This window comes from Ictalurus furcatus, chromosome 1 (assembly GCF_023375685.1).
Source record: "Ictalurus furcatus strain D&B chromosome 1, Billie_1.0, whole genome shotgun sequence".
Lineage (NCBI taxonomy): Eukaryota > Metazoa > Chordata > Actinopteri > Siluriformes > Ictaluridae > Ictalurus > Ictalurus furcatus.
The window spans coordinates 7,440,996-7,563,904 of record NC_071255.1 but is presented as its reverse complement, the minus strand read 5'-3'; the positions used below and the strand labels follow the sequence as shown (position 1 = coordinate 7,563,904).

Here is a 122,909-nt window from a genome sequence, read left to right as displayed (position 1 = left end):
TACAGTCTCATTTATGTCATCTTAAGCTGGTTTTAATACAGACAACTAAATTAATGTTATTTTCAAACTCCAAAGCTCTATCTATGAATGTTCCTGATATTACATCCTTCCAGGGAACAACATCGAATGTGTTGCTAGTTATAAGTATTTGGGTATTTTATTTGATAGTCAGTTATCTTTTAAGTAAGCTTCATATTGATAAATTAATTTCTAAATTGAAGCTTAAATTGGGGTTTTATTTCAGAAAAATAACTTTCTTTTCTTTCAGTGCAAGGAAATATTTGGTGTCTGCAACCTTTTTACCACTGTTGGATTAAGAAGATCTGCTTTATATGAATGCTCCGGTACACTATCTAAAAAAACCTTGACATTGTTTTTCACAGTGCTTTACGTTTTATTACTGGTTGTAGCTATCAAACACTTCATTGCATGTTATATGATAAGGCTGAGTTACCCTTTCTGTATACATGGAGAGGTTTTAACTGGTACTGTTTTATCTATAAGTCTATTTGGGGTTTAACCCTCCTATAATGTTATGGGTCAATTTGACCAATTTCCACATTTGAGATGTCTGAAATACTGGTTAATATCTTTTTTCTCTTTGAAATTCTTTGACTTTTCCCCATTTAGGGTCATGAACTTATATGCAAATATTTATTCTTTTTGTGGTCTTGGATAAGCCATAATAAAGGTTTACTGTACTGTTTTCAGCTGTTTTTGCTGTTTTTTTGTGTGTGTATTTAAACTGTGGAAGTCATTTTGACCCATAACATAACGGATGTAACTTTTTTTCAACATATTAGGAGGGTTAACTCCATCTTATTTGTCTCTAAGCCTATCTAATACAAACGTATGCTATAATCTTCTTTCAGATGACCTGTTATATCTTAAAGTTCCTTGGGTCTGAACAGAGCTGGGGAAAAAAAGACTTTAATTATAATGCTTCTGTTACTTGGAATAATCTACAACATAATTTAAAGCTGACCATGCTTCCATCACTGAATGAGTTTAAAGTACTTCTAACAGATTCTGTGTTTTATCCCCTGGTAAATTGTTGTTGTGATCCTTGATTGTGTTGTTTTATGTTTTGATATTGTAAATTTGTATATATTTGTTGCTGCCCTCTTGGTTAGGTCACTCTTGTTAAAGAGATTTTTAACCTGCTTAAATAAAGAAAATGAATTATCCTAATAGGTGCATTTATTGAAATATTGATTAATACACCTTGTCCCATGTTAAAGTCTGTGAGCTTCTCACTGTCTCTGTTTTGTGTGTGTCTCCTGTGGGAAATATTGGGGCAGTTAATTTTACAGTTGCGTCCATGAGAGAACACCACTAATGAAAATGTAGAAAATAATTGGTGAATTAAAATGAAATAGAATTTATAATATAGTTGCATGCTAGTGTGCGATTAACATCACTGCTACAAAAGAGTGGAAATTTGGGGCAGAAAAAAATGAAGGGAAAAAAAGGGAGGGTGAGTCCCCCTCTCTGATACACTCCTCCTCTTTTCCTACCACTTAGATATTTCTTCCTAAGCCACCCCCTTTTCCCGGTCCCTTCCTGCTTTCACATTAACACCCCTCTCAGCTCTATCACTCATTGGGCAAGCATGCTTCTCATTCAGAGATTTGATATCCACTTGAATCCTGGCTTGACCATTATTTTACAGTATAAATTTCCTCTCTCTCCTCCCCTTTTATCCATAAAGGAAAGGAAGGAAGAACGAGAGACAGAGGTGTCTGTAAAGAAAGTGATGAAGAACGAGAGACAGAAAGAAAAAGAACACGCAGAGAAGGAGCACAAGAAGGGAGCAGGATCCATCGAAGAGGACTGTGATTAATGGGAGAGAGCAGAAAAATAAAGTGAGGGAGGAACAAGGGATGATGGACAGCCATGCTGGAATGAAACCACAGCTTCTCTCCTCCACTTCACGGTATTTAGTGCCTATATTTCGATATTTTCTCATTTATTAGCCATTTCATGTAATCCCCCATTATTCTTCTGTAAATATTCTCCCATCTATTTCTTCAGGTATTCCATTACAGCATATCAGTGCATATTTTCCTTGTAGTGGTAGGAAAAGAGATCATCCATGTGGGCACTAGGAGTAATTTCTCTTCTTTCTCCTGCCATCACTTCATCTGTACTCAAATATTTTTAAGAGTAAACAGTAAACCTTATGCTTTCTAGTTATAGCACAGCATTGCTTTTCTTGTGCTCAGGTCCAGATATAAAGACACTTATTTACTGTAACTTCAGCAATACACAAATCTAAGATGACATGATAAAGAGGATGTAACCTATATCTCTAGAGCTTACTTGCAGACCCACATGTCAGCTTAGTTTTTCACACTGTGCCATTATGTGCAAAGATTTTAGAATCTTTTTTTTAAGTGCAATCCGTTCATTGTATTCCTCCTCCTCCCCCACTCAGCACACTCCTCTCATAATCCTCCAGTTCCCATGTTTCTGTGCCTTCAAAAGGTTAGGTCTAACCACACTGCCTGTTTGTAGTTAGGAACTCAAATAAACAGTGTCTAATCATAATGATTTTCTAGTGTTTGTGAAGAGGAGTTTTCCATATGAATCTGTGGTGCCATCTTCCAGTTCTTTCCATCCCTTTCTCCATCTTTATGTCTTCTATTTCCCCATGCCACAGGAGTGCCCCTGTTGAGCAAACACTGATATTGTATTTAATTCTTCTTCTATATTTCTATACAGTACCATCTACTATACTTCTATATACTACTTTATTGAAGTTCTTGTGCTATGCTGTGTTATGCTATGCATAAAACCATTCTAGCCTAAACACAGTGGCACTGTATCTACATGAAATGGTTTAAACCTTACTATGTGTATGAAAAAGTCTCTCACTCATGGCACATTATTATGTTTTTTAATTTATTTGCATGTTTGGTTTACTGTGCTCACATGAAGCTTCTGCATTTGCCCTAAACATGCAAGTGTTGGTTCTGTTGAACTGAACACATAATCATTGGGGAAATCTATTTACTAAGTTGTCTTCTTCTCTATTTGACAACATACTCTTGGAATACAATATAATTTGCCAGTTAGCTTCCCTGCTGCAAACTAGCATGCTAATTCTATTTATTCTGGACAAAGCAAATGAGTCAAATGTATTAACAATTCAAAAAAGAAATACTTCATTCTGTCTAAGCAGTACTAGACTCAGCATAGAGAGTTTTCTGAACATGACATTATCAATTATCTGAGGTGGCAATGGAGCAAGGGATGCTTATAAAGCCTATGGCATTATAAAACTTACTCAGCAATGGCTATGATTATATATAGAACATATGGTATACAGGGAATGGAAGAATGTTCAAAGCTGTGGCATTCTTCATGGAAAACTGACATTAAATGACATGCATGATGCACTTATACTGTCATTGTCCAAGTTATGCAAATCCCACAGGAATAGATGTTCCAATTGTGTTCCAATTGTACCTTCAGATGAGCTGCTTAAGATTAAGGTGCTTAATATTAAGCGTATAGCTCCTGATTTGAACCAGCACCACACTGTAATAAATTACCATGTGACATTTCAGAATGGCATGTTGTCACTGGTTAAGACATGAATATTTCAGTTGTGTACATTGTAATGCCAAACAACACACAAAGGAAAATGTATAATTCTGTAACCCAGGTATAATAGGATCCAAAGTCCACTACCAAGAACTATTTACATCACATCAGTTATGACAACATAACGACTTTTTTCATTAATATTAATTAAAAAGATAATTACTGAAAGCAATAGCTGTGGTTGAGATTATAATAATAAGAAAACTGTTAAGACAGTGTCTTAATCACACACTGAATTTTTAATCATACACTGAAACTAAAACATCACAATTACATTAGGTCCTGGTCTGTGAGTTATAGGTTTTTGGTGAAAGGGATTTATTTTGAAACTCAAAACAAAATGGGCAAATCCAAAAATCCAACTTGCATTCAATAAACTTGCAAGAGATCAGGCAAACAGCAAACAGGAATAAAAGACAGCAAATCTAAATTGAAGTCAAGGAACAGACCACAGAAAATTAAACAGGAATATCATGCACAATGAACAGAAGGCTTGGATTCAATCCTAAACAAGCTAGGAGCGAAACCTCGCACAGAATATTGAGAGTTGAGTCTGTTTAAAGCCTGTTTTGAAGACAAGTGAGTCAATTAGAACTTTGGTGATTGTGATCTGATGAATGGATGACATGTTAGAAAATGTGATGTGGTTTGTAATTCTGTAAGCTGCTTGGAATTGTGTCCAATGTGTAAATGTTAATTTGATGGGCAGAATTCTGGGAGTTTGAGTTTCCATTGGATAATGATGTGATGTCATTCTTTGTGATCTGCAAACCATTTTGTTTGTAGTGAGAATCTTCGTATGCATTGATGGTACTCTCCCAAAATTGTTTGCTTCTACAGAACCAGTTATCTATGGCTGGAGTCTCAAAAGGAATGGCACTCCTTGGAGTTAGGAGAGGTTGATATCCAAGCAGACACTCAAGGACCTGAATAACATAGGGAGTTTTGGGCATATTCGGCCCAGGAAGGTTGTCGAGGTTACTAGCACAAAAAAACGTTCTTAGGAATTTTCCAGTCTCTTGATTTGCTCTTTTCACTTGACTGTTAGTTTGGTGGGGTGGCACCCTGAGGTTAAGCTCACTGTGATTCCCAACTTTTCCATAAAGGCCCTCCACATTTGTGACGTGAATTGAGTGCCATGGTCTGACACAATGTCCTCTGGTAATATGAAGTATCAAAACATTGAGTTGAAAAGGAACCTTGCCATTTCGAAGGCTGGGGGTAACAGTGGCAAGGGTATGAGGCACAGGGATATGGAAAAATAGTCTATGACAACTAGAATGACTGTGTGCTGTTGGGAGGGTGGAAGGTCTGTGATAAAGTCCACTGTAATGTGCAATGCAGGAGTAGATTCCCAGCAGGAAGGTGCCTAGGGACTTTGGCTTTAGCACAGTCTGAGCAAGAATAAATGAATTTCTGAATATCTGTGATCATAGAAGCCCACCAGTATCTCATTTGGAGTAAATGGATGGTTTCCTCAAACCTGGGTGTGGTCTGTGACTATCGATATGTGCGCCCACATTGTCTCGACACTGAGATCTTGGAAGCTGGGCAGAAGGGCTATGGAGGGCACGTTCCTGTTAGCTTGTGTAATTTCCTGGTTGATGTCCCATGTAATAGCCTCAATGAAGCATGATTCATGAAGGATTGATTCTACATGATCTGTAGTGGGGAGTGAGGGATAAACTCAAGAGAGGGTATCTGCTTTGGTATTTTTGGAGCCTGGAAGGTAATTGATGGTGAAGTGGAATTGGGAGAAGAACAGTGCCCACTTGGTTTGTCTAGGGGTTAGCCTCTTGGCTGTTTTCAAGTATTCAAGTTTCTGTGCTCTGTGAAGATAACAAGTTGGTGTTCTCCTCCCTCCAGCCAGTGCTATCATTCTTCCAAATCCAGTTTCACTGTCAATAGTTCTCTGTTACCTATATCATAGTTATGTTCAGTGAGAGAGAGAGCTTTCATGAAAAGAAGGCCATTGAGTGAAACTGAGGTCTTTTACCATGTTTTTGTGACAACACAGTTCCCACTTCTGTTTCTGATCTATCTACCTCCACTATGAATGGTGTAGAAGAATCTTGGTTTGGTCCATAAACACTGATGACATATCCTAAAAATTCTGTTCACATGAAATTCACATTTCTCTCCCTTTACATACAGATGATTCTCCTGTAGTTTGTCATACACTTGTTTGACATGGGTTATGTGTTGTTCCAGGTAAAGGGAGTGAATCAAAAGGTCAGCTATGTGAGCTATGACACATTTCCCCAACATGTCTTGTAAAACATAATTTATTAGTGACTGAAAAACTTCTGGCGCATTAGAGAGCCCATGAAGTTGTCAGTGGTCCCTGTGTCGAGTTGCACTGGAATGACAGAGCAGGTGTCTGAATAACAGATTACCGTAGGCATGACAAAAGGTTTCAAAATAATTGGTCATTTAATGAGCAATGACATGGGCTGTCAGCTTGTGTAGCAGAAGGAAGCTGGTGCATCTGGGAGAACAGCTGATTTAAGGTAGCAGAAGTGTTTGTTGTTGCTCTTTTAAACTAACTAAAATTTTTTCTGCAACAACAGTGAGATTTGGATTCACTTGTAGGATTTATTTAAAAAATGGCAGACAAAGCAAAAGGGCACATCCAACTCATATTCAACAAATGTGCAAGAGGTCAGGTGAAAAGCAGGAAGAAATTAGGGTAAAACCTAAATTGAAGTTAAGGAACAAACCAGAGTTAAAAAAAAAAAAAAAAGGTATATCATGCACAGGTGGTAGAGCGGGTTGTCCACTAATCGTAGGGTTGGCGGTTCGATTCCCGGCCACATGACTCCTCATGCCGAAGTGTCCTTGGGTAAGATACTAAACCCCAAGTTGCTCCCAATGGCAAGTTAGCGCCTTACATGGCAGCTCTGCTACCATTGGTGTGTGAGTATGTGCGTGAATGGGTGAATGACACACAGTGTAAAGCGCTTTGGAACCACTAAGTTAAAAAAGCGCTATTTAAGTGCAGACCATTTACCATTTACCACAATGTATTAAACGCTAGACAATTTAAGAGTGAAACTTTGTCCAGAATGTTGCGAGTTCAGTCTATTTAAGGCATGTGTGTGCGTGATTGAAGACAGGTGAGTCAGTTACAAGTCTGGTGATTATGATGAATAAATAATGCATAATTATGGAATAATGAATGGATGACGTGTTAGAACATGTGATGTGGTTTGTAGTTCTGTAAGCTGCTTGGAATTTATGTCCAATGTGTAAATGTTAATTTGATGGGCAGAATTCTGGGATTTTGAGTTTCCATTGGATAATGATGTGACATCATTCTTTGTGATCTGCAAACCTTTTTTTTTTGGTGATAACCTTCGTATGCATTGATGGGTACTCTCCCAAAATTGTTTGCTTCTACAGAACCAGCTATCTTATGACTGGAGTCTCAAAAGGGGTGGCGCTCCTTGGAATTAGAGGAGGTTGATATTCAAGCAGACACTGAAAGGACCTGAATGACACAGGGAGTTTTGGGCATATTTGGCCCAGGAAGGTTGTCGAGGTTTCTTGCACAAAAGCATTCTCAGGAATTTTCCAATCTCTTGATTAGCTCTTTTCACTTGACTGTTAGTTTGGTGGGGTGGCACCCTGAGGTTAAGCTCAGGGTTATGTTGAAGGGCAGACTTCTTGGAGTTTGAGTTTCCCTTGGATGATAATATGAGATTTTAAATTCCACTGGGTGTAAATAATACTGTAAGATAAGATATTAATTCTGCTCATTTGCTCCCCTCACATGGAAATGCTTATAATGTATTTGCTTGATTACTATGCAGCCCCTCATATGAAAGAGGACCTGTGATGATTCATGTAAAATAGTGGAGATGTGATATAGGTATAGACAAAGTAGTTCCAGCCTGCTGTGTCTGAAGTCTAATTATTTTTCAGGTTAGGGTGTACATCGTAAAGGTTCCTTCATTTACAGTGGGGGAAATAAGTATTGAATGTCAACATTTTTTTCAGTACATATATTTCCAATGAAGTTATTCACATTAAATTTTCACCAGACATCAGTATTAACTCAAGAAATATGGAAATATAAAGAATTCACAACATTAAAGTCCATAAATAAAGTTATATGTAATAAAGTGGAATGACACAGGAAAAAAGTACTGAACATGCTAACTGAAATTAATTTTATACTTACCTTTGTTTGTAATGACAGCTTCAAGACGCTTCCTGTACGAAGAAATTAATCGGCCGCAGTATTCAGGTGTGATTTCGGCCCATTCTTCTAAACATATTGTCTTTAAATCTTGTTCAGCTAGATTCAAGTCAGGTGATTGACTGGGCCATTCTAACGCCTTGATTTGTTTTCTCTGAAACCAACTGAGAGTTTCCTTTGCTTTGGATCGTTGTCCTGCTGGAAGGTACACCCACTTCTCATCTTCATCATCCTGTTGGATGGCAGCAGATTCTTATCAAGAATCTTCCGGTAAAGGGCTCCATTCATCATTCCTTCAATTATATGAAGTCTGACAGTACCATGCAATGCAAAACAGCCCCACACCATGATGCTTCCACCTCCAAGTAGTGTTTTAAGGGTGATGTGCAGTGCCATTTTTTCTCCAAACATGTTGTGTAGTACGACAGCCAAAAAGTTCAATTTTGTTCTCGTCTGACTAGACTACACTCTCCCAGTATTTTACAGGCTTGTCCAAATGAGTTGTAGCAAACTTTAAACGAGCTTTGACATGCCTTTTCATTAGTAATGGAGTCTTGTGGGGTGAGCGTGAGCAGTGGAGTGCATTGCCTATTGTTTTCTCTGTGACGATGGCACCTGCTGCCTCCAAGTGTTTCTGGAGCTCTTTCTGAGTGGTCTTTGGCTCTTGAGCTACTCTTCTGACTATTCTTCTGAATCCCTGGTCAGAAATCTTGCAAGGAGCTCCTGTGTGTGGCCGGTTGATGACGGAGTGATGTTGCTTCCACTTGTGGATAATAGCCGCAATGGTGCTTACTGGTGGATTCAGAAGTTTTGAAATACGTCTGTATCCGATTCCACCAATATGTTTTCCAATATTAAGGTTGTGAAGGTCTTGGGAGAGCTCTTTGCTTTTACCCATCATGAGATGTTTCTTGTGTGACACCTTGCTAATGAAAAGCCTTTTTATAGACCATCAATTTTCTAAACCAGCTGATATTAATTTGCACAGAGGTATAATTACTTACGGATTTCAGCTGGTTCCTTGCCTTATCTTGCCTTGGCGAACTTCTTTTTCTTAGCGTGTTTAATACTTTTTTCTGTGTCATTCCACTTTATTACACATAAGTTTATTTATGGACTTTAATGTTGTGAATTCTTTATATTTGCAGATTTCTTGAAGTAATACTGATCTGTTGAAAATTTCTGGCGGAAATAGTAGTAGTGTTTCCAAAGTCTAAACGCCACAACATATCCAAATTGTATTATTTTCCTCTTTTCTTAGGTCTAAAAGCTTGAATTGTTGGGGGTAGACCATGAAAGGGAAGAGAGAGAGTGTGTCTATTATATAAATGCAGCAATGTGCATCGCTCATTTTGTCACATAGCTGGTATTAATGTATGATTCATGCTTCTGTGTAACTTTAAATTTAGGGTTGATGAACATATTTTTGTTGTTTTGATAAACTCATCCAGTTCAAAGGACTTCACTTGTGTTGAAACAAAATGAAACAAAACAAAATAAAACACCTACCGTGACTGAAACGGTTCTGACATCACAGATATTAAATATGACTTTTCTGCAATATACACGCAAGATGATATTTGTGCATGATGCTATACAGTGATAAGGAAACCTGAAATTGTTATTTCATAAATGTTACTCTGTGAATCTAGTATATCACAATGAATATTGTTTCTTGGTGCAGCACATGCCTAAATATGCTTATGAATTATGTTTGTTTATGAGTTATTTTTCAAGAAAGCAGAGCTATAATTTATATACAGTAGTATGTTTTATTAGTGTATTTTATAACACAGCAATGATTAAATTACACAAAGGTATGAGCTATCATTGAGCAATCCTCTTAATAAATTTACCAGAGACGATATCCAAATAATACATAGAAGTCGCAGTGTTATGTCTCTTTTTTGGAAATGCGCTTTATAGCAGATATTGTTATATACAGTCTGTCATACTCGACCAGGAGAGACAGGAAGAAGATGGTAAAGATGATATACAGTGTGTTATTCGATACAGGTTCAAAAAAGTACCATGTGCGCACTCTGGAAACTGGAGAGCAGATGTTTATATCTCAGGTTATGTACCTGGGGATCGATGACCAGTCTGGTATGTCTGTGCCTGAGGGTATGTCTGGCACTGACAAATTGTTACTACGTGACTTAGACCTTCAGAGGTTTGAACTCCATATAAATTTTGGAATGTGTTCTGAAAAAACAAACAAATGCATGTTCAAGAGTGTGTTGAAGCTGAGATATGACAGAAACCCTAGGTTTGAAATCATTGCCTCCAGTAGAGACACCAGACACTTACTTAGTAGTACAGGCTAATGAAGCTTTGTGCATAAGACTGTGATGCATCCAGCTCAAATATAGAATAGCTAATATGCTGGTTTGTAAATCATCAGACATACTGACAATGGTTATATAGTGCACACTTGCTATTGGCCCTTAAGGAAATTATGCTTGCAGCAAGAGATGCAGTGGTCACAGAAATCTTACAGACAGCACTTCAAGCAAATTACTGGGGCTGTTAATGCGAATGAGGTGTTTGGTTGGTTGTAGTTGTTGGGTAAATGTTTGTAAAAAAAAATTTTCCACTGACAAGTTTTTAGCACTGACAGGTTTTTAAGTAAAAACACATTGCACCAGCTGCTGTTGACAAATTGACAAGTCTTTGATGCACAGGCCCAGGAAGCATTAAAAGATTGCATCCTTCTCTCTGAGACAAAAACAAATGCCATGATGCAACAGATTGCCATTAGGCACTCATATGTGCTGGCACAACATTCCTGCAGAGCTTGGTTTCAAACACGGGATACGGCGGGGACCACATAGGTGGCACTACAGAAGCACAAAACACAGAGGCTTTTTCGTGTCAAAAAGGGCATGATCGAAAGCATAGTTTTCTGAAACTGCCAGCGTATCCCAATGTCGTTCCTGAATCTGAATGGCTAACCATGGGGTGGTTCATCCCTCTGCAATTCTTTTGGGACTTGTTAACAGAAAGATCAGTGATTACTGAGCACACTGAAGATTTAATGTTCACCACTGGCCACTTCCAAACACAGGGGTCCATTCCACAGAGGTGCAGGGCCTAAGCAAACTGGCTATACGGATTGCAGAAGTGAAAAACATATAATAAAAAACATGCAATAGAAATAATAAAGGAAAGTCTGACTGCTTTTTTTTTTAAAACCAATATTCTAATATGAGAGACTTAAATGACTTCTTAAAATGACTGCTTTTCTGTGTGCTACACAAACCAGATTGATGTGATTGGTGAATTGACTCTGAAAAACTCCAGAAGAAAGATGTCTAGGGTTCCTGCTCACCTGCGTGAAAATGCCATAGGCCTGCTGCAGGGAGGCATGAGGACTGCAGATGTGGCCAGAGCAATAAACTGCAATGTCTGTAATTTAAGACACCTAAGACAGTGCTACAGGGAGACAGGAAGGACAGCTGATCATCTTTGCAGTGTAAAATTACATGTAAACGTGTGTGTCCCCAGACATGATCAAGAACTTGCAAAAGCCTTGGTGGAAGAGTGGGGGAACATCTCACAGCAAGAACTAACACATATGGTGCAGTCCAGTGGGATGAGATGCACTGTAGTACTTAAAGTACTTTTAATATTGACACCCCCCCAATTCCATTTCTGTTCATCAAATGTCTGTGAAACTTGTTCATTTTATGTCTCATTTGTTGAATCTTTTTATGTTAATACAAATATTTACACATGTTCAGAAATTTGCTTTAAATAAAAGCAGTTGAATGTTAGAGGACATTTCTTTTTTTTTGCTGAATATATATATAGCTATGCAGAGATCAAAAGATATTAAAGCAAAAACTTGCAAAAGGTCAATGATTAATATAGACAGAATGACACACCAGCCTTGTGCATTGAGCGGTCACAAACGAAGAACCATATAAAGTACAAGATTCATGTGATATTCTGTTACCTTGGTTTGAAATTAAAACAGTATATGGCCTAGAGCTTATATATCATCTGCATTAATCATTAATATCTAGAGTTATTGTACTGTTCAATAATTTTGAGCTCATCTTTTAAAAGCATTACTAAATGTAATGCATCAAACCAAGATTAGGCACAAAAAAAAAAGTGAAAGTGTAGCATAATAATCTATAAATTACTCATTCCACTGAGAATGACTTTGATTTGATATGCTAACACCAATGATACTCCTGACTATTATGCTTGAATAAATTGGTTCTTTTAAAAGAACAATGTTATGTTTATTGGATTTCTGTGGAGTTTATGCTTTACTTACACATATATAAAACTGCAGAGGGATGGATAGGTGAACGTTTTTAGGGTGCATCTCATCTCACAGCTGGTCTAGATTTAACTGCTGGTTAAAATACAGGGTAGCTTCAGTGCAAAAGGGATCAATATAAATTTAGATTTTATATCTAGACTTTCTGCAAAGCTGCTTTGTCACAATTGTTCATTGTTAAAAGTGCTACATAAATAAAATTGAATTGAATTTAATTTAACTTGTCTTTAGTAGCCACGATTGGGTTGTTCCTATTTGTTACTGAAAAAAAACCCAGTGAATTCTGTTGTATTTAGTTTATTTAGTTTATGTAGACCAGGCCGATAGTAGTATTTTAAAACCTTTTTAATGAACACTATGTGCAAGCATATCACATGTTGCATTCCCTATCCTAGCCTCTATTTCTACAATATTATTGCAGTTACTTTAATATTGCATTCAATCTCCTTAGAGTGCCCTCTATTAAGACAGGAAACAACAAGTTTGGCATGAAAATTTAGCCAAGAGGGTTACATCATTCTTTAATATTACTTAAACATTAGTGACAGTTACATATAATGCAAAGAGAATCTATATATGCATAAAGAATTAGTACTGATGGTGGCATTCTTGTTCCTTTTTTAAATGAATGTATGGTGGTGGAAAAGTTGATGGTCTTTTGTTCCAGCAACTAGTCTACATTTTACCTAGTTTGCCTGTATAACAAAAGCCATAGTGTTTGCTGATACTGGTTGCAGGCAATTTTGAGGATATTAGTGTTTGATTTGTCTGATGTTTCAATGGCTTGTCATTAAAGCTTCCATGGACAATATTATCTAAAGCCTCGGAAGAAAGAAATGAGCTACATCACTAAGTCTGCTGTTCAGCGTACAACAGTACTTGTTATCAAGCAACTATCTTTAAAACTAATTAGTCATCAAACGGTTCTAAGAGAAGTCTAGAAGAAGTCAAGATCAACAAGAATCTGGCAAAAGCAGAAAATATGGTAGGTGGTGCAGTGATAAATTCTCATCACAAGGTCAGAAATCACTTCAAAGTGGCTACTTTTTTATTTCTGATTTAAATAATTATTTACTGCTGAATCTTCCCTAAATAGTTACATAAACCTCTTCAAAAGGATTCTACTTAAGGATTAAGAGTGTATTTAATGCACCTTGCAGCACAAGAATCCTCTTGAATCACAGGAAATATCACACACACAAGCATATATAAAAGATAATGTTGTTTCCAAGCAACCAGTCTGTATTTCATGACAAACTATGTATAATAGTAAAATGATCAATAATAATTGCTAATGATGAACAAAATATCCTGTGAATTTCTCAAAACTCAAAATTTCACAACCACAAACAAAATTAATACATTCACATATTCACTGGTTAGGACACACTTTAAACATTGTACACATTAAAGAAGCAGAATAGCAAATGTGTGTGTACTTTTTAACAGTATGCTTGAAATTGAGACTTGTTGAGGGCATAGATAGTGAGCAAGAGAGAAGGTGATATGGTCATTTTCATTCAGCAAAGTTTGAGATGATGTTCTAAATTGAAACCTGTCTGCTCTCTCAGATAGTGTAAAAAGTCAAAACCAGGAGGTCAAATGTTAAAGGTCAAATTCTAGAGAGTGTGGTTTTTCCACCCCCTCTCTCCTCGAACAGATTTCTGGTTTCTGGTTCATCCTCCCTCACCTGCTGCCCCTTCAATTAATCTAAGTTTAGTTCAAGATATCTATAGACTGTATGACAGTAAAAACGTATGCTTTTAAGGTTAAAATGTCTCACTCTCTCTCACACATCTCTTGAGTATGTTATTGATCTAAATGTATTTATCTTCCATTTATCCACTAAACCACCCTTCCCACACTGACTGTACACAAAAAGAACAGTCTCTCTCTCTTTCACACACACACACACACACACACACACGTTTTTTCTTTTCTTTTAATTTGTTTTCTTATGATGAAATGCTTTTACTAATGTGTTTTTATATTGTTAAAGTTTTATTTAAAAGTCAGTCTTTCTCTCTGTCTCTCTCACACACACACACACTGTATAACGCTACACAAAGTATCACTTGCACAATATTACATTAACTAATAACTCAGCTATTCAATCAAATAAGACCTCTTGTATCTTATAGAATTTCTGGAGTCGTGTAATTTTCTGAAAGGTTTTGTATATTTCATTCTGATTCTGTTACACATTTATATATATATTCTTTCAACATGGAATACAAAATGTGAAAATAACTTCGTGGCCAAAGTGACTATCTGAGTTGTAGCTAAAAGTATCATGAATAAATAAAATATAATATAAAATAACTATAATATTTAAAGAACGTGTGCTACAAATAAAGATACACAAACCCAGACAAATTACAGTATAGCCATAATTATTTTTATGGTTTGCTGTTCACTGAGTTTATTTGAACAGGACCTATATGCATTGTTTTCTTGTCCCATTTGAAAGCCTGCAAGTGGTTTTGAACCTTGTTCGACTGACCTATCCTGAGAACCCCCTTTCAGTTATTCTGGTTGGTGGCAGGCAGGTTGCCATGGCACCAGACTGTTTTGCCTGACCTCTGGCCCCTTTAAGGGGTGCTGTGGTCAGCCAGGCATTACCAAATGTGGGGCCAGTCGAAAGGGGGTAGTAGGGCAGGTGGGGGAAGGGGCTGAATATTTCTCAATAAAGGCTGCTCCTCTAAGGACTCCTCTATGCATCCACCTTGCATGCAGTGGCTGGTGTAACAGCCACACACGCACAAGCACACATACACACTCATACCAAAAGTTATTTATTTATTTCTGATGCATTAGAAAAGTATTAGAAAATTTCAATAGGTCAAACAAAACCCCATCTTCATATTATATTATCATTTATCAAAACCCTATATGCTGGAAACATGATGCTTATTTGCTAGAATATATTTATTAATATAAATTGAAAAATCCTTGTTGAAAATTATAATATATCTATATATCCTGTTCATGCATCATTTGCTCTTAAAAATAAGGTACTTATCACTGGTAACATGATAAGTAGTATGATCCTAACTTAATTGTGGTTGTATCTTTAGTAATCATGGACTTCTTGTCCATGGTCATTTCACAAACACTACAAATGCAGTAGCTAGAGACTGGCTTGAAAGAATGCTAGAACTTTCCTTTAAGGAAGAATTAAACCACATCTTACTTGCCCTCTTAGTGTGTGTTTATTTTTATTTGATGTCTGTCAGTTAGTTATACAACAAGATATCAAAGTTTCTCTGAGTCAGGTCAGGTTTCACTCAATTAATATGGACGTGCGTCATCACTGCTAATGCTTTTAGTACATTATATTATTATAACCTGTATCACAACATTGTATTAGAAGCAGTTCTTGGTTCACTCTAACTGCATAGTATACAATTGTGGCATTCTCAGATGGAAGGAAATGTTAATCAAAGTTTAGTAAATCTGCCTATGGCACCCTGGGGGAGAACCAGGGAAATGCTCCCAAATAAAGTCACCCACAAGTTTTACCAATTGAAGGCAAAGCGCATGAGAGTGAGAAATGAGTATCATGAATATCAAGTTACATTTTATTATAACACTTAAGCATCATTAAAACTCATCATATAAATATAAATTCACTCTCTCATGAAGCACAATGAGAATTCTAAAACTAGCATTTATCCAGGCCCAGGCTTGGTGGGAAAAAGGCAGGCCAGTTGCAGCTCAGGAGGTCATCCAAACCCATCTTAAGTCACACCAAATTATCAAACATGACTTACATCATAATGAAAGTTGTTGTGTTGGCACACTGAGCATGTTGTGAAGCACACACCACCGAATGAAGGCAGCTAGCCTCCTCTGTCCCACACCAAGACTCACTGACGCCTGGAGAGAAAGAAAACACTGGTTAACCCAAAATTACACAAAAACACTAAACAATAAATAAATAAAGAAAAACAAAAATATTATAGACACCGTAGTGTGGTGGCTATAGCACTCAGGCCCACTGACACCACCACATGCAATAGAGGCAGTTAAACAGCACCTAAGCAGAACCAGAATGATTGTTAACAATAAATAAAAAGAAAACTAACCACTATAGTATGGAGACAATAGGACATAGCAACAATATACACCCCATCAATAGTAAGGTGATAGTGTGGGAAAAAGAAAGAACAGGTTCGAGGCTGGCTCAATATACCAGCCATCATTCAGCCACAGGCTAATGTTGCCATCACTGAAAGCGACCTCCGCCGCCAACTCACCACAATGCACGTGCCACCAATTCTGCCCTAACACTATATATAAGGATATTAACCTTGAGATGTTCACCTCATTACACCATGAGCAAACCCTCAATGTACCTGAACGGAAACATAAACGCCAGGGAGCGAGGAACCCAGAATCACCAAGACACATATATGCCTTCCAGAGTAAGGGTCCTTAAATAATATGGTAGCTCCCACCTCATTGGTCTGCCGAAACCATACCCCAAACAGAGACAATAGGATACTTAAATCACTTGTCCTACCACACAATGTTTTACCAACAGATCAACTATACTCTTGAATGTATGTGCTTTTAATACATGCTCATTCAAAGGCCTAAATTAGGTCAAGTAGCTGTAATTATCAAAACAAAGGAGAGTTAATCTACAGGAAGGACTTATAGAGATGTGGTAAGCAGCCTTTGAAGCAGCCTTTGAAATGAGTCTTATTTGTAGCAAAGAGCAGAACTCATCCTCCTGTCCTCTGAGGGCTGTGTGTGATATGCAGTGAGAGCTCAGATCAGATTAGTGCTAGCTATATTCTCACATAGACTGTGACTGACACAAAACAGCTAATGGGAATTTATGATACATTGTGATTGCTTATACTTTAGTGTGTTAGCTTAAAGCTAATAGGAATTGATGATACTTTATGATATGATATTTAATTTTACGATAGTATAAAGGCAAAGCCATTTCATTGTTGCATTACTTGAAAACATGAACTCCATTTCCCAAGATTGTCTCCTTTTCCATTCTGAATTTGTTTCACTCTCTGAATTATCTGGTTTATGCTTTAATAAACCTGCATTTACACTCATCTCTGTGTGATCTCCTGACTAAAACCCCTGGCAAAAATGATGGAATCACCATACTTATAGGATGTTCACCCAGGTTTTTAAACTTCATAGCAAATAAACAAATCACAGATATGACACACAACAATTTTTGTTTAATAGCTGAACATTCAGGCTATGTCAAACATACTTCAGACAAGTTAAATGAAATTGTTTTAATTAATGGCATTTTTTCCAGATCAAATAAAGGAAAAAATTATGGAATTTTTTCTCAATGTTGAGAAAAAATTCCAAAAAAAAACACTCAATGTTGAGGAAAAAATTATGAAATCACCTTGTAATTTGCATTTCTAAAACAAATACTAGCACAAGTCTAAAAATTCAAATTAGTCTGCAGCTAAAAGAGAGTGCTTACAGACCTTAACCTTGGACTTTTGTAAAAGACACATGGCCCCAACAAGAGAGTTGTCAATTGAAACAATGGAAAGGATTATACAACTCCTTTAAGAAGGAAATCCAACACGGAGTGTGGCAAAAGATGTTGGTTGTTCAGTCAGCTGTGTCTAAATTTTGGTGCAAGGATAAACAAAATGAGAAGGTTATAAAAGGAAAACATATGGGTATACCAAGGAAGTTGGCAAACATCAGGAAAGAAAAATGCCTTGAAAATATAAAATGCATGACAAAACAAATGAAAAACAAATGGGCGGAAACAGGCGCATGGTGGCTTAGTGGTTAGCACGTTCGCCTCACACCGCCAGGGTCGGGGTTCAATTCCCGCGGATCTGTGTGTGCGGAGTTTGCATGTTCTCCTTGTACTGCGGGGGTTTCCTCCCCCAGTCCAAAGACATGCATGGTCGGCTGATTGGCGTGTCTAAAGTGTCCGTAGTGTGTGAATGTGTGTTTGATTGTGTGCCCTGCGATGTACTGGCACCCTGTCCAGGGTGTACCTTGTGCCCGATGCTCCCTGGGATAGGCTCCAGGTTCCCCGTGACCCTGAAAAGGAGTAAGCGGTTGAAGATGGATGGGTGGAAACAGGAGTCAATGTCTATGACAGAACTGTAAGAAATCAGCTGAATGAAATGAGATTTACATATAGAAAAACATAAAAAAAACAAAACAACCCAGCACTAACACCTAAACAGAAAAAGCAAGCTTTCAGTGGGCTAAAGAGAAACAATCATGGATTGTGGATGAGTGGATGAAAGTGATATTCAGTGAATAATCACAAATCCACTTTAGCTGAGGAGATGATGCTGGAAGTTTTGTTTGGTGCTGGTCTAATCCAACATATAATGATGACTGCCTAAAGAAAACAAATCAAATTTCCCCACCCATTTATGATATGGGGTTACATGTCAGGTAAAGGACCAGGGGAGACCTCAACAGTCAATGTACAGATGTACACTGATTTTTTGGACACTTTTCTCATTCCATCAATAGAAAATAAGTTTAATGATGATGAAGTCATTTTTCAGGATGATAATGCAACTTACCACAGAGCAAAGAGTGTTAAAGTGTGATTTTCTTCAAGAGTGTTTTCTTCAGGAAAGCCATATCAACTCAATGACATGTCTAGCAATCCGACTGAAAATTGTAAAACATTGGTCCATGACAAAGCTTCATCCTGCAACGCTGATCTGTCAAGTGCTATTCGAGTAAGTTGGAACCAGCTTGATGGAGAATATTGTTTTTCTTTAGTGAAGTCCATGCCTCAAAGTTCAGGCTGTCATAAGAACCCGAGGAATAGCAATAAAGTTCAAATTTATTTTGTTGATGATTCCATAATTTTTTCCTATACTTCATCTAGAAAAAATATATGCCATTAATTAAAAAATGTAAGTTAATTTGTTTGAGGTACATTTCATAAATCCAGAATGTTCAGCTATTAAACAAAAATTGTTTTGTGTCATATATTTGATTTGTTTATTTGCTACAAAGTAAAAAAGTTGGGTGAGCATCCTCTAAGTGTGGTGATTCAATAATTTTTGCCAGGGGTTGTAGATTTTACCATTTCATGGATGCAGTGGGTTTTTTGGTGAGCTATGTCATGTTTTGTGTGCCAAAGGGAGAACTTTCAGAGAACAAAAACAGCTGGCTGTTTTTCTACTATGGAGAGGACACTTATGACATAGCATAGAGCCCTACACATTCTCGGGATTGTGAGCAGCATCATCCAGTAAAGTACATGGAAGACCAACCACAGTTTCCTTCCATTAATCCAAAGGTCTTCAATTATATCCACAAAGGGCCAGTGTGGCTGCAGGCTTTCAATATAGCCAAATTGGAGGCACACTTGATAGTTGATTGGAGACTAAGATGAACTGATTAAACAAGTGAAACCAGTCCTTTCTGGATAAGAGTGAAAACCCCTGTATTAAAACTTTTGTCATAATAGTAATCCAACACCAGAAACCCAGTCTGTCTTTCCAGCCATCATTGACACTGGAGCTTCAAAAGAAGAGCTTCATTGACCAGAACGTGACCCAGACCTGTTCATGCCCTGGATGGCCAACCCATTAGTATGGTCATCATCATGTATTGTACCCTCTACTGCACCTTATAACAAGAGCTCTATATCTAATTTCTGTTTACACTCTTACCCATATTCCCCATAATTCTGGGACTAGAGCAACATAACTACCACATCTTCTTATCTACAGACATTCAGAGATTTCTGGGCTTTGCAATTTTTATAGGAAGTTTATTCATGGGCTCAGCTCCATTGTGCTATGTGCCAACACATGTCTGAGTCCAGCTCATAACTTGGGCAGATTCCTCCCAACCTACCAGTTGCTCAGTGCTAAATATTAATGGAAAACCATAATTACTTTTATGCTAGCACTTGTTAACTTCTGCTCCATCTATGCCAAAGCCAAAGTCCCTAGAACCCTACCAGTCAATAGCTCCTTTCTTTACACATTCTGTAACATTCATGGTCACACCTGACAGTGATTCTCTCACCAATCTGGCACCTCCTAACATTAAGGGTCAGGTGCATAGGGTAAAATGGAATTTAAAATCTGTTTAAAGAAACCAAATATTTCAAGCTTCTATATATTCTGGAAGACTCCAAGATGGCAAAGCGGTAGCACACAGTGGCCACTTCGGGTCCACTTATATGGTGCATGTTACGTGTAGCTTACACCAATTGGGAAACTTTTTAAACAGATGTACATCGGAAGCACTGGTATACATGTGTATCATCACCGAATTCTGTTGAATGTTGGAGATCAAAGTTCAGGAGGAATAAATGATGGACTGCGGGATGAGCTACGTAACCTCAGGCTGCTACGCAAACCAGGCCCTGGAACCGCAATATTGCCTGATGCTGCTGGCCAGAAGAGAGGGTGCTGGAAATGGTGTACGAGGCAGTGGAAGCGCAAAAAGTGAGCCGTCATCAGTGCTAGGCTAAAGGCTAACCCTAGCCATCCAGCTCTACCGTCCATTCTCCCCTCCAATGTTCTCTCACTCGACAAAAAATGGACTTACTCAGTCTACAGCTGACTACCCAGCATGAAATCAGGGACTGCTGTGTTTTCATTTTTACAGAAACATGGCTCAATGACAGCATTCCGGAAACAGCCATTCAGCTAGCCAGGCTAACCACACATCATGCTGACAAGATAGCAGCACTGTCTGGTAAGACTCGTGGCAGTAGTCCGTGTGTTTACATAAACAAAAAATTGTGCAGGAATGCCATTGTGGTTTCAAGCTACTGTTCGTCACTGGTGGAGTTTATGACTGTGAAATGCTGACCATATTAACTGCTCAGAGAGTTTACCACTATGCTCATTGTTGTGGTGTACATTCAATAAATCACTGCTGCAAAAATTCCACCAGCATGTTGATCTTGCAACTCATGGTACATACACTGTAGACCTTGCTTACACCAAAATTCATGGTGCTTACAAGGCTGCACCCTGCCCCCTCCTTGGCAGCTTGGACCACATCTCTATATGTTATGCTAATTCCAGCATACAGACTACTTCTGAAAAGTGCCAAACAGGTGAGAACCTGGTCTGAGGGAGCCAGCTCAGCACTTCAGGACTGTTTTGAGCACACAGACTGGAATATGTTCAGAGAGGTTGCTACATACCACAACAGTATAGACTTGGAAGAATACACAGCTATCAGTGATTGGTTACATCAGCAAGTGCATAGATGATGCATAGATGGTCCATCAAGACCATCACCACACGTGCAAACCAGAAACTGTGGATGACTGCTAAAGTGTGCTTGCTGTTGAAAACTTGAGACCCTGCCTTCAGGGCTGATGACAAGGCAGCCTTCTGCACAGCAATTGCCAATCTGTCCTGGACTATCAGTGAGGCAAAGTGCAACTACGCAGAAAGAATCCACAGTCACTTCATAAACACCAAGGACACAAGGCATATGTGGCAAGGCATTCAGATCATCACAGACTATAAAGCAACACCACCTGTCTGTGATGATGATGCCTCACTCCCAGATGCACTGAACATTTTCTATGCACAGTTTGAAGCACAGAACAACATGCCAGTGAGGAAGACCACTCCAACTTCCACCAACCAAGTACTTTGTCTGTCTGCAGTAGATGTCAGGAAAACTCTGTCTAGAGTTAACCCACTCTTTTGGCAAACTCCCTGTTATTCTGTGTAACTTGCTCTAGACATTGATAGGTAGTCTCCCACACTTCTTTACCCTGCCTGAACCACAGTCCATGTTCTGTCTAGAGAAAGAAATGAGACCAGTCCTCTTAACTGTCAGCACAAAATGACCACAAGAGTGCCAACTTCCTGATTAGCCCATTCAACTTCAAGATTCAAGATTGTTATTTGTTACATACACAATTATATACAGTAACTAACTTGCAGGGAAATTACAACTTGACCATTGGTTTGGGGTGGTATCCAGATTTGAGACTGTTGACCATTCCCAGCTTTTCCATAAATCCTTTCCAGACCCAGGATGTGATTTTTGCTCCTTGGTCATGTCCTCTGGTTTGCCAAAGTATCTGAATGTGTGGTTGAACAGTAGCTCTGTGGTTACATTGAACCTTGAGTACATGGAACCTTGGCTTGGGTACAAGTGGTGCCAGAGGAGGTGATTTTGTATATGTCAGCTAGCATGTTCGGCCACCAGTATTTACTCTTTAGCAGTTGGTAGGGTTTACGAATGCCTGGGAGAGCAGTGGCTGGGGCTGTGTCAGCCCAAGTTACAAGTATTTCCCTTAGCCCTGGGAGTACACTGGTTTTCCAATTGGGGCAGGCCCTGGGGTTTTGAAGCCGATTAGCACATGCTATTTCTTGATCCAGGTACCAGGGGAGAGCACCCACAATACATGACTCATGGGAGGATATTTTCTTCACATTGTTCTCTGGGAGGAGCAGGGTACATATGGGAGAATAAGTTCACCTTGACATTCTTGTAGCCAGGCCAGTACAAAATGCTAAAATTAATCCTGGTGAAGCAGACCCATCTCGCTTGGCAGGAGTTGAGTCTTGTTGTGGTCAGTGAGTCTTCTTGTGGTCAGTGAAAATAAGGAATGGGTTGTGGGCACCTTCCAGCCAGTGTCTCCATTCCTTCAGAGCTAGCTTCATAGTTAGCAGTTCTCACTTGCCGATTTCATTCAGTGGGAGTGAGTTTTCTGGGAAATAGACCACTGGTTGCAGTTTGGGTTTCTCTCCGAACCTCTGTGACAGGATTGCACCCACTCTTCTTTCAGATGCATCTTGCTCCACAATGAAGGGCTTAGATGGGTCAGGATGTTTAAGAATGGGTAACATTGTGAATGCCTACTTGAGGCATTGCAAGGCTTGGTCATCTGCTGAGTTCAATTTTAGTCTCTGTGGACCTTTTTTCAAAAAGGCTATTAGGGGACTGGCAATGGAGCTGAACCCTCTGATAAACATTTGATAGAAATTGGCAAAGCAGAGGAATCTTTGGAGTTCTTTGACAATAGTCGGAACAGGTCCCTCTATAACAGTGGAGGCTTTGTCTTGGTCCATGGAGGCCTCCTTGGAGCTAATGTTGTAGCCAAGTAATTACATTTTTGAGATGTGGAATTCACACTTTTCACCTTTCGTGTACAAAAAAGTTTTTTGAAGTTGAGATAGTACTTGTTTTATGTGGTTTACATGGGTTTCCTGGGATGGTGAGTAAATCAAGATGTGATAAATTTTCCCAGCATGTCTCTGAGTAAATAATTTATCAGTCACTGAAAAACAGAGGATGTGCAAGAGAGCACACATGGCAAGAAGAATTCAGCTGATTCAGATAAGGTGAAGAGTCAAATGTAACACTGTGTGAGGGCTTTGTTGATATGCTCCTGCATTGCTTGGCTCTCTGTGCATGCAGTTTCAAGGGGTTGCAGGCATGAGGTCAATGGCACAATCATAGGGACACAGGGGAGGCAGGCCATTGGCTTTGGCTTTTGATGGTTGTTGAGGCAGTCATAACTACGGGAACACAGAGACAGGTGTCTAGGCATTGTGGAGATCAGCTGATTGTTTCTCTCTTGGACCAGGGGATATGGGGATTATCTGCATTCAAGAGAAGCCGACAACTATGGGATAGTTGTCTGTTACAAGAAAGGACATGATATCTTGATGTAAGTTGCTGACTTGAATTTGAACAGGAATGGAAAATGCTTGAGGAATGCTTTTGTGGTTGTGATGAATGTGGCTGGGGACATAATGGGCATTGTGAAATTGGGTGCTGAGTGTCACCAGAATAGAGACCAGACCTTTTGCGCCATTTGTATGCCATAGCTGTGAGCTTGGCTTGGCCAGTCTGCATGCTTTCAGTGGGACTGATGTCAGAGAAAACCCTTGCTGCTAGCTTGGGAACCTGACAGTTATGAAGTAGCTGGTCCAGGCAGATGGAGAGGTCGTTGAGTGAATCCAGGGATTTCTGTTTGTCATTACATGCAAGTATAGTGAGTATCACAGGATCTAGGCCTTGGTGATATGCTACCTTGAGTGCAGGTTCATTTCACCCACTGCAAGTGTTTTGAATTCCAGAACACTGTGTACTTAGCTGCACTGCTTTTATTCTGGACCATGGAAAGGAGCTGCTCTCCACAAGTAGGTTAATGTTTGAGCCATCTTGCATTTTTTAAAACACTCCTTCCTGCTTGGAGAAGTACAGGGAGCACTGAAGCAAAAACCCCAGGATTAACGGAATACTTGTTAGACCGTGCGATGAGAGGGGGAACTAAGGGTGATGGTGCCGCAGTTGTAGCTTGTGGTGGTGTCTGTGTGTTGGATTGCTGTGTGAACATCTTGGTGCTTAGCATCTCTCTCTACTTTTGTTGTCCATTGACTATGCGGCCATACACCACTAGTGCTTGTTGCCAATCTAGCATTCCTACTTCCTCCATGCTGCTGTCAAGCAGCAAAGACGGCTGCAGTTGTTGGTAATGCTTTAACTGAAGTTGGCAGACAACAAACAAATCCAAAAAACACTTGGCTTAAACTTGGTCAAGGACAGGCAGTAGGTCAGGTGATTCACAAACAGGATATCAGAGGCAAAGAAAAAATCACAAAACCAGGAAAACAGACCAGATGAAAAACCATGAAAGAGAAGACTGAAATATTAGCTTGGTATGTCAGATGGAAAATCACTGAGCTGAGTGAATACTTCACAAAGAGTGAGTGTACAGAGTATGCTTAATTATGTCAGTAGCAATTGAGGTGTGTGCAATCAGTAATCTGGTGACTGTGGACATGACACTATATGAGACGGTTGGATGTTGCAGTCCTTGGCAGCCATGTTTGTAGGCTGCAGTGTGTTCTGGGAGAGGGAGTTTGGTGCTGATCCTGGTGTGACATAACGGAAACAATAAAATTCCTACAGTCTGCCTCTGGTTATTCTAAAAATCAGTAGATAGTAGCCTAAACATAAATCAAGTGTGATAGCCTCTCAACTTAATCTTCTTGGAGACTATGCTGTTACAAGCCACTTGTGGCAGCTGTGACTCGGGTGGTGGAGTGGGCCCCTAATCGTAGGGTTGGCGGTTCGATTCCAAGCCCACATGACTCCACATGCCGAAGTATCCTTGGGCAAGACACTGGACCCCAAGTTGCTCCCAATGGCATGTTAGCACCTTGCATGGCAGCTCTGCTACCATTGGTGTGTGAATGGGTGAATGAGACACAGTGTAAAGCGCTTTGGAAAAAAGCACTATATAAGTGCAGACCATTTAGTACAAGTAATTTTTGCTAGTTTTAAATAATATTTATCTACCCCAAACAAGTAGTCTTCATTTAGAAATTGGGATAAGCAGCCAACTAGTATGTAGGCCATTTAGGGACTTTAAGAAAAGCCTCCTAAATAGTGACCTCGGAAGCTTGATTAAGTGTGCAAAGCTTCATTACTAATATTGTTTAAAATGTGTTTAGCACCTGGTTATTGCTTAATTCCATATGTTATATTACTGTGTTATTGCTTTCCTTATTATGATAAAATATTAGAATATTTTAAGTATTGTATGTTGGGGAAACAAAAACAGTATGAAGATTTTTATTTGAGGGAAGGTAAGTAGTTTCTCAAAAAGTGAAAAATGTGTATAATGTATAATGTTTATATAAAGTTAATACAGTATATTATATACAGTGATGCCCTCAAAAAAAAGTATAGCTATTTCCCCCACACAGATTAATATTTGGCATGCAATTACATACAATGCATGTAATTTTATTAACTTGTAAATGATTTACTGAAAACCAATATTTTTTATTCTAAGATTAATGTACCAGGCTTTTCCTTAATGTTCTTCTAGACATACCTGCACTCTTGGCGAATAAAGGAGCTGGTCTTCAGTTTCAGGAGCTGGTCTTCAGTTTCAGGAGCTGGTCTTCATGTTTCATCTGTTCATCTGTCTCTCCTGCCTCTAAGGTTCCTGGTGTGCTTTGTCTCTGTAGTGGTCAGGTAACTCAGCTTCCCTCACCCTCTTTAATTTAATCGTAATATGCCCCATACATTAACCTCAGCTCAAACTGTAAACTCCAAATCAAACTGCTTTAATGTGTTCCCCCTTTTGGCCATATGAAACACATTTCTTCATCTGAAGCCACTTTTTCATTAATTAATGGATTGCCAATTGATCCAGGTAATGTTTTCATGTGATTGCAATAGAGTTAGTTGTATGTATTTTAAAATCCTGAATATATCTTGGCTTCATCTCAGATATGAGTATATGAATAACATTTATGGAAATAGACCTAGGCATGGTGATGCTTGTGATGGGTGCCTTTCCATAACTTCTGGTGTTGGCAAATAAGTGAAGTAATTTGGAAGAAATGTGCCATTTACTTATACGCTTATTCTTTCTGTCAACATTTTTGAAAGTTCTCACTTAATATACATGGACAATTTAAATGGGTTAAAATGTTTTCACTGCAAATTACCCACTGACATTCATTACATCAAAGCCATGTAAATGAAAATGTAAATCCCCAGCTTCCCCATTACACCCATCTAGTCTCTGTACCACCTACATGTTTTGCACCCAAACATGACTGACAGCACTGCCATGGTGACTGCTTGGCACCTTGCCAAACTGCCAGTGGTTACCACAGCACCTGTTCCTATAGCAACCCTTTTTAACAACTTATTTTTTCCCCAACACATCGTCGTATATAGATAGGGCTGTTCAAAGAGGAGAAGACTCTATGGATTTATGCTAAATGAAGATTAAAAAAAATTGGTATGATTTCAGCCTTTACACTGTAACTACTGCTTACAACATCCAACATAATTGCACAAGCAATTCAAAGTGCTTGAGTTTCAAATACCAGATTTTATGGCATCCCTCATGAATTCTGTTTATCGGCAGAGACAAAAAAAATCACTACCAAGAATAAGAAACTAATAAATGTTATCATATTTTTTGAACCCAATTATACAATTTCTCATGAATATAAGTTGTTAGCTATTATTTACTGCTGCAATGATGACAATTAAGCATAAGGCATAAAGGAGCCCAATAAATTATGTGAAATGCGGTGTTCCTTAACTCTCTGTTTGGGACATACGTGTGTTACACTTAAAACAATAATGTGAAAATGAAAATACTATAATTTTTTAATGTATTTCATTTTCACACTTCAGCTTTGATTTGGTGCCAGTACTATAATGTATTCATTCGTGAAAACATATATTTGAATAAATATGTTAATGATTATTTTTAAAAGTAAAAACTAGGTTAAGTTATTAGTTGTATTATTTTATTAATGATAAAACTTGGGAGTGACCTTGTTCCAAAATCAATCCCTCACTATTATATACATTACAGCTCATAAAACAAAGGTAGATGATCTGAATTAATTAATTTTCTCAAATTATTTCTATGGCAAAGGGTCAACAGAATAATTTGGTCAATCATACATGCAGATGAGCAAAGCACACATTCAGTGAGATCAATACACACAGAATTCTCACACTCCCACCCTTAACGTGTTTCAGCACACCCTCAGATCACAGTTCTGTGTACAAGATGGCTCAGGTGTACCATCAATACAAAGCACAAAGACAGCTCACACATACAAGTGAAATTTAAGGCATTCATAAATCTAGTAACTGATGGAGGAATTATCGCAGACTGACTGTCATAGCTGGAAAGAGATGAGCTGAATTCAAGAGACTAAGACCCTCAGACAAAATGGAATCAACTTGCAAAACCAAGGCTGCGTCTGTATAGCAGTACTACACAGTAGGCAAAAAGCATTATGCCAAAGGAGTAGTATGTCCGAATTCACAGAATTCATAAAACAGAGAAATACCCGCCTCATTTCTGCAGTATGGAACCACTGGACACTGTGGATACAGTGCTATCCCATAAGGCGAGTGTGTGAGGGGCACTTTAGGGCAGCGGAAAAAGAAGAATTAGGGAAGACAAAGGGAGAGGGAGAGGATCCGGCAATAGTCAAGGGGCCTCACAAGGGGATTAGCAACTTCAGCCACATCCAGGAAAAGGGGGTGGGGGAAAAGGGAAGAGGGTTAAGAAATCCACCTGGTTGTGCATTAATGGAGGCTTTGGCATCACTGTGGCAGTGTGCCACTAGACCAAGGCTGCGTCGAAATCTTGCACTAACCTACTACAACAGTAGGCGAAAAGCAGTATGCAGGAGGGGTAGTATGTCCAAATTCTCAGTAGGCCGAGAAATACCCAGATAGCGTACTACATCCGGTGAGATTTTGCAGTGTGCAGCCGATGGACACTATGCGAGTCAAAATCCCATAATGCAACGGGACTGGTGCAGGCGATCTCAGAAAAAAAATTGCGGAAGACAGCTCGTCGGCTCTTTTTAGGTATTAAACCTTGGTTAAACAGGATTTGTTTAACAACACATGAATAAATTGTTAACTTGTTGAAGGTTTAAACAAGAAAACAGTTGTCACAGCATTTGAAACCTTTTTTGAGATCTTCATCATGCCTTAGTCAGACAAGCTAACAGTAACAAATTTACCTCAGCCTGTTAACACTTCCCACATTAAATTACTAATTCGGTTAACTTTCCTGATGTGCATTTTGCCATTAGTGCAGTTGCTTTAATCTGGTGCTCCCTTTAAGATTTTAGTTCTTATGACGACGTCGAAGGTGACATGACAGTGCCAACATGGTGGATGTAGTATGTCCGGGATTGTGTTCATACTACACAACACGTACTGATTAGTACAAACTTTTTCGACGGCCGTGCAGTAGGGACTGCATCGAATGCAGTACATACTGTCACAGTATGTGATTTCGGACGCAGCCCAACTTGAAATATTCATGTGCCCTTTTTTCCCCTCCCAGTGCTTGGGTGCTAGTTGGGTGGGCAGAGGGAGGCTGCGTGGAACACTGAAGCAGTTGAAGCAAATGTGCCATATTGTGTGGAGGCTTCGAAACAATCCGACACTCGTCTCCATGGTGACACCTAGTGGTCACTTGCAGGTGTTGATCTTAAACAACCTTGACAACGATCAGACAAGCTTTGACGAATTATAACCTACATGATGTTTGGGTCAAACAAAGAAGCGTGTGGGGGAGCTGATAGTGTTCTCGACTGGTATGTTGCTGCCTTGGATTTGAATCCTGGATGACGTGTGCTTGTCCACACTGTTGTAAGAGCCATTTAAAAATGTGTGGTTTTTTAATGTGTTGAGTTTTTAACATCTGTCTGACAACTACCTGAGCTTGGTTTTGTAACTTGTAGGCTCCTCATTGTGAATCACTATAGGTTTTTTTGGTCATGAAAAATGAAGATTAAGAAATGCAAAACTGTCGAAATTCTCTCTCGCCTATGTAATAACCCATAACATCTTTATTTCTCTCAGGAAATTTGGTTGGATTTCACGTCAGATGATTAACAAGGCATCATGAATCATTTCAGTTTTACAAACTTACATAATAAAACTGACCGGAGAACAGTTCAAATTATATATTAAACACTGGTTCACCTGGAGATCAACACTCCCTAATGGGTAACCATGGAAATTTCGAAACAGTAATGACATGACGAAGTCTTGTTTGCTGAAATCACGTGACTGGCCCAATTTCATACATGCGCCGAACCACTGACTCGAAACAAAAGATTCGCAAAGGTTTCGAAGCTTCCTGAAGCAATGTTTTGAAAACGCCCATCATAGCTTCAACAGTGGGGTATGGTGGCAGGGCAATATATGGCCACTGGGCTTTGTGTTTGGGTTGAGGCCTGACCCAGTTGGACATGCAACGTCTCATGAACTCCTGAAGCATGCACACATATGTAATCAAAAAATAAATAAAATAATACTTATACATACATACTGTACTATTGTACTGATGTGTCATGTGACACAGTCAGTGACTGATGCAAATGCAGTTTTGAGTTTTATTTTTTTTTAAAAAACAACAAAACTGGTGAACAGATTCAAAACAAAGCAAAGAGATGTGAACAGGAACAGGCAAAAATTCAGGCGATCAGCAAATAACAACACAAGAGCAAGTCCAAAAATCCAAAACCATGTAGCAATGCAAGCTCACAAAAACAGAATATCAAGACACGCAGAAGTTAGGCTTGGCGAGTTCAGGTAAAAGCACACTGAGTGTGTGATTGAAAACAGGTGTGCATGATCAGAACTCTGTTGAGTGTGAAAGTGCTGGTGGAGTGTGGTGCTGGGGATTGTAGTCTGTGGTGGCCATGTTTGTAGGCCATGATGTGTTTATTGAAGTGGAGTTTCTTGTGGATTCCTGGACTGTCATGACACATACATACATGCATAATTTTTTTTTTTTTTGATAATACATTAAAATACGAGATTTAAAAAAAAAAGAAACAAGATTATCTACTTTTTAACGAGTACCACAGGACAATGAGAGAAAGATACAGTAGGTTTTTAGTATTATCTTAATAATTTGCTACATACATTATACAGCCTTGGCAGTGTAATATAATGTCATAATATTATCCTATTTGTAAGTAAATATATAAAAAGAAACTAAATTATAAATATTTTATTTTATTTTATTTATAATAAATTATAAATAGAGAATCAGATACAGTGTATAATATAATAATTAGCATAATACTGGGTTGGATAATTAGCACACCATACAGTTTAAATACACTCAGAAGTATGTGGGGAAAAGTTGAAAGATTTAGTATAGTATTCAATGGTGGAAAAATTAAGAATAATTTTTGAATAATTGAGGTAAGAATTTCAATAGTTTTAGGTACACTGAATGACTTCTGTCCATGATGTAAAATCTGAGTTTGAGAGTTGTAAGAGCCATGCGAGATTTTAAAAGTAAGCTTTTGTAATTATTTCAACAAGACCTAGGTAATGAGAGATAAACAGTGACTACATTTACATGGACAACAGTAATCTAATTATTGACCTTAATCTGAGTAAGATAATAATGTGATTAAGGTGTTTACATGAGTGGCTTTTAGAATACTCCTGTCATGTTCCTGTTTTACATGTTATAGAACATAATTAAATTAACAGCCCGCGTCATTACATCACTGCGCCACACCGTCCGACGTCCCTCCAGAATTTCACGTATCAACATACAGTTTGTCTTCCTTATGGCACCGTATACGGTTTTGGGTGTTTTTATTTATTTTTTTTTTTACGAACGCTTTAAGTGCAGTTAATTATTTGTCATGCTATACGTGCTAATAGACAACTGCTTGAAGCGGTGGGTGTGTCCCAAATCGCGTAGTTACCGTCTATATAGTAGCTGAGATACATGTATTTTTCTCCACTACAGGCCTATAGTAGGAAAGTATGCGATTTGGGATACAGCCGAATTCTCTAGTTCGCCTTAAAACATAAAACTGCCGTGTGTGATCGTGTCCTGTCGCAAAATGCGGTGAAAACTCCCACACGACGTTCATAATGTGATTAAGGTGTTTACATGTCACTACTACCCGTCCATAATGCGACTAAAACAGGAGTACTCCACCTGTCTTAATTAGATTATTGCTTACTTCGATTATGACCTTAATTAGATTAAGGTCAGTAAAAATTGCTGTTTACATGGTAGTTTCTTAATTAGAGTATGGTCTTAATCGGATTAAGAGTGGATTATTGTTGTCCATGTAAACGCAGCTAGTGATAGACTGGAGTTAAATAGAGAATCAGAGTACCACAATTAGATCAGTTTGTATGGCTGATTTACTGAGTTTTGAAGAGACGGAAGACTGAAAAACAACTTAGCAGAAATGTTGAACATACCCATGAAGAGACAGATGATTACATAAAGGACTTGAGGGCCTGAGGGAACTCAACAGAGGTCTCTTATCTGTAACCCACTAAACCTGATTGCAATAACAGTGCACAGGGTCCACACCTAATTGAAACCTTGATGACTAGTAAAAACTACAAAGTGCAAATAATGGTGATCAGAGAGTGTGTATTTAATATTAATTTAATTCTGTAGAAGTATGTTTCGATGACATAAAGGTATAAAGGAGGCATAAAGGAAATGTAAAATCATCTGTTGTACTGTGTGCGCTTGCTGGGGTGTGTGTGTGTGTGCGCACGCGCCACATGAAAAGGAAGAAGACTTGCTGCATTTTCTTGTTGGGCCACAGGAGGGCAATACCATAAAAAATGTTCGCCATTTTTATGTTGTTCTTGATGTTTGTGATATTGGTTTCAGACACACTAGATTCTCTAGACAGACTATGTAAATGAAATTTTAATGAAAATTAAAATCAGGGTGATTTTTGTATGAACAACAATGAAACAGATGGACAAACAGGCCATCATGCCATCTCCTTGGACAGACATTATGAGGAACTAATGATGAGCTGCTTGGAAGCGTCCGCATGGAGAAGAGCTTTGTGTGCCGCAGATTGAGGTAGTTGGTTGTATGGTTTCACATCGTAAATGGCCTGGAGATAACTGTACAGCCTTCTAGCTTTCCCTGCGGCAGCACTTGAACACCTATTACAATCCCATAATGCCACTGCAGCTAGGAATAAATAAGACCGGAGATGGAATTAAGATGATGATCGTAATAATAATAATAATAATAAGAAGAAGAAGAAGAAGAAGAAGAGGAAGAAGAAGAAGAAACATTTTACAAACTGTGCATGATTGCTGAGGCACTTCTTTAAAGCTGTGTGTTCAATTTTGATACGTGTTATGCCCTGTTCAACATCCCAGAAAAACTCAGACAATGATCAGATGTGAAAACATTGAAAAACTATTTATGTACATAGGAAACATGAAAAAAGAGAGAAAAATCACAGTTGAAACATGCTGTGAGCTTTATATACTGTACACTGGCCAATGTGTACTAACTAGGAAAATAACTTAAGACAGATGCATACAGAAATCATTGGGGGGTGGGGGTTCAGGGTGAAACTTGGGCTTCTATGGTAAATACATTCATTCAAGCCAAACAGATGATAAATGGAAGAAATTATGCACAGCACACACACAAGATAAGGGCTTGAGAGAGTTAGGTGGTGTTGCAGGATTGTGTGAAGGGGTGTGTTTTGACCTGAGTATTGAAAGATGCAATTTGTTTTGCAGGTACTGGGGCCTAATTCCATGTTATTCAAACTAATATTTGGAGCTATGAAAATGGTTATATCACAGCACATTATCCTTCCCTTTATTTAAAAACAGCTGCAAAGGGCACTGAGAGTCTACACCACACAATAGTTCAAAGAGATGAGGTTTGTTCACTCAGACTGAACCAAAATATGCAGCCATTTATATGGATGTTTGTTGTTGTTGTTCCTTGATTTACAAATTGAAAAAAATACCACACAGGGTTAAATATGTATGCAAAGTTTAACTGTATTTTGTGTGTGTGTGTGTGTGTGTGTGTGTGTGTCTGTGTGTGTGTGCATGTGCGTGTGTATATATGTATATGTATGAACAAAGAAGGCTGTGAAAAATTGTCTTTATTGTTTACCCTTTTGATATTTTGTTAAAAACAATCACAAAAATACTCTGCTGTCAAGGATATCAAACAATGCTATAGGTTTATAAAAAAAATGTTTTGTTAAATGTAGGTGCAACAATTATTGGCACCCCGATGAATTCATGTGAGAAAAATATATTTGAAGTATTTAAATTTTTTTAGTACAACTGGGTGACTAGGAACTTTTAGCAAATTGTTCAACCATGACTTCTTGTTTGACAGGGGTATAAATATAATGTAATACATCATTTTCCCTTAGTCATTCATAACAATGGGTAAGATCATGGAATATAGCTGTGATGTGCGACAAAAGGTTGTTGAGCTTCACGAAATGGGAAGTGGCTATAAGAAAATAGCACAAGCATTGAAAATGAATGCCCATTTCCACCATAAGGGCAATAATTAAGAATTTCCAGCCAACTGGAAATATTATAAATCAACCTGGAAGAGGACGTGTGTCTATATCGTCTCAATGCACTGTGAAGAGGATGGTTCGAGTGGCCAAAAAATCTCCAAAGATCACAGCTGGAGAATTGCAGAAATTAGTTGCGTCTTGGGGTCAGAAAGTCTCCAAAACTACAATCTGAATTCAACTACATAATCATAAGTTGTTTCGAAGGGATTCAAGAAAAAAGCCTCTGTTCTCATCCAAAAACAATCCCAAGCGTCTTCAGTTTGCCATGAGCCCATGGCATCATGGACTCTATCAAATATCAACAGATATTGACTACCTTTGCCAGAAAGCTTAAAATGGGCCATGGTTGGATCTTCCAGGAGGACAATGATCCAAAACATACATCAAAACCAACACAAAAAGGGTTTACTGACCCCAAAATCAAGGTCTTGCCATGGCCATCCCTGTCCCTTGACCTGAAGAGGAGAGCATGGACCAGCATGGACCTTGAAATTTGAAGGATCTGGAGAGATTCTGTATGGAGGAATGGTCTCAGATCCCTTTCCATGTATTCTCCAACCTCATCAGGCATTATAGGAGAAGACTCAGAGCTAAACAAAAGATCAAATAGTTAAACAATAAAGACAATTTTTCACAGCCTTCTTTGCTCATATATACACAGTTGGGGAAATAAGAATTGAACGCATCAACATTTATTTCAGTAAATATATTTCCAATGAGGTTATTCACATGACATTTTCACCAGACATCAGTATTAACTCAAGAAATCCGCACATATAAAGAATTCACAACATTGAAGTCCATAAATAAAGTTATGTGTAATAAAGTGGAATGGCACAGGAAAAAAGTATTGAACACACTAAGAAAAAGCAGTTCTCCAAGACAAGATAAGGCAAGGAACGAGCTGAAATCTGTAAGTAGTTAGAAATGTATCATACCTCCTATCTGTGCAAATTAATATCAACTGGGTTAGTAAATTGATAGTCTATAAAATGGCTTTTCTTTACCAAGGTGTCACACAAGAAACATCTCATGATGAGAGCGCTCTTTTCTTTTATCCAAGACCTTTGCAACCTAATTGTTGCGAAACATATTGATGGAATCGGATACAGATGTATTTCAAAACTTCTGAATCCTTCAGTAAGCACCATTGGGGCCATTATCCGCAAGTGGAAGCAACATCACTCCATCATCAACCGGCCACGCACAGGAGCTCCTCGCAAGATTTCTGGCCAGGGAGTCAGCAGAATAGTCAGAAGAGTAGCCCAACAGCCAAGGACCACTCAGAAAGAGCTCCAGAAACACTTGGAGCAGGTGCCATCGTCACAGAGAAAACAATGGGCAATGCACTCCACTGCTCAAATCAGGGTGTTAGAATGGCCCAGACAATCACCTGACTTGAATCCAATTGATCAAGATTTAAAGACAATATGTTTAGAAGAATGGGCCGAAATCACACCTGAATACTGCGGCCCATTAATATCTTCATAGAGGAAGCATCTTGAAGCTGTCATTACAAACAAAGTCTTCTCCAATAAATATTTTAAAAAAAATTCAGTTAGCACGTTCAATAAATTCAATAAATTTTCCTGTGTCATTCCACTTTATTACACATCACTTCATTTATGGACTTTAATGTGTGGATTTCTTGAGTTAATACCAAAGTCTGGTGAAAATTTCATGTGAATAGCCTCATTGGAAATACATTTACTGAAAAAATGTAAAATTATTTCCCTCACTACATACATACATACATACATGAATACATACACACATAACCCCCCCCCCCCCCCCACATACACACACACATAGCATATATATATATGGAATGGCAGTTGTGATAATTCTCTACTGTTTGAGTCTTTGTGCTGATCTTTATTCTTCATTTTGCAAGCATCATGAGGAATAACCTCCTCATGTACTAATGCATTAATGTCATAAATCACATTTAAATGAGTACAAATCCACTAAGACTGGCTTACTGCTTAACACAATGTACCATGTACCACAGTGTACCATGTAATGGTAAAGTTTTAGTGAAATAGCTATATAAGCATGCCATGTTCATATTTGCAATCTGCAGCCTCCTTTTTAATAATAGAAGCACATCGCTTTTATTTATTTTACCTTCACTTGCACAGCTCTGTCCTATGAATGAGTTGCATGGAATGTTAATCTAGCTGTAGGCCTTTACTTAATCAGAATTACTGTACCTAATGCAGTATCTCAGACAGTACCACCTCCCGCAGAGTATGTGTTTTATTTTGCATTTACAAAAATGTATGAGTGTTTTGCTCATTTTGTTTTACAGGGGCAGAACTCAAAATGAGAAGCATGTCTATATTGATTAAGAGATGCAAATATGTGGGATTATATTTTCCCCTGCTTCATCTCTCGTCAGGGCGATGCTTCGTTGTGATCCTGACCCTCCCCCTACATCCCCTCTCCTCCCTGCTGTCTCTTCTCTTCTCCTCTCTCCTCATCTGCCCCCTCCCTGCTCCCTCTGTCTCGCACACATTTCCTCTCCTCAGCAGACACACACACACACACACACACACACACATGTCTCTGGGGGGTAACAGAGACATGGTGCCTGAAAAAATTTGAGCAAGGGGAAAAACATGAAGAGAGGAAAGACTGTGAGAATGGTGAGATGAGGGAAGACACAGAGTCAGGAAATTAGAGTAATTAGCAGGATGGAAAAGCACAAACCCGTGTGCACTCACAGGTATGTTCGTAGCATGTGTTTTAACAGGCTGCAGTATTATTGGCACTGTATACTGGGGGGTGGCGGGGGGGGGGGGGGTAGTATGAACTTCTATTTGCTATTATGTTCTTGATGTTTTTTTATTTTTTATTTTAACTGTCTTTGTTTCTGGTGACTCTTGGTCATCATGGATAGAGAGACAGAGAGAAAGAGACACTAACAGGATGCTCTTGTGAGAATACATTGTTCCTCTGAAACAATGTTACTGTCCAACTCTGCAGATGTGAGATGCCACCACTATGGTAATATTCCTTCTATAACTGTTTACCTCTCAGCAATGCTTTGTTGCTATTCTTGTATATGATTCAGAATGTACAATAAGCTATTCAATAGTCAATGTTTTTGTATAATGGAACCGAGCATGTGCATGTGACTGCAGCAAAGTGTTTATTGTGGTCACACCATTTACATGCATTCTCACCTGTGCATATATGAATATGCTGGATGTGAGTCTGGCTCAAGTACTGTACATGGAGAGGACTGAACAAAGCGTGCAATGGTAAGATAAACTGTTCTGTGCATTGCCTACAGTACTTTCTACATCTCTCAAATATTGGATTTGTTGTTGCAGCTAATAATTGCTACTGAACAATATGTAATTCAGCATTTTATGATGGTTTGGTATCTTTTTGCCATTTAACGTGCTGTGACTATTCCACAGTATTTCATTACCATGTCCAAAAAAATGTGACTTGATGTCTATGTACAAAGTCTCCATTGGTTCACAGAAGCAGGCATATTGTCACTGGGATTATGTCTTAAAATGGTTTCCAGCAGACTTGGTGAGTAACAGAATACATGTAACAGCATTACATAATCAAGATATAAAAGTCTGTTACAGTTACGTCAAAAAACAAAAAGTAATCAGATTACAGGTACATTTTGTAAAAAATGGGACTACTATCAGGATTACATTTTTTTCCCCATTTAAATCCAAAGAAATTAATCTTTTGACATAACACAATATTGACAGCTGCTTGATTATTTTTCTTGTTCTCTCTTGCTAGTCGTGACTCACATGAGCAACCTCCTGGTGCATGGGCAAATAAATTTTGTGCAAAGTTAATTTGGTAGAAATGAACACAAATTGTTCTCTGAAATGCTTTTGTGATGAAATGTTACCCACATCAGTGACAGTGATCTTTATTTATTTATTCATTAATCCAAATATTGAACATGTTTTTAAGCTCTAAAATAAACTCTACATAATCCAAAAATAATCAGATTACATTACATTACTTTCATATTGTGACATTTTTATGAAGTAATTTATAACTGTAACGGAATACATTTTTAAAGTAATCCACCCAACCCTGATTTCCAGTGAAAAGATTATGAGAAGACAAAGATAGACAGATCCCTTTCACTAAGTCCTGTGTCAGTGATAGCTGTCTACCCACAGGGGGTGCCATTTTGAAAATATTATATCCCATTTGGACTTTGCTGGTGTAGGTGCATCATTCCTGTTCCTTTGCATTGCTTTTATTTCAATTTTATAACATAGCTGTTAAGACTAAATTTAACATATAATTGATTTTCTCTATGTATATGTATGTATGTATGTATCTATTTATCTATGTATCTAACATGTTTAATAGGGGTTGTTGCTAAATGTTTAGAGAAATGTGCAACCTTTTAGTCTCAGAAGTCAGTAAATGTAGTCCAGCTGAAAGAGCTTAGAAAGATTCGGGTTTACATCCTCTGTGACGACACAACCTCACTGCAGCAAAAATATCCATTGACATCCCACGTTTTTATTATAACTGACAACAATGTTTGGTGCAACCATAATCCAAAGCCACATTTTCCTATTGTGTGTGGAGTTCTGGATTAGCAGCAGCTTGCATATAGATTTTCAGGGAAAAGCTTGCAGTACGTATTGAGCAGTGGAGAAGCGTAACTCACAAACAGTGCCTTTTTAAAATACACAGCCATTTCTCAGCATGCATCTCCATCCCTGAGACCCTTAACCTGTGATGTAAATGCAGGTCACAGGTGAGGTGGTCAGGAACAGGGCAGCATGCAATGTCATCAATTATGCAAAACCAAGAACCATTCATGAACTCCTGTTTATTCATATTTGACTTTTATGATTCATCCAAATTTAGATAAGCCCAAAATATTGTTAAACCTATGCATTATCTTCATTATATTTACTCTCATATTTAATAATAGACTGAAACAATTGTCTGCAAACTTTTAGTTTTGGTTCTTGAAAGAGAGAAACTTGTAGAGCATTTAATTCGGGCTCAATTGCCATGGTGGCTTAAGGGGGCACACTCTTTAGGCTGGCTTTGTGTTGTGACCTCTGAAATGGTCCAGTCAGAAGAGAGCTAAGGGTCGTGACCCCATGGTATGATCATCTTCGACATTGTCTTCATGTTCAAGAATTATTAGAACAAATGTAATTAAAATGTTGAACTATTCTAGAGTATACAGGGTGTCTGAAATGTCAGGAACCAATTGGAGTTAAACTACATACATATATGTATTGTATTTATAATTTGTTTATTTATTTTTTCACATTTATATTTATTAGCTTCACTTAGCTTAATTCATACATGAATCAATTTGGCAGTATTCTCTGTCTCAACATTAGTTAACCTCTTCCTTTTATCTTCTAGGATTAAAGATGTTTTACGTTTGAGATCCTACAAGGCATTTTTTAAATTGATGCTATCATATTTAAACCCAGATTATAATAATATAAATGTTCAGCCTGTGTCATTGTTAGAAAATGAGGAAAAAAGGAACACCAAAAACAAATTTTGCTGAATGAACAGTTCCAATCAGAATGGCTCCAACTAACTTACAGACAGAGATACGATGGACTGATGAACCACTTGTCATCCACCATGGGCTCCTGCACACTATTGATTGTCTTGTCTCAGAGGAGACAGATGAATGCATTAGCACCCAAGTTGTTCACTGCCACTGGAAACATATTAGCTTCGTATATTAGCCACCGTCTGGTTTCTATGGCAACGGATGGAGGATGAAGGAAGTAGAGAGTGAAGAATTGGGGGGTGTATGGTATGAGAAGGAAGAAGAGGAGTAGGGGGGTTGGGGGATACGGGATGTGATGGAACTGCCTTGGGGCCTATCAGTAGTCTTTCTTGCTCACCATCTCTCTTACACACACACGCACGCACACACAGAGACTGGCTGGGTTTTCAGCATCTCTTAATCTTCATCTTTTTCGCAGTGTTTCTAATCTATACATCATACCTATTTCATAAAGACAAAATTTATGCTTTACCCTTTTGTGTACAGTCATGTTGTAATTTGCAATGGTCATGAGATTCTTGTTTCATTTGATTATCTGCTAAAGACTTCCTTTTAGTGTTTGGCTAATATGTTATCAAATTCTAGTTTCCCAAAAAATGCATACACAGCTGCCACTAGAAGCACAAACCCTGACACATCTTTGTATGCCTCACTAGTACTCCCTGTGTCTCCTCTCCCCATCTTGGTTTGCAGAATAACAGGAAAAAAAAAAAACGAAAAAAAAAACGGTGCATTGTGAGAGGGTTCTGAGACAAAAGACACGGCTAGCTGAGAAAAGTAGATCAATGGATGTGTTCACCTTTCCTCTTCTAGCTGCTCTGTGTTAGTAAAGAAGCTGCATTGTACGATTTACACATCCAAAGCACTGAACAAATTTAACTTTGTTCTTCTGAACATTGTTCATTTTCCTTGTGGTTTTGTTCAAGTATATCAAACAATTTCCATGGGGTGTACTTATTTTTTCACATGACTGTATATGTGACTTAAGAGATTTTGAAGAAACGTTTTCCTTGAGCATAATATCATTATTCTGCTGAATTCTCTCATCTGTAGTTTTTTTTTTTGTTTGTTTGCATTATGATTCAAAAAAAGGATTCTAAGAATTTCAAATCTAAACACACTACAAATAAGCATGATGTTTGGATTTGCAGTCAGGTTACTATTTTTAATGTCATTTGTTTGTATGGGACTAAGTTGTTACCAGTGCTTTATAGATCCAGATGACAGTGTCCGTCTGTGCTGGGGTCACATTCTCAGTGAATATAACATTCGTAATATAGATGCCTGTTTCAAAACTCTGGATAGAATATTCAACAACAATCCAAGCGTAATCAACGCAGCTAAAGTAGGTAAGACATTCAACCGACCTAAGAAGAACTGTGTTGAGGTAATACCAAAAACTGCACAAATAAGTGTTCAGACCTCAGACTTAACTATGGACTGAACTTGTGATTTGTGTGTGCCGGCTGGAGTTTGCCAAAACAGAGGTGTGTCTTAATTATATACAAATTCATTGGCTCGAGCAAGGTTATAATCGTAAACGAAAACGAACGAACTAACGAAAACTAGGTGTGAAAAAACATGGTCGTTAACTGAAATCGAAATAAAAACGATAACTAACTAAAACTAAATTGTCTGTTTTCAAAACTAACTAAAATAAAATACAATTATAGAGTAAATGTCCTTAGTTTTCGTCTTTGTCAATGTCTTCCGCAGAGCAAATATCTTTCAGAGTTGACATTTCCGACTGGGAACCCGGAAATTACGAAATTCCATATCAAATTGAACGCTGCATAGTCCATGCTCCTTGCCTGGCATCATGGCGGTACCGGAAGTCGGAAGAAAGCGACTATTTGGGATTACTTTGAATATGACTGTGTGTCAGATAAAAGCAAGTGCCTTGCAGTGGAAGGTGGTGAAATATGTGGACAATTTATTAAAGGGAAAAACCCCACGAATTTGAAAGTACATTTGAGAAGCGCGCACAAGGAGGCTAGCCTAGCTTAGCTTAATAAGATAAAGGAGAACGCCACGCCCCCCTCCCCCGAAACAGAAGCTAACCACGGTACAGGGCTAGGCATCGTGATGGAGACAACCGGTTAGTAAATACACAGAAACATCACAAGCGGGAGGAAGCGCTGGTAAATATGTTTATTGATACTGGGATGTCTACACAACTGTGTGAGTCGATTGCCTTCAAAAAGTTCACCACTTTACTCGAACCAAAGTTCAAAACACCTGGAGCTGCAAGAGTCAACAACCTTATTGGGGCTAAGATGGATACAGCAAAGCAGGAATTAAAAGAGATCATTAAGGATGCGAGGAAGCTGACAATATGTGTAGATGATTGGAGCAAGAGAGGATTAACAGCATCTTTCATGGTTGTGTCAGCTTATTTGTGCCCATATGTACATTTTATGTACTGGGGTTATTGTTGAATACATATTTCTAAAACTTTATGATGTTTTTGTTGAGTTTTTATTACACAATACTATTTTCTGGCCTTGACAAATAACCCATATTACAAAAGACTAAAACTAATAAAAACTAAACTAAAACTAAGCATTTTCAAAAAAAATTTAAACTAAACTAGCAAACCCGCTTCAAAAACTAATTAAAACTAAACTGAATTTGAAAACATATAAAGTCAAAACAAAATAAAAATAAAAACTAATGAAAAATGCAAAACTGTAATAACCTTGGCAAGGAGGAGTATTAAGTCCAGTGCTACTGTCTGATTTATCAGTTTTTGAAATTCATGTTTTGTGCAAAGAAATACATTAAAAAATATTGAATGCCATTTAGGGAAATACATAAGTATGGCAGTAATAATTCGAATTAATCATATCATCCCAGAAAGTCCACAGAATTTTGTTTGTTTGCCTGATTGTTCAGGGTTTGTTTGTTTGTTTGTTTGTTTGTTTATTTATTTATTTATTTGCTCTGCCTAGAGTATGTACTATATGTAATGTTCATGTCTACAGTATGTGTGTCTTGATACTGCAGAAAATCACTGTTGAAGAAAGCATCAGAACTCAGAAGGATGTTTGTTTGTTCAGGATTTTAATTTTAATTTTAATTTTTTTGCACAGAGGGGATTGGAAGAGACACCATCTAAATCGAAGACATATCTTGAGCACTAACAGTTTACACTTTCTGCCTCTTCACTTTCTCATTGTGCAAAAAAATACGCCAAGGAATATTTTTTAAACAAAGACAAATGTACATTGATTAATAATATAACGACTAGGAGTAATCATACAGCAATATGCTGATAATATACTAGACTTTTGTCATGCTTAAAGACAAGTGCTTGTGTTTTAACGCATTGATCTAGACACTACTGAAAAAGATACCTCAGTAGTCTCGGGCATCTCTACTCAGTAAAATCTGGCAACCTTGTAGTCATGAACAATGCACAGTTGATTTTATTAAGTTCAATGAGCCGCACAGGAAATCAACTTAATACGTGCATAATCCCTCTCTAAATATATAGAACTAAGAACTGTTTGCAATCTGTTTACTTCAAATCACCAACTCTGACGATGACCCTTGGTGTTTACTTGCTTCACTGTCTCTTTGTGTGTTGGTTTGTTCTTTTCTCAGGGAGAGGCTATGACATGGTACTAAAGGAGATTTTGAGGGCTGAAATCATGCCTATTGTGGAAGAATTTGACCAGAATATGAATGATGGTATCAGCTATTACCAACTCTTGTTACCAACTCTTGTTACCAACTCTTTTAAACTGTTGCACACAATCTAATTTGAGCCAGACTTAACCACTGATGAAAGTCTACCCTCATCATTCAGTTTCATGTCCTCCATCAAATGAATAAATAAGTACATACATACTTTATCTCACAAAAGTGAGTACACCCCTCACATTTTTTCAAATATTTGATTATATCTTTTCATGTGACAACACTGAAGAAATGACACTTTGCTACAATGTAAAGTAGTGAGTGTACAGCTTGTATAACAGTGTAAATTTGCTGTCCCCTCAAAATAACTCAACACACAGCCATTAATGTCTAAACCGCTGACAACAAAAGTGAGTACACCCCTAAGTGAAAATGTCCAAATTGGGCCCAAAGTGTCAATATTTTGTGTGGCCACCATTATTTTCCAGCACTGCCTTAACCCTCTTGGGCATGGAGTTCACCAGAGCTTCACAGGTTGCCACTGGAGTCCTCTTCCACTCCTCCATGATGACATCACGGAGCTGGTGGATGTTAGAGACCTTGTGCTTCTCCACCTTCTGTTTGAGGATGCCCCACAGATGCTCAATAGGGTTTAGATCTGGAGACATGCTTGGCCAGTCCATCACCTTCATCCTCAGCTTCTTTAGCAAGGCAGTGGTCATCTTGGAGGTGTGTTTGGGGTCATTATCATGCTGGAATACTGCATACTGCTCATGCTCTGCTTCAGTATGTCACAGTACATGTTGGCATTCATGGTTCCCTCAATGAACTGTAGCTCCCCAGTGCCGGCAGCACTCATGCAGCCCCAGACAATGACACTCCCACCACCATGCTTGACTGTAGGCAAGACACACTTGTCTTTGTACTCCTCACCTGGTTGCCGCCACACACGCTTGACACCATCTGAAGCAAATAAATTTATCTTGGTCTCATCAGACCACAGGACATGGTTCCAGTAATCCATGTCCTTAGTCTGCTTGTCTTCAGCAAACTGTTTGCAGGCTTTCTTGTGCATCATCTTTAGAAGAGGCTTCCTTCTGGGACGACAGCCATGCAGACCAGTTTGATACAGTGTGCGGCGTATGGTCTGAGCACTGACAGGCTGACCCCCCACCCTTTCAACCTCTGCAGCAATGCTTGCAGCACTCATACGTCTATTTCCCAAAGACAACCTCTGGATATGACTCTGAGCACGTGCACTCAACTTCTTTGGCTGACCATGGCGAGGCCTGTTCTGAGTCGAACCTGTCCTGCTTTCTGGTCTTGGCCACCGTGCCGCACCTCAGTGTCAGGGTCTTGGCAATCTTCTTATAGCCTAGGCCATCTTTATGTAGAGCAACAATTCTTTTTTTCAGATCCTCAGAGAGTTCTTTGCCATGAGGTGCCATGTTGAACTTCCAGTGACCAGTATGAGGGAGTGTGAGAGCGATCACACCAAATTTAACACACCTGCTCCCCATTCACACCTGAGACCTTGTAACACTAACAAGTCACATGACACCGGGGAGGGAAAATGGCTAATTGGGCCCAGTTTGGACATTTTCATTTAGGGGTGTACTCACTTTTGTTGCCAGCGGTTTAGACATTAATGGCTGTATGTTGAGTTTTTTTCAGTGGACAGCAAATTTACACTGTTATGCAAGCTGTACACTCACTACTTTACATTGTAGCAAAGTGTCATTTCTTCAGTGTTGTCACATGAAAAGATATAATCAAATATTTACAAAAATGTGAGGGGTGTACTCACTTTTGTGAGATACTGTACATACATACATACATACATAAATGTTCATTCACCACACACATACAAATACATTCTATGTCTTCCTGTCAAAAATGTTACATAGCCCTATGTTTCTTTTTCCTCATATTTCTCAGACACAGTGTATGAGGATAGGTTACAAGCTGCTGCAGACACTTTCATCATAATGGCCTCTGGTCTGCCTAGAGGTAAGACCAATTCCCTTTTCCGCTTTGTGTATATAATAATATAGGTCTAACGTGGTCATATTTATTAGTACTTCTTTTTGATTATTGCCTATGAGCAGTTCCATATAGTATAAACATACTGTATATATACTGTATATTTACCATATATGAATAACCTGATTGACCTAAGCTTAATAATTCTAAAAATTCAGATTTACTTATGGAACACCACCTGCTGGTTACCCGCTCCTTTTTTCATACCTTCAGCTCTTTTCAAATGAGTGGGGCTCTTTTTAGACTTGTTTAAAGGTGTTGCATGTCTGTCTTTACCTGCGTACCTTTTTCTCATGCTTTTCACAGCTTCCGGATGTTTCCCCCCTTGTGGTAGGTGACAGTTCATCCAAACTCTCATTCTTTATGAAATATAATGTTAATATTAGCACTTGTGTTAACACTCATGTTCATGTTAACAAATGTTTTATATTCCTGCAATTTTGTCAGGTTTTCAGGCTCAGGGCACTGTTTATAACTGCATGACTTGTCAGTATGACTCCTGTGAATTTCCCCTGGATTGCCCATGTGAGTCTCTTTTGCCTAGTATATCTTTTACATCCAGTGTGTGCATGCAGTTCAAAAGGATATAAAAGCTTAGGTCACTGTCATCAAACAGTAGTATTATGAATGCTTTTATGTATATGGTAATAAATGATATGAGGGCATAGGACAAAGAGGATATTACTTTATAATGCAATTTTAACACTGAAGTATATTCACATTTTAAGAGGCCAGCCATAAGGCATAACACTGTCGGGTGGTTAATTACTGTTGTGATGTTACACATACTGGGAAAATACTCGTGTCATTCACCCTTAACTTACCCGTATCACAAAATGTGTATGGATTTCTCTGATAATTCTTTCTGGATTAAGCAAGGTCTCATCTTTTGATAGTTGAAAGAACATGGGATGGCCATGGCAGGATCTTGATTTTGTGGTCAGTAAACCATTTTGTGTTGATTTTGATGTATGTTTTGGATCATTGTCCTGTTGGAAGATCCAACCATGGCCCATTTTAAGCTTTCTGGCAGAGGCAGTCAGGTTTTCATTTAATATCTGTTGATATTTGACAGAGTCCATGATGCCATGTTTCCTAACAAAATGTCCAGGTCGTCTGGCAGAAAAACAGCCCCAAAACATTAAAGAGCCACCACCATATTTAACCGTGGGCATGAGGTACTTTTCCATATGGCTCCCTCTCTGTGTGCGCCAAAACCACCTCTGGTGTTTATTGCCAAAAAGCACTATTTTGGTTTCATCTGACCATAGAACCCGATCCCATTTGAAGTTCCAGTAGTGTCTGGCAAACTAAAGACACTTGAGTTTGTTTTTGGATGAGAGTAGAGGCTTTTTTCTTGAAACCCTTCCAAACAACTTGTGATGATGTAGGTGACTTCGGATTGTAGTTTTGGAGACTTTCTGGCCCCAAGACGCACCTAACTTCTGCAATTCTCCAGCTGTGGTCCTTGGAGATTTTTTGGCCACACGAACCATCCTCTTCACAGTGCGTTGAGACGATATAGACACACGTTAATTCCAGGTTGATTCATAACATTTCCAGTTGAAAAATGTAAAATGTCAATGGGAATATACTTCAAATATATTTTTCACGTGCCAATAATTGTTGCACACCTATATTTAACAAAGATTAATTTTTTTGATAAATCTGTGTTGTGTCTGCAATTGTTTGATATCCTGGAAATGTTTGAACAAAAGATCACTAGGTTAAACAATAAAGACACAGCATTTCACAATTTTTCACATATTTACCAAGGGTGACAATATTAGTGGAGGGCACTGTATATGCACAATATTCCTTCATGTTTTGTGCATATACCATGCTACCTTTCTTGAAAACTGCAATTATATAACCATGCAATCATCCATTTGTAGCTTTTAAATCCCTACAATATACCTAAGAGTTATTCCTTGGCCTTGGCACATTTTCATAAATAAAATTTGCATGCAGCCTTTAAGCCCTTGACTCCATGATGTGAGATGACAGGCCTCCTCCTTTGCACTGTGGTTTTCATTTCCAGCCAGCACAGTTACAATTATTGCGAGGTGAATCATCCTCTTTACCACTCTCCCTAGAGGCTCTGCTTAAATATTATAATTACAGGAATGATATGCAGACAGAGTTGGTCCTTTTAATTCCTTCTTGGGAAGCTTTGTTGCAATGTGACAAGTTAAAAGCCCTGCCTAGAGTATGTACTATATGTGTAATATTTATGTCTGTGTGTGTCTTGGTAGTGCAAGAAATCACTGTGGAGGAAAACAACAGAACTCAGATTTGGTGTCATGTGCCATTTGTTTTGCCAAGTGACATACAGATAGTTTGGAGGTATGCAGAGGTAAGGAAAGTTATATTATTATGAAATATACTATTTATAAACCTCATCAATCCATGTATCAAGACTAACCAAGTCAAATAAGAGGGGTAGAAAATTTTAAATGTCTCCATAAAAACCTTCCTCATTTGACTACCAACTTGTCCTTTAAGATCAAGACACTGTTGATGGATCAATTTGAGGAGGTGACCGTTGGCATGGATAAGCTCTTCTCCATACCCTCGGCCCGACTGGAGCACTCGGGCACATATCAGTGTGAGATCTTTTCTCAGGAGCGTTCACTGGTCCGCATCTACTATCATCTTACAGGTTTGAATATTTGAACATTCCCAGTGTCTGTTTCACTTGCTTCCATTGTGGGTTGAAGCAAACTTAATCTGATCTTGATGTGCAATTTGTAAACGATTTGTTATTTTTAAACAACAATCATGAATATATATAATTTTAATCGACACCCTAATGGATTTTGGATATCTAAATAGGAGTTTCTGAGAAAGTTTGGGTTGTTTTCATACTATTCATGATTCTTATTCACTTACAGTTCTCTCATTCATTGCTCAGCAGCACTAATTTGAACATACAGTAATTAAGTTTGGACACATGAGTACCAAACTAAGGACTTAAGATATTTATGATATTTACTATGTCATATAGGAAAAGTAATACTACTAAACTCATGGTTAACAAGTTTTTGCAAGTTTTGAAGTTATGTCCAACATAGTTCAGTTGTTTCTGTGGATTGCTATTTGAATGAGTGACCACATAAACTTTTACTCCAAATTAAAATTTACTCCAGCTCATATCTATCTCTTGTGTTCTCTTTCTCTCCCAGTTGTTCCTAATGAGGTAGTTGGTCATGCAGAACTGCAGGATGTGTTTGATAAGGCTCTCCTACCTGCTGGAAAGTTTCAAATATTGCCCTCTATACCTCCATTTTCACTGCTGAGGCTGCCTAGTCCAGAACTTCTCACCGTCTGTCTGACATCACTGCTTTTGCTGCTCTTCCTCACTCTAGGGTAATGCTAAGTCTAGCTATATCAGTGTGTTTGCCAGATTTGAACAGTGTGTACAGTAGTGTGACAGTGTGCTAAGAAAAGGAATTCTGAATAGTTATACCAAAGTGCAGCACAAGTCCTTATAGACAATAATCACCTCCCTTTTCAACTCTTGCTATGTTCTAAGTTATAATTAGTTGCATATTAGCTTAGCTGCATCAATTTCAAACCTTTTCTGGATCATTCATTTGACATTTAGTACCTTTCATGTTCTTGAATTTATTTATCATTGTGTATTAGGGATGTCACGAGAACCGATACTTCGGTACCAAGTCGGTACCAACATTCTTAAAACGTGGCAGTACTTGTTTTTCTGCATTTCCGTTGGTACCGATTGTACCGAAAATACAGAAAGTACAGAGGTTGCGATTCTTCCGGACCTGATGGGGGCAGCAAATACGTGCAAGTGTTTTAGTCGGTCCACAAGTGGTGAAGAAGAAGAAGAGGAATGCCTACAAGCACACGGGAAAAACTACAAAAGATTAGCTTAGCTTAACAAGTTTAGCTTCGCCCCGACTTGTTGTGAGGAAAAGAGAGCAAAGCTAGTATTGGTTTCCGGTGTGCTATCGTTCATTTCAAACAAAGCGAGGAAACACCTGGAATTTGGCAAAGCACCTGAAAGACGGTCCTATATTATGTTTGTTTGAGGCAGCTGGCATTGTGGCCGTGAAACCAGCTAACGTTATGCTCCATGTAATGTTAGCGATAGCCAGTTATTTGTTAACAATGCTAACGCATTGCAGTGTTATAAACTACCTCCTAATGGGCCTCCATTCATCACAATTCAGCCCGTGTCTTGTCAGCTAAATGTAGCCTAATGTCACTAATAATTATTCACATGTTCATGCTTTTAATAAATCTTTTTGGTCTGCCACCATATCAGTGAATTTAAACTAATGCTTGCATTCAGAGTATAAGTTGTGTGTGTGCGTTTAGGAGTGCACGTCCACTCATTATCAGACAGTTTTTGATAGCTAAAATACCCCCCCCCCCCTCCCTCCCTCCCTCCCTCCCTCCCTCTCTCTCTCTCTCTCTCTCTCTCTCTCTCTCTCTCTCTCTCTCTCTCTCTCTGTCTCTCTTTGCCAGTATCAGCCAGAGAAGGATGTCCTCCAGGAGAGTTTTTTTATTATTATTTTTAATTCTATACCACACCGTGGTATCGACTTTGGTATCGAGTATCATGTACTTTTGGTGGTATCGATACTGACTACTAGATTTTTGGTATCGTGACATCCCTATTGTGTATATTATAATATAATAGTGATTTAGTTGTACTACTAAACTATCTATCTATATACTATTAAAATGAAAGTTTCATACATGTCTGCCCCTTGTATACAGTAAGATGTTTCAGTGTGCATCTAATTTATGTAATGGATATGCACACTTAATGTAGTGTTTACTTATGAGACATCTTTGTATCCACAAATGTATTCTTTCCTGCAGTATATTATTACTTTTTTCTGTGTTGCCTTCTTGCTAAAGATTTATATTCCTAATCAGGAAAAATAAAGTGAGGCAGCAGCCTAGTGTTTGAAGATGTCACACCTCAGCTATCACATACTTTTCTCTATATATACACCTATTAGTGTTGTATTCATGTATAATATTTGAAGTGAATACTTGTCAGTGATGACTACACTAAACTGCTATGACAAACAAATCTGTCTCTCCTTCTCCTAAGGTTGCTGTACTGGTGGTCTTCTAAGAAAATGGACAGTGAACCAGATCAAACACCTGAACCACACTGGAATAGACATGCATTTCAAATCATAGAACTAGAAGAAGTTACAGAAAATACTATTGAAATGGCCTGTAATAGTTTTAGTTCACCACTAGAGGATGTTAAAACCACGTGCCTAATGTAGGATTGGCTTCTGACATATCTGATAATAATCTGAATCTAAATTTAGTGACAAATTAATCTTCTTATCTAATGTGTACCATTTTGCAAAATGAGCCACATTAAATCCAAAGAGTTTTTCATTACCTTTATTTGCGAGTGAAATTACCTACAGTGCACTCTCAGGAAAAAAAGTTCCTTGTCCTCAGGTGGTACTTTCATCTTTTGTACCTTTTATCTTTTAATATGTAATATGTGTCCATGAAATCCAGTGAAGCTGGTTGAGATCTACTATATCAAACTTTTATTCATATATCAATATAGCAAACATTTATTCATATATAGAAAACTCTGTAGAACTGTGCTAATTTTTTTTTTTTTAAATCTTCCTTTTTTGCTTGTGAACCTATATGAATGTGATTTCTAGAAACCCAGAGAAGCTGAATAAATGAAATTTGTGTCAGTGATAACCAGTTTGGTTGATTTTATAGTAATCCTTGTGATGCTAAACTTAGTCTGATATTACTCATAACATAGGCATGCCCCTTTAGAGTGGGATTGGTACATTAGTTTGGTTCACTGCATCTTAATGCCCATAGCAACACAACAGAAACATTCCTGTTATGCCAGCTAAACAGCATATAAAATTATACAAGAGAGAGAAATATGCAAGAGAATGAATACTCTTATGTCTTTCTTGGCTGTAGGTACAGTGGATGAGAACAATCATAAAAATCTACAGTATGCATTTGTATTAATCCTAATCCTAGACAAAAGTAATAATGATTAATTAATAAATGAAATAAATTGTATATAAAATAAATATAAGGAAGTGAAATATAGAAAATTAGTTAAATAAGGTAAATCATAATGAAATTAAATGAAATCCAATTCAATCCAATTTCTCTCATCAAATTCTGAAAGATTTTTCATGAGAGCAGGATGATAAAAACATCCATCAACCTATCGATGCCTATTTATCAGCCTATCAGCCTGATAAATACATTGATGAATATAAAAACCACAGAGAGGTGAAGTGAATAACATTGATTAACTTGTTACAGTGCCATATGTCAAGGGGTGGGGTATATTAGGCAGCAAGAGAACAGTCAGTTCTCTTGTGTTGGAATGTGTTGGAAGCAGGAAAAACCGATAAGCATACGAATATGAGCGACTTTGACATCAGAAGGTGGCCTGATCTGATGAATCATGCTTTCTTTTACATCATGTGGATGGTTGGGTGCATATGCGTCACTTACAGATGTGACCATAAAAAATGCATGTTTTTTTCATTCAGGATCAGGAAGCCTATCATGCAGGACTAGTCAGACCAGTTTCTTAGAATGAAATACATTTGTTACACTTCTACCAAATTTCACATGGACTCAAGTGCTCCTGCATTTGGACCTCAGTGCCAAACTGAAACTTTAAATATAAATTTATATATATATATATATATATATATATATATATATATATATATATATATATATTATATATATATATATTATATATATATATAATTGTTATTATTATTAATAATTAAAAAAAAACATATACAAACAAGTTATATACAAAATTATACAACCACCTTCAGGAAAGTATTAAGAAGCATTCAACAAACATTTGTATGTAAAACCAGACAACCAGAGGAAGAAGAGAGAATAATCATGTACATAAATATGAAGAGAATAATAATAATAATAATAATAATAATATAGGACAAAGGTAAAGGATTAAATACCATACAATTCCTATAAGGAGGCAATGCCAGCAAGAGATAGATAATTAAAGATAAATGAAAGAAAACTGGTTAACCCTAATCAACAGAGTCATTACAAAAAAAAAAATTTTAAAAATCTTATAGTTTCAGAAATCTATAACAGTTTTTATTACTAGTTAAACAAAAAGACCTGAGCAGTGAGTCTACCGCAATCAAAAAATGTGAAAGAGTAGGAAATGAGCCCATAAATTTTTGTTTATGGATAAAGAATTTGCCAAACAAAATAAAAAAGTTGAAAATATATTCTGTGCCAGGAGTGCTCCTTCTCTTACATGGCTGTAATTAATTATCATAAATATCATCATGTAGGGCGTATGGTGGCTTAATGGTTGGGGGTTCAGCGAAGTTTTCCAACATATTCTAGCCTTTTACTTTGACTTTTTTTGATGAATCAAAAAAGCCGAGATGTCTGCAGATCATCTGATGAATACAATCAAGGCGCATGCTTTTATACAATACTAAAACAATGATCTCATTAGGTGGGGTTTTCCAGTCTTTTCTTTTAGTCACTCTTCTGACGTCTGTTTCTTCCTTCATATCTTAACTATAATTGTGGCACGAGTTCAGCCAGCTTATTTTTTTTTAAAAAAAGGTTTTTATTTTACTGATTAACACCATAGATTTCAACAATATATCTTAAGAAATCACAAATGTCAGATTGGCAAAAAGACACAGACTTAAGGGATACAGAGTACAGATTCAATGTCCCTTAACAGGTACAGAGGGTGAGGTTTCACTGAGAAATAACAGACCAAGCCTAGAAGAAAAGGAAGCACTTTCTAAGTGAGGAATGTGTCCTCAGTGATTTTTCACAAGTTAGAGTCACATCAGCTTGTCCTACTTTGATTTTAGTTTCTTTGATTCTTTGTACTGCCAGGGGTGGGCAATCTTATCTGGAAAGGGCTGGTGTGGGTGCAGGCTTTAATTCCAACCAAGCAGAAGCCACACCTGAATCCTTTGAAAGCCAAGATCAACTGATTAAAGAGGTGGAATCAGGTGTCCCTTTCCCTTTCCGGATAAGATTGCCCACCCCTGGATTACTCTCATATCTTAGTCATTGGTCAAACATGACTGGATCTCACTTTAATTTCTTATACCTGAAAAATATACTACAGTATTAGCTTCACTATTGTTATAATTAGTTACATCACTTTCATTATTTTAACATTGCTGTTTGCTAATTCCTCTCTCAGGTGAGGTGGCTGGTCACCTGTATGCATGTCTTCTTCTCACACAGAACAGTTATCATATTGGCACATGACAGTAAAATTACATTGTAGTGATTGTTTGAAAATGTATATGTATTGCATAATAAATAAGTATATTGCACATGGTGTTGGTATTGCATGTGAGTGTAAAGTTAAAAATTGAGTATAAATTTAGGTTTATAGGAAGGTGTGTATAGTCTTTGTAGCTGCCAGGAAAAAAACTGTTTTGGTGTCTGGAATTCTTGTCCTGATTAGTCTGTAGCACCTGCCAGAAGGTAAGAGTCTGAACAGGCTATGTGCAGCGTGTGAGAGGTCCCTACGATTCTTCCAGCCTGTTTCCTGACACAGGATGTGTACAGGTCCTGGAGGGAGAACAGCTTGATCCTGATGATGCACTTTGCTGACCTTACTACCCTTTGAAGTCTATGTTTGTTCAGTTGGGTGGCAGAGCTGAACCAGACGTTAACTGTTGAACACAGTATGGAGTTGTAGCCCTGTGGAATTGGCACAGCAGCTCCTTAGGCAGATTGTGCTTCCTCAGTTGGAGGAGAAAGGACATCCTCATGCTTTATTGGTGATGGAGGCAATGTTCCTCTCCTACTTCAAGTCCTTGCAGATGGTAGTGCCTAGGAACTTGAAGGATTCAGTGCTGGACACAGTGCAGCCGTGGCAGAGGAGTAAGTTCTTTTTTATAGTCCGCTGTCATCTCCACTGTCTTGCTGGTGTTTAGTTCCAGGTGTTTGTGTCTGAACCATAGGGACAGCTGGTCCACTTCCTGCCTGTATGCGTACTCATCGCCATCCCAAATGAGGATGATGACTGTGTTGTCATTGGCAAATTTCAGGATATTGACAGATTAGTCCCCAGAAGTGCAATCACTTGTGTAGTTGTAGAAAAGCAGGGGGGAGCACATGCACTCCTGGGTGCTAAGGGTGCAGGTGCTGTATGTGATTCCCCCCAGTTTCACCTGCTGCTCTCTGTTGGTGAGGAAGTTTGTGATCCAGTTGCAGGTGGGTGTTAGAAGGGAGAGCTGGCTGAGTTGTGAAGGAATGATTGTATTACATGCTGAGCTGAAGTCCAGGAAAAGGATTCATGCATAGGTCCCTGGGTAGTCGAGGTGCTCCAGAATGTGGTCCAAGACAATGCTGACTGCATCTTCCACAGACCTATTTGAACTGAAGGCAAACTGGAAGGGATACAGCAGTGAGCCTGTGATGTCCTTCAGGTATGATAGCACCAGCCTCTCAAAACACTTCATTTACATTTACATGGGGGTTGAGTCATGTTTTGTGGTCAGTGAGAACATTTTTCCAATGTTTTGCTCTTACAGTCTTTTGCTGGGCAAGACAGGATATTAACTAGATGATTAACAGAGCCCACGATTAAGAGAGCTGTTGGTCTTTGTCACACAATCTGCTCAGTATTATGTTTGTTTCAGCTTGTCTGTCCTTTCTTCCTGAACAATCTGGTACAGAATCAATTTGTTTTATATGTCCCCAAACACACATTTTGACTAGCCCATGTAGTACACTTACATAATAGTCTGTAGACTCACCCACAGCTTGAGCATGCTATCTGAACTGATATCTTTCAGAAACAGTTCTGTAAGGCTTGTACACTTCTGTCATATGTATCAGCAGAAAGATATAGGATATTGTGGATTCACTGACCTTCAGCAAAAGGTAGTGAATTCCTCTCAGCAGCAAAGTCATAGCCTTCGATAATATCTTGATACTTTGATACACATGCTTAACAAGTTATTCATATTATTGAACACAACACTGACATTAATGAGCAAATCACTCTGTCTCTGTTTGAAAATAAAGCCCTCCCAAATAGCATGAAGACATGGGCCAAGCTTGGCCAATCTATGATAGTGTCTGCTGAGAATAGTCATCGTCCAACCGTAATTGGGCTGAATGTTGGTTACACTTTGCAACTGGAGTTTTGTCAAAAGGAACTCGCGCCAGTTCTCAAATGTGCTGACATGGCCCAGGTGTGCATTTATAACTGAAACCACGGTTAACAGGGCCACACATAAAATTTAGGACCATGGCTTTGACACAAGTAACATTCCAAGCTCCAACACAACCAAAGCAATTTAACATTCTACATAATTACATATTATTAAATAAATTTGTAGTGTAATGTGAAACCACATAACAATAAAATTAACATCATAATCAAATGCAAAAATAATGCATTTTATCATTATTATAGATTATCTAAAGGTTTATTTAATTGTCTCTCATAACATCATTTGTGACTGGTTTGATAATGTGTGCTTATTTGGCATGAAAAATTGACTATTGATGCAGAAGGCTTCACCATTGCTAGTTCTTCATTTTCAGGTGGATAAAGCTGTTTCGTAACTTGTAAAAGTTCAATTATGGTTATGTCACCTGATTTAAAGTTAAAGTAACTTTGAACCATTCTAAAAAGTTTAAACTAGTGGGCAGATTAATAAAAAAGTTTAAATTCAAAGGTACACTCTTAAAAAATACTGGGTTATTAAAAAAATTATGGCTGTGTTAGTGAAATTGGGTCACATTTATGGGTTATTTTGTTGCCTGTTGGGTTGTTTCAAATAACCCTGCGCTGCTAGATTTACAGTGCAGACCTGAAAGGAAGCATGCACTACATGTAACACCTTTTTGTGCTTTCTATCTATAACTGAGAACTTCATGAGGTAAACCACAAACAGCTGAGGTCTAATCGGGTATTCCTGCTTTCAATGTAACAAGTTTGCTGGCTGCAATATTAATCATCTTTTGGCCCAGCACATAATGTACACAGTTTTAGCACATACTTTTAGTGTGCTGAAGCTGAATGTTATTACTGAGTTCAAGCAAATGAAATATTCTGCTAATCTGGGTATTTGTTAGGTCCTGCTTCTGAAATGAACTGGAGTTCTTTTTTTTCCCTCTGCAATTAACACCAGATGCATCAATATTTTTTAACATTTTCTCAACGTCATCTAGGAGCACCACAGTCTTTTTCTGGAGCTTTACCCAGAGAGGTATCTAAAACCAAAACACCACTTCATGATCCATTATGCTGTTGTCATCAGGAAGTTGGGGCCTGTGATTCATGTGATTTTAGGCATGGCTTTTTTTAAAAACTGAGCCATGTTACATGTAACGTTCACAGCATCTGTAAATCAATGGCCTACAGGCATCAGATGCTGCTACAACCTCATCTGAGGTAATACTATATATTCACCATCAAATTAGAAGTGCTGGATACACACATCTTCTGGGCTCTATTGAGGGTTATGATAGCATTAAGCACAGATTTGAAGCAACAGATTTTTGCTGCAGTTCCTTCTTGGGTAAGCTGGAAGGGCACTGAATATAAGCCTAGAATGACACTTCTAGTCTCTCATTCTTGTGATGGTGAGCCTCAGTTTGCTGTGACAGGGCATTGTATCCATAGAGTCCTCCATCAAACAGATTGTAAGGATGTAAATCCGAGGAGGATTTGAAAGACACTTTTTTGCTTGCTGTCTGTCTCCTGCATCTAAGCTTGGTGTAGTTGATGTGAACTCCCTGGATGACCACCACCCTCTCCAGGTCATACAAAGAGGGTGATAATAACTGCTATGTTTCCCTCTGTGACAGACTATTTAAAATCATTTTTCTCTTGCATTGTAGTCTTTTTATGTGGTTTTGTGTTCTTGGATAAAAATCATTTCAGTTTTTGACTGTTTGTCATATAGTCCATACTGTCCTCTGTTGCACATATTGAGACTCTGCCTGTATTCTGAACTAAACAAAAATGTAGAAATACTCAAAATTTGTTTTAGTCGCCTAATTAACATAAAATAATATCATACTAAATGCACAGCCAGTACCTTTGATCTGATGCTAGGACTGTTAAATATTAGATCTCATACATCTAAGGTACTTATTGTAAATGAAATTATTATTGATCAGGAGTTTAATGTACTGTGTTTAACAGGAACTTGGATTAAATAAAATGAGTATGTAGCATTAAATGAAGCTAGTCCACCCAGATACAGTTATAAACATCACCCATGTCTAACTGTCAGAAGAGGAGTTGAGCTGTATGTTGGTAAAGATTGGTAAAAAATGATTCTTTGGTGAAATTGAGATGCCATGTAAATCAATGGTAACCTGTGACTAGTCAAAATTGCATTGTAGATATATTGCCCTGGAATTTTGACTAGTCCCAGTGTCATACATATTACATACATTATCTAGTACAGTGGTTTTCAAAGTGGGGGCTGCCAGGGGGCGCCCAGGGTGCCTCAACAATTTGGTCGGAGCCACCAAGCCCATCCCTCCCACTAGTATATTTTCTCTTTCTCACTCTCAGAATTATAAAATAAAATTCCATTGCAAATATGTTGAAAGGGTGTCTTTATTAGTCAGCATTTATGAAATTGAAGGCATTTTAGACGTTTTAGACTAAAATGCAAGCAATATAAAAATAATTTATGTATTACAAATTCTGAATAAATTATTGTCACTTGGGGTTATTTTGTATTGTAATAGGAGCTCATTTGCTGACTTAGTAATATACTTATACGCTAATTACTGCAGATTAATTAATAATTTACAGTTTTGGGTCTTGGAGAATCCATTATGGCTTTGCCTTTTTCTATTTAAATAATTTTAATTTCACCCCAGATATGAGTAGCATACTGTACATTTTGAATGTGCTACTTCAGGCAACTTCTGACAAAGCACTTTTTTTGTAACCTGATTTTTAAAATATAGTTTATTACAAATTTCTGATTTCAGTGCCCATTTAACATAACTCACCATCATAACTCCACTATAACAGGAACAACTATACACCTCCTCATTTGTGAAGCTATCCAATCAGCCAATCATGTGCCAGAAGCACAATGAATAAAATCATGCAGATAGAGGTCAAGAGCTTCAGTTAATGTTCACATCAAACACCAGAATGGGGAAAAAGTGTGATCTCTGTGACATTAAATGTTGCATGGCTGTTGGTGTCAGATGTGCAACCCAAACTCAATGGAAAAAACAACAGGACCTTCTGACGCAAACAATGAGAACAAGACAGGATGGGTGGGATGCATTCCTCAGAGGAGTAAAATACTCTATTTGTCATAATCCACCCACAATGAATGGACATATGTTTTCTTTTTCACCAATTCTATCCATTCATAAAGAGCTGCTTTAACAGTAATGGGGTGAGCTGTAAGTGTAAAACACATTAATAAACAAAAAACACAACAGCAAATCATGAAACAGAAAGTCAAAATCAATACCACACCAGTAAATTCATAAACTAAACAGCAGAACCAAAAACACAACAGCAAATGTGAAAACACAGCAAAATCAGAAATATCATTATTATAGTTTTTCTCAATTGCTTCAACATACATGAACATGCACCATTTTCCTAGAACCTACAACACAATCCCAAAACACCTCACATCTGCTTCCATCCCTCAAGCAAATATTAAATCCAAAACCATACACTTTTGAATTTAAACTAAACTTTGGCACACACACACACACACACACACACACACACACACACACACACACACACACAAACTGGCTAATGATGGTAAATATGGAACTTTTCAACATCTTACTACAGCCCTCAAAATACAATGTGGAATTATACAGGTAAACTAAATGCTGCAAAACCAAGTTTCACTTTTTTATTTCCTCAAATTTACACTATACAAAAAGTACCATTGCACAACAAATATACATGTAAATATAACCCACAAAAAATAAAATAAATAGAATACATTTTAAAGGGATGAAATATACCTTGGTGGCTGTCAATATACAGTATTTGTTTTGCAAACTGATTTTAAAGTATGCATATTTACAATTTGGCATGCATACTTAAAATTCTAGTATGCATACTTATTTTTTTAAGTATGCATTTAAGTATGAATTGTGGTCCCTTTTGCAGAGTTTCATGGTTCCTCCTGGGCCTGTGTGGGTTTCCTACAGGTTCTCCAGTTTTCTCCCACCTCTTGAAAACATGTCACTTAATGGTTTAGCTAAAAGTCTGACCTGTGAGACTACCGTGACTCTGACCAGGACAAATATGTAGATGATTGAATGAATTGTTTGCAAATTGTTTGAATAAATTGTTTTTGAGCCTAGCAATGCGCTGCAGTGGTCTGACACAACAGCCCCTCATGTTTTTAGCCTCTTGGAGGGGGGAAAGAAGCGACCGTGTCCCCCCCTCCCCCCCTCCCACACACAGAGTGTGAAATTTAGGATTTTCCTTGATTATAATCAGATTCAGATCCAAAGTAACTAGTACATTGAGTAGTCTTCTCATCATATACTTTATTACTCTAACTCAAGTAATTATTTTTATTTTCACTTTCCACCACTAAGTCTTTACTGAACTGAACCTTCAACTGAACAGTTACTCTATGAGGGTTTAGTGCTACCGAAAAGTTTTCAAAAACAAGAGACTGATAGAAAATTCAGAGACTCTATTTGCAGACCTCCATAAGGATGGCAGCACCAGCAACCTGATTTTTTACATGAATAAACCCCATGCATGGCACAGGGTCATAATTTCAAACCTTCCCTCTGCTGAAAGAAAAGGCATCTGTGGGGGTTTCCAGCTAAAAATAAAAAAATGAGGAAGATACAACTATCAGCATCAACATATAGATGGATAAACTGTAAATAAAAACAGAATGCAATGATTTGCAAATCTCATAAACCCATATTTTATTCACAATAGAACGTAGAACACATATCACATGTTTAAACTGAGGAAATGTACCATTTTAAGGGAAAAAATAGGTAATTTTCAATTTGATGGCAGCAACACATCTCAAAAAAGATTATTTCAATTATTTTATTTTAACATTGCTGAAGTACAAAAAGTTGTTGAAGTTTCAGTAAGGCAAGCCTCCTGTTTGTCTCTTACCCTGTTCATATCACACCTCCACTATCCACAGTCTCGTCCTGACTGTTACTGGGTGACTTCTTCATGAAAAATTACAACTGCAAATTACACCTGAAATTACAAGTGGAATAAGCAACCACAACTGTTTTTTTTTTATTTTTTATTAAAGCATATAATTTCTGTTCAGCAGATTACATTCATTGTAATTATCCATGTTATTGTATTGAAATAATTGCATTTTATATGAAAGGGCTCAGGAAGGGAGGTGGATATCAGCTAGGATGGCAGATAGAAACAGACAGAAGCTCATTGAGACATAAGAAGGGAGTGTTGGTCAGAGAGAAACAAAAAACAAAGACTCTTTTTTAAAAAAAGAAACCTTGTCCTCATAAAACCTTTTCCAGTAAAACAACTAACTGCGCATGCTCCACAAATTTAAGATAACATATAGATTTGAATAATTAATTGTGGCCAAAGAAGACTGGTCTTTTTTTAATGAGAAAAGGTAAAACCCCACCTAAGATGAGTTTGCTGTGGAGAAAGGTATAAAAAGGGCTGTGTGTGGTTGCATAATTTAGACTTTCTGCAGACTGTCTCACTTTATTGTTTCAATAAAGTTTAATTACTTTTGACATCTACAAACCCTCTATCTCTGAAGCTTTTTGTTAGGCTGGAAAGATTATTTCCCACGACAGTCCTCTTGGGGAGGCTACAATTTGGATACAAGAAAGAACAGTGTAAAAAGATAATGAATGGATGGTTCATTTATTTACAATGATTTAATACGTCAGAATAATTTCAACATAGTACTGCTTTGTATCCAGCTGATATTGCTGCAGCTTCTTCAGCGTTGTAAGTTTCAGATGAACTGAGGCTCATCAAGGCGACTTCTGCTTCCAGAAGAACCCATTTCCATGCCAGTCAGAGAAAGTCTACGCTTGCCATCACTCTCTAGCTTTTGGTGAGACTGGTCAAAGATGCCATCTTCTTCATCAGAGAATCTGTTTGGCAAAGAGCTGGCAGATCCTCTTGGGGAGGTTACAATATGGATACAAGAGAGAACAGTGTGAAAAGATCATCAATGGATGGTTGATTTATTTGCCATGATTTAATACCTCAAAATAATTTCAACATAAATATAACAGAGGTATAGCAACACAAAATATTTCTGACTGACAAATTAATAATGTTTAAAAGGTTATAAACATGTTAAATCTTAGCTATGTATCCTAAGAAGATTCTCTTACCTGGCTGATCACTAGAAGGTGAAGGGACAGGGCTAGCACATTCCTGGTGTCCAATCAGCTCAAGGCTTTGGGAAGTTATGTCAGAAGGAGTGTTTTCCTCAGAAGGAGCAGCCATGATTTGCTCAAGCTCAACATCTGATTTAGCCACAAGTCCTTCTTCTGCTACTTCATCAGATCTTGACATGTGGTCAACATTTTCTGTTGCAGAAGTAGCAGTGAGCTCAAGAACGCTTGTATCCGAATCAGAGTCAGATTTGATTCTTGAAGTCAGAGGGTCATCAAGGTGGCTCATGCTTCCAGAATCAGCCAAGATGCCCTCAACCTCATCTTTGGCCTTAACTTCAGGTCCAAAAGACTGGTCAAATACTGTGGAGAACGGGACTTTGGTAGATCTTCTTGGGGAGTCAGCTCTCTCTTTCACAATGTCTGCAATTTGGGCAAAAAATTGTATTTAGCTATGACTAATGTGATTTGCATTCATCACAATGGTAGTACAATGCAATGCTTTCTATAAGTAATAATACATCATTCATTTAAAAAATCTTATCTCACTATGAATATATGGCTATGTAACATAAGAAGATTCATTTACCTAATGTCTCACTTTCCTGAGTTGTGACGCTAGACTCATCATCACTTCCTCTTGGCTCATGGACTGGACTCTGGTTGAAATCTGAGTCAGTGCTGGGAAGCATACTATCAAACACTGTATCAAACTCATGACTATAAAGAGAATCAATCATGCTAGGATCCCTTTCAGTGCAAACATCTGGTTTCAGTTGAGCAGTCAAGGAATCAAGCATGCCTTCAAAGACACTGTCCACTATTTCTGTTACAGAATTGCATGCCGTGGGTGAGACTGTCTGAAATTTGTGTGACTGGCTTCTAAAAGTTTTTTTCACATGTTCTCTAACTTCTATCAGTGCATAACCAAGCACAGATGCCACACCATCACTGAAGCCAGGCATGAAATCATTGTTGCTCGATTGTTGTTCCTGGGAGATGTTCGTCTTATCTTCTGCTGTATCGAAACTCACAGCATGCTGTTTCTCGTGAACCTGGGACACTGCTTTTGCTAGTATATCATCAATCTCACCCACAATGCGCAGAGCGAGCTGATTCTTGAACGACGTAGAGGTTATACAATCCAGGACAGCATCAGTAATGTTGGTTCTTAATTGAGGTTCTACCTCAATTGTAGCCTCAAGAGAGTTACTCTTTACCTCTGTAGTACCTGTAAGTTCCTGAGGATTGCTGGTTGTTTTGCTTAACTTTTCCCCACACACCGGTGCTCTGAATGGGGGAAGACCAATCGGATCCATTCTGGGCGTTCTATGCTGTGGCATACACAAAAAAAAAATAAACATATTTTTAAAAATCTAAATATACCTAATAATATATAATGAGCGTCAACTAATAAAATCCTTTAATTATCTGTTTACCAGAACTTCCTCAGGTCGTGCAGTTTGCTGCAAGAAATCTTGGTTTGTAGGCCTGTTACTCGATTCTGGAGGGATCGTCATCGCTGCTTCTTCTCTTGTTCTTTAAGAAACAAACACATTCCGTTAAATTAAAACACACTTCTGATAAAAGTCTTTCCACACATTTTAACATTTTACTTTTTAAACATTTCACTTCTGTTCTCAGATCGTTTCCTATCAAAAGGTCAAAGAGTTTAATAACTCTACACTGGCATTCTCTGCTTCTCAGACTCAGCTTTCTGTTAGAAATGAAACACACTCATCATACTAATTGTCCTGTGTGTGAACAGGTGTAATGACTGTACCTGGACACTATGTCCATTTTACTACTCCTTAATCCCAGCATCTGTAAAAAAAAAAAAAAAAAAAAAAAAAAAAAAAGGAAAAAAAAGGAAAAAAAAGAACAACATGAACAAATTCTATTCTAACACTGATTGCTATGCAGTCATGCATTTCAAATACTAAAGGTGTATGGATGGTTAAAAAAAACCTTTCTCACAGCTTGATGCTGAGGTGTCTTTTTGTGATTCCTCCTCATCTTTGAAAATCGTTCTGTCGTGCAGAAACAAGTCTGTGAGTAGAATCACATCACACCGATGTAAAGCAAAATAAACGGACTTAAACAAATTCAGTTGCTATTTAAAGACATGTAAGAGATTTTGTTTGAATTTCGGTTAATCATACAAGTAAATGAGCATCGTTATCTAACCTTTCTTTTAGAGGTTCTTGTTTTCCTACAAATATCTTTACTGGTTCAGCTTTATTACTGATGGAACTCATGGAATATTATCTTTAGTAATTAAAAAGATAGCCATGTTCCCATTGAGTGAAACAGCTGACATTACCATATAATAAAATTAATAATTTGTGGATCAGATTTCACTGCCATGGCTCAGTACACTCAGTTAAAAGCACACCAATAAAAAGAAACAGAAAAAAAATGGAGCTCTGTAGTATCAGGTCTTCTGCATTTGTCCTGTCTTTTATCTGTGGTTTTGCCTTTTAATGTTTTTATTTCTTGTTTTTACATTATTTTAATTTTCTCTTTTTATCTCATTTTATTTCTCTTTTATGTCACACTTTAGATTTAGCCAAGATGATGTACAGTACTTTGCTTGACACTCATTGTCTATTAAATCTGAGATATATACAGTATATAAATACATTTGACTTGACTAACTTATCAAAAGGTAGATTTTTTAATTTTTTTTTTTTTTTTTGCATTATTACAGAAAGACAGGTGTACAAGAAGCTTAGTTAAAGTGAAGATATTAGTAGAGCCATACCTCTCAGGGATCTGTCTGTAGAAACCAAAGACCAGCTGAGTGGAATGTTTTATTGCTGGCTGAGCCATGACGTCACAGTGTTGTCAAGGTTACAGAATTAGAATAAACCGAATAAAGTGAAAAATCTTGTCTGAGGTGCGTGTAGGGACGTAACCGTGTTCATAAAACTCACTCAAAATCTGGAGACGGATTTCTAAATCCTACAAATCACCTGATCATGAACAACACGGAGTCGGAGTGTAAATGATGATGTAATTATAGATCCTAACGTGATCCTGATGGGTTAATCTTATTTCCCACCGTGACCAATGACTTATAGAGGATTTCCAAGTGAACTTAAAGTCCAGACCATGCTCAAACGGTGAAAGTTACTATTGATGTTCAGGTTCCACTTATTAACTTTATTCTATAACGTGATGAGCTTTCTCTATGTGAATCAGGCAGAGAAACCTCTCCACAAAACTACAGCACAAACATGGCTTCCCTTTCAAAGGAAACTTCAACGTTGCATTTAGCATAACATTATGGGAACGCCTTGCGCGCGTGACCGGTATCTGAAGCTTGTGTAAAATCATGCCTCTACTTATAGGCCTGACATGATCAGGTGACGTTGCAATTAAGCGCGTCGCAGGATATATATAGCTCCTGTGAACCACACCGACAGCCTTATTATCTTCAGCGAGACTGCATGTCTGTTGTTTGTGTGACAAAAACGCTTCATTTCTACTCGGTATTTTCTCAAAATCTCTTAACTTTTCTATCCTTCTTTAGAGGAAAAGAGGGGTAAGTAATGAGCGAGAAAGAATTTAGGAAGTGTGTTACGGCTTGCTCCCGTTTCAGCACGGGGAAAAGTGTACATTTTCTGGGTGGAGTGTTAGCGGTGTAGTATGCGATGGCAGCCTCGAGAGGCTGCGCATGGTAACGCCTACATTAAGCAGCTCGGCTCGCGACTCGCGCTCTTCAAGAAAAAAACGAAAGAAGCCGAAGCGAGTCGGGTTTCAGAGCCTCGCGGATCTGGGCCGGCCGCTGCCGAGGTAGCCAGCCGTCTCAGGTTCGGGGCGGAAGAGGAGCCGGACACGAGCGCTGCTCTATCTCTTGCTCTGTCTTCCGGGTTCGGCTCTCCGCTGGATTTTGGAGCTCGCGTCACGATTCCTCCTTCCGCTATGGAAAGCCAAAAGGTAATAATTCCTCTCTGACTCCGAGGAGTTAGAAGGATGTGTTAAAAACTGAGAGCAGCGTATAAAGAGCTGCTTGAAGTGATTGCCCAGTGAAAGTAAATCCCTCACACTGCAGAAACTCCCCTGTCTTCCAGAAGTGCATAACAAAATCTCAGGCTTCTTGGGGAAAACCACACATAAGCCATATTCATAACCCCACGATGTTGGATTATTCGGCCATTGTGGGAATGAACGGCATGGCTATTTAGCTATGCCCGAAGTGGAGGAGGCGCTTGCGAGCTACCTCTCTCCACCGACTGCAGGTAATTACGGGGGCCAGCTTGCATCCAAGCCATGTAAGGCCACTGTGGCATTGGAGGGCAAGCCTATGCAGTAGTAGTCTTGCTTGTGGGTCACTACAGGCAATGACAGGGTTGCAGGACTACCAAGCAGACCTGCTGAGTGAGCTCGACATATGGCGGCATTCAAAAAAGCCAGTTCCTTCCCTGTTGTCTTGAGCTCACCTGCGCGTCCACGAGTGGAGCCTGGGCCAGCACTAGTGTGAGGGAGACCCCAGAAGGTGAGTATGGCAGCCCGCCAACCCCCACAGACAGCCAGGGGATCTGATCTGAAAATGGTCATAAAGGCCAAGCAGGCAAAGGAGAGCGGTCCTGAGGGGCCATGGAGGGACATGAGGTCGTTAGGGCAGGTAGCCCCCAGTGCTACTGTAGGGCCTCCCCTAGCCAAGGTGGTACCCAAGTTTTCAGTGTTCTCTGGTCAGCGAGCCATCACAGGGCAACGAAAATCTGATGCTTTCCCTCCAATAGAATGTGGAATAGTTAACATCACTAAAAGAGCATTGGGCAGCGTGCAAACTACTGCCAAATGTGTCTCCATGGGTTCTGTCTACCGTAGAAAGGGTTACCGGATCCAGTTCATAGCTCGACATCCCCCCCCCCCCCATTCACAGGTGTGCTCACCACAGCAGTCAGCACAGATCAGAGCCCAACGTTAGCACAGGAAGTAAGTTCCCTTTTGGACAGTGGGGCCATAGAACATGTACTATGTTCCCAAAGGGAGGGAGGTTTACAGACATTATTTCCTGTTCCGCAAAAAAGTGGGAGTATGCGGCCAACTTTAGATCTGCGTCATGTGAACCGTACTCTTCGGACATACAGGTTCAGAGGCTGACGCTCAAACTTATCGTGCCACAGATTCAGTTCGAGAACTGGTTTGTGGTGATAGATCTAAAAGGTGCATATTTCCACATAGGAATATTGTTAGCTTTATCCCCTCGCACCTTCACAAAGTGCATGGATGTCACTCTGGCTCCATTGGGACTCCAGGGCATCTGTGTACCAAACTACCTGGACGACTGGTTAATTCTCGCACGATCCAGGGAACTGGCAGTTCAACATCGAGATGTTGTTCTCCCCCACATGAAGAGCTTGGGGCTCAGGTTGAATCTCAGAAAAGTATGCTTTCCCCGGTGCAGTGGACAACTTTTCTAGGGATTATAGGATTCTACTACGATGAGGGCGTTTCTACCCCAACATGCGTAGTGTCAATCCTATCAACATTGAGCAAGATAAAGCTGGATCTTGGGAGACTTTTGGGGTGGAGTCCACACATGTGGCCGAGGTCACATCTGTATGCTGCTCCCCCCATCGCTCTGCTCCCACAAGCTCTAGTGAGAGTTCGCCAAGACAGTCTGCTAGTAGCACCTTTTTGGCCAGCTCAAACATGGTTCTGAGAGATAATATCCCTGCGAGATGGCACTTCTTGGGAGATTCCCGTCCGCAGAGATCCACTGTAGACCCAGTAAACTGTGCAATAGCTACAGTCCTGGAGCTCCTACAAGAACATTTCTCAGCGGAGTGGGCTCCTTCTACAATCAGGGTTACGCGGCCGCCATTTTGGCCAGCCATGCCCCTGTTGATGGAGCCTCTGTGGGGCAACATCCTCTAACGTCGAAGTTCATGCGTGGTGTCAGACGGCTGAGGTCCATCTGCAGGCCGTGCATACCTTCCTGGGACCTTCTGTGGTCCTGGAAGGTCTGTCGGGTGCCCTATTTAAGCCCCTAGAGTGGATCTACTGTCTCAAGCCGGAGGGCTGATTTATCACCCTCGGCCAGAACTACGGAAACTGTGGGTCTGGCCCCTGAGGGGCACTAGCTCATAGATTCTGGTCTCACAACTGAGATTGTAGAAACCATGTTAAATGCTAGAGCACCATCCACAAGGAAATTGTATGCACTCAAGTGGCAGCTTTTTGTCTTGTGGTGTGAGGAAAGTCAGCTAGACCCAGTGAACTGTGCAATAGCTACAGTCCTGGAGTTCTTACAGAACATTTCTCAGCGGAGTGGGCTCCTTCTACAATCAGGGTTACTTGGCTGCCATTTCGGCCAGCCATGCCCCTGTTGATGGAGCTTCTGTGGGGCAACATCCTCTAACTTCGAGGTTCATGTGTGGTGTCAGACGGCTGAGGCCCATCTGCAGGCCGCGCATACCTTCCTGGGACCTTCTGTGGTCCTGGAAGGTCTGTCAGGTGCCCCATTTGAGCCCTTGGGGACTATGGAAACTGTGGGTCTGGCCCCTGAGAGGCACCAACTCATAGATTCTGGTCGCACAACTGAGGTGGTAGAGAACATGTTAAACGCTAGAGCACCATCCACAAGGAAATTGTATGCGCTCAAGTGGCGGCTTTTGTCTTGTGGTGTGAGGAACGTCAGCTAGACCCAGTGAACTGCACAATAGCTACAGTCCTGGAGTTCTTAGAAGAACGTTTCTCAGCAGGGTGGCTCCTTCTACAGTCAGGGTTACAGGGCCGCCGTTTCGGCCAGCCATACCCCTGTTGATTGATACTCTGTGGGGCAACATCCTCTAACATCGAGGTTCATGCGTGGTGTCAGACAGCTGAGGCCCATCTGCAGGCCATGCATACCTTCCTGGGACCTTGCTGTGGTCTCGGAAGGTCTGTCAGGGGCCCCATTTGAGCCCTTAGAGTCAGCCTCTGAGAAGCTTCTGACCCTAAAGCTAGCTCTTTTACTGGCCCTGACATCTCTCAAGCAAGTGGGAGGTCTACAAGCTCTCTCTGTTGCCCCTTCCTGCCTTGACTTTACCCCTGGATTAGCCAAGGCCTTCCTGTATCCTAGGCCAGATTATATTCCTAAAGTGCCTACTTCGGCTGCCCACCCTGTGGTGTTGCAGGCTTTCTGCCCTCCTCTGTTCCTCACACCGGAACAAGAGAGGATGCACCTGTTGTGTCCAGTAAGGACTCTCTCTGTACTTACGTCCACTGCTCTGGCCAGTGGCATAAGTCGGAGCAGCTACTGGTCTGCTTTGGCAGCGACAGGAAAAGTGATGCTGTGTCAAAGCAGCACATCTCTCCTCGGATAGTGGAAGCAATCTCTAGGGCTTACGACACGCGGTCTCGCCACGCCTCTGGGCATAAGAGCTCATTCCACTAGGGCGGTTGCCTCCTCGCAGGCTTTCTCCAAAGGGGTATCCTTGCAGGATGTGTGTGCGGCTGCAGGGTTGTCTACGCCACACACTTTCATTCGTTATTACAGCCTGGATATTCATTCCACACCGGGCTCGAGTGTCTTGCAGTGACCCTCGGCCTTGGGTATTTTTGCACAGGCTGTACCCTCGGTATGACGGAGTGGGTATTCCCATTCCCATACTGTTATGCTAAATGCATCGTTGAAGTTCCCTTTGAAAGGGAACGTCGGGGTTACGCATGTAACCCTGTTCCCTGAGAAGGGAACGAGACGACGCATAGCACTGTCATACCAGGGCAGGCCTGTGAATTGCGTCTTCGCTTCATATAATGGAGGCTGGCGGCGTGGTTCACAGGTGCCATATATATATATATATCATGCGACGCGCTTAATTGACACGTCACCTGGTCATGGCAGGCCTATAAGTAGAGGCATGATTTTACACAAGCTTCAGATACCGGTCACGCGCGCAAGGCGTTCCCATACTGTTATGCTAAATGCAACGTCTCGTTCCCTTCTCAGGGAACAGGGTTACATGCGTAACCCCGACGTTCTGTTATAGTATGGAAAGCCAATTGGTAAATAGTCTGCTTATTTTGTTTCTTTCCTTACATTGTATGAAATCTATTTCATGTTCAGATGAACATTTCCATATAAGTATAAAGGCAAGAAAAGCTGGAGGTGTCAGTAAGTAGCGATGTTGGGTACAAGTGAAGTGGCTGGGCATGCGCGTACACGCACACACACGCACACACACTCTCCACGATGCTGTGAGAAGTGTGGGAGAGAAGCTGGCTCTTGGGTTTGCTTGGTAGATTTCACGTCATCCAGTGGTAAATGTCATCGTTCATGACAATATTTTGGTTAAATACCACTTCTGGATGTATGTTTTCTTGGTTTATGGCAACAAAGTATCATATTAAGAGAGTTATATCACGTGTAATGTCTGCGATGGTATGATGCTACACCATCTGGTTCAAGGCTGTTTATTTATTTATTCTTTCCTTTGCTAGTTCACGATGTTATACACTTCAACTTAAATGGTTTCCTGAGTGTCTTATGTGATTTGTCATTTTCTGTGGTTTTATACAGTGTACATCTAAAATGTTGGGAGTTTCAACTCTTGGGGATTGAAGGTGTCGTGCGGTGCAGGAGCTCATAATTTTGAGAGTGTTATTTCATTTTTATTTCTTTCAAACGATGTAAGTGGGCAATATGAAGAATGTATTCATTGGTTTTCTTTTTCTTTAAAAAATGAATTAGTCCCATTGCCGTAGTGTCAGATGTAACTTGTAGAAATGTTTTGGTCTTTGCATAGTTTAAAATGTGATTTCCACATCAAGGTTCGACATGAGATATATCTAACTGATGACATACCCGTGAACCAGCCATACAGGAGAATTCCCCCTAACCAGTATCAGGAGGTCAGAGAGCACATTGCTAGGTTGTTGAAGGGTGTTATTCAGTAGAGTGTCAGTGCTTATGCCTCTCCAATGGTCCTAGTGCGCAATGCTGATGGCACACTAAGGTTATGTGTGGATTACAGGAATCTCAATGCCAAAACAAGGCGTGATGCATTTCCTTTACCCAGAATTGACGAGAGTTTTGATGCTCTTAGCAGATTCCCTCTCATTCTCTATCGCTCTTTGGAACTGCCAATCTGCCGTCAACAAGGCAGATTTCATTCCTGCCTTTGCAACCCACTCCAACCTCGGTGTGCTGGCTCTGACTGAGACCTGGATCCATACTGAGAACACTGCCACACCCGCTGCCCTAGCCTCCAACTTCAACTTCTCCTATACCTCGTGTCCCAACAGACGAGGGGATGGTACAGGTTTGCTTCTCTCCAAAACATGGAAATTTACATGTCTTTCTCCACCTTGCTCCTACACTTCCTTTGAATTTCATGCTGTTACAGTTATTGACCCTGCCAAAATGGACTTTCTTGTTGTTTATCGTCCTCCAGGTCAACTGGGGAAGTTCAGCGATGAGTTTGACATGCTACTGTCCACCATGGAACTCCTCTTGTAGTAATGAGTGACTTCAGCATTCAACTAGACAAGCCACAAGCAGCCGACTTTCTTGCTCTCCTTCCCACATTTGACCTCAAGCTGTACACCACACCAGCACCTCACAAAGCTGGCAAACAGCTCGACCTCATCCTCACACGTAACTGCACCACACACAATCTTCTCATTACTCCACTTCACACCTTTGACCATTTCTTTATCCGGTTTTCTATTTCTCTCCCCTCACCCTCCTACTGTCTCCACCCTCTATCTCCTTTCGTTGCAATCTTCGCTCCCTTTCCCCCTCACACTTCTCCTCCGTTGTCACAACCTTACTTCCCTCTGATAGCCACCTCTCCTCACTGGACTTAAACACCGTAACTGGCATGCTATGTTGCACTCTAACATCTTCTCTTGACAGCATCTGCCCCCTAACCTCCAGACCTGCTCGCACATCAGCCTCTAGCCCTTGGCTCTCAGAAGCTATGCGTAACAACCGGGCCAAACTAAGAGTATCTGAAAAGAAATGGTGTAAAACGAACGATCTGACTGACCTATTCGATTACCAAGCACTTCTCTCCTCTTTTTCCAATAGCATCTCCACTGCTAAAGTCACATACTACCAAGAGAAGATTGGCAGCTCTCCCAACACCTGTACTCTCTTCAAAACCTTTTCTTCTCTTCTGTCCCTCTCCTCCCCTTCCCCTACCTCTCTCACTGCAGATGACTTTGCCACTTTCTTTTCTAACAAGGTTACATCGATCAGGAACCAGTTCTCAACCCCAGACATGCATAGACCGTCTCCTCCTCCATGTAACTCCCAACTGGCCTCCTTCTCTCCGCTCTCAGAGACTGATGTCTCAAAACTCCTCTCCAGCCATCCCACAACCTGTCCTCTTGACCCTAACCCTTCTCACCTTCTTCAATCCATGTCTCCCACACTATTACCTGCACTCACACACATCTTTAAGACATCCCTCTCTACTGGCACATACCCTACCTAATTTAAGCAGGCCGGGGTTACCCCACTACTTTAAAAAATGCCACTTAACCCTGCTGTGGTTGACAATTACAGACCTGTTTCCCTCCTCCCTTTTCTTTCCAAAACCCTTGAAAGAGCTGTGTTTAATCAACTCTCCAATTTTCTCACACAGAACAACCTCCTGGACATCAAGCAGTCTGCCTTCAATAGCAATCACTCCACGGAGACTGCTCTGCTTTCCATCACTGAAGCCTTATGACTAGCAAGAGCAATCCCTAGATCATCTGTCCTCATCCTACTCGACCTCTCTGCTGCTTTCGACACTGTGAATCATCAGATCCTCCTGTCAACTCACTCTAGCCTGGGCATCACCAGAATGGCTCTGTGCTGGATTGAATCCTATCTCTCAGACAGATCCTTCAAGGTATTGTGGAGGGGAGGTATTTCTGAAACTCAGCAACTCACAACTGGGGTTCCTCAGGGGTCAGTTCTGGGTCCACTGCTCTTTTCTATTTACACTACATCTCTGGGGCAGGTGATTGAGTCTCATGGCTTCTCATACCATTGCTATGCTGTTGACACCCAGCTCTATTTGTCCTTCCAGCCTGACGATCCATCCATCTCTGCATGAATCTCTGCTTGCCTGTCAGACATCTCGGTCTGGATGAGGGATCACCACCTTAAGCTCAACCTGGCAAAATCTGAGCTTCTTGTCATCCCAGCCTGCCCCTCAATCAACCACAACCCCACTGTACGGCTTGGCTCAACCACACTCAAGCCAACCAGGTTAGCCAGGAACCTTGGGGTGATTCTTGATGACAGCTTGACCTTTACAGACCACATCTCAACAACTGCATGGTCCTGTAGGTTCATCCTGTACAACATCAAGAAAATCAGACCCTACCTCACCGAACAGGCTACACAGCTATTAGTCCAACCTCTTGTTATCTCAAAACTGGACTACTGCAAGTCACTACTCTTGGGCATCCCAGCCAGCTCCATCAAACCCCTTCAGATGATTCAGAATGCAGCAGCACACCTCGTCTTCAGCCAGCCGAAGAGAACCCATGTCACACCCCTACACGTACAAGACCTTGTCTGGAACAGCACCCTCCTACCTCAACACTCTCCTGAAGGCTTATGTTCCCTCAAGCAATCTGTGATCAATCAACGACCGATGCTTAGTAGTATGTACTCAGCTTGGCTCAAGGTCCCTTACAAGAACCTACAAACTAACTGGTCCTCAGTGGTGGAATGAACTTCCAACCTCAATCCAGACCGCAGAATCTGTCATCATCTTCAAGAAACAGCTAAGAACACCTAACCAACCCCTAAAAACAAATTACTCTGGCACTTACACCTCTACTCTGCGCACTTTGCTTCTTCTGGAACTCAATTAATGGATCTTGTATGGTAGCATTACTTGTATTGTTCTCTGCTTGATATCGCTTTGCTTGTATTTTCTCATTTGTAAGTCGCTTTGGATAAAACTGTCTGCTAAATGAATAAATGTAAATGTAAATGTTATTTTTTTTTGTACTCCTCTCCTGGGGTACAAAAAGCTCCACAGGCTCTGTCAGCACTTTACAGACCATGGTTTCAGCAGTCAGCAGTCAAAACCAGTAGATGTCAAGAAAATCTTACAGAAACAGCTGGTCTTTATTTGGGGTTAATCAGAATACTTTCATTGATATCAGCTATATGATATTCAGAGTTTGTAGTATCATGCTACATTTACTTCGCTACATTTACTTTAACTTTTTGAAAAAAATGTACTTTTGTTTAACTGGCCAGATTTATACTTACTCTTAAGTAATTTTTTTCGGTGGCCTTCTTCTGTTACTGTTAAATGTTAATGGATATATGTAGTTTTAAAAAATAATCGTTTATCGTTCATGTATAATGAGGTTGCGGGTCTAATAATGAGGTTTGCGGACGCAAAAAACCCTCACTTTTTTCACGGGCTAAGTCCTGGAAGATAATGGCCAAAGGGGGGGTGGGTGTCCTGCCTCCATCGACAGGCTTGCTTCATTCCCCTCTTTGGCCATTATCTTCCAGGTCTTAGCCCACGAAAAATGATGTCAAGACACACACACACACACACACACACACACACACACACACACTCTCCTGTCCATAGTCTGTTCTTTTGTTCGCTGTTGTCTTGTTTAAATGCAGACACTGCCGAGTTTGTGTTAAAAATTACAGTCAACTGTTGGGAAGATGTTTGTTTTTTGGGGTGTGTGTGCGAGATTTTGTGTTGAAAATGACAGGTTATGTGTTATTGTACACATCACAGGACGGGGATATTGAACCCAGGTTTAATAGCATATAAACAGAACAGACAGACTTTCAAGGAGCGGTGTGAATTACAGTTCTCCATGTAATCTGAGATTCAGGATATTCCCTTCATTGGAATCAGATTGGAAGTAGCTAGTAACTTGCTATTTGAGTAGTCTTTTCATCTGATAATTTATTACTCTTACTCAAGTAATTATTAAAATTATTATTTTTACTGTTACATAAATAATTATTTTTTATGAGTATTTTTACTTGCTGACTAAAATATTTGTCTACTCTGCCCACCTCTTATGATAATTCTTTTTATCAACTGTGATTGGTTCATTCTGAACACAGCCACATCCCCAATTATAAAACGGTGTGCGTACTTATGCAACAAGGATATTGTAACTTTTTTTATTCCACTGTTTGTCCCTAAAATGTTTCTGATTTCTGTTTTTTCACTTAATTTCTATACACTGTAATTTCACATTGAAGGTGGGAAATGTTTTGATATTATTTAACGTCGTGGTTTAATTTTTTTTCATCATAAAAACTTCTAATTTTAACAGTGGTGTGTAGACCTTTTATATCCAATGTAGTTCTGGCTGTGGCATGAATGCAAGTTGCATATTTTCTGACATTTAGGACAGTGTTACCATCTGTCTAATATATAAGACCACACGGGTTGACATCAGTCACTTGTAGCTTGTTTGTGTTGTGGTGGTTTCTGTTTATGATACTGACTAAAATATATATTTAGACAACTACAAAGGCTGTAAAACTGGTAGCACTATAATAAACTTATATTTTGTGGGGAATTAACAATGAGTGCAGAAGATATCAGACAGTAGACATTATCTTTGCTACCAGCCCAGTTCTTCTCGGAGAGTCCTGGATTTAATAGATATTACCCTATGTTTTCAAGTATGGTTGGAGAGTATGATGCAAACATTTTCCTTTTTATTTAAATAACTAATCTTCCTCAATTAACCAATTACAGATATGCAGCCCAAACCCAATGGAAAAATCACCAGGACCTTCTGACGTAAGCAGTGAGAATAAGACAGGATGGGTGGGATGCATTTGTCAGAGTATTAAAATAGTCTATTTGTCAGAATCCGCCCACAATGACTGGACAGATGTTTTCCTTTTGACTAATTCCATGCTTTCATTAAGCATGGCTTTAACTGTAATGGTGTGGTCTATAAGTGCAAAACACATTAATAAACGAACAGGAAATTCATAAACACAACAAGAAATCTGAAAATGGAACAGCAAAACCAAAACCACACCAGCAAATACAGAAACCTAACAAAAAAACTCAAAACACAAGAGCAAATTCAGGAACACCACAGCAAAATCAGAAATATCCATCCATCCATTTTCTATGCTGCTTATGCCACAGGGTCCCCAGGAGCCTATCCCTATCCCTTACATCCCAAAAGCAAACATTAAACCCAAAATAATGAACTTAATAATTAACACACCAGCACACTGACTTGCTAATGAGGGTAAATAGGTGCAAGCATACACAGCAGGGGAAATAGGTATTGAAGGCATCAACATTTTTTTTTTAGAAAATATATTTCCTATGAGGCTATTGACATGAAATTTTCACCAGACTTTAGTATTAACTCAAGAAATCCACACATATAAAGAAATCCAAACATTAACGGTCATAAATGAAGTTATGGCTAATAAAGAGGAATGACACAGGAAAAAAGTATTGAACACACTAACAGAAATTTATTTAATACTTAGTGGAGAAGCCTTTGTTTGTGATGACAGCTTCAAGACACTTCCTGTATGAAGAAATTAATTGGCTGCATTATTAATGTGTGATTTTGGCCCATTCTTCTAAACATATTGTCTTTAAATCTTGTTCAATTGGATTCAAGTCAGGTGATTGCTAGGCCATTCTAACGCCTTAATTTTTTTTTTCTCTGAAACCAATTGAGAGTTTCCTTTGCTGTATGCTTTGGATCGTTGTCCTGCTGGAAGGTCCACCCATGTCTCATCTTCGTCATCCTGGTGGATGACAGCTGACTCTTCTCAAGAATCACCTGGTAAAGGGCTCCATTCATCGTTCCTTCAATTATATGAAGGACTTCACTGTTCGTATAGTGTTTTTAGGGTGATGTGCAGTGCCATTTCTTCTCCAAACATGGTCTGTAGTATGACAGTCAAAACGTTCAACTTTGCTCTCGTCTGTCCAGACTACACTCTCTCAGTATTTCATAGGCTTGTCCAAATGAGTTGTAGCAAACATTAAACGAGCTTTGACATGCCTTTTCTTTAGTAATGGAGTCTTGCGGGGTGAGCGTGCATAGAGGCCATGGCTGTGGACTGCATTGCCTCTGATAATAGCTTGGATGGTCCTTTTCCTCTTTGGCCAGGAGAACATGATGGCTGTTTTGTCCAAAACTACTTGAAATGTTGAATCATCGGACCACAAAACACGATTCCACTGTGCTACTGTCCATCTCAGATGAGACCAAGCCAAAGTATTCCAGAACCCATGTCAGGATATCCATTAAAGACTCAGGACAGTTTTTAAGACAGTGACATCTGAGGGATTGAAGATCACACGCATTCAGAAGTGGTCTTCGGCCTTGCCCTTTATGCACCAAGATTTGATCGGATTCCTTGAATCTTTTATTGTGCACTGAAGAAGTTGAAATGCCCAAAATCCTGCCGATTTGTCGTTGGGGAATGTTGTTCTAAAAGTGTTGGATTATTCGATGACACATCTGTTGCCAGATTGGCGAGCCTCAACCCATCCTTGCTCTTCAAGGTCCAAACTTCTTTTTTTGCAGGCTCCTTAGATACTATGATTAGATGATTGCCTCACCTGTTTCACATCACCTTCTTATTTTAACTTGTCACATCGCTAGTCCTAAATTGTCCCTCTCCCAACTTTTTTGGAATGTGTTGCATGCATCAATTTCAAAATACATAAAAAAAAAAAAAACAACTATGCAGTTGATTTGGTAAAATATCAAATATCTGGTCTTGATACATTTTTTGTTTAAATACAAGACAAAGTACATTCACAAATTACTCCTCTTTATTTTTATTAGCATTTTCCATAGTCCCAACTTTTCAGAATTGGGGTTGTAAATTCAAAGAAATAAAAGCTGAAATTCTAAACTTTAACCATCTCTCATTTTAAGACATGAACATTATGTACCATTTTGTCATAGTACTATGACTTTATTCTTGAAATATTGCAATTTTTGGGGTGCACGGTGGCTTAGTGGTTAGCAAGTTCGCCTCACACCTCCAGGGTTGGGGGTTTGAGTCCCACCGTGGCCCTGTGTGTGCATGTTCCCACCATAGCCCATGTTCTCCACGTGCTGCAGGGGTTTCCTCCGGGTACTCCGGTTTCCTCCCCCAGTCCAAAGACATGCATATTAGGCTGATTGGCATGTCCAAAGTTTCCGTAGTAGGTGAATGTGTATGTGATTGTGCCCTGCGATGGATTGGCACCCTGTCCAGGGTGTACCCTGCCTTGTGCCCAATGCTCCCTGGGATAGGCTCCAGGTTTCCCCATGACCCTGAAAAGGATAAGTGGTATAGAAGATTGATGGATGGATGGATATTGCAATTTTTTTCTTGGAACCTTAGGCCTTGTTGTCATGTAGCGATAACTGAGGCGGAAGCAAGTGCAGGTAAAGAAGTTTTATTAAAGGAGATTAAGGCAGACAAACCCAAATCATTAGACAGAAGTGTGGTCAAAACAGGCAATGGGTCAGGCGATCAGCAAACAGGCTTAAATAGGGCGAGGCTTGAATCAGAGTCGGGAAATGAGATACGAGGTCAATAAACATGAAATGAAACAAGACGAGACGAGAACAAAGAACAACCGCTTGGCTAAGCGTTAACTCAATACTACGCAAAGTCATAGTGTTTGAGCAGTCTCTTATAATACTGTGGTGTGAGTGAGTGTGTGATTGGAAACAGGTGTGTGTGATTAGTACTGAAGAAGGTAAACATGTGATTGCATGTGGGAAGTGTAGTCCAGGGTGGCCATGTTTGTAGGCTGCTGTGCAGGATGGGAAATGTAGTCACTGGTTTGCTGTGACATGACACTTGTAACCTTATCTCAAACCATCCAATTGACATTAATAGATGTGATCTTTCAGCAACTGTCACATGTACACCAATATAATGTCACAGAATAAAAGAAATAAAAATTTAATGAAAATTTTGCATTGCTAAACAAAATCTATTGACTACAGTTTGCCTCAAATACATTACAACTCTTATCCGCATAACTAGATTGTTAAAGGACAAGGGTACATATTTGAAATAGTAAATAGGTGCCACAGTGCACAAGTATAAATACTGTTTCAGTCAACATTTCAAACACAAAGTAATTTGATCTTTCACAAAGTTTGTATAACACAGAGTAAATTCTATAATACAGTGGAAATTTTTCATATTGCAAGATGCTTTACAAATTATATTAATATGTTATAATCAGTCCATAAAAAGCATAACAAATCAACATAAACAAAAACATAAATAAATATTGTGCACACAAGTGAACAAACAAACAAACAAACTATAAATAAATAAATAAATAAATAAATAAATAAATAAATCACATGAAAATTATACTACACATTCACATTGTAACCCTGAGAACGTTTTCGGCACAGTCTACGAACCCACATCCAGTATACGAAGACCATTATAAACCAGTAACTGACATATGCCACAGCACCATAGATCAAATATTTGATCTCCTCTTTTTTTGCAGCTGAGTTCCAGTCCTGATTGCTTTCCCTGTAGATTGTGTAGCTTAAACCACTCAGCAGGATGGCTGCCCATATTGACAGGGGAAGGAGAGGCATGTAATTTCCCACTAGCTTACGGCGGCCAGAAGTGCCCCAACTGCTCTTATTTATGGTAATCATAGCGAAATACTTAGTGGGCAGAAGACTTGTCATGTATAGGGCAGAATAGAGAGACATGAACATCATCACAAAATTTTGTCGCAAGATGCAGGCATAGGCTGCCTTAATCAGCCCAATTAGTTGAATGCAGCAAAGGACCCACAGGATATTCCAAAGCGTACCCACCCAGAACAGTCGGATCATGGTGGCTGTTACAAAGAAGGGGAAGATTCCAGCCACAATGGACTCATAGGTCATCCAAAGGTTATGCTTGTGCCACCACATAGCATTGTAGAGCCACTCACGAAAATATGACTTGGTCCACCGCATCTGCTGGTTCAACCAACGGAGGAACTGGGATGGTGTCTCTGTATAGCACTTTGAGCGAGCTGTGTACCTGATGAGACAAGAAAAATAAAAATATGTTACTGTTGAATTATTGTATGCATGTCAGAGATTACGGTGTGGGTTAAATTCATTAAATGTCAGTTCATACAATTATCTAATTGTCTAATGGAAGCAAGAGGTCAAGTACAGTACTTACTTGGTAGCATAGCCCATGCTCAGCATGCGATTCGTAAGATGACGATCATCTCCAAAAGTGCAGTGTCTGCCAAGAAATGTTTGGTTGTACCAAGCTTCCAAAAACTGTTGCAGTAGATCATTCCTATACAGCCCTGAACAAGAGAGAAAGGAGTACAATGAGGCCTAAATATAATATTTTAATATGCTATGAAGTTCTTTTTTGTCTACATGAAACTTAATTATGTATTTAAAATTGGATTTAAGGTCTAAATACTTTTAATTGATTATATAATTACTTATTACTCATTACTAATTAATACTGCACACAATCCTTGTAATTTACCTAAGGGGCCACTAATGCAAGAGACACAGTCAAAAAATGACTGGCATGCTCTCTCAACATTAAAAGCCATCCAGTATCGCAGACTGCTCATGAAGCTGATGTATGAGTCTTTCAGGTTAAGGATCATCACATCGCCACCCACAGCACCATATCTTGTGTTACTCTCAAGCACCTTGACCAGTTCTACTGTTGCCAGGGGATCCAGCTTTGTGTCTGAATCGCACACCTGAGGAATAAAATGCAGCAGAAGAGGAATGGAAAAAGAGAAAAGATCAACTTCTGTACTAGAAACAAGTGACAATATAACACATACTCTCATTCTGTGTAAAATCATTTATTGATATAAACTGATCTAAACACCAGTTACCTGTATGTAGTCCACTGAAGAGCCCAGTGCCTTGAATGCTGTGTACATCACTTCTCTCTTTCCTCCCCACTTTTGCATAATGCAAACACATCGCTTGGTTCTTATAATCTCTTCCACCTTCCTGCGCTGGGTATCTTCCTGGGGATCCATCCCAGCTGGGTGTGTGTGGTAATTGTTCTGCCACACATAGCAGCTGGGATCCTGATCTGCAAAAATTTCCTGGAACATCTCCATCATGTAGCGGTCTTCTTCTGTATTACCATCCACCACCATGACAATCCGGAGCAACTCAGGTGGATAACAGAGTGCCTTAACTGATTCTAAGCAGTCCCGAAGGTACTTTGGGTCTTCCTGGTAAGCAGAGATGGTAAAACCAACAGTCTTGGTGTAGGAACAAGCTTCTTTTCGGGTACGCATCCGCCGGTGCTCCACAAAGGCAAAAATACTCTGGACCAGTAGATGAAAACATAGCAGAAGACCATAAAAGCCAAAGGCCATAATGCCATACTGGGATGCTAAAAGATTTACATGGGCAATGTAAGCCCATAGTACCAGTCCAAGTACTAGGAGGGCAAAAAGAAATGTAAAGAAGATTCGTACACCTATGCCTAGTTTCCGAAAAAGTGGTTTGATGTCCATTTTATCTCACAGTCACTATAAAAAAAAATATATAAAAAAAAATCATGTCATGAAAAAAATATTTAACAGAGAACACACATGTTGAGATTTTAGCAAGGAGAATAGACCAGTTTTAAAGTGTAACAGTAATTTGTAATTAGATATTTCAATAGGAAAATACCCAATTACGTTGACCTTAAAAGTGCTATACATAATTTTGTGCACTAATTAGTTAGCAATAAAATGATAATGCATTAAAAGTATAAATACATCCCATTAATCATCATCCTTTAGTTTGGAAGTGGCCACAGAAATTGAGCCTCATGAAGTCAACTGTTATCACTACAGGATGTATCAGACATTATTTTTTTTAAAAAACAACAACTTTATTACAGTTCAGTCTGTCCAATGTTGTCGTTCAAATAATTCAAAAGAAAATATAAGCTTATCTATATGATGTAAATAGGGGAAGGGGGAACTAAAACGGGAAAAGGGAAAGAAATCAAAATGTTAAGAATCTGATAGTCAAGATCTGAAAAAGAAAAAAACATCGTGAAGTTACTTACCCTGTAAGCAGTAAGTGAAAAAAAGTAGGTTTCTTTAGGACTTCTCCTCGATTTCTCCCTTTGGGGTAATGTGCACTGGTGACAAGCTTCAGCGGTTTATAAAGGCACGTACAAGCCTACACGCCTTCGAGAAAAAAAAAACTAAAAAAGCTAAAAAAAAAAAGTTGAAAACGAGACTTCTGCTTGTGGTGACACAGAATGATATGCGTACAGAAGCCTACGTCAGTGGAACCTATCCTCATATATCAAGCTGAAAAATCATCAGATCTGTCATCATAATCAAAACTATGTAGAGTTTGCCTTCATAACTCTTGAGCAGGTTTGGTAGCGTTAACGTCATCGACCCATCCCGAGTCACCTGCATAAGACGAACATCTCTTAAATGATTTGTCCGTGACAACTTTTATTTCATCCATTCATCAATACATTTAAATCTGTTCATTCATAAATTCAAAATAGTAATTGTTGGCAAATTGCTGTTGTAGCTTAGGAGTACTTTCTCTGGCATACATTTTAAAAACTAGTTTACTGAAAGTACTCAATTTGAAAGTTTGTATATTTAATTATCTACATATGATGATGAATATGAGGTATTATTATTATTATTATTGTTGTTGTTGTTGTTGTTGTTATTATTATTATTATTATTATTATTATTATTATTATTATTATTATTATTATTATTATTATTATTATGTACTGGCCTATTATTTGGCTATATCAGCTCTTTCAGCACTACTTCCCTCGTCCATGCAGCACCACACATAAAGTGTAAAGTAAATGAAAATCTATTTATTTAAAGGTATGGTTTGTGTTTATTAGGTTACAATATTGATGTTACACCGATTTACTACATTTCGTGGTGGATGTCACCTGAATAGATTGACTTCTGGCTACTTGTTGTATGCCCGCATTTCTGTTTTACTTTCCTTAAAAAAATTAAAAATAAAAATAAAAAATAAAAATAAAAACATAAATAAAATAAGTCTTTTTCTCAATGTGCCCTCTTCTGTTCTATTTATAGCTCTTCACGCACATTGAGTAACACTCAGATATCAGGCTGTTGATGTGAGACTGCTCCTCCCTTATTCTAAAAATTAAACAGGTTTGGCTTGATTCGTCATCCAGTCAATGGGCGGGGTATTAGGGACGTGTAAAGGAAGAAATTACTTCTTAAGGAGTTCAGTCACAAAACATTGCTTTTTGTTATTTCTTAATCAAAATTCAAAATTATAACGCATAACTTTAATTAGGCCTCATTTATTATTACAGAATGTGTATCCCTAATACGATGGTAGTGGTGTGGCGGGTATACACAGAAGATTGAAAGAGGGGAAAATTACACTACTGACTCGGCCATTCTATTTACATTACATTTACATTTATTCATTTAGATGTTCATACGTTGGCGATATGTCTGATTTACGTACAGTATAGGCCAGAGTTCACCATTTAATTTAATGATTCTCCTATACCGTCCCTAAATATTGCTATTGCTTGTTATATCACATGTTGGCTCATATAAAAAATATTAGTGCTGTAATATAGAGCTATATACCCCTATATCTATTAACCCTGAATAAAAAAATATATATTTTCAGTTGACTTACTTAACAAACATTGAAAACTAAATACATATAAATTCATTGACCTAACAGTATTAGTATAGAATCCATTTTATATTATTGTTGCAATAAATATATTATAATGAAAACATAAAGTTTGTCTAGCAAAACAACAACAACAACAACAACAACAACAACAACAAAAACAGATTGAAACGGATCTTAACACAATACAAATGTACAACTGCCAAATAACAAGTTTTGGTTCTCATAGTGTTCCCAGAACATACATTTTTTAGATTTGTTTTTGGTAAGCCAAGAAATCTTTCTTTTAGGAAATATATAAAGTTTTTTTTTTTTTTTAGGTTTGTAGAACGTTCCCATGACGTTCTCTTAACGTTCCCCTGAGGTTTTCTTAACCTCAATTTTCATCATTTATTTTTAATATTCATACATTATTAATATTCATGCATCATTAATCATAAATAAAACAAATCAGTCTATATAAATAAATAATCAGCACATAATCCATGTTTTTCTTGATCACATTGAGGGTGGGAAATGTTCTGACATGATTTAACGTCGTGGTTTAATTTTTTTCATCACAAAAACTTCTAATTTTAACATGGGTGTTTAGACCTTTTATATCCAATGTAGTTCTGGCTGTGACATGAATGCAAATTGCATATTTACTGACATTTAGAACAGTGTTACCATCTGTCTAATATATAAGACCACACGGGTTAACATTAGTCGCTTGTAGCTTGTGTGTGTTGTGATGGTTTCTGTTTATGATACTGACTAAAATACATATTTAGACAACTACAAAGGCTGTAAAATTGGTAGCACTATAAATAAACTTATATTTTGTTTGGGATTAACAATGAGTGCAGAAAATATCAGATTGTAGACATTATCTTTGCTACCAGCCCAGTTCTTCTCAGAGAGTCCTGGATTTAATAGATATTACCCTATGTTTTCAAGTATGGTTGGAGTATGATGCAAACATTTTCCTATTTATTTAAATAACTAGTCTTTCTCAATTAATCAATCACAGATATGCAGCCCAAACCCATGGGAAAAAAATATCACCAGGACCTTCTGCGCAAGCAATGAGAATAAGACAGGATGGGTGGGATGCATTTGTCAGAGAATTAAAATAGTCTTTTTGTCAGAATCCGCCCACAATGACTGGACAGATGTTTTCTTTTTGACTAATTCCATGCTTTCATTAAGCATTGCTTTAACTGTAATGGGGTGGGCTATAAGTGCAAAACACATTAATAAACGAATAGGAAATTCATAAACACAACAAGAAATCTGAAAATGGAACAGCAAAACCAAAACAACATGGCAAATTCAGAAACATAACAAAAAAAAAACAAAAAAAAAAAAACCACAAGAGCAAATTCAGGAACACAACAGCAAATGTGAAAAATCAGAAATATCCATCCATTCATTTTCTATATTGCTTGTCCTACTGGGTTGTGGGGAACGTGGAGCGTAGGCGGGGTACACCCTGGACAGGGTGCCAATCCATCGCAGGGCAAAATCACGTACACATTCACACACCCATTCATACACTACAGACACTTTGGACATGCCAATCAGCCTACCATGCATGTCTTTTGACTGGGGGAGGAAAGCAGAGTCAGAAATATTATATTTATAGTTTTCCTCAATTGCTTCAACATACTTGAACATGAGCCATTTTCTTAGAAATTCTAAAAGAATTCAAAAACACCTCAGTGATCATTTTCTATCCCAAAAGCAAACAGTAAACCCAAAATAATTCTCTTTTGCATTAAACTAAACTTTGGTGCATGTACACACAGCCGCACACTGACTTGCTAATGAGGGTGTGTGTGTGTGTGTGTGTGTGTGTGTGTGTGTGCGTGTGTGTATATCTATATAATATACACACACACACACACATACTTTTGATTGCACACTCTATCGCCTTTCCATCACTTTGGTAGAAGTTAATCTTAATCTTAGTTAATCTCAGAATGTTTGTGGCTCATCTCTGTATTTCTTTGGGAACTGCAATCTGGCCTTCTGATTTTTACTGCTGACGAGTGGTTTGCATCTTGTGGTATGGCCTCTATATTACTGCTCTCAAATCTTCGAATGGTGGATTGTGATCCCTTCAAGCCTGCTCTGTGCAGGTTGTTGATGTCACTGACCATTGTTTTTGGATTTTTCTTCACAGCTCTCACAATGTTTCTGTCATTAGCTCTTGTTGTTTTCTTTGGCCAATCCATTCGGTGTCTGTTGCTCAGTACACCAGTGTTTTTTTTCTTTTTCAGGACATTCCAAATTGTTGTATTGGCTATGCCCCATGTATGTGCAATGCCTCTGATTGATTTTCTCTCTTTTCTTAGCTTCAAAATGGCGTGTTTTTCTGCCATAGACAGCTATATTGGGCGGCTGTGGCTCAGGTGGTAGAGTGGGTTGTCCACTAATCGTAGGGTTGGCGGTTCGATTCCTGGCCCACATGACTCCACATGCTGAAGTGTCCATGGGCAAGACACTGAACAACAAGTTGCTCCCAATGGCAAGTTAGTGCCTTGCATGGCAGCTCTGCTACCATTGGTGTGTGAGTGTGTGTGTCTATGGGTGAATGTAAAGTGCTTTGGAACCGCTAAGGTTAAAAAAGCACTATATAAGTGCAGACCAGACCATATCTGATCTTCATGTTCAATTCAATTAATGTCAATACAGTTTTATTTGTATAACGCTTTTAACAATGCACATCGTCCCAAAGCAGCTTTACAGAAATATATAAATTCAGGATATATATTTTAAATGTATGACTTTATTCCTAATGAGCATGCAAAGGTGGCAAGGAAAAACTCCTTGAGATGATATGAGGAAGCATCCATGACAGGAACCAGACTCAAGAGGGAACCCATCCTCATGTTGGTTTATCCTTTGTAACTCCAAATGCATTCTGCACAGGTGAAATTGAAGGCTAAAACCAAAAGTAGATGTTCAGAGCTATTTACTGTCAATCTAACAGGACACACCTGGGTAACAAGTAGCACCTATCAGTCAGATTTTCCAATATTTTTGCTTGCCTAAAAATTGGGTGGTCTGATACAAAATGTGCTGTGTCATATGTTGTTTAACATATCTACATACACAATCCCAATTCCGAAAAAGTATGGAAAGTATGGAAAATGCCAAAAAAAAAAAAAGAGTCATTTGAATATTCTATTCAACCTGTACTATATTGAAAACATATTATTAACACATTATTTGATGTTTTACTTTGTGAAGTGAATTTATTTTTGAAAATATAGAGTCATTTCAAATCTGATGACTGCAACACTCTCCAAAAAATTGGCACAGTTCATTGTTTTCCACTGTGTAACACCACCTTTTCTTTTAATAACACTTATTACGCGTTTGCGCACTTTAGACACCAGTTGGTTAAGTTTAGCAAGCAGAATTTTCCACAATTCATCAATTATGCATTTCTTCAGCTGCGCAACTGTACGGGGACATTGTTGCCTTATTTTGCGCTTTGTAATGTGCTACATGTTCTCACTCTGAGACAGGTCAGGACTTCAGGCAGGCCATGCTAGCACCTGCACTCTCTGCTTACACAACCATGTGCTTGTAATCCACACAGAATGTAGTTTGGCGTTGTCCTGCTCTGGGTGGAAGCATTTGCTGCTCCAAAATGTGTACATATCTTTCTGCATTAATGATGCCCTCACAGATGTACAAATTACCCATGCCATGGGCACTGACACACCCCCATTCCATGACAGACGCTGGACCTGACGCTGATAACAGCATGGATGGTCCTTTTCCTCTTTGGCCCGAAGAACACGACGGCTGTTTTGTCCAAAAACTATTTGAAATGTTGACTCGTCGGACCACAAAACACGATTCCGCTGTGCTGCTGTCCATCTCAGATGAGGCAGAGCCAAAGTATTCCTGAACCCATGACAGGATATCTATTACAGACTCATGACGGTTTTTGAGAGAGTGACATCTGAGGGATCGGAGATCACGTGCATTCAGGAGTGGTCCAGCCCTTTAAGCACCGAGATTTGACAGGATTCCTTGAATTCCTTGGATTATTCGCTGACACATCTGTTGGCAGATTGGCGAGCCTCGACCCGAGAAACTAGAAGCGAGATCAAAAACCATGAAACGAAACACGATGAACAAAGGCTTTGGCACGGTGATAACACTCAACACTTCGTGAAGTACAATGAGACACGAGGGGTTTAAATGACAAATGTAATTAATCATGGGTGAACACAAAACAGCTGAGACTAATCATGACACATACGGGAAACAACCAATGACAATAATGGGGCGGAGACAGAACATAATCCATAACAAAACGCACTTGTCAAAAGTAAACAAAGTCAGTGTCACTGAAACCCAGAAGCGCATGCTCGCGCTGTGTGCTCCAGTGCTTAGCATGAGGGGAAATCGTGACCATACCTTGTCTATATATATATATATATAAATAAAGTCAAAGTACATTCACAAATTACTCCTCTTTGTTTTTATTAGCATTTTCCATACTGTCCCAACTTTTTGGAATTGGGGTTGTAAATTCAATGAAATAAAAGCTGAAATTCTAAACTTTAAGCATCTCTCATTTTAAGACATGAACATTATGTACCATTTTGTCATAGTACTATGACTTTATTCTTGAAATATTGCAATTTTTTTCTTGTAACCTTAGGCCTTGTTGTCAAGTACCGGTAACTGAGGTGGAAGCAAGTGCAGGTAAAGACGTTTTATTAAAGGAGATTAAGGCAGACAAATCCAAATCATTAGACAGAAGCGTGGTCAAAACAGGCAATGGGTCTGGCGATCAGCAAACAGGCATAAATAGGGCGAGGCTTGAATCAGAGCCAGGAAACGAGATACGAGGTCAATAAACATGAAATGAAACGAGACGAGAACAAAGAAAAACCGCTTAGCAAAGAGTTAACTCAATACTACGCAAAGTCATAGTGTTTGAGCAGTCTCTTATATACTGTGGTGTGAGTGTGTGTGAGATTGGAAACAGGTGTGTGTGATTAGTATTCCGAAGAAGGTGAACATGTGATTGCATGTCGGAAGTGTAGTTCATAGCGGCCATGTTTGTAGGTCACTGTGCAGGATGGGAAATGCAGTCACTGGTTTGCTGTGACATGACACTTGTAACCTTATCTCAAACCATCCAATTGACATTAATAGATGTGATCTTTCAGCAACTGTCACATGTACACCAATATAATGTCACCGAATAAAAGAAATAAAAATTTTATGAAAATTTTGCACTGCTAAACAAAATCTATTGACTACAGTTTGCCTCAAGTACATTTCAACTCTTATCAGCATAACGAGATTGTTAAAGGACAAGGGAACATATTTGAAATAGTAAATAGGTGCCACAGTGTATAAGTATAAATACTGTTTCAGTCAACATTTCAAACACAAAGTAATTTGATCTTTCACAAAGTTTGTATAACACAGAGTAAATTCTATAATACAGTGGAAATTTTTCATATTGCAAGATGCTTTACAAATTATATTAATATGTAATAAACAGTCCATAAAAAGCATAACAAATCAACATAAACAAAAACATAAATAAACATTGTGCACACAAGTGAACAAACAAACAAACAAACTATAAATAAATAAATAAATAAATAAATAAATAAATCACATGAAAATTATACTACACATTCACATTGTAACCCTGAGAACGTTTTCGGCACAGTCTACGAACCCACATCCAGTATACGAAGACCATTATAAACCAGTAACTGACATATGCCACAGCACCATAGATCAAATATTTGATCTCCTCTTTTTTTGCAGCTGAGTTCCAGTCCTGATTGCTTTCCCTGTAGATTGTGTAGCTTAAACCACTCAGCAGGATGGCTGCCCATATTGACAGGGGAAGGAGAGGCATGTAATTTCCCACTAGCTTACGGCGGCCAGAAGTGCCCCAACTGCTCTTATTTATGGTAATCATAGCGAAATACTTAGTGGGCAGAAGACTTGTCATGTATAGGGCAGAATAGAGAGACATGAACATCATCACAAAATTTTGTCGCAAGATGCAGGCATAGGCTGCCTTAATCAGCCCAATTAGTTGAATGCAGCAAAGGACCCACAGGATATTCCAAAGCGTACCCATCCAGAACAGTCGGATCATGGTGGCTGTTACAAAGAAGGGGAAGATTCCAGCCACAATGGACTCATAGGTCATCCAAAGGTTATGCTTGTGCCACCACATAGCATTGTAGAGCCACTCACGAAAATATGACTTGGTCCACCGCATCTGCTGGTTCAACCAACGGAGGAACTGGGATGGTGTCTCTGTATAGCACTTTGAGCGAGCTGTGTACCTGATGAGACAAGAAAAATAAAAATATGTTACTGTTGAATTATTGTATGCATGTCAGAGATTACGGTGTGGGTTAAATTCATTAAATGTCAGTTCATACAATTATCTAATTGTCTAATGGAAGCAAGAGGTCAAGTACAGTACTTACTTGGTAGCATAGCCCATGCTCAGCATGCGATTCGTAAGATGACGATCATCTCCAAAAGTGCAGTGTCTGCCAAGAAATGTTTGGTTGTACCAAGCTTCCAAAAACTGTTGCAGTAGGTCATTCCTATACAGCCCTGAACAAGAGAGAAAAGAGTACAATGAGGCCTAAATATAATATTTTAATATGCTATGAAGTTCTTTTTTATCTACATGAATCTTTATGTATTTAAAATTGGATTTAAGGTCTAAATACTTTTAATTGATTATATAATTACTTATTACTCATTACTAATTAATACTTCACACAATCCTTGTAATTTACCTAAGGGGCCACTAATGCAAGAGACGCAGTCAAAAAATGACTGGCATGCTCTCTCAACATTAAAAGCCATCCAGTATCGCAGACTGCTCATGAAGCTGATGTATGAGTCTTTCAGGTTAAGGATCATCACATCGCCACCCACAGCACCATATCTTGTGTTACTCTCAAGCACCTTGACCAGTTCTACTGTTGCCAGGGGATCCAGCTTTGTGTCTGAATCGCACACCTGAGGAATAAAATGCAGCCAAAGAGGAATGGAAAAAGAGAAAAGATCAACTTCTGTACTAGAAACAAGTGACAATATAACACATACTCTCATTCTGTGTAAAATCATTTATTGATATAAACTGATCTAAACACCAGTTACCTGTATGTAGTCCACTGAAGAGCCCAGTGCCTTGAATGCTGTGTACATCACTTCTCTCTTTCCTCCCCACTTTTGCATAATGCAAACACATCGCTTGGTTCTTATAATCTCTTCCACCTTCCTGCGCTGGGTATCTTCCTGGGGATCCATCCCAGCTGGGTGTGTGTGGTAATTGTTCTGCCACACATAGCAGCTGGGATCCTGATCTGCAAAAATTTCCTGGAACATCTCCATCATGTAGCGGTCTTCTTCTGTATTACCATCCACCACCATGACAATCCGGAGCAACTCAGGTGGATAACAGAGTGCCTTAACTGATTCTAAGCAGTCCCGAAGGTACTTTGGGTCTTCCTGGTAAGCAGAGATGGTAAAACCAACAGTCTTGGTGTAGGAACAAGCTTCTTTTCGGGTACGCATCCGCCGGTGCTCCACAAAGGCAAAAATACTCTGGACCAGTAGATGAAAACATAGCAGAAGACCATAAAAGCCAAAGGCTATAATGCCATACTGGGATGCTAAAAGATTTACATGGGCAATGTAAGCCCATAGTACCAGTCCAAGTACTAGGAGGGCAAAAAGAAATGTAAAGAAGATTCGTACACCTATGCCTAGTTTCCGAAAAAGTGGTTTGATGTCCATTTTATCTCACAGTCACTATAAAAATAAAAAAAAAATCATGTCATGAAAAATAATATTTAACAGAGAACACACATGTTGACATTTTAGCAAGGAAAATAGGCCAGTTTTAAAGTGTAACAGTAATTTGTAATTAGATATTTCAATAGGAAAATACCCAATTACATTGACCTTAAAAGTGCTATACATAGTTTTGTGCACTAATTAGTTAGCAATAAAATGAGAATGCATTAAAAGTATAAATACATCCCATTAATCATCATCCTTTAGTTTGGAAGTGGCCACAGAAATTGAGCCTCATGAAGTCAACTGTTCATTCTACAACTGTCATAACCTGCACTCAACGAGCACAAATAACCAAACCAAACAATTAATTAGTCAATAAGATTAAATCGTATTACCTGTTATCACTACAGGATGTATCAGACATTATTTTAAAAAAACAAAAAAAACAACTTTATTACAGTTCAGTCTGTCCAATGTTATCGTTCAAATAATTCAAGAGAAAATATAAGCTTATCTATATGATGTAAATAGGGGAAGGGGGAACTAAAACGGGAAAAGGGAAAGAAATCAAAATGTTAAGACTCTGATAGTCAAGATCTGAAAAAGAAAAAAACATCGTGAAGTTACTTACCCTGTAATTAGTAATTGAAAAAAAGCAGGTTTCTTTAGGACTTCTCCTCGATTTCTCCCTTTGTGGTAATGTGCACTGGTGACAAGCTTCAGTGGTTTATAAAGGCACGTACAAGCCTACACGCCTTCGAGAACAAAACAAAAAAAACAAAACAAAAAAAAAAGTTGAAAACGAGACTTCTGCGTGTGGTGACACAGAATGATATGCGTACAGAAGCCTACGTCAGTGGAACCTATCCTCATATATCAAGCTGAAAAATCATCAGATCTATCATCATAATCAAAACTATGCAGAGTTTGCCTTCATAACTCTTGAGCAGGTTTGGTAGCGTTAACGTCATCGACCCATCCCGAGTCACCTGCATAAGACGAACATCTCTTAAATGATTTGTCCGTGACAACTTTCATTTCATCCATTCATCAATACATTTAAATCTGTTCATTCATAAATTCAAAATAGTAATTGTTGGCAAATTGCTGTGGTAGCTTAGGAGTACTTTCTCTGGCATACATTTTAAAAACTAGTTTACTGAAAGTACTCAGTTTGAAAGTTTGTATATTTAATTATCTACATATGATGATGATGATGAATATGAGTTATTATTATTATTATTATTATTATTATTATTATTATTATTATTGTTGTTGTTGTTGTTGATGATGATGATGATATTATTATTATTATTATTATTATTATTATTATTATTATTATTATTATTATTTACTGGCTTATTATTTGGCTATTTCAGCTCTTTCAGCACTACTTTCCTCGTCCATGCAGCACCACACATAAAGTGTAAAGTAAATTAAAATCTATTTATTTAGAGGGATGCTTTGTGTTTATTAGGTTACAATATTGATGTTACACCGATTTACTACATTTCGTTATTTATAATTAAGCCTCATTTATTATTACAGAATGAGTAGCCCTAATACGATGATAGTGGTGTGGCGGGTATACACAGAAGATTGAAAGAGGGGGAAATTACATTAAATAAAGTTTTACAATAATAATAATAAATAAAAAATACATAACAAATAAAAGATTAATATAAAAAACTGGATTAATGAGAGCGCACTTAAGAAAAAAAATTACATATCCCCATGAACAGAATCTCCGTTTTTCATCTGGAAGGCGTGTTATTTAGGGCCTTTGCTCATATTCAGTACTACGTCTCTAATAGCCTACGTCACCGGTGGATCTCTCAGAGATGAAGCATTAGCGGAGTATGTATAGGAGTTATGAATGATGTAAATCCGATCTTTTTAAGATGTTTATAAGATGTTCATACGTTGGCGATATGTCTGATTTACGTACAGTATAGGCCAGAGTTCACCATTTAATTTAATGATTCTCCTATACCGTCCCTAAATATTGCTATTGCTTGTTATATCACATGTTGGCTCATATAAAAATATTAATGCTGTAATATAGCATTATATATACCCTTTATATATACCCTATATACCCCTATATCTATTAACTCTAAATAAAAATATATATATTTTCAGTTGACTTAACTTAACAAACATTGAAAACTAAATACATATAAGTTCATTGACCTAACAGTATTAGTATGGAATCCATTTTATATTATTGTTGCAATAAATACATTATAATGAAAACATAAAGTTTGTCTAGCAAAACATGAACAACAACAACAACAACAACAACAACAACAACAAAAACAGATTGAAACGGATCTTAACACAATACAAATGTACAACTGCCCAGCTAACAAGTTTTGGTTCTCATAGTGTTCCCAGAACATACATTTTTAAGATTTGTTTTGGTAAGCCAAGAAATCTTTCTTTTAGGAAATATATAAAGTTTTTTTTTTTTTTTTAGGTTTGTAGAATGTTCCCATGACGTTCTCTTAACGTTCCCCTGAGGTTCTCTTAACCTCAATTTTCATCATTTATTTTTAATATTCATACATTCATGCATCATTAATCATAAATAAAACAAATCAGTCTATATAAATAAATAATCAGCACACAATCCATGTTTTTGTTGATCACATTGAGGGTGGGAAATGTTCTGACATGATTTAACGTCGTGGTTTAATTTTTTTCATCACAAAAACTTCTAATTTTAACATGGGTGTTTAGACCTTTTATATTCAATGTAGTTCTGGCTGTGACATGAATGCAAATTGCATATTTTCTGACATTTAGGACAGTGTTACCATCTGTCTAATATATAAGACCACACGGGTTAACATTAGTCACTTGTAGCTTGTGTGTGTTGTGATGGTTTCTGTTTATGATACTGACTAAAATACATATTTAGACAACTACAAAGGCTGTAAAATTGGTAGCACTATAAATAAACTTTTTTATTATTAAATAAAACCGCAAGTTTTGTGCGGGATTAACAATGAGTGCAGAAAATATCAGATTGTAGACATTATCTTTGCTACCAGCCCAGTTCTTCTCAGAGAGTCCTGGATTTAATAGATATTACCCTATGTTTTCAAGTATGGTTGGAGTATGATGCAAACATTTTCCTATTTATTTAAATAACTAGTCTTTCTCAATTAATCAATCACAGATATGCAGCCCAAACCCATGGGAAAAAAATCACCAGGACCTTCTGACGCAAGCAATGAGAATAAGACAGGATGGGTGGGATGCATTTGTCAGAGAATTAAAATAGTCTTTTTGTCAGAATCCACCCACAATGACTGGACAGATGTTTTCTTTTTGACTAATTCCATGCTTTCATTAAGCATTGCTTTAACTGTAATGGGGTGGGCTATAAGTGCAAAACACATTAATAAACGAACAGGAAATTCATAAACACAACAAGAAATCTGAAAATGGAACAGCAAAACCAAAACAACATGGCAAATTCAGAAACATAACAAAAAAAAAACAAAACACAAGAGCAAATTCAGGAACACAACAGCAAATGTGAAAAATCAGAAATATCCATCCATTCATTTTCTATATTGCTTGTCCTACTGGGTTGTGGGGAACGTGGAGCGTAGGCGGGGTACACCCTGGACAGGGTGCCAATCCATCGCAGGGCACAATCATGTACACATTCACACACCCATTCATACACTACAGACACTTTGGACATGCCAATCAGCCTACCATGCATGTCTTTTGACTGGGGGAGGAAAGCAGAGTCAGAAATATTATATTTATAGTTTTCCTCAATTGCTTCAACATACTTGAACATGAGCCATTTTCTTAGAAATTCTAAAAGAATTCAAAAACACCTCAGTGATCATTTTCTATCCCAAAAGCAAACAGTAAACCCAAAATAATTCTCTTTTGCATTAAACTAAACTTTGGTGCATGTACACACAGCCGCACACTGACTTGCTAATGAGGGTGTGTGTGTGTGTGTGTGTGTGTGTGTGTGTGTGTGTGTGTGCGTGCGTGTGTGTATATCTATATAATATACACACACATACACACATACTTTTGATTGCACACTCTATCGCCTTTCCATCACTTTGGTAGAAGTTAATCTTAATCTTAGTTAATCTCAGAATGTTTGTGGCTCATCTCTGTATTTCTTTGGGAATTGCAATCTGGCCTTCTGATTTTTACTGCTGACGAGTGGTTTGCATCTTGTGGTATGGCCTCTATACTACTGCTCTCAAATCTTCGAATGGTGGATTGTGATCCCTTCAAGCCTGCTCTGTGCAGGTTGTTGATGTCACTGACCATTGTTTTTGGATTTTTCTTCACAGCTCTCACAATGTTTCTGTCATCAGCTCTTGTTGTTTTCTTTGGCCAATCCATTCGGTGTCTGTTGCTCAGTACACCAGTGTTTTTTTTTCTTTTTCAGGACATTCCAAATTGTTGTATTGGCTATGCCCCATGTATGTGCAATGCCTCTGATTGATTTTCTCTCTTTTCTTAGCTTCAAAATGGCGTGTTTTTCTGCCGTAGACAGCTATATTGGGCGGCTGTGGCTCAGGTGGTAGAGTGGGTTGTCCACTAATCGTAGGGTTGGCGGTTCGATTCCTGGCCCACATGACTCCACATGCTGAAGTGTCCATGGGCAAGACACTGAACAACAAGTTGCTCCCAATGGCAAGTTAGCGCCTTGCATGGCAGCTCTGCTACCGTGAGTGTGTGTGTCTGTGGGTGAATGTAAAGTGCTTTGGAACTGCTAAGGTTAAAAAAGCACTATATAAGTGCAGACCAGACCATATCTGATCTTCATGTTCAATTCAATTAATGTCAATACAGTTTTATTTGTATAAAGCTTTTAACAATGCACATCGTCCCAAAGCAGCTTTACAGAAATATATAAATTCAGGATATATATTTTAAATGTATGACTTTATTCCTAATGAGCATGCACAGGTGGCAAGGGAAAACTCCTTGAGATGATATGAGGAAGCATCCATGACAGGAACCAGACTCAAGAGGGAACCCATCCTCATGTTGCTTTATCCTTTGTAACTCCAAATGCATTCTGCACAGGTGAAATTGAAGGCTAAAACCAAAAGTAGATGTTCAGAGCTATTTACTGTCAATCTAACAGGACACACCTGGGTAACAAGTAGCACCTATCAGTCAGATTTTCCAATATTTTTGCTTGCCTAAAAATTGGGTGGTCTGATACAAAATGTGCTGTGTTATATGTTGCTTAACATATCTACATATACAATCCCAATTCCGAAAAAGTATGGAAAGTATGGAAAAAAATTCAAGTCATTTGAATATTCTATTCAACCTGTACTATATTGAAAACATATTATTAACACATTGTCACGAGTTCCCCTTTAAGCAGCGCGCTGTGGAGCATGTGAGCGCGCGTGCACGAGCAGGTGCGCGAGCACCTGCTTTTCCCTTGTGGACAATCGTGACATTTCGACACGTGCATTTGTTTATGTTTCTGTCATGTCTCCTCCCCGTTCTGTCATTGGTTGTAGTCTCACGTGTGTCTGAATCGTCCTCAGCCGTCAGCCAATACGAGGCTGATTATCTCCGCATATATACCTCGCGCCTCCCAGCACACAACGCGGAATGTTGAATGAGTTAGATAGTCGATTAGTTTAGAGTCCTTACGATAGATGACCATAGTCTCAGTCCATAATTTCACGTTTCGATTCATAGTCTTAGTCTTAGTCTTAGTTCAGAGTTCATGTCATGTTTAGTTTCGTTTGTTAAGTTCACGCTGGTTTCTCCGCTACCAGTTCCTCGCTGCTGTTTATGTTTCATGTTTGGTATATCGAACCTGTATCCCGAGACCACGACGATGATTCCTGCCTTGCCTCGTTTATGCCTGTTTGCCGATCGCCTGAACCTTGCATGTTACTGGATTACGTTTTTGGATCACGTTTTGGATTTGTCTGCCTGTCTCTCTTTAAATAAAACCGTTGTTCAACCTGCGCTTGCATCCTACCTTATCTCCGTTGCGTCACGAAACGTGACAGAACATTCCGCCTATCATGGATGCAGCATGAGAACGCAGAACCCGGAGGTCCACGCCAATCATCCCCGCCTTGGATTCTATGCAGTTCTCGCAATGGACTTTCATGGACCTTCCCGATCGGTATGATGGCTTCTTTGGTTATCCGGGCTATTTTATGATAGACTGCCAGAGTTACTTCTCAAGCCTGTTTGACCCGAAGCCAAGGGAGGGACAATGGATTAAGTTCATGATGTCCCGATTTTTTGGCCCAGCTCGCAAGTGGGCACAGCGAGTAGCAGCCATGAGACCCCGGGTACTGGAGGACAGTAGGCAGTTTTCGGACTTGTTTCTGAGGGAGTTTGGAGAACCAGGGCAGAGCTACAACTTGGATGAGCTGTTGAAGGGAGTTAATGTGGCGAACAGTGCTGATCTTTCATTCCATATGCATTATGAGCGGATGAGCCACCAAGTTGATGTTAACACGGACAACCAAGTCCCTGAGGTCCAAGTCCAAGTCAAGTCTCAAGTCCCTGAGGCCCAAGTCAAGTCTCCAGTCTTTGAAATCCAAGTCAAATCTCAAGTCCCTGAGATCCAAGTCCAAGTCAAACCTCAAGTCCCTGAGGTCCAAGTCCAAGTCAAGTCTCAAGTCCCTGAGGTCCAAGTCAAGGCTCCAGTCTCGGAAGTCCAAGTCGAGTCTCAAGTCCCTGATGTCACGCCCAAGTCTACCGACCCGGTCGCCCAAGTTCAGCCCACGCCCAAGTCTACCGACCCGGTCGCCCAAGTTCAGCCCACGCCCAAGACTACCGACACGACCACCCAAGTTCTGCCAAAGCCCGAGTCTGCTGACACGCACAGCCAAGTTCTGCTCACGCCCGAGTCTGCCAACACGCACAGCCAAGTTCTGCTCACGCCCGAGTCTGCCGACACGCTCAGCCAAGTTCTGCTCACGCCCGAGTCTACCGACACGGCCGCCCAAGTTCTGCCCATGCCCAGGGTTCACCTGGTGACCTCAGAGCCCCAGCCTGAGATCTACGAGGTGATCTCAACTCCAGAGCTGAAACCTCGATACGTGACAGAACGAAAGACCATTTATCAGAAGCAGCAGATCACCAAGATGGACGCCTGGTTTGCAGCATATGAGGAGTGGTATAGAGGACTATTGGAGCAGGGAAGAAGGACAGATGAACTACTCGCTCAGAATGACCGCATGCTCGGGCTGCTGCAGCGGGACAGACCATGCACCAGGTCACCACCGGCAATGTTCACAAAGGACTACGCCATGCCACGCCGACAGGAGGGGGAGTCTGTGGTCAGGGCGGAGACCAACTCCCACTCTCTCTCCCCTATTATGGCTCTCGCCCAGCCTTCATGTTCAGTGGAGAACGTCGCTCTGCCTCCACGTTCCATGAGAGACGTCGCTCCATCTCCTACTGGACTCAAGGATTCCCCACTGTTCAGCTACCTCAAAGTCGCTCAGCCTCCCTGTTCAGCTGTGGACGTCGCTCAGCCTTCCTGTTCAGCTGTGGACGTCGCTCAGCCTTCCTGTTCAGCTGAGGTCATCGCTCAGCCTCCCTGTTCAGCTGTGGATGTCCCTCAGCCTCCCTGTTCAGCTGTGGACGTCGCTCAGCCTCCCTGTTCAGCTGTGGACATCGCTCAGCCTTCCTGTTCAGCTGAGGTCGTCGCTCAGCCTCCCTGTTCAGCCGAGGACGTCGCTCCGCTTTCATGCTCCGCCGAGGACGTCGCTCAGCCTTTCTGCCCGGCTGTGGTCATTGCTCTGCCTTCATGCTCCGCTGAGGACGTCGCTCCACTTTCATGCTCCGCCGAGGATGTAGCTCAGCCTGTCTGCCCGGCTGTGGTCGTCGCTCTGCCTACCTGTTCAGCTGAGGACGTCGCTCTGCTTCCCTGCTCTGCCATGTACGTTGCTCTGCCTTGTTGTTTCGCCAAGAACGCTGTGCGGTCTCCAGGCTCTGCTTGGGACATTCTGCCCAGGGGGCCAGGGTCGCCAATGGAGATGGATGTTTCATGGCACTCCGGGAGGAGTGCCCTTGGGGGGGGGGGGGGGGGGGGGGTTCTGTCACGAGTTCCCCTTTAAGCAGCGCGCTGTGGAGCATGTGAGCGTGCATGCACGAGCAGGTGCGCGAGCACCTGCTTTTCCCTTGTGGACAATCGTGACATTTCGACACATGCATTTGTTTATGTATCTGTCATGTCTCCTCCCCGTTCTGTCATTGGTTGTAGTCTCACGTGTGTCTGAATCATCCTCAGCCGTCAGCCATTACGAGGCTGATTATCTCCGCATATATACCTCGCGCCTCCCAGCACACAACGCGGAATGTTGAATGAGTTAGATAGTCGATTAGTTTAGAGTCCTTACGATAGATAACCACAGTCTCAGTCCATAGTTTCACGTTTCGATTCATAGTCTTAGACTAAGACTAAGACTTATTTCAGAGTTCATGTCATGTTTAGTTTCGTTTGTTAAGTTCACGCTGGTTTCTCCGCTACCAGTCCCTCGCTGCTGTTTATGTTTCATGTTTGGTATATCGAACCTGTATCCCGAGACCACGAGGTTGATTCCTGCCTTGCCTCGTTTATGCCTGTTTGCTGATTGCCTGAACCTTGCATGTTACTGGATTACGTTTTTGGATCACGTTTTGGATTTGTCTGCCTGTCTCTCTTTAAATAAAACTGTTGTTCAACCTGCGCTTGCATCCTACCTTATCTCCGTTGCGTCACGAAACGTGACACACATTATTTGATGTTTTACTTTGTGAAGTGAATTTATTTTTGAAAATATAGAGTCATTTCAAAACTGATGACTGCAACACTCTCCAAAAAATTGTCGCAGTTCATTGTTTTCCACTGTGTAACACCACCTTTTCTTTTAATAACACTTATTACGCGTTTGCGCACTTTAGACACCAGTTGGTTAAGTTTAGCAAGCAGGATTTTCCACAATTCATCAATTATGCATTTCTTCAGCTGCGCAACTGTACAGGGCCATTGTTTCCTTATTTTGCGCTTTGTAATGTGCTACATGTTCTCACTCTGAGACAGGTCAGGACTTCAGGCAGGCCATGCTAGCACCCGCACTCTCTGCTTACACAACCATGTGCTTGTAATCCACACAGAATGTAGTTTGGCGTTGTCCTGCTCTGGGTGGCAGCATTTGCTGCTCCAAAATGTGTACATATCTTTCTGCATTAATGATGCCCTCACAGATGTACAAGTTACCCATGCCATGGGCACTGACACACCCCCATTCCATGACAGACGCTGGACCTGACGCTGATAACAGCATGGATGGTCCTTTTCCTCTTTGGCCCGAAGAACACGACGGCTGTTTTGTCCAAAAACTATTTGAAATGTTGACTCGTCGGACCACAAAACACGATTCCGCTGTGCTGCTGTCCATCTCAGATGAGGCAGAGCCAAAGTATTCCTGAACCCATGACAGGATATCTATTACAGACTCATGACGGTTTTTGAGAGAGTGACATCTGAGGGATCGGAGATCACGTGCATTCAGGAGTGGTCCAGCCCTTTAAGCACCGAGATTTGACAGGATTCCTTGAATTCCTTGGATTATTCGCTGACACATCTGTTGGCAGATTGGCGAGCCTCGACCCGAGAAACTAGAAGCGAGATCAAAAACCATGAAACGAAACACGATGAACAAAGGCTTTGGCACGGTGATAACACTCAACACTTCGTGAAGTACAATGAGACACGAGGGGTTTAAATGACAAACGTAATTAATCATGGGTGAACACAAAACAGCTGAGACTAATCATGACACATACGGGAAACAACCAATGACAATAATGGGGCGGAGACAGAACATAATCCATAACAAAACGCACTTGTCAAAAGTAAACAAAGTCAGTGTCACTGAAACCCAGAAGCGCATGCTCGCGGTGTGTGCTCCAGTGCTTAGCATGAGGGGAAATCGTGACCATACCTTGTCTTTATATATATATATTATTTATTTATTTTTTAAATAAAGTCAAAGTACATTCACAAATTACTCCTCTTTGTTTTTATTAGCATTTTCCATACTGTCCCAACTTTTTGGAATTGGGGTTGTAAATTCAATGAAATAAAAGCTGAAATTCTAAACTTTAAGCATCTCTCATTTTAAGACATGAACATTATGTACCATTTTGTCATAGTACTATGACTTTATTCTTGAAATATTGCAATTTTTTTCTTGTAACCTTAGGCCTTGTTGTCATGTAGCGGTAACTGAGGTGGAAGCAAGTGCAGGTAAAGACGTTTTATTAAAGGAGATTAAGGCAGACAAATCCAAATCATTAGACAGAAGCGTGGTCAAAACAGGCAATGGGTCTGGCGATCAGCAAACAGGCATAAATAGGGCGAGGCTTGAATCAGAGCCAGGAAACGAGATACGAGGTCAATAAACATGAAATGAAACGAGACGAGAACAAAGAAAAACCGCTTAGCAAAGAGTTAACTCAATACTACGCAAAGTCATAGTGTTTGAGCAGTCTCTTATATACTGTGGTGTGAGTGTGTGTGAGATTGGAAACAGGTGTGTGTGATTAGTATTCCGAAGAAGGTGAACATGTGATTGCATGTCGGAAGTGTAGTTCATAGCGGCCATGTTTGTAGGTCACTGTGCAGGATGGGAAATGCAGTCACTGGTTTGCTGTGACATGACACTTGTAACCTTATCTCAAACCATCCAATTGACATTAATAGATGTGATCTTTCAGCAACTGTCACATGTACACCAATATAATGTCACCGAATAAAAGAAATAAAAATTTTATGAAAATTTTGCACTGCTAAACAAAATCTATTGACTACAGTTTGCCTCAAGTACATTTCAACTCTTATCAGCATAACGAGATTGTTAAAGGACAAGGGTACATATTTGAAATAGTAAATAGGTGCCACAGTGCACAAGTATAAATACTGTTTCAGTCAACATTTCAAACACAAAGTAATTTGATCTTTCACAAAGTTTGTATAACACAGAGTAAATTCTATAATACAGTGGAAATTTTTCATATTGCAAGATGCTTTACAAATTATATTAATATGTAATAAACAGTCCATAAAAAGCATAACAAATCAACATAAACAAAAACATAAATAAACATTGTGCACACAAGTGAACAAACAAACAAACAAACTATAAATAAATAAATAAATAAATAAATAAATAAATCACATGAAAATTATACTACACATTCACATTGTAACCCTGAGAACGTTTTCGGCACAGTCTACGAACCCACATCCAGTATACGAAGACCATTATAAACCAGTAACTGACATATGCCACAGCACCATAGATCAAATATTTGATCTCCTCTTTTTTTGCAGCTGAGTTCCAGTCCTGATTGCTTTCCCTGTAGATTGTGTAGCTTAAACCACTCAGCAGGATGGCTGCCCATATTGACAGGGGAAGGAGAGGCATGTAATTTCCCACTAGCTTACGGCGGCCAGAAGTGCCCCAACTGCTCTTATTTATGGTAATCATAGCGAAATACTTAGTGGGCAGAAGACTTGTCATGTATAGGGCAGAATAGAGAGACATGAACATCATCACAAAATTTTGTCGCAAGATGCAGGCATAGGCTGCCTTAATCAGCCCAATTAATTGAATGCAGCAAAGGACCCACAGGATATTCCAAAGCGTACCCACCCAGAACAGTCGGATCATGGTGGCTGTTACAAAGAAGGGGAAGATTCCAGCCACAATGGACTCATAGGTCATCCAAAGGTTATGCTTGTGCCACCACATAGCATTGTAGAGCCACTCACGAAAATATGACTTGGTCCACCGCATCTGCTGGTTCAACCAACGGAGGAACTGGGATGGTGTCTCTGTATAGCACTTTGAGCGAGCTGTGTACCTGATGAGACAAGAAAAATAAAAATATGTTACTGTTGAATTATTGTATGCATGTCAGAGATTACTGTGTGGGTTAAATTCATTAAATGTCAGTTCATACAATTATCTAATTGTCTAATGGAAGCAAGAGGTCAAGTACAGTACTTACTTGGTAGCATAGCCCATGCTCAGTATGCGATTCGTAAGATGACGATCATCTCCAAAAGTGCAGTGTCTGCCAAGAAATGTTTGGTTGTACCAAGCTTCCAAAAACTGTTGCAGTAGGTCATTCCTATACAGCCCTGAACAAGAGAGAAAAGAGTACAATGAGGCCTAAATATAATATTTTAATATGCTATGAAGTTCTTTTTTATCTACATGAATCTTTATGTATTTAAAATTGGATTTAAGGTCTAAATACTTTTAATTGATTATATAATTACTTATTACTCATTACTAATTAATACTTCACACAATCCTTGTAATTTACCTAAGGGGCCACTAATGCAAGAGACGCAGTCAAAAAATGACTGGCATGCTCTCTCAACATTAAAAGCCATCCAGTATCGCAGACTGCTCATGAAGCTGATGTATGAGTCTTTCAGGTTAAGGATCATCACATCGCCACCCACAGCACCATATCTTGTGTTACTCTCAAGCACCTTGACCAGTTCTACTGTTGCCAGGGGATCCAGCTTTGTGTCTGAATCGCACACCTGAGGAATAAAATGCAGCCGAAGAGGAATGGAAAAAGAGAAAAGATCAACTTCTATACTAGAAACAAGTGACAATATAACACATACTCTCATTCTGTGTAAAATCATTTATTGATATAAACTGATCTAAACACCAGTTACCTGTATGTAGTCCACTGAAGAGCCCAGTGCCTTGAATGCTGTGTACATCACTTCTCTCTTTCCTCCCCACTTTTGCATAATGCAAACACATCGCTTGGTTCTTATAATCTCTTCCACCTTCCTGCGCTGGGTATCTTCCTGGGGATCCATCCCAGCTGGGTGTGTGTGGTAATTGTTCTGCCACACATAGCAGCTGGGATCCTGATCTGCAAAAATTTCCTGGAACATCTCCATCATGTAGCGGTCTTCTTCTGTATTACCATCCACCACCATGACAATCCGGAGCAACTCAGGTGGATAACAGAGTGCCTTAACTGATTCTAAGCAGTCCCGAAGGTACTTTGGGTCTTCCTGGTAAGCAGAGATGGTAAAACCAACAGCCTTGGTGTAGGAACAAGCTTCTTTTCGGGTACGCATCCGCCGGTGCTCCACAAAGGCAAAAATACTCTGGACCAGTAGATGAAAACATAGCAGAAGACCATAAAAGCCAAAGGCTATAATGCCATACTGGGATGCTAAAAGATTTACATGGGCAATGTAAGCCCATAGTACCAGTCCAAGTACTAGGAGGGCAAAAAGAAATGTAAAGAAGATTCGTACACCTATGCCTAGTTTCCGAAAAAGTGGTTTGATGTCCATTTTATCTCACAGTCACTATAAAAAAAAAAAAAATCATGTCATGAAAAAAATATTTAACAGAGAACACACATGTTGAGATTTTAGCAAGGAAAATAGGCCAGTTTTAAAGTGTAACAGTAATTTGTAATTAGATATTTCAATAGGAAAATACCCAATTACGTTGACCTTAAAAGTGCTATACATAGTTTTGTGCACTAATTAGTTAGCAATAAAATGAGAATGCATTAGAAGTATAAATACATCCCATTAATCATCATCGTTTGTTTGGAAGTGGCCACAGAAATTGAGCCTCATGAAGTCAACTGTTCATTCTACAACTGTCATAACCTGCACTCAACGAGCACAAATAACCAAACCAAACAATTAATTAGTCAATAAGATTAAATCGTATTACCTGTTATCACTACAGGATGTATCAGACATTTTTTTTTTTTTTTTTTAAAAACAACTTTATTACAGTTCAGTCTGTCCAATGTTGTCGTTAAAATAATTCAAAAGAAAATATAAGCTTATCTATATGATGTAAATAGGGGAAGGGGGAACTAAAACGGGAAAAGGGAAAGAAATCAAAATGTTAAGACTCTGATAGTCAAGATCTGAAAAAGAAAAAACATCGTGAAATTACTTACCCTGTAAGCAGTAATTGAAAAAAAGTAGGTTTCTTTAGGACTTCTGCCTCGATTTCTCCCTTTGTGGTAATGTGCACTGGTGACAAGCTTCAGTGGTTTATAAAGGCACGTACAAGCCTACACGCCTTCGAGAACAAAACAAAAAAAACAAAACAAAAAAAAAAGTTGAAAACGAGACTTCTGCGTGTGGTGACACAGAATGATATGCGTACAGAAGCCTACGTCAGTGGAACCTATCCTCATATATCAAGCTGAAAAATCATCAGATCTATCATCATAATCAAAACTATGCAGAGTTTGCCTTCATAACTCTTGAGCAGGTTTGGTAGCGTTAACGTCATCGACCCATCCCGAGTCACCTGCATAAGACGAACATCTCTTAAATGATTTGTCCGTGACAACTTTTATTTCATCCATTCATCAATACATTTAAATCTGTTCATTCATAAATTCAAAATAGTAATTGTTGGCAAATTGCTGTGGTAGGTTAGGAGTACTTTCTCTGACATACATTTTAAAAACTAGTTTACTGAAAGTACTCAATTTGAAAGTTTGTATATTTAATTATCTACATATGAGGATGATGATGATGAATATGAGTTATTATTATTATTATTATTATTATTATTGTTGTTGTTGTTGTTGTTGTTATTATTATTATTATTATTATTATTATTATTATTATTATTATTATTTACTGGCCTATTATTTGGCTATATCAGCTCTTTCAGCACTACTTCCCTCGTCCATGCAGCACCACACATAAAGTGTAAAGTAAATTAAAATCTGTTTATTTAGAGGGATGCTTTGTGTTTATTAGGTTACAATATTGATGTTACACTGATTTACTGGCCTATATTTCATCGTGGATGTCACCTGAATAGATTGCCTTGTGGCTACTTGTTGTATGCCTGCATTTCTGTTTTACTTTCCTTCAAAAAATTTAAAATAGATATTAAAAAAAAAAAAAATTAAGTCTTTTTCTCAATTTTTCCCTCTTCTGTTCTATTTATACAGTGCATCTGGAAAGTATTCACAGAGCTTCACTTTTTCCACATTTTGTTATGTTACAGTCTTATTCCAAAATGGATTAAAGTCATTATTTTCCCCAAAATTCTACAAATAATACCCCATAATGACAACGTGAAAGAAGTTTGTTTGAAATCTTTGCAAATTTAATAAAAAATAAAAACCAAAAAAGCACATGTACATAAGTATTTATAGCCTCAATACTTTATTGAAGCACCTTTGACACCAATTACAGCCTCAAGTCTTTTTGAGTATGATGCTACAAGCTTGGCACACCTATTTTTGGGCAGTTTCTCCCATTCTTCTTTGCAGGACCTCTCAAGCTCCATCAGGTTGGATGGGGAGCGTCGGTGCACAGCCATTTTCAGAGATGTCCAATCGATTTCCAATCGTCCAATCTCCAGAGATGTCCAATTGGGTTCAAGTCTGGGCTCTGGCTGGGCCACTCAAGGACATTCACAGAGTTGTCCTGTAGCCACTCCTTCGTTATCTTGGCTGTGTGCTTAGGGTCGTTGTCCTGTTGGAAGATAAACCTTCACCCAGTCTGAGGTCCAGAGCGCTCTGGAGAAGGTTTTCATCAAGGATGTCTCTGTACATTGCTGCATTCATCTTTCCCTCGATCCTGACTAGTCTCCAAGTTCCTGCCGCTGAAAAACTTCCGTCTGGCCACTCTACCATACAGGCCTGATTGGTGGAGTGCTGCAGAGATGGTTGTTGTTCTTCTGGAAGGTTCTCCTCTCTCCACAGAGACATGCTAGAACTCTGTCAGAGTGACCATCGGGTTTTTGGTCACCTCCCTGACTAAGGCCCTTTTCCCCCGATCGCTCAGTTTGGCCAGGCGGCCAGCTCTAGGAAGAGTCCTAGTGGTTCCAAACTTCTTCCATTACGGATGATGGAGCCCACTGTGCTCACTGGGACCTTCAATGCTGCAGAAATGTTTCTGTACACTTCCCCAGATCTGTGCCTCGATACAATTCTGTCTCAGAGATCTACAGACAATTCCAGACTTCATGGCTTGGTTTGTGCTCTGACATGCATTGTTAACTGTGGGACCTTATATAGACAGGTGTGTGCCTTTCCAAATCATGTCCAATCAACTGAATATACCACAGGTGGACTCCAATCAAGTTGTAGAAACATCTCAAGGATGATCGGTGAAAACAGGATGCACCTGAGCACTATTTTGAGTGTCATGGAAAAGGCTGTGAATACTTACGTAAATGTGCTTTTTTTGTTTTTTATTTTTAATTAATTTGCAAACAAACTTCTTTCACGTTGTCATTATGGGGTATTGTTTGTAGAATTTTGAGGAAAATAATGAATTTAATCCATTTTGGAATAAGGCTGTAACATAACATAAATGTGGAAACAATGAAGCGCTGTGAATACTTTCCGGATGCACTGTAGCCCTTCATGCACATTGAGTAACACTCAGATATCAGGCTGTTGATGTGAGACTGCTCCTCCCTTATTCTAAAAATTAAACAGGTTTGGCTTGATTCGTCATCCAGTCAACGGGCGGGGTATTAGGGACGTGTAAAGGAAGGACTTACTTCTTAAGGAGTTCAGTCACAAAACATTGCTTTTTGTGATTCCTTAATTAAAATTCAAAATTATAACGCGTAACTTTAATTAGGTCTAATTTATTATTACAGAATGAGTAGCCCTAATACGATGATAGTGGTGTGGCGGGTATACACAGAAGATTGAAAGAGGGGGAAATTACATTAAATAAAGTTTTACAATAATAATAATAAATAAAAAATACATAACAAATAAAAGATTAATATAAAAAACTCGGTCTGGATTAATGAGAGCGCACTTAAGAAAAAAAAATTACATATCCCCATGAACAGAATCTCCGTTTTTCATCTGGAAGGCGTGTTATTTAGGGCCTTTGCTTATATTCAGTACTACGTCTCTAATAGCCTACGTCACCGGTGGATCTCTCAGAGATGAAGCATTAGCGGAGTATGTATAGGAGTTATGAATGATGTAAATCCGATCTTTTTAAGATGTTTATAAGATGTTCATACGTTGGCGATATGTCTGATTTACGTACAGTATAGGCCAGAGTTCACCATTGAATTTAATGATTCTCCTATACCGTCCATAAATATTGCTATTGCTTGTTATATCACATGTTGGCTCATATAAAAAATATTAATGCTGTAATATAGAGCTACCTATATACCCCTATATCTATTAACCCTAAATAAAAAAAAATAATAATTTCAGTTGACTTACTTAACAAACATTTAAAACTAAAAACATATAAATTCATTGACCTAACAGTATTAGTATGGAATATATTTTATATTGTTGTTGCGATAAATACATTATAATGAAAACATAAAGTTTGTCTAGCCCAAAAAAACAACAACAAAAAAACAAAAAAAAAAACAAAACCCAGATCGAAACGGATCATAAGACTATACGTACAATATGTAGGTCTACACCTACCCAGCTAACAATTTTTGGTTACCATAACGTTCACAGAACATACATTTTTAAGGTTTGTTTTCAGTAAGCCAGGAAATATTTATTTTAGCAAATATAGTAAGTTTTTTTTTTTAGGTTTGTAGAACGTTCCCATAATGTTCTCTTAACGTTCCCCTAAGGTTCTCTTAACCTAAGGTTCTCTTAACCTCAATTTTCATCATTTATTTTTAATATTCATACATTCATGCATCATTAATCATAAATAAAAACAAATCAGTCTATATAAATAAATAATCAGCACACAATCCATGTTTTTGTTGATCCATTGTTTACATAAAATCACAAACCATGAATCTTGGGACATTCAAAACAGTAATTATCATTTACTTAAAAAAAAACCCAAAAGGAAGCCTATTCATAGATAAAAAATTTGCATGAACACTATCATTAAAAAATTAATTGTAAATATAAAAACGGATGCATTTTTCAACTTCTTATCAACTTCACTTGAAACAAACAGGGTCATTTCTTTTTCCACGTCATCTCCAATTTAACAAAGAAATAAAAAAGCCAACTTAAGTAAAATATGTAGACTAGATTAGATTAAACTATCAGAATTAGATCAAAAATTAAATTAACAAAGAAATATACTTTACTAGGCTATATATGCCTCGAAGTTTAAGCGCGGCTGCGTCTAGTGGTTACACGCAACACCAAAAATAAATAAATAAATCAAAATCTTAAAAATATAAATTAACATTAAAAGCAAACATGCACAGAAGTGTGGGTATGCTTCCTGATTTTTTTTTTGTAAGAAAAATAATAAATACATGTAGACTACCTGATCAACGGTTCCTCCTCTCCCTCTTCTAACTGCTCTGCCCTGTTTTTATATTAGATTCACCTTGACTCTAATAAAAACATGTTCAAAGCTTATAGATCGTATAATTTTATTAAATTCATGCATAATTTTATCAAATTCTAACATCATAGATATGAAATTAGTTGTTTTTTTTAAAAAGAAAGTATACGTTACATATGAAATAAAGCGTCAGTAGGTGGCAGCGAGTCGCTGTGTTAATGACTGAGTCACTTGAATCGTTCATTCAGCTGATTCGTTCAACAACGCAGATTAATTCTATCCTGGCTTTGTTGGGAACTATTTTCTTTGGTGAAATAGCAAAAACAGACAATATTGTGTACTGTATGTCACTTAACATTATGTTCGAGAACACGACACTCTTGCTCATGTGATATTGCTTAACTATAACATTTCCAGTGTGAACAATCATGCTGTTGATAATTACGGGAAGTATTAAAAAATTAACTAACATAACATCTGGTTACGCATGTAACCTTGTTCCCTGAGAAGGGAACTAGACGTTGCGTTTAGCATAACACTATGGGAGTGCCTCTCGCGCACAACCAGCATCTAAAGCTTGTGTAAAATCATGCCTATTTTATAGGTCTGCCATGATCAGGTGATGTGGCAATTAAGCATGTCGCGTGATATAAATATGGCACCTGTGAACCGCACCATCAGCCTCTATTATCTATTACCCCTTTGGACAAAGCCTTCGCGGAGGTGACCGCCCTAGTGGAATGAGCCCTTATGCCCAGAGGCGTAGCGAGACCACGCGCCTCATAAGCAATAGATATTGCTTCCACTATCCAATTAGAGATGCGCTGCTTTGACACAGCATCCCCTCAACTGTCGGCGCTAAAGCAGACCAACAGCTGCTCCAGCTTATGCCACTGGCCGGAGCGGTGGACGTAAGTACAGAGAGCCCTTACTGGACACATCAGGTGCATTCTCTCTTGTTTCGGTGTGGGGAATGGAGGAGGGCAGAAAGCCTGCAACACCACAGGGTGGGCAGCCGATGTAGGAACTTTAAGAATATAATCCTGCCTAGGATATAGGAAGGCCTTGGCTAATCCAGGGGCAAAGTCAAAGCAGGAAGGGGCAACAGAGAGAGCTTGTAGATATCCTATTCGCTTGAGAGACGTAAGGGCCAGCAGAAGAGCTACCTTTAGAGTCAGAAGCTTCTGAGAGACTGACTCTAAAGGCTCCAATGGGGCGCCTGACAGACCTTCCAGGACCACAGGTCTCCCTCGCACTAGTGCTGGCCCGGGCTCCACTCGTGGATGCCTGGGTGAACTCGAGACAACAGGGAAGGAACTGGCTGAAAGCCGCTATATGTCGAGCTCACTCAGCAGATCTGCTTGGTAGGGCTGCAACACTGTCATTGTCTGCAGTGACCCACAAGCAAGACTACTACCGCATAGGCCTTGCCCACCAATGCCACAGTGGCCTTACATGGTGGCTTGGATGGCAAAGCCAGCCCCCCTAATTACCTGCCGTCGGTGGAGAGAGGTAGCTCGCAAGTGCCTCCTCCATCTTCAGCATAGCTAAATAGCCATGCCGTTCATTCCCCACAATGGCCGAATAATCCAACATCGTGGGGTTATAAATACAGCTTATGCATGGTTTTCCCCCAGAAGACTGATATTTTGTCATGCACTTCTGGAAGAAAGAGGAGTTTCTGCAGTGTGAGGGATTTACTTTCACTGGGGAGAAAAAGGCTCATCCAGCCTTAGTAATCACTTCAAGCAGCTCTTTCTATGCTGCTCTCAGTTTTTTTAGCACATCCTTCTGGCTCCTTGGAGTCAGAGAGGAATTATTACTATTATTTTTGTGTGTCCCCCCCCTTTGGCTTTCCATAGCGGAAGGAGGAGTCACGACTCGAGCTCCAAAATCCAGAGGAGAGCCGAACCCGGAAGACAGAGCAAGAGATAGAACAGCGTTCGTCTCCGGCTCCTCTTCCGGATCCATAAGAGATCCCTCGAACCTGAGATGGTTAGCTGCCTCAGCAGCGGCCGGCCCAGATCCGGGAGGCTGTGAAACCCAACTTACTTCAGCTTCCAAGAAGAGTGCAAGTTGCGAGCCGAGCTGCTTAATGTAGACATTACCATGCGCAGCCTCTCGAGGCTGCCATTGCATACTACACCCCTAGATTCTTCACCCAGAAAGTGTGCACTATTCCCTGTGATGAAATGGGAGCAAGCCGTAACACACTTCCTGAATTCTCTCACTCACACAAACAACTGACATGCAGTCTTTCGCTGAAGATACTAAGGGCTCATGGTGTGGTTCACAGGTGCCATATTTATATCACGCGACGCGCTTAATTGCCGCGTCACTTGATCATGGCAGGCCTATAAAATAGGCATGATTTTACACAAGTTTCAGATGCGTGGCACGTGAGAGGCACTCCCATAGTGTTATGCTAAACACAACGTCGAAGTTCGCTTTGAAAGGGAACAGAAGGTTGTTTTTGCTAACTTATTATATTGATAGTTTGGTTATGGCTTACCTGTAATGAAGCTAGCTACACTAGGCTAGCCTATATGTGGAGTGTCGGTAGCTAGATTACACCTTCATATCATACCTGCTGTGGCTTCTCAGAGCATATTTTATTCTTTTTGCTCTGGGCAGCACAGAGTAACCCCCCCCCCCCCCACCTCTGGATCTGCCAGTGCTTTAAGGAAATGTCAATTGTCTAAACTTATCCAAAAATAACCATTAGAGAACGTTCTGTATAAGTTATCTTCAGGGGTGTAACCTGGTCTGGACATTCAGTGCTTTAGCCCCGAATAATTCTCCACTTGGAGAGTCCACTGGTGTGGACCTCGAAATTTGAAGGATCTGGAGAGATTCTGTATGGAGGAATGGTCTCAGATCCCTTGCCATGTATTCTCCAACCTCATCAGGCATTATAGGAGAAGACACAAAGCTGTTATCTTGGCAAAGGGAGGTGGCTCAAAGTATTGACTAAAAGGGTGCCAATAATTGTGGCACACATATTTAACAAAGATTTTTTTTTTGATAAAACTGTTTTCAACTGTTTGATATCCATGAAAGCTGAGTATTTTTGTGAATTTTTTTAACAAAAGATCAAAAGGTTAAACAACAATTAATTGTTAAAAGACAATGTTTCACAGAATTATTTGCTCATATTTACCAAGGGTGCCAATATTAGTGGAGGGCACTGCATATTAAAGTGAACTTATAGTGTCAAGAATGCACACACATCCAACTGTCTCGTTGCAGTAGCAACACAAACTAAATTGAATGAAGTATGATGTCACAGACTAGTCCAAATTGAGGATTCAACAGGGAGTTTCATACACCGTCCCTGATAAAGGATCTTCTGAGTTTCCTGGGTTTTGCGAACTACTGCTGAAGGTTCATCAGGACCTTCGGCATGATAATAGCACCTCTCACCTCCAATGACCAGGTGGAGAGACTTAATCAGCAGCTTTTGTGGTATCTGCATAGTTACTGCGCAGAACAACTAGTGTAGGTACCTCCGAGGTGCCTGGGCCAAATACGCTTAGAACTTGTTCACTCAGCATCCAGAGTCTCTGCCTTCCAGTGTTGCCTGGTATACCAACCACCACTGTTTCCATGGACCCCAGCATGGGGAGACATACCAGCAGTAGAAGAGTGGTTTGCCAGAGAAAAGAAGTTTGGGAGTCAGATCATGTACATCTGGAGAGAGCCCTCAGACGACAGAAGATCCAATCCAGAGTAGCTCCGGACTACAGGGCAGGAGAGAGAGTCTGGCTATCTACCAAGAACCTGAACCTTTGCTTACCCTCCAGGAAATTGTCCCAGCATTTCAAAGGTCTGTTCAAGATCATAATTTCAGGATTAACCTAGTAATGTATAGACTTCAATTACCTCTTCAGTTTAGAATCTCCCCATCACTTCATGTCTCTCTCCTCAGGTCTGTTGTTCCAGGATGACTGCAAGACTATGCCCCCTGCAACACATCACCTCCCACCCTGGATGGACAGCCAGCCTGGATGGATAGCCAGCCTATGCAGTGATGGTCCTCCTTGATTCCTGTAAGAGAGGGGGTCAGCTCAAGTATTTGGTTAACTAGAATGGCTATGATCCGGAGGAGCACTCTTGGGTCCCTGCCAACTATGTTTTGGATCTACTTTTGAAAGCAGAAGTCCATCAACAACCGTCTGTATTGATTGTTATAGCTTGCAATAAATGCATCAAACCAGCATCCCAGTGACATCACCAATTTTTGTTTTGGTGGGCTTCTCCTTTTAGGATCCTCTTGCATGTTCAATTGGGTTAGGGTCTGGTGGTTGACTTGGCCAGTCTAAAACCTTCCACTTTTTTCCCCTGATGAAGTCCTTTGTTGTATTGGCAGTGTGTTTTGGGTTATTGTCTTGTTGCATTATTAAGTTCCTGCCAATTAGATTGGATACATTTCTCTGTAACTTGGCAGACAGAATGTTTCTGTAGACATCTGAATTAATTCTGCTGCTACCATCATCCATCCATCCATCCATCTTCTACCGCTTACTCCTTTTCAGGGTCACGGGGATCCTGGAGCCTATCCCAGGGAGCATCGGGCACAAGGCAGGGTACACCCTGGACAGGGTGCCAGTCCATCGCAGGGCACAATCACATACACACTCACACACCCATTCATACACTACGGACACTTTAGACATGCCAATCAACCTGCCATGCATGTCTTTGGACTGGGGGAGGAAACCGGAGTACCCGGAGGAAACCCCCGCAGCACGGGGAGAACATGCAAACTCTGCACACACGCATGGCCCCAGTGGGACCCTGGAGGTGTGAGGTGAACGTGCTAACCACTAAGGCACCGTGACCCCGCTACCATCATGAGTTACATCAATAATGATTAGTGAGCCTGTTTCAGAAGCAGCCATGCAAGCCCAAGCCATGACATTACCTCCACTGTGCTTGACCGATGAGCTTGTATGTTTCAAATCATGAGCAGATTCTTTCTTTTTCTACACTTTGGCCTTTCCATCTCTGTGGTGGAGGTTAATCTTGGTTTCAGAACTTTTGTGTCTCATCTCTGTATTTCTTTGTGAATTCCAATCTGGCTTTCCAATTCTTACTGCTGATGAGTGGTTTGCAACTTCTTGTATGGCCTCTTTGTCAATACCAACAAAGGTGGATTGTGATACCTTCCCGTGGAGGATGTTAGTGATGTCACTGATTCTCACAATGTTTCTGTCATCAGCTATTGTTTTCCTTGGCCGACCTGTTCGATGTCTGGCTGTTAGTACACCAGTAGATTCTTTCTTTTTTTGGACATTCCTAATTGTTGTATTGACTATGCCCAATTTTCTTCTTTTTTCAGTTTCAAAATGAAATGACTTGCTTTTCTTCAATAGACAGCTCTCTGGCCTTCATGTTGGTTTATCCATTTTTAACAACAAATGCAGTCTTCACAGGTGAAACCCAGGGATCAAACACAGAGTAGACATTCAGAGCTATTAATTGTTTAAACAATCAATCTAACCTTTGGAACAAGAAACACCTGTCAGTCACATGTTCCAGTATTGTTGATGACTTGAAAAATGGGTGGGTTCAAACAAAAGCTGCCATGTTCTAAGTTGTTTAGCACACCTGGATGTAAATATCAGGAAATGAAAGCTAAAATTCTGATATATCAAACACAAATACTCAAACACAAATATCTTCAGTGTATAGCAAAAACAACAGAATTGGCCATGCTATTCAAATACTTTTGGAGGGGACCATATGTTATGTGTGTAAATTTGAAGTGGATATACGCACTGGAAGCATATTAGATACCAAAAACAAAAGTGTCTGAATTCGTATTTCCCCTCCATGTACAGTCTAGTCCATAAATATTTGGACAGTGACAAAATATTTCTAATTTTGCCTCTTTACACCACCACAATGGATTTGAAATGACAAGATGTGATTGAAGTGTAGAAATTCAGCTTTAAGTCAAGGGGGTTAACAAAAATATTGCATTAACTATTTAGGAATTACAGCCATTTTATATATAGTCCCTCCATTTTCACAGGCTCAAAAGTAATTGGACAATTGACTGATAAGCAGTTTCAGGGGCAGCTGTGGCCAGTTTCCTCATTATTTTATGACAAATTAAGGAGATAAAAGATCTGGAGTTAGTTGATACCTAGTGTTGAATTTTGCAGACGTTCATGTCAGTTTGCAGAGAACTGTCAGTATGTGGTCCAAAGAGTTGTCGATGCATGGAGGTCATCATTAGGTTGAAAAATCAAAACAGACCTATCAGAGAGATAGCAGAAACTGTAGGAGTGCCCAAATCAACAATTTGGTACATTCTTAAAAAGAAGAAGTGCACTGGCGAGCTCAGTAACACCAAGAGGTTGTACATACATCATCACCCTCCTTTGAGGGTGTTCCTTCTCTCTGTTCTTAGTGTTAGTACTATCACCCATGTCTCAATACCTTGTGTATATATAACTGTGTTTAGTTGTGCTAAGGCCAGTCTATCATTTCACTTGTAAGTAATACTGTTCTTGCCTTATGGATTATTGAAACCTTTTTGTTTTGAGTTTGTTTGAGTTTGTTGAGAATGTTTGCGTTCATCTTTGCAATTGGGTTCATCACCTGTCCTGTGGTTCATTGATAGAGCATCTGTTTGAGTTCTAGTCCTGGTCCTGACATGATGTGACTGCTGATAAAAGTACCAGGATGAATTCTAAAGTGTATACAGCTATAATCTGTTCAGATTCAGTCAAATGCTGCAAAAATGATAGGATGGCACTTCACAGTACAGATAGATGAGGACCCAAAACCTATTGTGAAAGCAACCCAAGAGTTTCTTAAATTGAATGTTGTTAAATGGCTGAATCAGTCACCTCAACTCAACCTAACTGAGCATGCTTTTCACTTGTTGAAGATAAACTGAAGGCAGAAAGACCTACAAACAAGCAGCAACTGGCCTGGCAATGCATCTCAAGGGAGGAAGCTCGGCATTAGGTGATGTGCATGGGTTCCAGACTTTAGGCAGTCGTTGACTTAAAGGTTTGCATCCAAGTATTAAAATAATCATTATATTTATAATTATTTTAGTTTATCCAATTATCTTGAGAATGTGGGATTGAAGGGACTATGTAATAAATTGCTGTATTTCCTTAATGGTTGATGCAATATTTTTGTTTAATCCCTTGAATTGAAGCTGAAAGTCTACACTTCAATCACATTTTAATTGCTTCGTTTCAAATCCATTGTGGTGGTGTACAGAGGCAGAATTACGAAAATTGTGTTACTGTTCAAATACCTATGGACCTGACTGTATATGTTTAAAGTTCTAAGGTTTGATTAAATAAATATTATTAGTTTCCTTTCCAAACCTTTTGCACCTAAACATACAGCTGCAGTACTGCATTCTCTGCAAGTTTTGTTATGCTACATAGGTTACTTAACAATGTGCAACATTTTGTATTAGTCCATGTGAGTATTTTTGCAGAATTGCATACTTTTTATTTAGGCTACTGACATTGTCAAAAGTTTTCATGTTACAGCTGTTGGGTATGGCCATAGATGCCAGCTGATCACCATGCACAAATGACAGTAGAACTACATTAGTTGGAACTACATTTCTATAACAGGACTAATATAGTTTTATAATAAAACTTATAGTGTAAAGAAAAATGCAACTTTCTGTAAATGTTTGTGCAATGTTCTTGCTTGCTTGCTTACTCATATGCATTTCAATAGGTTGAAATTGAATTGAGAACTTAATTGAACCTCAATAGATTAATTAAGATATTGCATACTGGAGTATTTTAGTTTTAGTATTACAAATCTCTTGTATATAAAGAATTCATAAGAGAATGAATCATTGCCACACCCACCACATGGCTCTACTCTAATAAGTTATGAAATAAGACTAAAGGAGAACACCAATAAACTGTGCAATGATGGTGTTGTTTTTGTAATACAGTGATATAAAACTTTTGACAGTGACAGTAACTAAACTGTTCATCATACATACTAATTCCTGTAAAATTAATGTCTGGCTACCAAAAGTACATTAATATACTGAATGAATTGTATAGATTTGCACTGTTAAGATCACAGTTTATAACTGAGAAAACATTTATACAGTTTAGTGTTTGTGTATGTCAAACAGAAACATGTCAGAACACATTCAGGTTGTTTACAATTTCACATACATAGCTACTGAGACCAGGTTGAATGATAGCACCACAGACAGGAGGCTGATATTATGTTAATATATGAGTGCCTCTTTTTTATTCTTCATTATATTCACTAAAAGTAATGAATTTTTTAAAAATAGCAGGGCACAAACAAAATGTTGACTGTGTAGTCTATCATTACTGAACTATTGAACAAAGCGCTAGGAGCTGATTTACTACATAATTGCTGGTGTTTTATTACAAAATAAAAGCTACTGACATTAAAGATTTCTTTGTCTAAAATTAGTGACCACTTCAGTCATTGCCTTGTATGCAGTACCCTCTTCTGGTTGAACTATGATACCACCAAAGTCAAATGAAAACAAACTGTGCATGTAAACATCACCCACCCAGTTCATGTGTAGACATCTGATATTCAAATGCACATGAACAACATCTTACAACTCTTCATTTTTATAATATTTATAAAACTCATATTCATAAAATACTTAGTTAGATAGTGTGATAATTTATGAAAATATATAACCCTAGCATTTCACCAAACATGTACAGATATTCCTTATTTTACAGTTTCACCAAAATGATTTCACACATGCAAATACAAAACCATCTTAATGATTCAGTTCATAGGAAAAGTTAAGAAGGTTACAGTTATGGTTAGAGTGGGTTTTGGCATTCACACCTTTACATGTGAATCACACTGCCTGCGCCTCTTCTGACACATTACAGCACTATTTATAGTCAACCCCAGATTGTACAGATTGGACTAAAAGTTTTTCTTTTTTTTTTTAATGGAAATGAAAAGGAAAAAGGGAAAAGAAATTAAATGAAACAGGGTGAAATGAAAATGCATAAGATACATAACATAATGTCAAATGAAATTATGAGCTAATTCTATTCTAACAATGCATATACATACATATATACAGTATCTCACAAAAGTGAGTACACCCCTCAAATTTTTGTAAATATTTTGATTATATCTTTTCATGTGACAACACTGAAGAAATGACACCAGCGATTTAGACATTAATGTTAACTCATTAACTCAATTAACTCAACACACAGCCATTAATGTCTAAATCGCTGGCAACAAAAGTGGCTGTGTGTTGAGTTATTTTGAGGGGACAGCAAATTTACACTGTTACACAAGCTGTACACTCACTACTTTACATTGTAGCAAAGTGTCATTTCTTCAGTGTTGTCACATGAAAAGATATAATCAAATATTTACAAAAAAATGTGAGGGGTGTACTCAATTTCATGAGATACTGTATATATGTACAGTATGTATGTATGTATATATATATATATATATGTGTGTGTGTGTGTGTGTGTTACGCCACAGTGAACACGCAGCCACAGTACTCACCTTGCAGCACCGCCTACAAACATGGCGGACAAGGACTACATTTCCCGGCCATACCCGCGCTCAAGTTCGCCGGAATATTGAGTACGAACACCTGTGTGGCATCATAAGTTATAAAAGGCCTCGTTAACGTCAGCGTCTCGCGAAGTAAATGCTCAGCAGCCTCGTCTCTGTCGTGAACCAAGCCTTAGTGATCATATCCACTAACATGATCTCGATATTCGCCTGTTTATTGACTTCGATTCTGTCTAAGCCTTGGATTACCTGTTTGCCTGATCGCCTGACCAAGTTTCCGTCTGTACTTCGTCTTTCGTCTGTCCCACACCTTCTGGATTGTTCATCCGCACTTGTCTCTGCCAAGGTATTGTAACAGATTACTTCGCCTACTATGGAGGCACCGGGCACCCCAGAGTGGCAATGCTTCATCTTAGAGCAAAATCGCGTGATAGTTGTGCAGCAGGACCAGATATCGCAGTTACAAGAGCAAGTTTCGCGTCTGAATGCTGCCGCTTTTCCGACTGCGACGCCTTCTGCTACAGCTATGCATCCACTTCAGACCGCCCCAGCATATGCCCAACCCGCACCGGCTGTGCACATTCAGGCCACGCCGCCTGCGCACATTCCGGTCACGCCGGCGGCGCATCACCCACCACTGCCTACACCAGAGAGATACGCTGGGGAGTGGGAACAATGTAAGGGCTTTCTACTACAGTGCTCCCTGATCTTTGAAAGTCACCTGGACATGCCGGAGGCCCGTAAACTGACTCACTTCATGGAGTTGCTCACCGGACGCGCTCTGGCATGGGCTACGGTGGAATGGGAGTGAGGGGGCGGTGTCATACCCTCGCTAACGGACCTCCTCTCCCATTTCCAGCAAGCCTTTGATCATTCCCCCGATGGATGGGAGACCAGCCAGGAGCTCCTGCATATCAGACAGGGCTCACGTGATGTGGTGGATTAAGCCATCGCTGCACGGAGCGGTTGGAATGAACCAGCACTCAAGACCGCGTTCCAGCAGGGACTAAACCCTGAATTGGTGTGAGAGTTAGCCTGTTGGGGCGAGCAGATGACCCTCGATGAGCTCATAGATCTAACAATACGGCTGGACCGTCTCCGACGTACCAACTTCTACACACTGAGAAATCCACTGCCACTAGAGCCGGTTCCACCAGCTGAACCCATGCAGCTTGGGTGTGCCCGGACCCGCGAGGAGGAGAGGGAGAGATGTCGGCGTGAATCACGGTGCTTCTATTGTGGCGAGGGCACCCACTTCATTCGTCAGTGCCCCCACAAGAGGCCTCAAGCGACCGAAGGAAGCGGGGACAGCCAACCTCAGCGTCACCGGATGAGTCTAAACCAGTCACACTCTGTTCAGATATTTGCTTTACCTATTGTGCTAGAACATTCAGGCCAGTCTTTTGTTCTTTCAGCGCTCGTTGACTCAGGAGCGGCCGAGAACTTCATAGATGAGAGGATTGCGCAGAAGCTTGGCCTCCCCATACGTCCCTTGCTCCAACCTCGCGAACTGCAATCCATAGACAGGTCCCCCATAGGTGGAGGAGTAATATCCCACAGGATGCTGCCCATCAACATTCAAGTTAGCGCCCTCCACCATGAAACCATCCTCTTATATCTCACGGTTTCCACCAGACATCCCGTCATTCTCGGCCTATACTGGCTAGCGCTGCACAACCCCCAAATCTCTTGGACGGACCAATAACTTACCCACTGGTCCCCGTATTGCTTGCACAATTGTCTGAGGGGTCCCACGGTCCCTGTGGCCACTACGACTGTGGAGAGTCCCCTGTCCCATGTCCTGGTCAAGGTCCCTCCAGAATATCGTGACCTCCATGGGGTGTTCAGTAAGGAGAGAGCCAGTAGCTTATCACCTCACTGACCCTACGACTGTGCCATCGACATCCTACCTGGGGCCAGTCCACCTCGGGGCCGTGTGTACCTGCTCTCCCAAACTGAACAGCGGGCCATGGAGGAATACATTCAGGAAGCTCTCCAGCAGGGGTACATTCGACCCTCCACATCTCCCGCGTCGGCCTGCTTCTTCTTTGTAGAGAAGAAAGGAGAGGGCCTTCGTCCATGTATCGATTACTGGGGCCTCAACCAAGTGACAGTAAAGTACAGGTATTCCCTGCCTCTCGATCCCTCAGCCCTGGAACAGCTACGGTCCACGACCATCTTTACGAAGCTGGACCTGCGTAGCACGTACAAACTGATCCGCATTAGGGAGGGGGACGAGTGGAAAACAGCCTTCAGTACCACCTCCAGACATTATGAATACTTGGTCATGCCATATGGACTCGCTAACGCCCCCTCAGTGTTCCAGAATTTGATCAATGACGTCCTGAGGGACATGCTGGGAAGGTTCATCATCGCGTATATCGACGACATTTTGGTATATTCGATGTCACTAGAGGAGCACATTGAGCATCTCCGGCAAGTATTGCATCTCCTATTGCAATACCAGCTCTACGTAAAGGCCGAGAAGTGTGAGTTCCACCAACACACGATCTCATTTCTAGGTTATGTTATTAGCCCGAAGGGAGTCACCATGGACCAACGCAAAACTCAAGCGGTCATGGAGTGGCCCACTACCTGAACCATCAGGGTGTTGCAGCGTTTCCTTGGCTTTGCAAACTTTTATCAACGATTTATCCGCGACTTTAGTAAGGTGGCACAACCCCTGACATCCCTCCTGAGAGGGAAGCCCTGGTGACTACTTTGGACAACAATCGCCCAGGAGGCTCTGGAGAAGCTTAAGCGGGCCTTTACCACAGCCCCATCCTCAGACACCCGGATCCCTCCAGACCGTTCGTCATAGAGGTTGATGCGTCTGAGGCAGGAGTGGGGGCCATCCTGTCTCAGAGATTCGGAGACAAACCAAGGTTGCATCCCGTAGTATTCTTTTCTAGGAAGTTGTTGCCAGCTGAATGCAACTATGTCGTGGGGAACCGAGAACTCCTGACTGTTAAGTTGGCCCTAGAGGAGTGGAAACACTGGCTGGAGGGAGCCACACACCCGTTTGTTATCTACACAGATCACAAAAATCTAGAGTATCTGAGAACCGCCAACCACCAGGCTCGCTGGTCCCTGTTCTTCTCCAGGTTCCAGTTTACTCTGTCCTATAGGCCTGGAACAAAGAACCCAAAGGCCAACGCCCTATCTCGCATCCACTCCCCAGAAGGTCGGGAGGACCAGGAAGGGTATATATTGCCCCCTTCCTGTATCGTTAATGCCATGGAGTGGACCCTCGATCGAGCCTTAGCCCACATACCCAGGTCACGAATCCCGACAGCCTGTCCTCCCGGGAAACAGTTCGTACCGAAAAGGTACCACCAGGAACTCATCACATGGGCCCACATGACACTAGCGACGGGTCATCCGGGAGCCGGTCGCACTTACCGACGGCTGGCAGAGAAGTATTGGTGGCCCCATATGCCTAGGGAGGTACAGCACATTGTATCCTCATGCTCCACGTGCGCTCAGTCCAAGGTGCCGCGTGGTCTACCTGCCGGGAGGTTGGTACCGCTACCCACACCTTACCGCCTGTGGTCCCACCTGGCCCTAGATTTCATAACGGACTTGCCGGAGTCGCAGGGTAATACCATGATACTGGTGATCGTCGATCGGTTCTCGAAGTCCCTGCGCCTCATTCCACTACCGGCCATCCCATCCGCCTTTACCACAGCCAAACTCCTTTTCCAACATGTGTTTCGATACTTCGGCATCCCAGAGGAGATCGTGAGTGACAGGGGTCCACAGTTCACGTCTCGCGTCTGGGCCAGTTTTATGGAGAAGATGGGGGTCAGCGTTAACCTCACGTCTGGGCACCACCCCAGGCTAACGGCCAGGCAGAACAGGCTAACCAAGAGGTCATACGATTCCTCCGAACCTTCTGCTCCACCAATCCAAGGGACTGGAGCCACTTCCTGCCGTGGGCGGAATATGCACAGAATTCCGCTACCCAGTTAACCCCATTTCAGTGAGTCTTG

At 39.6% G+C, this 122,909-nt stretch overlaps 5 protein-coding genes and 1 long non-coding RNA gene across 15 annotated transcripts; 2 read left to right on the top strand and 4 right to left on the bottom strand.

Annotated features, from left to right (window-relative positions):
• Positions 1-1,455: 1,455 nt before the first annotated feature.
• spaca6 (sperm acrosome associated 6) lies at positions 1,456-51,187 on the top strand. 4 transcript variants are annotated; one of them, XM_053622897.1, is made up of 10 exons: positions 1,456-1,936; positions 25,927-26,075; positions 43,131-43,217; positions 45,105-45,176; positions 45,516-45,539; positions 45,657-45,734; positions 47,465-47,565; positions 47,715-47,871; positions 48,395-48,578; positions 50,302-51,187. In XM_053622897.1, exons 3-10 carry the CDS (start codon positions 43,145-43,147, stop codon positions 50,483-50,485), a joined length of 873 nt encoding a protein of 290 aa, XP_053478872.1. In that variant the 5' UTR covers positions 1,456-1,936; positions 25,927-26,075; positions 43,131-43,144; the 3' UTR covers positions 50,486-51,187. The 4 variants fall into 4 exon arrangements, with proteins under 4 accessions (XP_053478872.1, XP_053478863.1, XP_053478881.1 ...); XM_053622888.1 differs by lacking the exons at positions 1,456-1,936; positions 25,927-26,075 and adding an exon at positions 40,781-41,622; XM_053622906.1 differs by lacking the exons at positions 1,456-1,936; positions 25,927-26,075 and adding an exon at positions 40,781-41,665.
• Positions 51,188-60,483: 9,296 nt separating this feature from the next.
• LOC128606572 (uncharacterized) lies at positions 60,484-65,309 on the bottom strand. Of its 5 annotated transcripts, XR_008385704.1 has the most exons (8): positions 64,360-65,239; positions 63,573-63,644; positions 63,379-63,419; positions 63,035-63,134; positions 62,185-62,929; positions 61,593-62,018; positions 61,156-61,373; positions 60,484-61,054 (listed from the first exon to the last, which is right to left on the bottom strand). XR_008385704.1 is itself a non-coding variant. In XM_053622833.1 (7 exons), exons 2-7 carry the CDS (start codon positions 63,609-63,611, stop codon positions 61,297-61,299), a joined length of 1,428 nt encoding a protein of 475 aa, XP_053478808.1. In that variant the 5' UTR covers positions 63,612-63,625; positions 65,289-65,309; the 3' UTR covers positions 61,095-61,296. The 5 variants fall into 5 exon arrangements, 4 of the variants coding, with proteins under 4 accessions (XP_053478808.1, XP_053478816.1, XP_053478799.1 ...); XM_053622833.1 differs by lacking the exons at positions 60,484-61,054; positions 64,360-65,239 and adding an exon at positions 65,289-65,309 and having other exon boundaries at positions 61,095-61,373; positions 63,573-63,625; XM_053622841.1 differs by lacking the exon at positions 60,484-61,054 and having other exon boundaries at positions 61,095-61,361; positions 64,360-65,242.
• Positions 65,310-69,460: 4,151 nt separating this feature from the next.
• LOC128606600 (uncharacterized) lies at positions 69,461-74,858 on the top strand. 2 transcript variants are annotated; one of them, XR_008385710.1, is made up of 7 exons: positions 69,461-69,851; positions 70,111-70,220; positions 70,362-70,442; positions 70,640-70,852; positions 70,985-71,187; positions 72,182-72,433; positions 72,614-74,858. It is a non-coding gene; the product is annotated as an uncharacterized LOC128606600 (long non-coding RNA). The 2 variants fall into 2 exon arrangements; XR_008385709.1 differs by having other exon boundaries at positions 69,462-69,851; positions 70,362-70,852.
• Positions 74,859-77,987: 3,129 nt separating this feature from the next.
• LOC128606546 (hyaluronan synthase 1-like) lies at positions 77,988-82,158 on the bottom strand. Of its 2 annotated transcripts, XM_053622772.1 has the most exons (5): positions 81,613-82,158; positions 80,429-81,082; positions 80,062-80,287; positions 79,738-79,870; positions 77,988-79,590 (listed from the first exon to the last, which is right to left on the bottom strand). In XM_053622772.1, the coding sequence occupies exons 2-5, from the start codon at positions 81,065-81,067 to the stop codon at positions 78,915-78,917; spliced, it is 1,674 nt and encodes a 557-aa protein (XP_053478747.1). In that variant the 5' UTR covers positions 81,068-81,082; positions 81,613-82,158; the 3' UTR covers positions 77,988-78,914. The 2 variants fall into 2 exon arrangements, with proteins under 2 accessions (XP_053478747.1, XP_053478739.1); XM_053622764.1 differs by having other exon boundaries at positions 80,429-82,158.
• A 5,958-nt stretch (positions 82,159-88,116) lies between these two features.
• LOC128606564 (hyaluronan synthase 1-like) lies at positions 88,117-92,025 on the bottom strand. The gene is made up of 4 exons (XM_053622797.1): positions 90,390-92,025; positions 90,023-90,248; positions 89,702-89,834; positions 88,117-89,554 (listed from the first exon to the last, which is right to left on the bottom strand). The coding sequence occupies exons 1-4, from the start codon at positions 91,026-91,028 to the stop codon at positions 88,879-88,881; spliced, it is 1,674 nt and encodes a 557-aa protein (XP_053478772.1). The 5' UTR covers positions 91,029-92,025; the 3' UTR covers positions 88,117-88,878.
• Positions 92,026-101,494: 9,469 nt separating this feature from the next.
• Positions 101,495-107,127, bottom strand: LOC128606556 (hyaluronan synthase 1-like). Its single transcript, XM_053622783.1, has 4 exons — positions 103,768-107,127; positions 103,401-103,626; positions 103,080-103,212; positions 101,495-102,932 (listed from the first exon to the last, which is right to left on the bottom strand). Exons 1-4 carry the CDS (start codon positions 104,404-104,406, stop codon positions 102,257-102,259), a joined length of 1,674 nt encoding a protein of 557 aa, XP_053478758.1. The 5' UTR covers positions 104,407-107,127; the 3' UTR covers positions 101,495-102,256.
• Between the last annotated feature and the right edge of the window lie 15,782 nt (positions 107,128-122,909).

Coding starts and splice junctions, on each gene's coding strand:
- spaca6 (XM_053622878.1), top strand. CDS start 43,070: ATGACCCTTGGTGTTTACTTGCTTCACTGTCTCTTTGTGTGTTGGTTT. Junction 43,218..45,104: donor TGACCAGAATATGAATGATG/GTATCAGCTATT, acceptor CATATTTCTCAG/ACACAGTGTATGAGGATAGG. Junction 45,177..45,515: donor GGCCTCTGGTCTGCCTAGAG/GTAAGACCAATT, acceptor TGCTTTTCACAG/CTTCCGGATGTTTCCCCCCT.
- LOC128606572 (XM_053622833.1), bottom strand. CDS start 63,611: ATGAGGAGGAATCACAAAAAGACACCTCAGCATCAAGCT. Junction 63,135..63,378: donor AAAATGGACATAGTGTCCAG/GTACAGTCATTA, acceptor TGTTTCTTAAAG/AACAAGAGAAGAAGCAGCGA. Junction 61,374..61,592: donor ACCTTCTAGTGATCAGCCAG/GTAAGAGAATCT, acceptor AACCTCCCCAAG/AGGATCTGCCAGCTCTTTGC.
- LOC128606546 (XM_053622764.1), bottom strand. CDS start 81,067: ATGGACATCAAACCACTTTTTCGGAAACTAGGCATAGGTGTACGAATC. Junction 80,288..80,428: donor CTTCAGTGGACTACATACAG/GTAACTGGTGTT, acceptor TTTATTCCTCAG/GTGTGCGATTCAGACACAAA. Junction 79,591..79,737: donor AGCATGGGCTATGCTACCAA/GTAAGTACTGTA, acceptor TTGTCTCATCAG/GTACACAGCTCGCTCAAAGT.
- LOC128606564 (XM_053622797.1), bottom strand. CDS start 91,028: ATGGACATCAAACCACTTTTTCGGAAACTAGGCATAGGTGTACGAATC. Junction 89,835..90,022: donor TTGCATTAGTGGCCCCTTAG/GTAAATTACAAG, acceptor TCTCTTGTTCAG/GGCTGTATAGGAATGACCTA. Junction 89,555..89,701: donor AGCATGGGCTATGCTACCAA/GTAAGTACTGTA, acceptor TTGTCTCATCAG/GTACACAGCTCGCTCAAAGT.
- LOC128606556 (XM_053622783.1), bottom strand. CDS start 104,406: ATGGACATCAAACCACTTTTTCGGAAACTAGGCATAGGTGTACGAATC. Junction 103,213..103,400: donor TTGCATTAGTGGCCCCTTAG/GTAAATTACAAG, acceptor TCTCTTGTTCAG/GGCTGTATAGGAATGACCTA. Junction 102,933..103,079: donor AGCATGGGCTATGCTACCAA/GTAAGTACTGTA, acceptor TTGTCTCATCAG/GTACACAGCTCGCTCAAAGT.